The sequence below is a fragment of the Diachasmimorpha longicaudata genome, chromosome 20 (genome assembly GCF_034640455.1).
Source record: "Diachasmimorpha longicaudata isolate KC_UGA_2023 chromosome 20, iyDiaLong2, whole genome shotgun sequence".
Classification (NCBI taxonomy): Eukaryota; Metazoa; Arthropoda; class Insecta; order Hymenoptera; family Braconidae; genus Diachasmimorpha; species Diachasmimorpha longicaudata.
Window position 1 is genome coordinate 1,482,820 of NC_087244.1, and position 142,086 is coordinate 1,624,905.

A 142,086-nucleotide genomic window follows, 5' to 3' on the forward strand; every position below is an offset into this window, starting at 1 on the left:
GAAATGGAATAAAGTAGAGATATATATTGTAGAGGTGGTTTTTGAATATATCGATATCGATATTGATATTTTTATTTAGAGATATTGATGTATCGATGTATCGGGGTTTTTATTTTTAAGTTGTAAAAACGCAGGGTGATGGTTATTTTTTAGATGTGTAGATTAATTCGTCGTATTGCCACTGGTTTTATATGTTTTTCCACACCCATTACGTGATACCTTTTGTCTGTCTATTTTTTTGAAAAACTTCCATACAACACTAGACATGACTGGAGTGCTCGAATTATTTTGTTTACATACGTCAATTGATTATTGATTGAATTACTTAGTTACATTGGTTGAGAACTACAATCAGAAAAAACAGAAATACCCTCGCGCTCGCGTTGAGGTTATAATACGCGGGACGGATAACAGACTGACATTGACAGACGACAGTTGAATTGACATTTACACTTGACAGACAAAGTTGCCAACTTAAAAGCCAACTTTAGTACTAAATTAAAAAGCAGGAAATCGAGTCGACCATTAACAAAAAAAAAGTTTAAAAATGTTAGTATAAAAAAGGATTTAGAATTTTTTGATCATAAATATATCGATTTTTATATCTTTTCAATACTTGTAATATTATATCGATACATCGATATATCGAAACAATAAATATCGCTCAAAAATATCGATACGTTGGAAAAATTATATCGATGTATATATATATATCGAAATATATCGATACATCGATATATCGCAAAAAAACGAAAAATTATATCGATATATCGATGTATCGAAATATATCGATATATATACATCTATATAAATTTTCCAATGATATATCGATTTCCATTTCGATTTTCGATATATCGATTTTCCATCGATATATTGAAATAATATCGATATATCGAAATAATATCGATAAATCGAAATATATCGATATATCGAAATATATCGAATGTATCGATATGTATCGATAGAAAATCGATACATCGATATATCGAAAAAATATCGATACATTTAAATACAACAGTTTCACATATGCATCTCTTCATTTTTACGCGATACCTCTCCCGGAGTAAGATACTACCACACCCCTGGGGTCCCTCAAACCCCCAGAACTCCCCCTCAACTTCAGTCAAACCTCTTCGATTGTCCCCATCAAACCAACAAACACCGGGACTTCATTTCCATTCTCATTCCCCACAAAATGTTCACTTTATCAATTACATAAACAGACCTTTATGATGGTCTACCGAGTCCAAGGGCTTCCTGGTGTCTTCTAGCCTTCAGCCTCAGATCAGCAATTGAACTATTTTTGGATCTCGCTGCGGCGGCGGCTAGTGACGCCGCCAGACTCAGCTGATGCGCCTGGGAGTGACTGTTGGCAGGTAAACAGAAGAGACCACCAGCTGCTGCGTAATGGAGTACTGCAGAGTCGAAGGCTGAACCGGGTCCTGATGATGGTGGGTTGAGGTTGGAGGAGGTCTGCAGTGGTGGATGAAGCCGAAGGGTCGGTAGATAGGGGGCGACTCTGCAGGTGTCCAGGGGCGTTGGTGGACTCCGGGGGGCCAGGACCATGCCAGTGGTGACGCCTTTTGGAGAAAGAAAGAAGGTGAGAGTTAATGAGGTGCGGTTTTAGGAGGTGATTTAACCACCGGGTTAAGCCAATGGTTGATAATATAGAATCATGTGACAGCTGCAGGTGTTTTGATACAAGTAGCTTAACCACCGGATCTCCAAGACTGATATCCAAGTGTCTGGATGCCAGAGTCGGGCCAGTCGAGGCGAAGGACTGGTATCCAAGGCTCGATATCACTAGGTCTGGATGAAGGTGTATCCAAGACTGCTGGACCAAGCTTTTAATAAGCTAAATAAAATAAAGAGACTCGAAGGGAGAATTAATAAGATCATGACAAACGTCATGGACATCAATGTCACGGGCTATTGAACAAGTGGTTTATAACGCGAATAAATTTATAATAACCATAAGGTTATTGAGCTAGTCCAGTGGTCCAAATGCATCTTCAACGTCCAGGTATTTAGCCATTATCCAGGAAGCAAAAAGGCGAAGGAGTTATCATCCTCGAGGCAACGGAACCGACCAAGTTATCTCTGTTAATTAGTCCACAATCATCAGATCCAAAATCATTAATAACATTAAGTTCCATCATTTTTATTATTAATTGTTGGATCCGATGGTCGCAGGTTCACACCCCAGGGCAGTCCATTTTCAGGAAGGCCCCCAGGTTTTTTTTTATAGAGGTTTTCGGGAAATCTTCGAAAGATTCTGGTCAAGGCTCCCAGGTCCATTGTCCTAGACCTTCCCCATCAAAAATAATTCATAACATTAAATTCAGGTCGTTTTACACTAAAACCTTCTTGAAAACTATCAAAAATTGTAGATTTCGATCGTCTTTTTCCCATCAAAAAATCCTCAAAATTATCATTTTCAATATAAAATGAATTACCATCGGAAACGACCGAACCGACATCGATCCCTTTTTTCACTTCAGTTGAGCTCACACCGTTGTGGTACGTTTCTGCGCGTGGCGGCTGCGCGATCAATAATTCTTCGGAAGGTGACCCCCAAGAGTTAACTTGACCGTGACCAGTTACGTCGAAGACATGAAAATATTATCGCATCGAATTGTATGGGATTAAACACTAAAGTGTATGACGCTCTTCCCGCCCCAAATCTATTAAATATTTCCCTGTCCGTGAATATAACCTCACCCCAACGGTAAACCTACACATTATAACTGAACTCCCCCTGATTATTTGTATTCCCCCCTTTAGTTCCTTTTTTATTTGCTTGAAACGTAGAGAAATAAGTGCAGTCGGTGATAGGAGACATGCGGTAAAAACCAAAAAGTCCCCAGCGACACCTCGGGTCAGTAGATCAACGAGCTGCCTCCGAAAGCTCAAATCTCAAGTCAGTCAGTCTTTGTCAGTCACAGGACGCGGTGACGTCTATTTAATTGTCAGAAATTCTCTATCAGTAGAACCTCACCGAGTACATCACCAAGTGCATCACCGAGTACATCTCCGCCGAGCATGAGGACGATTTCTCCTTATATTCTATAACAATTAACTGTCGATCAGTACATCACCGGACAGTTGGCGATATTAATTGACACTCGTCGGGAAATAGTGCCAGTGACCCCGTTGTTAATACTAGACTTTGGTGGCACGTCGCCCCAACAAAGTTTTATCTAAAGATCTTCAACCAGTGTTAATAATTATTTACACCGGCTAGCCCTAATCAGGGTTGGGTAAATCGGTGGGATCTAGGGTTTTTTACGTTACACGTATAATACACGTAAATTATGTAAAAAATGTATAAAATGTATAAAACGTATTTTACGGTTTATTACATTCGACCGGATTTTGAATGTACGTATTTTACGTAAAAAACGTAAAAAACGTAAAAAACGTATAAAACGTATAAAATGTAAAAAATATGTAAATGGCTGTGGAGGTCGAATGTCATGAGGGTGATAAGACTGATAAGTAAATGGCTAAATTTCATGAGATTCACTAGGGAGTTATTAAATGTTACTAGAGGCGAGCATTAAAAGGATCACAACAATGTTACTTTACGATAGTACTTCTTACCCTTGTGACCTTCATGAAATTTGAATTCTCCTTGTTACCCTCGTTAATTGCCGGATGGTTAACCAATTTTTCATGAAATTTGTGTTAAAAACGAAAGCACTGCTGGGGAAAATGGCCACCAGCAGTGCTGGGGAAAATGGCCGCCACTTCCTGTACCATTATTGGCGGATGTACCTATTTTAGACCCAATACACTACATTCATAATTTTGTGTATATCAAAGACCCCTCATATATATAATTATATTTCATTTACGAACTATTAATAAAGTGCGTTCCATTAAAATCATGAGTTCTTCCACAATTAACAACGTAAGTAACGAATCACTTATTTTTGAAATGGTATAATTATTGTTATCGAGCTATTAATGTATATATTTTTCTATATAAGAAGCAGTCATCCGCCGGGTTACTAGGTTCAGGGTTGGCGCTTGACAGTGTGCGGAACGGGGAAATTAAATACCTAGGATGTCGCGAAAAATATGAAATTGACTTTTCATTGAATATTTTAACTCTCATCAGTGCAAAAACATGTAAATTCCATGCGACACGGCGTGACGTATAATACGTATTTTACGTTGTTGTAGAAAATGTATTTTACGTATTATACGTTGTTGTATAAAATGTATTTTACGTTTTATACGTTTGAAAAAGGTGACGTAAAATACATGGTATAATACGTGTAAAATACTATGTATTTTACGTGACGTATTTTACGTGCCCAACCCTGGCCCTAATCCATCCTTCCTCGGATTTTCCATCCCACATCCACCCTAAATTCAGACAATTCCCAAACAGAAATAAATGATGTGATGATACTAACGAGTGTTAACTCTCAATTGTTTATTTCGACGCTGTCGGGGGGAGTGAGGTATGATTTAGGGAGGTATTGTCAAGTGAGAAACAGGGGACAAGGTCTCGCAAGCGCCACGAGGGCGCGCGCCGGTCACTCTCACCTTCCCCTCAACTTCCGGTCATCCCCACTCTTCTAAGCTGTTCGACGCTGCTGATATTATTTTTTAAAATGCAAAATGATTTTAAAAAGTACGGAAATATTCTGTTATAAAAAAGTTATAAAAAAATACTGATTTCCATTAAATTCATTAATAATATTAAAATTCCAATTAATTTAATTAAATTTCCTCATTTTTGGTGACTCACTCGGAACTAACTAATTGTTATTAAACTCCTCGATGTCAAGGTCACATGACATAAACAAATTCCTATCCTACCTTTATGCAGTTGGCTCTCGTGCTTCCGACATTTGGCTCTTCGATTCTGAAACCAGACTTGTACCCTAGCCTCGCTCAATCCCAATCGCTGACTCAACTCCTCCCTCATGAATGCGTCAGGGTAATGAGTCTCATCAAACAGTCTTTCCAGTTCGGCAAGTTGCTCCAGGGTGAAGTTTGTTCTCGATCTTCTCTGTTTACCATTTCCACGACAGTTGGTAGCATCTGGTCAATTTGTAAATTGAAAATGAAAAAAATTAATATTTCGTGACTAAACAGGATTAAACGGATTAAAATACTAAACAGGTATTTTAATCCGTAAGTTTTTGAATTATTATTTCAAGATGAAATTTCAATGCCGTTGGAAAATTTTGGGAAAAATCCAAAAGAACAACCGCAATGACAAACAATGAACGAGGGATGAATAAATTGACTGTCGTGAGAAAAACCGTTGCACGAAAACATAAATGTCAAGTTGTTGAGGTCTAATCAAATTTATTACCCTCAAAAAGTCAGCGTAAAGGCTGTTCTTTGAAAAACCAAAGCTCGGAGACAAAAGTCAATTCAACGGTGACGGTACCAAGTCATGAAATTTGAGGACTGCTTATTTTAAAGGTTTTCTGGTTTACATCTTCAACACATGTGGGATACATTGTTCACTGTCTTGTTGGACAGGGAGAAATCTAAAACTCTCCAAGAGGTTAATTTTCGTGCGCGACTTTTGGGGACTGGTGGGGGTTACTGGACCCAACCCTTAGGAGTTCAAGTTGAGATAAGTCAGTTCTAATACAAACTTTCAGCTAGCAGCTTCTCTCCGTCAGTCTCTTCCATTAGTTTTCAAGAGCTTGATAAGGATCAGTCATAAGAATAACTTTAATATAACGATCCAATTTACATTTAATTTTTACCAAATAAAAGTGTTAGTGTGCTCTCCTAATCAGTTGTCCTATTAATTTATTATTGAATCACCCAATAATTCGATTGACCTCAACCCGGAGAAATCGACTTCGATTTCGTCCGACATTATTTAAATATTTAATTTAAGAAAATCAAATATTATCAAACACAACATCACAATTGATTAAACCCCCCATATTTCGACAGTTGTAGTTCCACAAATTTATAGTTTAATATCCACCACGTGAACGCTAGATGTCAACTCACCAGGTTAACCCATAACTTTCCCCGATTAAAGGCAAATCAAAAAGTAATCTTGCCACCCCCTCTGACACGACATTTGGCTGGTTCCATTTGTACCCCCAGGATTTGTATCCCCGTTCCCAACATAATGGCCGACGCGGAAAATAATAAATATGAGAAGTTGGTGTGAAAGAAGAGCAGAAGAAACTTCTCAACTGGCGCAGTAGATCAGCCCCGACTCGAGCTCAACCCTCCCCACTTTATTCTCGTAGATGGTATTTATGGTCCGTCGCTTGACCACTCTCTTCCACCCCTAGATATGAAACCCCCCGAGTTTCACTTATTCAATCACCGAATTTATCAAAATCCATTTTTTTCACTTCGAATCGAAAATTTTGTATTCGACCGATTTTTCGGTTCGTTAATTTCACTTTCAAGCTCTCGCGAATATTAGAAAACGCGAAAAACCGATCATTTTGGACACTTCCACTACACTCTGACTCTCTCTCGTCTGAAGTCTGAGTAACTTCTACTCTAGAGTAGGCCCCAGCAGCGTCACGTGACCCTAGAGTCTCTGAACCTCGCTGATTGGAAACGATTTTCCCCTTCCACATATGTGGGTATCTCATAAACCACCAAAATATGACCGTCTAGGGACTTTTATTTTAGGGATTTGCATCCCTGTACCAATCCATGTCTATTTGCGGGGGTTCCTCACTAATGGCATCTTCTTCAACACTTACCATATAATCTCATAGCGACAGTTGGGAGAACTTTATTCCACGATTCGTAATGCTACTCTAAGATAAAAGCATTAAGCTCTAAGAATTTATTTCTCCGAAACTCATGGCTACAAAAAAATTCCTGATATTAAACAAGATTTTTTTGGCTAAAGGTTTTTTATATAAAATTTTATCTGTATAATATAAAAATATATTTTATAAAATATATAATATATATTTTTATATTATAAATAAAAAATTATATGTAAAAAACCTGTGGCCAAAAATGTCTTGTGTAGGATAAGGAATTTTTATGTAGCTATTAGTTTTGGAGAAATAAATTCCTAGAACTTGATGATGATGAAAAATATATTGTATAAAATATATTTTATATATTTTATAAAATATATTAAATATCATCGTGTCCCCACGTTCCTTAACCAGGTCCTTCACAAAGTCAGTGTGCACGCCTACGTGCTCCATTCCGCCCTCAGGGGCCCTCCTGCATCCGTTCTTAGCTAGCTCATCGGTTTTCTCATTACCTATGATGCCAGCGTGGGCTGGAATCCAAGTCACCTCTAGCCGATTGTGTGCGGCGATTTCCTCCATCAGCTCATAATAATATATAATATATATATACATATATATGTATATATATATATATATACATATATATGTATATATGTATATATATATATGTACATATATATATACATATATATATATACATATATATATACATATATATATATATATATACATACATATATATACATACATATATGTATATATGTATATATGTTTTATAAAATATAATTTCTCTAATAATTTTACTGACACCCAGAAACATCACCATTTGTCTCTCCAAAAGAACTTCAAAGTTATGCTCCATATAATTCACTAAAACTAAACGAGACATATGGAATGGGGTCGAGGGGGAATCCCCGACGATTCTATCCCACAAGAAAAAGGCGAAACGATGAAAAAAACATACCCTCAATGGGAATGGGGGGAACCTAGAGAGGGCGCCACCGTAATCGAATTAGTAACCCCTCGTGTCCGAGTGTGATTGCTCCGGTTGATCTCCTCATGTACCCGAAGGGTGATACAGACGGCACCGTCCGACGTTTATTTTATTATTGGGATCTCAGACGTCGACGTGGTTAGGTATTGGGGCGCTGCGCGGCGATGAGGAGAACTACCGACGATTTTTGGATATTTCGCTGATGGAAATGACCTGGTGGTTGGAGTTTTCGGGGTGTAGGGTAGGGGGTTGATGCTGAAGTCGTGGGGGAGTGTGGAGAAGTCGGGGGAGGGGTTCGGTGATGGTGTGAATGACGAAATAATGGGGGTTGGCTTGGAACTAAGATGACTTGTGGTGATTGTATTACTGAGATGACTCGAGTGTTTTGACACTTTCTGGCCCATCCTCAGGAGATTAATCCAGGGTGTGGCTCTGTCGATCATTTCCTCTTCGTCAAACTTGTTGATGACATTGACAATGTCTGTACCTCGACGAGGTGAATGATTAAATGTCATTTTGACATGGGGGTAGCCCTTGCTGTCACATCCACATCCCCAGCAAGAGCTTTTACTCTTGTTTAGTCTCTCAACGAGCTCCATCATTCAGGAGAATGGAATTATTTTCAAGGCCTCGACTGACTGACTTCACTTCGCCGATTGATAATTATTTGTAGTTTTAAAAAACTTGAATTCAAATGATTATTGTGGGTGAAAAAAGAAGGGCCGGGTGTGAGTTAAACCGGAGGGCTGACAGCTCTCCAACGGCCTCTCGCTAGCAATCCATTGAACCACCACAAGGCCTATCCACTTCCTGGGCTTAACAATATTAAAAGTCAAGTGTCGTCATGAGAGTCACTCGTCAGGAGTCTCCTCCAACCTAGTCAACATCTCCCCCAATAAAAATTCAACAGTTTTATTCTCCATTGGATTGACCATATTATTGAAAGGGCTGAATGACGATCTTTGGAGATGCTCTGTCATCCCTCCTGGCACTTCCAGAAGCTAGTCAATGACATCCCCAAAGGCCTCATGACAAAGACAAACTCATCTTCCACAAGAAACCCACAATTTCCTCTCAAAAACCGGAGTTAGTATCCAATTGAACCGCCAGAGCGCGCCTCCACTTCCCGCGATTCCCCTCATCCTCTACCAAAATCCCAACCTAAATTTCACTCCAAGTGTGTCAATCTCCATTTGATTAACTCAACTAGCTAATTTATTAAAACGTAACACAAGTAGTTGAAGGGAGACATTCAGACGACGTAAATTTTCTTCATCCCTTGTGGGCGTTTGCGGGGGTGCTGAAGCTGGAATAAATACAACCCCCGGGGTGATTAAGGTGAGAAGCCCTATCTTCATTGACTAACGACGTCGTATAACACAGCACCTCTGGGCACTTCGCTAAATTATATTAATCACCGGCGACCTTCGTCAAGGGTTCTTAATCCTCTTCTCCGTCGTCTTCGCACTCTTCGTCAAGTTCCTCATCCAACTTACGTGGAAAGTCTCAGGACCGTCATATCAATCCGGTACTCACTTTCCATTGAGGGCCCATTAATTATGGAGTGCACGGGTAATTGATGAAGGGTCTCTTACCTTTAGGGTGGGAATAATTACCCACCCTGGGGTGAGTATTATTATACGGTTAATTATTTTTGGATAAAAAGGGGCAGAAGGGGGAGGAAATTGTTCGAGGGCTGAAGGGCAATTTCATCAAAGGTGAGCCCTTTTCGAAAATTAGGGTCACGAGTGATTTAATTAAATAGTCATTAGTCGTTTTTTGGAACGAGAAATTTTATCTTTTTTCGAAGAAAATATTTTGGAAAATTTCAAGACCTTCGGTTCATCTTCAAAAGTCACTCGATAATGTTTGTGATGTGGCTGGAAGAGACAGAGAAATGGAATAATTTATGACCCGTTCTGCCCCGGACTTGGGAGTCGAGCAATTCTTACCACATGGGGACTCCGACTGATACTCCAGAGTCGGATTTAATGCGGTATTATGAAAACAATCTTGCCAGGTTATGGTTTTCGGAAACTTCGCACGGCCTATTAATCTCCTCTACACACATGATATCAAACACTTAGGCCATTACCCACTGCCATGAGGGGATTGGTAAAAATCCAAACTGTCGGCTAGTTCAGATCGCCGAAGGACACTTAGCAACCATGACGTCGTCGAGCCACAAGTGGCTGACACAGGCATTACTCCCGCGGGGAACCTCGGGCCGGTGGTACCTGGTGTCAGCCTGACACCCAGCATGTGAAAGGTGGATAAGGGTATTTGGGATTAAAAGAAATAGATGAGAAGGAGAAGAAGAAAAGAGAAGAGGTGACACTAATTCTCATTCATATCTCCAACCGGGACAGGGTTACCCGGAGTAGATTACCAGGTACCTGCACCAAGACTCTCGTCTACGACAACCAGAACTGGTTGGTCTCATTCATTCATTCACTCATCGTCGTCGTCGTTTCTATCCTCTAACAAATTTCGAATCCCAAAAAAATACATACGAGGAACGACTCGATAGGACAAAGATCGTTACATTCGTACTCAGTAGATCGTCGAGACAACACTCCTCAATGTTATTGGGACAATCCACTGAATTATGAATCAACGGCTAGCTCCGGTACTTCGGGAGAATTCATGTCAGTCGAGGGCTTGAAACGCACGAGGGCGACTCCCCGTCCCCAGGACGAATGACTGGGAATCGAAATTAATGTGAACGATCTCTTTAAGAAACTCATGGAACGTCTTGTTGTCACCTCTTGGGGCCTCATGACTAAGTAACGGACCCATTCCTGCCGCCGAAGGTGAGAAATACTATTCACTTGGGACTTTTCACGGAGGACGAGACTGATGTCGGTGGCGCAGGTGGTTAAGGCGATAGTCTAGTGTCCGAAGGGTCGCGAGTTCAAACCCGAGTCTGGGTCCGAATTTTTTAATCGGCCGATACTAGCCGACAATCGGCCGATACTGGCCAATGTCGGCCAATACTGGCCGACAATCGGCCGATACTGGCCCAATGTCGGCCAATACTGGCCGACAATCGGCCGATACTGGCCCAATGTCGGCCGATACTGGCCCAATGTCGGGCGATACTGGCCCAATGTCGGGCGATAATGGCCCAATGTCGGCCAACACTGGCCGGGCCTCGGCCCACTGTCGGCCGTTCGTCATCTCCTACTAGGATGACTCAGACCTTCAGACACATCCTCACCTGAAGATGAATAAATCCTCGGAAAATAGTGACGGATGTGCCTGTAGTAGTGGACATTATCACATACGTTTTTGATGAAAATATTTTTTAATTTTTATTTTTTGAATTTTTTAATTGGGGGATGATAGGACTTCTAGGATAATAAACTCGTTGAAATGCGAAATGTAACAAAAAAAAAATCAACTGAAGACAGAACTGATTTTAGTTTGAAGTAAATACTCACTTTTGGCGGGTTCTTCATGTGAAGCATTCGAACACGTTCCGTCTACTATCGCCTCAGGGTGCACCTGGGGGGAGGGCTTGACGTCTTTGTTGGCCGCTGGACTCGGCGAGTGGTCGTCAATGACTGGCGGGGGAGAGGGACTGCAGCCGAGGAGCTTCCGGACGGACAACTTCAGCTCTGGCTTCAAAGGAATTATCACTTCCATATTTTCCTTTGAGTCCTTTGGCATTTTCGTGGAAAGATCCTCCGGCTGGAGGCGAGACTCCGGAGAACTCGGTTCAGACGTGTCCCTGGCGACGTCTGGCAAACACGCGGAAGGTGACGTCTGGCCATCTAGAGAAAGTGAAATAAAATATTGGTGAGGTATACCAGGAGGCAGAAGGGTAACGTAAAAATTGATGTCGATACGCTGGTGCGGACGTGGAAATCAGAAACGACGACGACGATGAGTGAATGAATGAATGAGACCAACCAACTCTCGTTGGTGGAGATGGGAGTCCTGGGGTGGGGACCCGGTGATCTCCGGGGGACGCTGACCCGGTTGGAGATATGAATGAGAATTAGAGTCATGTTATACATGGTCTCTTCGTCTTCTCCTCTAGTTCTTTTAATCCCAAATACCCTTATCCACCTTTCACATGCTGGGGGTCAACTGACCCCGAGGACCACCGCCCCGAGGGTCCCGCGGAAGCCATGTCTGGGTCAGTGACTCGTGGCTCGAGCCGGTCATGGTTGCTAAGTGTCCTTCGGCGATCTGAACTAGCCGACAGTTTGGATTTTTCCAAGCCCACGTGACAGTGGGTAATGGCCTAAGTGTTTGATATTATGGAAGGAGAGTAGACGGACTTCTGCAGGGAGTGCATGTGGCTGAAGTGCATAGATGCGGACGTGGAGATCAGAAGCGACGACGACGATGAGTGAATGAATGAATGAGACCAACCAACTCTCGTCGGTGGAGATGAGAGTCCTGGGGTGGGGACCCGGTGATCTCTCGTCATGTGACCGTCAGATTTAGTTCTGATTTCGAATGATTTTATTGAAATCGAGAAACTATTGACGTCGGGGGATTTTAATGAAGAGTTTAATGATCACATTAAAAATTTAATCACTCGAATTACGCCCAGTCAGCTCGCGCACGGGGTAATTAACATGTCGGCAGATGAAGTGATTATATTAATTAGATATTTACGGTTGGTCGTCGGGTAAGAGATGACGAGGTTGGGTAATTATTTATAATTTTCAAAAACATTGTTAATATTTGTATAAATTACGATCTTCAGTCCAATTATTTATTAATTTTGCACTATCACCGGGTCACCACTGGGGGAAATTCTGAGTGATTTTAGTGTACGTGTCGAGGAAGTTTGGGTCATTCGATAGTTATCGATGATTATCGCACGTCCTGGGGGTGATGTTCAGCAGGAATTTTAACAGCCGGTGGATGAATATTTCAAGGACCTGGTGAACTCATTATTGACCTACGTTAACTCAAATATTTGTTGCATCATTGTTGCACCGTTAATTATTTAAACTGGTCATGTCCTTTGTTATTATCCACTGATAATTCCGAGTGATAAAGTGAAACGTTGAGATACAGCACACGATAATTATGGGATTTGTCAGTGATAATGAGGTTATGCGTAACAATTTGTTAACGCGATACTAATTAACAACTGATGTACAATAATTATACGACGTTGTACTCAAATTCTGGTACAACACGTGAGTCAGATTCTCATCATTAGGTCGACATTTTTAATGGACTTGTCCCACACCATTGGCCATCGATAATCCAAAGTACATTAATCGAATGTACCGTAAGAGTGTGTGAGAGTCAGTGGACATGTTGAAGAAACATCGAGTCGCCATCATTTTTAGGGTACGACCCACCAATTATTCAGTGGCCCTCTCAAACAATCCACTTCGACACCCAAAAATAATGACCCATCAACATCAGTTTACATTCAACGACAGAGAAACTAAAATTCCAACATCACTCCCTATATATCCAACAATAAAACACTTCGTCACTCTTATCAAGTAATTCATCATCAATTAATTACCAAAAATAATCATAAAAAATCCTACACTTTATCCTGACGCTATCGTCACCACCTCCAATCAGATTAGCAACACTAAGACTTATACTTCCGTTGATCGACGGACACTTTATCGTCTCCCGATTGACGTTCGCGTCGTCGAAGCTCTTTGAAACGAACTGCGCTAGCTCCTCCATATCGACGATGATAATACTGCGACGATGGGGCAGATCCACCGGCCGACGCTAGCGTTACTCAACATTCCGACGGGCATTTGGAGTCAGTGGAATTGGGATTTGACTGGCGTTGCGACGCCACGCGTCACCCAATGCCGCCATTGCACCGCCGGCCAATCAGATGGTGGGGGGAGGCGTTACCGTGGGTTCACGCCCCCTCCCCACCAGCCGGATATATCGGACAAGTCCCGTGGGTCACGCCCACAGGACTGCGTAGTCCCCCCCTCCATTCACCGCCCCTCCCCTCCACTATTCACCCCCCCCCCGCCTTCCCCCCACTCGTTTTAACGTGAAAATTATATTTATCGGCATTTCCGCCATTTACCGTACCGCTGTGGGATGAAATCATTCCGTAGGTTTGAATTTTTCGGAATGTTATGGGGTGGAGGGGTTAGTCGGGTGGAAATGGGCCTGATTAGGGGGGTGATTAGGTGTTGGATGAGGTGGGGATGAGGGTACCTGATGGGAAATTGAGGTGGTGGTGGGGTGACGTGGGGATTGGGGAGATTGGGAGGGGTGGGGTGCTGGTGAGTTGGGACCTGATCAGGTTCGGTCAGATTTGAAAAATAAATGTGTGTTCACATCAGGTCCGGATGAAGGTACCTGAATTTGAGAGTCAGGTCGATCTTTGGTTACCTAGAGATCGAACACATCGAGACCTGTAACGTATTCTCAAGTTCGGACCTGATCAGGTACCTTCTGACTGGACAAATAGATACATCTCACATCAGGTCCAGTTGAGGGTACCTGAATTCAAGAGTCAGGTCGAGCTCCGATTACCTAGAGATTGAACACATCAGTACCTGTGACGTACTCTCAAGTTCGGACCTGATCAGGTACCTCTCGACTAAGAAAATAAATAAATCTCACATCAGGTCCACATGAAGGTACCTGAATTCAAGAGTCAGATCGACCTCCGCTTACCTAGAGATCGAACACATCAGGACCTGTGACATATACTCAAGTTCGGACCTGATCAGGTACCTCTCGACTAAGAAAATAAATACGTCTCACATCAGGTCCACATGAATGTACCTGAATTCCTACCGTCGGTTTGTTCAGATCGTCAAAAGACATTTAGCAACTATCACCACATGGGGACTGTTGGAATATCGGGAACAAAATAATGGAAGAACGCACAGTTAAATTTAATAATGAACTTCAATATAAATTGTTTGGACTCTAGTTGTCAAGAGGACACTGTACACTGTATGAACTCTTAGAAGAGACTGAAAACTAAACTAAGCATCAGGCCCCGATTCACCTCTACTTGTAGAAGGCAATAAACTTTGCACCCCCTGAATCTCCATTACGGGATTCCACTTTTACCAGGTCTGGTCACCACATGGTTTTTGGGAAAATCCCCTTTTGCAAAGTGCAGCAATAAAAATTCCAAACTAAAAGGCTCTGACGATAATTAACTAGTAAATATAAAAACTCTGGGACGAGTGAATTTTGTATCTGGGAAAACCCCAAAATTCAACGGGGACTCCAACTTCCACTCCGGCTCGGACTCAATGCGGTATTATGAAAACAATCTTGCCAGGTTATGGTTTTCGGAAACTTCGCACGGCCTATTAATCTCCTCCACACACATGATATCAAACACTTAGGCCATTACCCACTGCCGTGAGGGGGTTGGGAGAAATCCAAACTGTCGGGTACGAGGTACCTCGAGGCGATGGTCGTTGGTGTCGGCTGACACCCGGCATGTGAAAGGTGGATAAGAGTATTTGGGATTAAAAGAAATAGGAGACATTTGGCCATCCCTGATCTCCTTCCAGGGAGGGGTGTAAGATATTGAGGGAATGCTGGCCGACTGTCGGCGAACATTGGCCAAATGTCGGCCGACTTTCGGCCATTCCTCATCTCCTGCCAGGACAGTGGGGAATGGAGTTTATGGCTTAATGGCTTAATGTTTATGACAGTCGGCCGACTGTCGGCCAGCATTGGCCAAATGTCGGCCCACTGTCGGCCATCCCTGATCTCCTTCCAGGGGAGGGGTGTAAGATATTGAGGGAATCCTGGCCGACAGTCGGCCAGCATTGGCCAAATGTCGGCCCACTGTCGGCCATTCCTCATCTCCTGCCACGGTAGACACCTCGTCTCTCTCGTTCTCTTATTAGACACAATGATCCACAACACGACTCGTCATCATTATTCACTTCAAAAATACCAAATCGAAAAATCTCGAAAAAATTCCCCAACTTTTTTCCTCTAAATTTTTTTTTCTTTTCTCTTCTCTAGTCTCCGCACTCCAATTCACCCCCTCCAAAACAAAAATTACCTCCCCCCCCCAAATACGTCAGTCTCTCCCCATTTGTGATACCCAAACGCGGTAATATTTAAATTCAATTGCATTACGAAAACGTAATTATCGACGCAAACACATCCCTCCCACCAAAAACACCCCTAACCCACCCCCCCTCATCCGATGGTCTCCAACTCGTATATCGAATCCACATAACTGTTCATTCTAAAATCTGCCAGCTGACAAGAATCAACAAATACATTCAACCCTCCCTCCCTTCCCACCCCTCCCCTCCAACCTAAACCCATCCCCCAAAATCCCGGCCCAATCAGGTACCAATTTAATTACCTTAACGAGAAATCCGATTACTTATTCATTCCTCTAACTCGAAATCAGTTTAACTAATCGTTTAATTCAGTGCCACCGTAACTGGCCCGCTTGTCTACTAGGGGAAGTTGAAGAGACGATTGCGTTGGTAGGGGGCGGGGGGGGGGGGTGGGGGGTTGGAGAGGGGGTGGGATGTGGGAGGGTTGAGAAGCTGGATCACCTCTGGTGTGTATCGAGGTAAATGTATACCGTGGAAATAGGTAGGGGATGAAAACGAAAAGCCGAGTGAAGCCTCGTTCAATTCAATTACGTAATGAATTGTCGTGTCTTGAGTAAACACCCTTATTCACCACGACGAAAGAGGGGGATGTAGTTTGTCGACTGGTGGATTTTGGAGTTACGGTGGTAACTGGGGAGCGTGAAGCAAGGCGGATAAATGGTGGTGGGGGTGGGGGTGGGGGAAGGGGGTGGGGGTGGGGTGAAAGGGGGTGGATGGAATAGGGGTGGGGGTTGAGGGGTGTTGAATCAATCTACACGAGAGCATTTTACGTTATTGGGGGTTAAAATACGAGAGGAAGATTCAGCATCAGTCTATCGACTTGATGGTGTATAGACTGTGAGGGGGGGGTGGTAAAGAGGGTGCGAGGGATGGGGTGTGGATTATTAGGGAATTATTGAATTGGAAAAAAATAGTGAGGGATTTTGGGGTAGATGTGGGGGAAGTTTGAGTCGTGTGTTGGATACCTCGAAATTCTAAGAGTAGAATCACATTTTGCAGGAGATGAGGAATGGCCGACAGTGGACCGACATTCGGCCAATGTTGGCCGACAGTCGGCCGACTGTCATAAGCATGAAGCCATAAACTCGATTCCCCACTGCCCTGGCAGGAGATGAAGAATGGCCGACAGTGGGCCGACATTCGGCCAATGTTGGCCGACAGTCGGCCGACTCTCATAAACATTAAGCCATAAACTCGATTCCCCACTGCCCTGGCAGGAGATGAATAATGGCCGACAGTGGGCCGACATTCGGCCAATGCTGGCCGACAGTCGGCCGACTGTCATTTCTCATCAATTTACACTTCACGAAGATGTTGGAGACCCTGAAGACGACGCTGATGTGTGTCAATGGCTTGAGGACACAGTTCCCAGGTCCATAGTCCAACATAACCTAGAAATATCGACTAAAACGTGGGATAAAATATTAAATTCTGGAATGTTCTGGTGCTGGAGTATTTTTCCAACCTCGACAGCTACTCCGACGAATGTCTACGACGTGGGAAAAATTATTTTGGGGAAAATGGCGTCGGGGAATGATGTTGGACAGGATTTTCCATTCGGTCGATAAAATTGTCGTGAAAAATATTCAGTTTTGCGTCGGTAAAGAAGAGTTGTCGGTGTGTTACCGACGATTTTTGCCGATAAAGACGATTTCTGAGGGGGAGGTAGGGGAACTGCTGTCGATAATGCAGATTTTGTCAAGAATAACTCTTCAATCACTTACTATTCATTACAATCCTTTTGTAAAAAGGACATACACCTCAAATCTCGAATCGACTCGAACATATCGAAATTCCGTAACACTTATTCGTGATTGGTAGATACATTCACAGCGGCATAATTTGAATTTCACAAGTACACAAGTATCAAGTAAATCAAGTCAAAGGATGAGTTAATTAGTAGAAAATAAAAACTTGGTTAGAAAATGGAAATGAAACAAGTTACTCATCAAATGTAAATATCTATATCTTATCGAAACTCCTGTATTTTCCAAGTCGTCTTACAGCTTCAAGACATTTAAAATTTTGCATGTTGCCTACAAGTGGAAAATAGATCAGCTGTGAATATATCAGCAATTTTTAAAGATCCATGTTTACGAAATGATGACGTGTTCAACGTCATACGCGATTACTTCACGATCATTTTGGTATTATTATTTTGAATTTAAATATTACATTGACTTTTTATATCCATATAATTCAACTGCTCTACTCATACAGTAGTTAAAATAACGTGCGCTCACCGCAAATGTGACTTAAATAAAAAATATCACAACAATTAAGATTAACCAAATCGCGCGCGGTGGCGCGCGACTATGTCTCGTAGTATATTATGAGGTGATGATAGTGAGAAATAAATTATTGTGGAGGGGGTCATTATTTGGAGGATATTTTGGTAATTATTTTTTAATAATCAATACGATTTTAAAAATATTACAAGTTTACAGAACTGAAGATAGTTTAGTCGTTTCTTGGAGGCAGGTGTCAATAGTCTTGACGTCCTGAAGGCTGCGGTGAGACTGTAACTGCAGTCGGGGTTGATAATGTTGATGGGAAAATGGTGTCGTCTGCCAGGAGATGATGTTCAGGGGGATGAAGCGCAGGGTGGAATGTCAATGGTAATGATGAATGTCATGAGAGGAGAGAATTGTTTTATAGATAATAGATGATCAGTGAATTATGGAAAAAATATTGTTTCCAGATAATTTCGGGTGGAAAAGATATTATTTCTAGATAATTTCGTGTGGAAAAGATTATGTCTAGATAATTTCATGTGGAAAAACTAGGATTGCCAGATAATTTCATCTGGAAAAGATATTATTTCCAGATAATTTCATCTGGAAAAGATATTATTTCCAGATAATTTCATCTGGAAAAAAAAATTATCTCCAGATAATTTCATGTGGAAAAACTAGGATTCCCAGATAATTTTATCTAGAAAAGATATTATTTCCAGATAATTGCATCTGGAAAAAATATTATTCCCAGATAATTTCGTGTGGAAAAAAATTATCTTCAGATAAATTCGTGTGGGACAAATATTATTTCCAGATAATTTCATCTGGAAAAAATTTTATTCCCAGATAATTTCATCTAGAAAAAAATCCACTTAATTTCATATAGAGAAAAATCTATTTCCAGATAATTTCATCTGGAAAAAATCTTATTCCCAGATAATGTCGTGGAATAAAATTATTCTTAGATAATTTCATCTAGAAAAAAAATCCAGATAATTTCATCTAGAAAAAAAATCCAGATAATTTCATATGGAAAAAGTCTTATTCCCAGATAATGTCGTGGAATAAAATCATTCTTAGATAATTTCATCTAGAAAAAAAATCCAGATAATTTCATATGGAGAAAAATCTATTTCCAGATAATTTCATCTGGAAAAAATCTTATTCCCAGATAATTTCATGTGGAAAAAATATTCCCAGATAATTTCGTGTGGGAACAAAATTATCTCCAGATAATTTCATCTGGAAAAAAAATTATTTCCCGATAATTTCGTGTGGAAAAAAAATATTATTCCCAGATAATTTCGTGTGGAAAAGATATTATATCCAGATAATTTCATCTGGAAAAAATTATTCCTAGATAATTTCATCTGGAAAAAAAATGATTTCCAGATAATTTCATCTAAAAAAAAATATTATTCGCAGATCCCAGACAATTACTATTCATGAAACTAACCTACAATAATTCATCCACTCAACCTCACACCATATCAATATTTTTCATAATATTTTTAATCAAAAAAAATGTTACAGTGACAAATTCTGTTTTATCTCAAAAAACAAAAATTGAACTCGTTGCGCAAATACAATTGAATGATGGAATATTCATAAACGTTATCACCTCATAGATTTCACGTCATAGATTCAAACCAGTGACACAACTGTCCCTAAAAAATAAAATTACAATAAAAAAAGAAAATAAGTAATAACCATAAGACAGCAAATGTGATCTGGAGGAAAGAAAAAAATTAAGAATTGAGCGTTTAATGATTTTTTTCTGATAGACAACTGCACTTATTGATTAGTTTTAATCTGCTCACATATAAATGGAATTATCGAGTAACCTAGTATCACAATATACGAGTTATTTTTTTTGTTTCTGTAAATTTTTTCATTGAAATGTACGAAGGGAATGGCACAGAATGGACGTGTCCACTGAATTATCTCATGCAAAAATATGGAATTTCATAACGATTTTCATCTAGTCACCTTTTATTCAAGTTTATACATATTAATTGAAATCCCTATTCATCTAATAATTGATCACGTGTCACGTAAACATAAAAAATCACATCTAATCAATTGTATTAATAATAAAAAAATTATTTTCCTAAATTTTATTCAAAAGCTGAGAAATCAAAATTCATCCTAAATTTTTGTCTCACATAACCTCAAAATACATCGATATCTTACACCCCTCCTCTGGCAGATGATGAATGGCCGACATTTGGCCAATGTTGGCCGACAGTCGGCCAACTGTCGGCAAGCATTCCCTCGATATCTTACACCCCTTGGTAGGCAATCAGGGATGACCGACAGTGGGCCGACATTTGGCCAATGTTGGCCGACAGTTGGCCGACTGTCGGCCGACAGTTGGCCGACTGTCGGCCAGCATTCAACCCTTCCCTCGATATCTCACACCCCTCCCCTGGTAGGCAATCAGGGATGACCGACAGTGGGCCGACATTTGGCCAATGTTGGCCGACAGTTGGCCGACTGTCGGCCAACATTCAACCCTTCCCTCAATATCTTACACCCCTCCCCCTGGCAAGACATCAGGAATAACCGACATTCCGCCAATGCTGGCCGACAGTCGGCCGACTGTCCTCACCTCCCAGACCTTTTACTCCACTTCCCCCTTCCATCATCACCCCCAACCCCCCAAAAAAACCATTTCACACATCATTCATCTCATTAATCCCCTAAAAATCATTTCACAGACTTTGAATTCTACAACGTGATATCTATGTTCTAACTAGCGACCTAAAATAAGCCTATCCTTTTAACAAAGAATAACTACCTACTTTCAGTGGCTATTAACCACTCAATTTTTCACATATCCATCTCCAGTAACTCGACATCATCGACGTTACAACAATTCTCAAGATCTAACCAAGAAAAAAAAAAAAATAATAATAAACTTTACAACTGTTATATCATTGGGTACCATTTTATCGAAATATTACGTTATCATAAAACTGCAGGAGATATGATACCGACACTTATCACTCCCGTTTTAACCGACAGTCGAATTACCCTCCCCCACCCAACCCTCCCCCCTCCCCTTCCCGCCCCCACCACACTGTCGCGGCCATTTTGTTGATTATTAAATTCATGATATTGACTCGATCCAATGATTTTCACTTTTGCAAACAGAATAATTTCCATTTTTTTGTCAAATTTTTTTTTGTTTTTTTAACTTTTTCCTCATCCCCTTCGATATTTTTTACCCCATTCTGGGCCTCACTGGGGCCAGTGGTTGTGTCGGCTGCTTACAAAAATTAATTCCCCCCTCCCCCCCACCCCCCCAAATTAGTGGGCTGGACACTGGATTCACCGGTGGCCATGACGTTTTTAGACACTCAACGACGAACGTGGTAAGTCGATGATTTTGATGAGAAGAGGCCGTGGTTTCAACCACCCACCCTGTCCACCCGTTTTCTATATTCCCCGCCCATCCCCGATCGGCCTCCCCCATTAAGTGGCCGTCTGAAAGAAGTAATTAAGTGATTAGTGGTGAATATTGGGGGGTTTGGGGTGTGAATGTGGAGGTTTTAGTGATTTTGAGGTTAAAAGTTGGGGAAAGTCTTTAATTCTGAGTAATTTAACGTCAAGTCTTATTGAACCATTATTAATATGTGTTAATTAGGGTGTTGATGAGGTATATCAATCATCTGTTATGTTGATTAATTAATTAATTGTGAATATTGAGGGGTTTGGGGTGGGAATGTGGGGTTTTAATGGTTTTGAGGTTAAAAAAATTGGAAAAAGTCTTTAATTCTGAGTAATTGAATCTCAAATCTTATTGAATCATTATTAATATGTGTTAATTAGGGGATTGGAGAGGTGCATTAATTATCTATTGTGTGGATTGATTAAGTAGTGGTGAATATTTGGGGGTTTTGGGGTGTAATGTGGAGGTTTTAATGGTTTTGAGGTTAAAAGTTGGGGAAAGTGGTTTGATTTTGGGGGATTTAGTGTCAGATTTTGGGGAGTTGTTATTGATGTGGGTTAATTAGGGGGTTGGGGAGGTGTATTAATCATCTATTGTGTCGATTAATTAATTAGTGGTGAATATTGGGGGGTTTGGGGTGTGAATGTGGGGTTTTAACGTTTTTGAGGTTAAAAAAATTGGAAAAAGTCTTTAATTCTGAGTAATTTAACCTCAAATCTTGTTAAATCATTGTTAATATCTGTTAATTAGTGTCTTGATGAGGTATATCAATCATTTATTATGTCGATTGATTAATTAATTGTGAATATTGTTCAGTTTTGTGCTGTGAATATGGAAATTTCAACGAATTTCTGGTTAAAAAATTGGAAAACTCTTTCAATTCTGTGTAATTTAATATCAAATCTTGTTAAATTGTTATTAATATCGATATATCGATTATGTTATTAATATCGATATATCGATAATGTTATTAAATCGATATATCGATTATGTTATTAATATAGATGTATCGATAATGCTATTAATATCGATAATGTGATTAATATCGATATATCGATTATGTTATTAATATCGATATATCGATATTTTTAAATAAAAATCTCAATATCGATATCGATATATTCAAAAATTATCGATACAATATATATCGATACTTTATTCCATTTCCGACATCACTAGTTGAAACCTCCATCGAGGGCTTGAATTGTCTTTCGGGTGTCAGAATATATCGAAATAATCAATAAATATATTTAATGTTAATTGATAATTGTTATTAACTTACTAAAACAAGGCGGGGTCCTTCAGACTTCGTACATATTATGAAGTCGTTCGCCCAGTTGTGGTGGAAATTGATCGGAGAATCTCTTCCAGTTGTCAGCTCCCACTTGATTCTTGAACCCGTGAAGAATCTGGAAGAGAAAAGAACAGAATTTGTTAATAAAAAAGGAAGAAAACGATCGAAAATCGGTTGAGTGAGTGAGATAAATAAATATTTGAGGAGAGTAAAGGGATAATTAGGCGATTAATTGATGCAGTTGTTGTGGTATTGATTAGTTAATCTTTTTGGGGGGTTGAGTCTTTGTTTTAAGGCACCAGTGAAGGGTTGATCGAAAGGGATTTTGTTTTTTTTTAATTTATTTTAAGAGGATTTTATTGTGGATTTTTTTCTGATTTTTTGGGGATTTTTGGGGATTTATGGGGATTTATAGGGTTTTTTTGGGGATTTGTGGGGAGATTTAGTTGGGGAGTTATTGAGACTCGGGTTTCCTAGGGTTTTATAGAGAAAACTGGGGAATTTTTGGGGATTTATAGGGAGATTTTGTTAGGGAATCATTGAGACTAGTGTTTTCTAGGGTTTTATGGGGAGATTTGGCTGGGGAATCAATGAGACTAGTGTTTTCTAGGGTTTTATAGAGAAAACTGGGGGATTTTGGGGAATTTTTGGGGATTTGGGTCCATTGACATGAGATTGAGGGCTTCAAATGTTGATGAGGGCCTCTTGATCCTTTGGGGGATGTGTTAAAAGGGGTATCTAATGAGAATTTCGAGATTCCAGAGGAGGAGGTTCATAAATCATTAACTGAGTGGATACAAAGTGTGTGGATTTTTTTTATGATTTTTTGTGAGAGTCTGGAGTCAGAATAAAGGTTTTAAGATTGTTTGGAGGTTATGTTGGTGATTGAGGGGTTGGGATGAGGATTTGGAAGTCTTCTGGGTGAATACTGACGTCCAGGTCACTAGGGTTCGTCCCCAATTCCCAAAGGGGTGATGAATAGACGACATAACCTATCACGATTTTTCGTGCATTTGTTGGTGAATTAAAATGTTGGATTTTTGCTGTGGTAACGGGGGTGAAGAACGTTTAGTGACCTTGAAATATTGAATTATTGATTTTGAATATCATCGGGTGATTTATCAACTAGCTCTCTGTCATTGGAGATGCTCGTTGTCGTGCTGTTTTATTCCAAATCGAAGATTAATGAAGAGATAATTATTTGGTTCTTTGATGAGTGACAAGTGCAGGGATTATGCGGGATCATCATGGAGGACATGTACCTGATGTGGAGAGGGTCAGCCAGGTGGCCAGGGCTCTCCTTGCTAGGGACAAAGCCTTTTATCATTCCCAATAAGTCGTGACATAACCTCCAATCTTTAATATCAAATTTATATTTTCGGTGGTTATGTCAATGGGAACTTTATACGATGATCATTGGCATTTCATGGCACCTCCAGGAAGGCTCGATTGAAAGATACATCTCGATTTAAAGGGAGGGCCCTTGAGTTTCTGTTATCCCTCATTTTAAATTCAATAATATGGTTCGTTCAATGGAGAATTAAATCGTTAAATTTTCATTGGGAGAGAAAATTCATTGAAATATCTTCATTACCTTGTGGAACATGTCCTTCAAATCGTCACGTGGCGTTACCCAGGAGGCAACAGCATCGCAGAAGAAGACAAAATCAGGAACAACACCAGCTGGATTAACCGTTATCATCTGGCACATTCCTCTGAATGCCGAATCCTTCTCAGCATTATCACGTATATTTCTCAGCGATATGCACCTGTCATTAAATAATTAATAACAATTAAAAATACTCGATAAATTATCCCAAACGTAATATAAATATTAAATTGAAGAATAAACTATTGTCTGAGTTATCAAATACAATTTGTTAGTCGCGTGAGATATTGGGAGATCAGTCATTGTCTCATTATCGTATCCAACAGTAATAAAGGTGATTAATTAATTAATAAATAAACATTTATTAATCAGAAGGAGACGATAATTTTCATGTTCATCTCCTTCTGATTTTAACATCAGATAATCATCGGATTGAGTTGACGTTTTTAGGAGCCCAAATTGTCAAGGAATAGTCGTAATTATTAATAATGAAATTTGATAAACAAATTTCATTATTTATCTGCCATTTTACAATTTTTTTAAAGAAAATAAAATTGATTTTGTGTTTTAATTGGATTAGAGTTGATGGAAGGGTCTGAATAGAAGAATAGACACCAGGAGGCCGACCTGGTACGGCCCCACCCTCGAAAATCCTCCGACGAGAGTCGGTTGGTCTCATTCATTCATTCACTCATCGTCGTCGCCACGTGACGATCGAAATTAAAAAGAACCTGAAGTCACCACTGGCTAAAGGTGTCTTGAGTCAACGCAATTACCACTGAACAAAACGATAATATCGACAGGATAAAGAATAGAGAGCACTGGGTCGAACTGGTGTCGGTCGATTCTCGAGAATCCGCGAGCAGATCTCGTTCCCTGCAGTTGTTATCGTATTATAAATCGTGGCGCTGCAGTCGCTTTACCCCACCTCGTAAACGTCCACCATATAATAGCATTAGTGTCACGCCGAAGGTACATTATTTTCTCTTGTGTCTCCAATAAAATTCATGGCATATCAATGAAATATTATTAAAGTCATAAACAATGACGATTGTCAATGCTGACTGAATAAATAATCCACCTTCGTCATACTTAACTGCGGCCCAGTTCGACGGCCTCTCGACAATAACCTGATTCATCAGTAAATCCTCAAAGCTGAATTTTGATATATTTTTCGTCTCCATTAATCGTTAAATTACCGAGTGACATGAGCAATTAATTCTTCAGTCTCACAGACAATTAATTATAAACCCCATCCCCATTAAAACCATCGACTTGAGATTAAATTACTTGACATTTCCACTCACTCAGATATTCAGCCGCCATCTTGTATTCACGTACATCCATTATCTAACACAACTACCATTACCCCCTCTCCTGACACGGAGTTGACCGATCGAGGCACCACCTGTGGCCGCCAGAGTAACTATTCCCTGGCAGGTACCTTGGAGACTGTTAGTTCGACATCCTGGTGTCTATTCTTCATGTTTATGAGTTATAAAAGTGAAATCCACGAGGAACAAGTCCTGCAGTGGACAATCAGCACTGGATTTAAGGTAAAATTGTCCTGTGGAACGTGTCAATAGTCCCCCAAGTCCTTTGGAGATGACAATGGCGGCCAAATGGCTCCATATGGGCCCCATTGTCCTCTCCAAAATATAAATAAATTAATTAGTAAAATGACAGACGAACATCTCCAACCTTTAACCCCCAAATCATCTCCAAGAAATAATTTTGACCGAACAATCAAGTCGATAAAGTCCAATAAAATCACTCAAACTAATCGAAAAAATTAACTCAATGACTTGAAGGTTAAAAATGCAGAAATTAATAAGAAAAATTCCAAAAAATTCATCCTCTCATTAACAAACAATTATCATGACTCATCTGCACAATTAACATACCTCAAGTCGTCAATAATCAATGAATAAATAATTGTAATGATAAAATGTGCTAATAATAAAATTGAAATATAATTAATAGAATATAATAATAAAGTAATTTACACACCACTGTCGGACAAACTGCTGTAACATGGGGGCGACGTCTTGGGGACACACATAACCTAGGCGACCGATCGTTATCGCTATTTGCGAATATTATCAGTTTTTCAGTAAGGTAGACAAGTGAAGTGTAGTGAAGTGACCGGAAACACAAACAATAATACAAACTGATAGCTAACCAACAATTAACTCAGGTAAATACAATGTTTGTAATGCTAAATAAAAAAAATTATAACATTTAGGTTATCTCCTGAATTCAGTGAATCAACGAACCATATTGATGATGATTTCAAGGTCATCCAAGACGGTGTGATAGTTGATAATTATTGGGGGGTGGGGGGGAGTTGATACCCTAGATAGCCAGATGTGGATGTGGTTTGAGACTGTCGAGAGGGAATGGTAGGTACGGTTGACAGTACGTTGACAGTGGGGATGGGATGACTTTAATGGCGGGGGGGTTATGGGGGCTCGGTGATTAGGTATTAGAATGCTGAATGGAGGGGCTGTGGCAGGCGGTAGAGGTCGTTCCTCGGAATTTATAATAGATGACACTGAGGTGAGTTTTGGTGGTGGTGAGGTGGAGCAGTAGATGGCAATGGCCTCCCTAACAGATCACTCGATAGTGACTCGATAGCAAGGGGATTGATTAAAGTGTTAATTCCGTCGATGTCTAGCCGAATGTGTCTAGATCCCTTTCGTTGATTCAAAGTTAATCATTGAGTTTGATTCTGTTGAGCGTTCACATTGTATATCGATGGTATTGTTATTGATGCCTATCGAGTTATATCTCACGACCAATTCTCTTGATACTCGGAGAAGTTGGCGGTTCTATTTTAATCCCACCTTCTCGATTATTTTTATTTTAACACTGTGAATGGCATGTCCAGGAAATTTGACAATTCACCATTGTATACCGATGGTAACCGGCCGACCGGATCAATCCACCATCGCCATCTACTGGTTTAATTTGACAAGTACTCTCCGATGAAACCCATGAAAACAAAGTAGTAAAAGGCTTATGGAAATAGCTCATCTAAGTCTAAGATCATCTAGGGCTAATGTCATCTAGGTAATCTAAGTCTAAGATCATCTAGGTGTGAGGTCATCTAGGGCTAAGATCATCTAGGTCTGAGATCATCTAGGTCATCTACGGCTAAGATCATCTAGATCTAAGGTGATCTAGGTCATCTAAGTCTAAGATCATCTAGAGCTGAGGTCATCTACGTCATCTAAGTCCAAGATCATCTAGGTCTGACGTCATCTAGGTCTCAGATCATCTAGATCTAAGGCCCTTCTACGTCATCTAGGTCTAAGGTTTTTTTTCCTCTTTATAGAAGTTTTCGGGAAATCTTCAAAAGATTCTGGCCAAATTGTTCGAGTCCACATCTGACATTTCTACTCAGTAAAAGGCTTATGGAAATAGCCACCCGATAAAACCCTCTACACATGACACATTTTTTTCCCATCATTTACTGTACTCAATAATCACCATCGACAGTGTTGGCTATCTGGGGACACTCACAACAACATTCACCTCAACTTTGAGTGACGCCATTTTGTTTGACATATAAAATATCAATAAAACAGTCGCCAGATATTTTTTATAAATTATTTAGTTAAATTTCTGACTTAAAAATTAATGAAAATTTATTTCTTCCACAAAACAAGTGAAAAGTGAGGTTAGAAAGCTCTGATGGAGCTTTAAATTCGTCAAGTGCTTGGATGTCCTTGAATTCATTAACCTACAATTTTATCTGTTTATTTATCACATGTTTAATTACGTTGTGCTCAACCTCATCAATTAAACTAATTAATTAATTAATAAACTAATTAATTATTCCCTCGAGATGACGTTTTTGGACTGAAAACAAAGAACTGATTCGTTGGACTGAAATATCTTTTCATGTCATTCTCACCCATTTGTTTAACTTCTGACCAAAATTACAACAAAAATCCCAGTTATTAATTATTATTATCATTATTATTATTAATATTGGAAATTGTTGTAAATGCTGAAGGCATTATCCCACGATTTAATTAAAAATTAAGCACAAGAGGATGGAATTGATCTCCTAGAAGACCTTTTCCCCTAGATTCTGGAGTTATTTGTTGATAAATAAATGTTTAAGTTGACAAATGACTCCTCCAAATAAATATAAATAATAGTAAATCCCTGATAAATAAATAAATATTTAGATCTATTGAGATGAAGTGTAAATTAATTCGTTGTTCACTGATAATTAAATAATAATTATGATCGTTCAGTCAAGGTGAACAGCTAGTGTTTGGCATAACAATATTGTTATTATTGTTTATTAATATTTATTGACTCACCTGTGTTCTCCAGAAGTGTTTTTGGTGTGTTGGGACGATTTATTATGTCGATTAGTTGTGTTATTATCAGGGGAATATACGAACTCGTGTCTTGGCCTGAAAATATAAGAACAAAGAAAATTATTGAGTGAAAATTGTGAGGGTGGGGGGTAGAAAATTTTGGGGGAGGAGTTTTTGGAGGTGAAAGTTGGAGGTTTGGAGAAGATTTGGAGATAAATTTTTTGGGGTTAGGGGTGGGTTGGGAGTGGGTTGGGGGGGGGATTTGGAGGTTGGGTGGGGTTTTTGGGGATTTTGAGAGGGGGGTTTTGGGGTGTCAGGTGGGGTGAGTGTGTGGGGGGTGGTGGGAGATGTGGGGAGACATCCCAGGGTGGGGTAAATTGAAGATTTTGTTTTTATTCTGATTTTTTTGGGGGAATTTGATGTGTAAAGGGGGTTTGGATGGTGTTTCTAGGGAATTTCTGGGGGATCTAGGGGATTTCGGTGCTATGTAGTTGATCAGTTGGTGAAAGTGTCTAGTGGAAGACTGGGAGACGTGGGGTCGATCCCAGGATGGGGTAAAATGGACATTTTTTTATTTGATTTTAATTTTTCTGGGGTTATTTGATGCCTGAAAGAGGTTAGGACGATGTTTCTAGGGAATTTCGGTGCTATCTAGTTGCTCAGTTGGTAAAAGTACCTGATGGAAGACTGGAAGACGTGGGGTTGGTTCCAGGGTGGGGTAAAACGGAGATTTTCATTTTTATTTTAATTTTTTTGAGATTATTTGACACCTAAACGAGGTTAGGACGATGTTTCTAGGGAAATTCTGGGGTATCTAGTGAACTTCTGCGATATCTAGGGAATGTCTGGCGTATCCAGTGAATTTCTGGGGTATCTAGTGAATTTATGACGTATCTAGTGAATTTCTGGGGTATTCAATTGCTCACTTGGTAGAAGTACCTGGTGCAATCCTAGGAGAAGTGGGTTCGATCCCAGGGTGAGGTAAAATGGACATTTTTTTATTTGATTCTAGATTTTTTGAGGTTATTTGATGGTTTCTAGGGAATTTCCGTTATATCTAGTTCCTCAGTTGGTAAAAGTACCCAATTCAATCCTGGGAGACCTGGGATTGGTCCCAGGGTGGGCCAAACCACAATTTTTTATCTCTAATTCCAATTCTCCTCAAATTATTTGACATCCAAAAGAGGTTAGGACGACATTCCTAGGGAATTTCTGCCATATCTAGTTCCTCAGTGTGTAAAAGTCCCTAGTAGAACCCTAGAACACCCGGATTCAATCCCAAAGTGGGTCAACCCACCATTTTTTTCTCTCTAATTCCAATTCTCCTCAAATTCTTTCCCCTTCACACGTCACCCTAACTCTCCCTTCCCTCAAGGACTCGTCCCTCCCATCAGGAAGATCCCATCACACACATCAACTACCTCCACGAGTGCCATTGCTTCCTCGTCGTGTCAAAAGACATTCACCGATACACTTTAACACACCAGGAAACCCCGAAGACAACGTAACATAACCTCTCAACCCCCAAAATATAAACAAAAAACATTAAAAACTCACCTAATTTTATAGAAATCTCTCCAATGGCCCAGGACGCGTTGTTACATACGGAAATGAAGGTCGGATTCAGGTTTTGTCCGAGTATTGGCATAAAGTCGGCTGCAGCATCACGTGATCCATCAAACGAACCAGATTATTAGTCCATACAAAACAGAAATGTTGAATATGTTTAACAAATACAAGAAAAAAGAACTTTAAATTTTCGTTAATTAATCACCTGATCTTCCGATACTAATTAATTATTATTATTAAACTTGAAACCCTGGATGTGTTCTCTGGGAATACCTCCAGCGAACCATAAAATGTCATTAAGATAATTAATAGTTTTTAGACGCAAAACAAGAAAAAAATTGTTTTAACAAAAGAAAAAATGGTTTTAACAAAGAAATTGTTATAAGAAAATGGGCGTTTTAAGAAATAAATTGCTTTGACAAATAGATTGTTTAAAGAACTAAATTGTTTAAACAAATCAATTGTTTTAACCAAATGATTGTATTAATAAATGAATTGTTTAAACAAAAAAAATTGTTAACAAATCAATTGTTTTATCAAAATAATTGGTTGAACAAAATAATTGTTATAACAAAAAAAATTGTTAACAAATCAATTGTTTTAACAAAATGATTGTATTAACAAAATAATTGTTTTAACAAAAAAATTGTTTCAATAAAATAATTGTTATAAAAAAAAATGCTTTTGACTAATAAATTGTTTGAACAAAATAATTGTTCCAACAAAATCATTGTTTTAACCAAATAATTGTTGCAACAAAATAATTGTTTTAACAAAGAAATTGTTTCAACGAAAAAATTGTTTTAACAAACGAATTGTTCCAACAAAATGGTTGTTTTCACAAAATGATTGTTTCAACAAATAAATTGTTTTAACAAAATGATTGTTTCAAAAAAACCATTGTTTTTAACAAAATAATTGTTTTAACAAACTAATTGTTTTAACAAAATGATTGTTTTAACAAATAAATTGTTTTAACAAAATGATTGTTTCAACAAATAAATTGTTTTAACAAAATAATTGTTTTTAACAAAATAATTGTTTTAACAAACTAATTGTTTCAACAAAATAATTGTTTCAACAAAGAATTTGTTTCAACAAATAAATTGTTTTAACAAAATGATTGTTTCAACAAATAAATTGTTTTAACAAAAAATATTGCTTTAACAAATACATTGTTCTAACAAAAAAAAAATTGTTTAAACAAAAAAAATCATTTTTCCAACCTTTTCCCCACTCCCACCACCACCAACATCCTCACACCCACCACCCAACCCCCCACATCCCCATTCCTCTCACCACAACTCCCAGAGTACAACCTGTCCCCCACCTCCCACATCATCATCATCATCACCACCATCATTATCTCCCCCACCTCCCCCCCAACCACCAACAAAACAATCACCAAATAAAATAACCAAAAATCCTTACGTATACATGGAAGAACGTGTTGAAAACAGGCCTTGGTGAGATCCCCCAATAACGCAAAACTACTCTGCCTGACCTCTGGCGTTGGATCCTGCATACACTGATACAACAGCTGCATAACATTACTATTCATAACCAATCTCTCCATATGACCATTGAGTCCCTCAGCAAGACCACTCAGTAAATCCAGTGCAACAATCATAAAATCTTTATCAGGTGGTTCAAATTGTTCAGGACTCTGGGTGTTGGCAATGTGTTGATTCAACGTCTGTTCGACAAGTGAGACACACCTCCTGTAGACAGGTTCACAGTAAGGTAGGAAACCAGATTGAAGAGCAGTGGCCACCGACGAGAGACACTCAAGAAGTGGAAACAAGTCTTTGTCCTCGTCCTTCAGGACATTCCACTTGTTGATTAATGGCGGCATGAGGATGTTGATGTAGTCAGGTTTGTTCAGATGATGACCAACTGATTCAGCCAACGTTCCAATGGCGTCGTACAGTATCAGCAGGTTCTTGTGCTGATACTTTCCAAATGCAAATACCAACGTCTCCAGGATGAACCCAAGGTAGGGCACCAGCTCAGTACAGGCTTCTTCCTCAAGTGTAGCAAATGCTGAACACGCCGCTTCCTGAACACGTTTATTCCCATCCAGGACACGTTTCAAGAGTTCAGTCATGAGGGGTTTGAGGTAAGTGTCATGAGGTTGTGAACAAACCCAATGAGAATACCGACTAAGTGTCCAGCAGGTGATGGCCCTGACAAGAGCTTTTTTATCACTGAGACACCCAATGAGATAAGGAATGAGTTCAGACAGATGAGGAATCATTCCATCCATGCATCCTTCAGCAATAGCCCCCAGTGCTAAAATCCCTGACTCCTTGATCTCCCAATCCTGATGAAAGAGTGTCTCCTTCAAGATTGGAACCAGAACAGGAAGCAGATCCTCCCTGAAGACACCAGCAAGTACATCAAGAGCAGCTGCAGAACACTTCCTCAGGTTCCAATCACTCAGAGACGAGTCATCATCACCACCATCATCAGCATCACCATCATCATCACATCCTCCATTCTCTTCTGAATGTTTATTCGATGGATGAAGGGCGTGATGACTCTTTGACTTGTGAAATCTCGGTCTGATGTCCTCCTCACGATCAGGAATCATTTCATCCTCTTCAACATCACCTTTCAGAAGAATAATATCGATTTCTGAATACTTCATACCCCCAACCAGGACTGGAATCAACCGGGGAAGGTGGGGTGCAAGTGCTTCATTACAAATTTCCTGTTCAGCGAGTGATAACCAGAATTCGCAGGCCTCTAGAGCAACTCCAGCATCAGAATCCTGAGTCCTCAGGAGCATGTACTCGATGATGTTGTGCATGTGGGGGATCAATCGATCTATTCTCACCTCCAGTAGCATCACCAGTGCCCTGCAGACGTTCTTACGCACCTCAGGATCCTCATCATTCGCCAGATGAAAGAGATTCTCCAGGAAATTGTCAATATGAATCATCAGAGCTTGAGTTCTGTTGATGATGAACTGATTGACGCAGGCTATCGCGTGCGATCTGATCTTCGGGCTCGTGTGTCTGAAGAACTGGAGGAACTTGGGAATCAGAACGTTGAGGGGACGATTCAGGGCGTCGGAGTCCAGTAGTTCAGCTGAATCCTCGCAGATCTTCTGAAGAGCACCAAATGCACCTTCGCAGATGTTGTAGTCCTGGGAGTCCAGCATCTGGCAGAGGGCAGGAAGAAGTTCGGGCCATGTTGTGAGGTCGCCTTTTGAGGCGATTGTGGTGATGAGAATTCCAACTGTTGCTCGGATCATTGGTGATGGATCGCCCACTGCTTGGAGGCATTCTTGTTTTATGAAGGTTGTTACTTCGGGGAGAAACTTGTGGTAGTGGGCGCGTACGTTGTTCTTGAGGATTAGACCGCTGAGTGAGCGGGTTGGTACATCTGGAAGATGATGATGAGGGTTAGAGAGGTGTTTTTGGGGGGGTAATTGGGGGGGAGGGGGTAGAGGGGTGGGAGGAGATGGGGGGAGGAATGAAAAGTGATAGAATCATGGAAAGTGTCAGTTTTGATGATGAAACTGTCACATAACCTCAAATTTTGAATAGAAAATTAACAGAATTTGAGTTGAAATATTTAATCTGAGGATTAGGGAGAGATTTGGGGGGGTAATGGGGGTGAAGGGAGCTGGGGGGAGGTTTAGAGGGGAGGGAGGAGGTGGGGGGGAGGAATGAAAGGTGGTAGAATCATGAAAAGTGTGAGTTTTGAAAATAAAAGGGTCGTAAAACCTCAAATTTTAGAAGAAAATCAACAAAATTTGAGGCTAAATGTTTAATCTGAGGATTAGAGAGAGATTTGGGGGGTAAAATGGGGGTGGAGGGAGCTGGGTGGAGGTTTAGAGGGGAGGGGGGAGATGGGGGGGAGGAATGAAAGGTGGTAGAATCATGAAAAGTGTCAGTTTTGGAGATGAAAGTGTGACATAACCTCGAAATTGAGAAGGAAATTAACAGAATTTGAGTTAAAATATTTAATCTGAGGATTAGGGAGAGATTTGAGGGGTAAAATGGGGTGGAGGGACCTGGGGGGAATCGTCACAAGTGATAGAATCATGAAAAGTGTGAGTTTTGGAGATAAAAGGGTCGTAAAACCTCAAATTTTAGAAGAAAATCAACAAAATTTGAGGCTAAATGTTTAATCTGAGGATTAGGGGGAGATTTGGGGGGTAAAATGGCGGGGAGGGGACCTGGGGGGGTGGGGTAACCTGGGGGGAGACATCAAAAGTGATAGAATCATGAAAAGTGTCAATTTTGGGGATGAAAGTGTCACATGACCTCAAATTTCAGAAGAAAATCAACAGAATTTGAGTCAAAATGTTTAATCTGAAGATTAAGGAGAGATTTGGGAGGTAAAATGGGGGGGATGGGACCTGGGGGGAGTTTCAGAGGGAAGGGGGGACCTGGGGGAAGTCATCAAAGGTGGTAGAATCATGAAGAGTGTCAATTTTGGAGATGAAAGTGTCACATAACCTCAAAATCCAGAAGAAAATCGACTAAAATCGACTCCAAACCCTCAATCCGCCCTTCACATCTTGTTTTTCGTCTTCATTTCTGTCAATCCAACCCTTCATTCACCCCCTCACCCCCTGACAGACGTCTCACGACCCTACGACGCCCTGAGATCCTCAATCCACCCCAAAAAACTCCTTCAAAGTCGATATTTCCATATATTTCATGACATTTTCAACGAAAATTGAGGTTAAATCATCGACTGGAGCATCTGCCCCTCTAATAACAACAATAATCATCAAAATCACATGTTTTCACCCCCAAAGCCACTCACTTGGGGGATGAAGTACCCAAATGACGACTTCTGGGGGTCGAAACCCCTCATTTTCACCGAATTCTCACCCAAAAAACATCTCCAACGCTCCCCCCTCAACCTCATCCCATCAGAACCCCCAAAACATCAGGAATTACCCCCTCCCCAACCCCTAAAAATCCAGAAACAGATACCCTACCTTCAGACGTCAGCTTCGTCAGCACGAAGATGAGGTAATTGTTGAAATCCGGGAACTTGTTGAGCTCCTCCAATTTCTGATCACATCTTTGTTAAGAAAAACACCAATCAGACGCCATTTACCCCACCCCAAACTTAATTACGAGACTTTGGTGACCCTGAGACACTTCAAAACCTCCCCCAGACCTCCAACGAACGTTCCTGGGGTTCGTCGATGATAAACCAACGACAGGACGAACTAATCGATAACACAAATCGTCGATTTTTCACGTCCCGAGGGGGAGGTAAATCGAGACAAAGGAAATGTCGGAGAAAATGGGGCACGTTTCGACAATCAGAGACGATCGGGTGCAGAAATCCAGGGGATGATCGTCAGGAAGTCGTTGGGGGGCTGACGATTTTGGGAAAATCGTCTTGACAATTTTTTTTATGGCGTCCAAATCGTCCACAGGACGTGGCAGAGGTTAATTGGAGCTGATTATCACGTAAATTGGGACTTGTTAGGGTGCACTGGCCCGCCAGGGCACCCCCGGGAATCAAATTTGTCAATAAAAGCACGCCCTTGGGTCACCCCATCGACCTGTCGTCGGTTATCACTGCACTTACCTTCAGGATGACGCCGTAATTTTGGGGTTTTGGTGATAAATTATTAAGACAAAAGGATACTTGTTGTACGGCACGTTGAGTAGCGGTGTCTGGGCTCTGTGACTCCTGCAGGAGCGTGAGAATTTGTCGAAGTCCTTCCTCCTGCGGTTGCCACGCCATTTTCATCGTGTTTTTTCACTAGCACCACTGAACAGACCGAGTCGTCTATCACTTCACGGTACACCGGAAACTCACCGCATGTAGCACCATCAGCGGACCAGGCGAGCAGTGGAACGAGTCAAAATGGCGGTTGGGGGTTTTCTGGGGATTTAATGATTCGAGGAAACGATGAAAAACGGTTTTGTGGAGGTGATTGGGCCACGGGAGGTGGGGTAAACGGTGGATTAGGGAGTTTTTGGGGAATTCTAGGGGAAATATGGGAGGACAGTTGACGCGCGTTGTTGGGGATTTGGGAGCACTTCCGGTCGCTTCGGCGGTGGACTTATTGTTTATCGGTGGTGGGGGGTTTTTTGGGGGTTTTAGGGGGCGGGTGGGGGGTGGGGATGGTTTTTGGGGGGAAAATGGCCGGGAAGGGAAATGGATCTGGCGGAATGACGCCATTTGCGGGGGGTGGGAGACGGTTTTTAGGGGGAAAATGGACGGGAAGGGAAATGGATCTGGGGGAATGACGCCATTTGCGTGGGGGAAAGAGTTTTTGGGTGGGGATTTTGGGGGGTGATTTGGGGATCGTTTGGGAATGGAATTTTGGGGATTGGGAATTAATGATTTGGTATTATTATTTTTGTGGGGTCCCTAGAGTCAGCCATATTGATAATTGTTGATGAAAATTATGGAAATTTGGGGTAATTAATTTGGGAAATACAAAGGAAAAGATTTGGAAATTGAAATTCGATATTTATTTTGTAATTATCTCATTCTCTCGGCAAATAATTAATTAAAAACTGTCGTAACGTGTCGTCTAACTAATAGTAACTATATAGGGTCCCTATGGCGGCCATGTTTATCACTAGATCTTACCATCTAGATTCATATTATCTATCATTTCTTTTAATGGCGGATCAGATAACCAGATGAACCACAACAACTTTAATTTCGTTACTAGGGAATTAATGATTTATTATCATTATATTTCTAGGGTCCCTAGACTCACCAGACAACACTTAGGGAAAAAACTCTATAAATCACCTCCAGGAGCAGTTCACCCTCAAAAAAAGAACTAGAACAGTTCCCTAGAGCTCCAGAAAATTAATAATAATTTCCCCAAAACTATTTAATTTCTCAAAAAAAAATTCCTGAACGATAAAATGAAAAATATTTCGACAACAAAAAAATTCCCTAGTTTTATCGAACCCTAAACGACTCGACTGACATTTCCAAATTCTTCATGAACTCATTAAAAAATTGTGGAACAAAAAAAAAAAAAAAAAATCTGTTTCACGTGATTGACACCTACTACAGGATCAGCTTATTGTCAACGACAATCAGCTCGATTAACCATAACTTTATTAATGGAAAATAAAATGTGAACGATTTTTACACTTTATTATCCCATCAGGAAACATCACATGTCCCTTACAACTATATTCGCATTAAATAAAGAAGAGGAGGATCGATTGTTCTTTGATATTGTTTAAATAACAAGGAGATCGTTCTCTTGACGAGGACAACGTCTGCACCAACAAATTACGATGTCCCACTACTTTCCTATGATAAATGTCGTTGGAGTGAGCGTTTAATATTCTGGAATCTTGACTTTCTCGATCGTACTGGGGTCTGCGATCTGCATTAACTGAAAAAACAAATAAAGTCGGAAGTGGAATAAAGTAGAGATATATATTGTAGAGGTGGTTTTTGAATATATCGATATCGATATTGATATTTTTATTTAGAGATATTGATGTATCGATGTATCGGGGTTTTTATTTTTAAGTTGTAAAAACGCAGGGTGATGGTTATTTTTTAGATGTGTAGATTAATTCGTCGTATTGCCACTGGTTTTATATGTTTTTCCACACCCATTACGTGATACCTTTTGTCTGTCTATTTTTTTGAAAAACTTCCATACAACACTAGACATGACTGGAGTGCTCGAATTATTTTGTTTACATACGTCAATTGATTATTGATTGAATTACTTAGTTACATTGGTTGAGAACTACAATCAGAAAAACCAGAAATACCCTCGCGCTCGCGTTGAGGTTATAATACGCGAGACGGATAACAGACTGACATTGACAGACGACAGTTGAATTGACATTTACACTTGACAGACAAAGTTGCCAACTTAAAAGCCAACTTTAGTACTAAATTAAAAAGCAGGAAATCGAGTCGACCATTAACAAAAAAAAAGTTTAAAAATGTTAGTATAAAAAAGGATTTAGAATTTTTTTATCATAAAAATATCGATTTTTATATCTTTTCAATACTTGTAATATTATATCGATACCTCGATATATCGAAACAATAAATATCGCTCAATAATATGGATACCTTAAAAAAATTATATCGATATATCGATATTTTTACGAAGATCCCCAGTCCAAAAGGACCCAAAACACATCAAAAAATAATTTTTTTTTATTAATAAAAACGATTTTTGAGGTTATGTTCAGCCTTTCAGCTCCATTTTGGCAGTTTGACGTCGTTCATCGTCCCCTGGGAGCTCACCTCCTAGTCCTCGACGTGGTACGCTATCTCAGGGGATCAACACAACGTCTAGCCCTCCCCCAGAACGATTTTTAATCGTCTCCAGACCTTTTGGAGACTTTTCATCCGATAATTTATCATAATTTATCGTACCTTGTACTCCTTGTCCTTGTACGCCTGCCACGGCTCCTGATTCTTCTTCGGCTGCCAAGTGACATCAGGATTGGCCACTGCCAAACGTGTCAGGTAAACCGATGATACAAGTACCCCAGCACCAAAGCAGACGAACAACGGGATCAGCTAAAAATAATCAGTGATGTAACACATCACCTGGATGTGGGGTAAATTCACGTGGTGGTAGTTATGGAGATGATTATCACGTACCGAGGGATATTTTTTGAGGTCCTTGAGTGACATTCCCTTCATCGTGATTGATTTTTCGTCCTTGACGTGGTTATCATGCACCAAAATCCCGACGACGACGACGACGATAACTGAACGTATGATAATTCCACTAGTTGTTGAGGTTGGGTGCTGAACGACTGCGCGCGCAGAAAGTTACTAGATGGAACCGCGAAATATTTGAAATGGGTGGGGAGGGAATGGCGGATGAAAAAAGTTGTAAATCTGGATTTTTATTGGTTTATTTATTTGGGGGGGGGGGGGAGGTTATGGATTGTGATGATGAATGAATAAAAAAAGGGGGGAGGTGTTTGGCTGGGGTGGGTTGATAATTAGGAAAGTGATTAGGTGGGAATGATTGTGAATGATTTGTAGATGTTTGTACAGTAAATGTTTTGGTTTGGGAATTAGTCATTAATTTAGGAGAATTAATGAAGGGTTGAAGGGATTGTGAATGATTTGTAGACGTTTGGGAACGAAATCTTTTGGTTTGGGAATGCTCTCATTAATTTATAAGAATTAATGAAATGTTAAAGCGATTGTGAATGATTTGTAGACGTTTGTGAACTAAATGATTTGATTTGGGAATTCCCTCATTAATTTAAAAGAATTAATAAAATGTTTAAAAGTGTTTAAAAACCGATTACCCCCAGACGATAATTTAAATTAACTAAAATCCCTATATATAATCCATACCTAGGGTTTTCTAGGGTTAAATGAGACGTCTCTAGGGTGAAGTTATGTCGACAATCTGGTAACACTCCCCACACCAGTTCCCAATCCCCTCTTTCTTCAAAGACTTCAGTACAATCAGAGACAACGACCACGACCTCCAGACCCTCTCTTCCTGGTCCTTTTTACCCAGATCATTCACCACAAAATATTTCTCGAAACCCATGTTAAATAATGGAGTCAAACTGGGAAGAATTCTACGCAAATCAGCCGAAACCCAGTGACCTGGAGACCAGCACGAAATTACTCGACAATTTCGTAAAACGTTATTCCTCCGACGACACCAAAATAGCTCTAGTGACGGTACGTAAATCGACCCCAAGTCCTGCCTAATGAAATCCTCACGAGGAGATAATTCTGATTTCAGAGTGGAGGAACGACTGTTCCCCTGGAGCACAACACAGTCAGATTTGTTGATAACTTCTCAGCCGGCACCAGGGGCGCCATCTCCACGGAGTACTTCCTGAAGCACGGATATGCTGTCATCTTCATGTACAGGTGAATGAACATATGAATTTCATCTCGACCTCGAGGAGATGATAATTCTTTATCGATCCTTAATATTGTGGTGACTGTCTCCACTACATCCTGTCACTCCCTCGGGAGATTCCATTTCACGTTTGGCAACGGTCCCAAAAGAGACCTAATCCTCACACTCAATGTGGTATTATGAAAACAATCTTGCCAGGTTATGGTTTTCGGAAACTTCGCACGGCCTATTAATCTCCTCCACACACATGATATCAAACACTTAGGCCATTACCCACTGCCATGAGGGGATTGGTAAAAATCCAAACTGTCGGCTAGTTCAGATCGCCGAAGGACACTTAGCAACCATGACGTCGTCGAGCCACAAGTGGCTGACACAGGCATTACTCCCGCGGGGAACCTCGGGCCGGTGGTACCTGGTGTCAGCCTGACACCCAGCATGTGAAAGGTGGATAAGGGTATTTGGGATTAAAAGAAATAGATGAGAAGGAGAAGAAGAAAAGAGAAGAGGTGACACTAATTCTCATTCATATCTCCAACCGGGACAGGGTTACCCGGAGTAGATTACCGGGTACCTGCACCAAGACTCTCGTCTACGACAACCAGAACTGGTTGGTCTCATTCATTCATTCACTCATCGTCGTCGCCTCATACCCCATCTCCACAATTTAGACCGGTCAATATCAGTCTGGACGTACCCATCATGTGAAGATCGTTCGTAAAAAATGAATTAAAATCTCTCGTGTGAAATTATTAAAAGTTTATCGAGTGCAAAAATTCATTAAAAAATATGTGTTTGTGAATAAATTAAAAATGGACTTGAAATATCAGGTTATCCGGTACTTAAATAATAAACATTGAATCATAGTAAACCTCGTTAATTATTAACTGACAAATAAATTGTTGTGTCACCAAAAGGTACAACAGTTAACGTTGATTGTCCCTTTTTCCATCGAAAGTGAACTGTTTTTATCTTTTTAAAAAGTAATTTCTTGATCGATCAGTGAAAATTGTTAATTAATAATGTCAATAGATGTCTATTGACCCTTAAATTGTTAATTAATAACCTCAATAGCTCTATTGTCCCTTCAATTATTAACTAATAACCTCAATATGTCTATTGACCCTTAAATTATTAATTAATAACCTCAATTGATGTCTATTAACATCATTAATTAACAATTTTCACCCGAATTCAATTCCACTCATCACTTTTCAGGGCAAAATCGTTAGAGCCCTTTTCTCGACACTTTACGGGTCAAAAATTCTTGGACATGTTGGACCTCACCCAGAAAGATGGCAGGCCACAGTTGACAGTCTGTGATAAATATTCATCGAGTGTTGCTGAGGCTCTGGTGAAGTACAAAAGTGCAATTCGAGAGGGAAAATTACTCCAGTTGAGCTTCACGACTTTGTCGGAATATCTCTGGCTGCTCAGAGCTGCTTCACAGGCGGTGGCACCCTTGAAGAAACGAGTTGTGTTGTATTTGGCTGCTGCTGTTTCTGATTTTTATGTTCCATCGAATGAAATGGTAATTTTTATAAAATAAAATTAAGTAAAACTAAATTAAAATCAAATAAAATGAAATAAAGTCAAATAAAATGAAATAAAATCGTATGAAAATCAAAGAAAATCAAAAAAATAAAATCATAAAACTGAAAAATCAGAGATTTTATTACTGATTTTGAAGGATTTTCAGGTACAAAAAATATTCAAAACCTTAAATAATTAATATCTTAATTTATTGCAGATGTTAATTATTTATTATTTATTGTAGTCTGTCCACAAAATTGGGTCGACGATTGGAGCTCCGAAGATAGCTCTCCACCTGGTACCGAAAATCTTGAAGCCTCTGGTCAGTCTTTGGGTTCCTGAGGCGTTCGTGGTGTCTTTCAAACTTGAAACTGATGAGAATTTATTGATTTCGAAGGCGAGGGCTTCCCTGAACACGTATAATCATAAGGTAGGTTAGTGTGAGGATGATGGGAGGGTAGGGAGTGAGGGAAAGTTCGGGATTCCAGAGGAGGAGGTTCATAAGTCGTTGACTGAGTGGATGAAAAGGGTGTGGATTTTTTTTCTGATTTTTTGTGAGAGTCTGGAGGCAGGATAAAGGTTTTAAGATTGTTTGGAGGTTATGTTGGTGATTGAGGGGATGGGATGAGGATTTGAAAGTCTTCTGGTTGAATACTGACGTCCAGGTCACTAGGGTTCGTCCCTAATTCCCAAAGGGATGATGAATAGATGACATAACCTATCACGATTTTTCGTGCATTTGTTGGTGAATTAAAATGTTGGATTTTTTGCTGAGGTAACGGGGGTGAAGAACGTTTAGTGACCTTGAAATATTGAATTATTGATTTTGAATATCATCGGGTGATTTATCAACTAGCTCTCTGTCATTGGAGATGCTCGTTGTCGTGCTGTTTTATTCCAAATCGAAGATTAATGAAGAGATAATTATTTGGTTCTTTGATGAGTGACAAGTGCAGGGATTATCCGGGATCATCATGGAGGACATGTACCTGATGTGGAGAGGGTCAGCCAGGTGGCCAGGGCACTCCTTGCTAGGGACAAAGCCTTTTATCATTCCCAATAAGTCGTGACATAACCTCCAATCTTTAATATCAAATTTATATTTTCGGTGGTTATGTCAATGGGAACTTTATATGACGATCATTGGCATTTCATGACACCTCCAGGAAGGCTCGATTGAAAGATACATCTCGATTTTAAGGGAGGGCCCTTGACTTTCTGTTACCCCTCATTTTAAATTCAATAATATGGTTCGTTCAATGGAGAATCAAATCGTTGAATTTTCATTGGGAGAGAAAATTCATTGACATCTTCCCTAACCCCAAAAATTAACCTAAAAATCTTTAATTTCTGCAGCTGGTGATCGCTAATATGTTGCAAACTCGCAAGCAGAAGGTCACAATGGTCGACAAGGACAAGGACTACGTCCTCTCCCTCACGAAGGACCAGATGGATCAGGGGGAGGAGATCGAGAGCTCCATAATCACCGATTTAGTCAAAAGACACCAAAACTTTTTATCCCCAAACGACAGCAGCTGATTCCCCTCCAATCACCTGGAGATCATCAACAACATCACTCTAGCTCATCAAAATTTTTAATATTCCAGCTACAATTCCTTTATAAATAATTATATACACAATTTATATAGTTTTATACTCATAATTAATTACATCTAATTAATTTGTACATTTACATAATTAATTTATATAGATTTTATGCGAAATACTTCTCCAGAGGAGAAATTATTCCTTTCATCACTTTCCATTTTTCAGACTGACGATCATTCCGTTGATTTTCTCGGCTAAGGATCGGTCCGAAGGGCCACATTGGGCCAGTACAAATGTCAGGGCGGATGAGTCTTTCTGTTCGTAAGCTGTCTGAGCTGCCTCTGTCAACATTCTGTTAAAAACAATTAATGTTTATGTATATTTTAGGTGATGAGTGATTCAACGTCGTATGAGCAGTCCTGAAGAGTCAAAATGGCGGATTTTAGGGATTTATTTGTCAAAATGGCGGATTTTAGGGATTTATTTGTCAAAATGGCGGATTTTAGTGATTTATTTGTCAAAATGGCGGATTTTAGGGATTTATTTGTCAATTCTGGATCCTGAAGAAATCATGTCTTAGATAAAATAATAATAATGATGATAATGATAATAATTCGAAGAGAATTATAATCAGAGAAAAAAAAAGATCGGGGCCTTAGGGCCCCTAAAAAGGGCCTTAGGGGTCCATAGTGGGCCTTAGGGCCCCTAAAAAGGGCCTTAGGGGTCCATAGGGGGCCTTATGGACCCCTAAGTTAATCAGTTTAGTATTTGGTGAGTTAATGACAAATGACAAATATCTTTCTAAAAATTAAAATTAGAAATTTCGATCTTACCCCATTTTCGTGAAGTATTTTATCTTCAATTCTTCTCTGACTCGTGGGAGATATTTCTTTGCTTCCAACCGATTTCCGTATTTCAGGCATTCGTCAATGAAGGGCTGGGGAGGGTAAAATATGATTAACAGAAAACAATTACATCTACATTGTTGATCGATCGAGAAAAAAAATTAAATCAATGGGGTAAGGTCTAGGTGAGGGTTCCAAAAGTAGGAAGAATAGACACGAGGAGGGCGACCTGGTACGGCCCCACCCTCGAAAATCCTCCGACGAGAGTCGGTTGGTCTCATTCATTCATTCACTCATCGTCGTCGTCACGTGACGATCGAAATTAAAAAGAACCTGAAGTCACCACTGGCTAAAGGTGTCTTGAGTCAACGCAATTACCACTGAACAAAACGATAATATCGACAGGATAAAGAATAGAGAGCACTGGGTCGAACTGGTGTCGGTCGGTTCTCGAGAATCCGCGAGCAGATCTCGTTCCCTGCAGTTGTTATCGTATTATAAATCGTGGCGCTGCAGTCGCTTTACCCCACCTCGTAAACGTCCACCATATAATAGCATTAGTGTCACGCCGAAGGTACATTATTTTCTCTTGTGTCTCCAATAAAATTCATGGCATATCAATGAAATATTATTAAAGTCATAAACAATGACGATTGTCAATGCTGACTGAATAAATAATCCACCTTCGTCATACTTAACTGCGGCCCAGTTCGACGGCCTCTCGACAATAACCTGATTCATCAGTAAATCCTCAAAGCTGAATTTTGATATATTTTTCGTCTCCATTAATCGTTAAATTACCGAGTGACATGTGCAATTAATTCTTCAGTCTCACAGACAATTAATTATAAACCCCATCCCCATTAAATCCATCGACTTGAGATTAAATTACTTGACATTTCCACTCACTCACATATTCAGCCGCCATCTTGTATTTACGTACATCCATTATACTTTTGTCCTCAATTGCAACACCTACCTCATACCCAAACGGTGATTTCTTCCCCTTCGACAGCTTCTCCAGGTCACTCCACATCCCTTTCTCAGCAAGACACTGGATCCTCAGCCACCAGTACCTCCTGTCTGGTATTTTGTACTCGGACCGTAAATTCTCAGCCAATTTTATTTCATTCTGGAGCAGAAGCAACTTGACGGTGTCATGCAGCGGTTTCCCAACGATCTGCTCCTTCAGTGTGTCCTGCAGAGATCTCTGATGCTTCAGTAATTTCACTTGTTCCTCGGTGAGTGCTGCATTCATGTCAAATCTTCCTGTTTTGAACTTCTCCTGGGCGTTCTTCAGAAGTGCTTCACGTGTCTGAATATTCTGGAACCAAAAGGTTCAGTTAACAAAGTTCATACCTCGAAGTTGATTATGAAAAACTGTTTGTTATAGAGTTGAATGTTGGAGACATCCTCAAGTATTTATATGAGTAATCAACGGTATTGACCTAGATGACCAAGATGGAACGGGGAGACTAGAGGAGTTAGGGTTTTACTGAGTAAAAATGTCAGATGTGGACTCGAACAATTTGGCCAGAATCTTTTGAAGATTTCCCGAAAACGTCTATAAAGAGGAAAAAAACCTTAGACCTAGATGACGTAGAAGGGCCTTAGATCTAGATGATCTGAGACCTAGATGACGTCAGACCTAGATGATCTTGGACTTAGATGACGTAGATGACCTCAGCTCTAGATGATCTTAGACTGAGATGACCTAGATCACCTTAGATCTAGATTATCTTAGCCGTAGATGACCTAGATGATCTCAGACCTAGATGATCTTAGCCCTAGATGACCTCAGACCTTGATGATCTTAGACTTAGATTACCTAGATGACATTAGACCTAGATGATCTTAGACTTAGATGACCTATTTCCATAAGCCTTTTACTACTTTGTTTTCATGGGTTTCATCGGAGAGTACTTGTCAAATTAAACCAGTAGATGGCGATGGTGGATTGATCCGGTCGGCCGGTTACCATCGGTATACAATGGTGAATTGTCAAATTTCCTGGACATGCCATTCACAGTGTTAAAATAAAAATAATCGAGAAGGTGGGATTAAAATAGAACCGCCAACTTCTCCGAGTATCAAGAGAATTAGTCGTGAGATATAACTCGATAGGCATCAATAACAATACCATCGATATACAATGTGAACGCTCAACAGAATCAAACTCAATGATTAACTTTGAATCAACGAAAGGGATCTAGACACATTCGGCTAGACATCGACGGAATTAACACTTTAATTAATCCCCTTGCTATCGAGTCACTATCGAGTGATCTGTTAGGGAGGCCATTGCCATCTACTGCTCCACCTCACCACCACCAAAACTCACCTCAGTGTCATCTATTATAAATTCCGAGGAACGACCTCTACCGCCTGCCACAGCCCCTCCATTCAGCATTCTAATACCTAATCACCGAGCCCCCATAACCCCCCCCCGCCATTAAAGTCATCCCATCCCCACTGTCAACGCACTGTCAACCGTACCTACCATCCCTCACTTTCCCCACATCATCCTCACCTTTGGATTGTAACTCTCCTTGACGTACCACAACGCCTGCTCGTAAAAATCATCATGCATCACGTAGATGTTCAGCAGGGCCTCACGATTATGATTCTGACAGTACTTCACATACAGACTCATCGCCAACGGACAATGCTTGATAGACATCTCAAAATTAGCGAGTGGCATGTTACCCTGAAAGTACAGAATGACAGTGTACACCAGGTCTGTATTACCACTCTCCACTGCCTTATTCAGCGCAGCCTGTTCGATCCCCAGCTTCAAGAGAAGAGGCACCTGGAGCTGAGCTCGAGGTTCATAATCAATCAGCTTAATCGCCAATTGTTTTCTCCCACAATCAGCAGCTTTTTCCGCAATTTCAGCGTATGAAACACCTGGTGCGTACCCCAATTTGGCAGCAATCTCCTCCGCAATGTGTTCTTTATCAAGAACTGTCTGCTTGACCTTGTAACAGGCCCAATGGGCCAGTATTCTGCTCTCTCCATCCATCTCCGGCATCTTGAGGTGTCTGGCTATCTGGATGCTGAGGTAGTAGTGCCTCCTGAGGACCAAACGATCCAGCAGGACCTGGGGGGTGAGCATGTCGAGTTGTGTGAAGGTCAGGGGAATGCCAATGGCTGGATGACGAACTGCGTTGAGGACACGGAGGATACGGCACATGGTGACATACCTCTCGGGGTTTAGGGTCTTGGAAAAACCTTTTCCAAACTTGGCAGCCCTCATGAGGAGCTTCTGGGTGTCGGGATCGAACTCGTGACTCGCAGCGTTCACACAGTCCTGAGGAGTAATGAGGAGAGTATTAGATTTTGTGGTGGGAAGTGTTGATGGGTTTGGATTCTTCCAGGGAATCAAGCCTGGATACCGAGATTGTAACGAGCCCTGGGGGTAGACTGGCCCCCCGAGACTTGATTTACTGATCCTCAAGCAGGTGAGGAGGTGATTTAACCACCGGGTTAAGCCAATGGTTGATAATATAGAATCATGTGACAGCTGCAGGTGGTTTGATACAAGTAGCTTAACCACCGGATCGCCAAGACTGATATCCAAGTGTCTGGATGCCAGAGTCGGGCCAGTCGAGGCGAAGGACTGGTATCCAAGGCTCGATATCACTAGGTCTGGATGAAGGTGTATCCAAGACTGCTGGACCAAGCTTTTAATAAGCTAAATAAAATAAAGAGACTCGAAGGGAGAATTAATAAGATCATGACAAACGTCACGGACATCAATGTCACGGGCTATTGAACAAGTGGTTTATAACGCGAATAAATTTATAATAACCATAAGGTTATTGAGCTAGTCCAGTGGTCCAAATGCATCTTCAACGTCCAGGTATTTAGCCATTATCCAGGAAGCAAAAGGGCGAAGGAGTTATCATCCTCGAGGCAACGGAACCGACCAAGTTATCTCTGTTAATTAGTCCACAATCATCAGATCCAAAATCATTAATAACATTAAATTCCATCGTTTTTATTATTAATTGTTGGATCCGATGGTCGCAGGGTCACACCCCAGGGCAGTCCATTTTCAGGAAGGCCTCCAGGTTTTTTTTTAGAGGTTTTCGGGAAATCTTCGAAAGATTCTGGTGAATTCCCCTAGATTCTTGTTTTTTTCTCTAGAGTTTTTCTGGAAATCTTCAAAAGATTCTGGTGAATTCCCCTAGATTCTTGTTTTTTTCTCTAGAGTTTTTCTGAAAATCTTCAAAAGATTCTGGTGAATTCCCCTAGATTTTGTTTTTTTCTCTAGGGTTTTTCTGGAAATCTTCAAAAGATTCTGGTGAATTCCCCCAGATTTTTTAATATTTTTTTATAAAGTTTGTCGGGAAATCTTCAAAAGATTCTGGTCAATTCCCCTAGATTTTTGTTTTTTTTCTCTAGAATTTTTCTGGAAATCTTCAAAAGATTCTGGTGAATTCCCCCAGATTTTTTAATATTTTTTTATAAAGTTTGTCGGGAAATCTTCAAAAGATTCTGGTCAAGTCTCCCCCTCCCCCCACCCCCCAAAACACCGCCCCACATCACACCTTAATCGCAGAATCCAACTTCTCCTTAATCAGATCAATATAGCTATCAGCCTTATGGCTCCTCTTCTGGAACTGTCTCGACGCCTCCAGCAGATACGACGCCGGATCCGTCGAATTAATCCTAAACACCTTCTGAACAACATTAGGAACCTTCTGAATCATCTCGTGACTGCTCCCAGAGATGATTCTCACCCCATCGACCTCCGAAATAAGATGAAGAGGTGAATCATAAGAATAAGCAATCGTATCTCCACTTCTCCCAGCAATTGTCATCGTCGTGTTGACAACACAGATGACAGCCTCAACCCCACACCACGACATCGACGTGGCGACGTCACTGACGTTGATCTGGACCTCTCTGTACTTGTTCTTCAGGTCTGACGAGCCCATCCAGAGGTGTCCACTGTCTCCAAGAAGTGCGATGTGCTGGTGACTAGCGGACAGGGCCATCGCCCTGATGTTCGTCACTTTCGCGTTGAAGAGGCTGGAGAAGGGAATTGGTGGTGGGGTCTTGCTGACGTGATTCACCATGTAGACGCCATTTTGATTAGCAACAATCACCTGACTCTGTCTCTCGTGTCGTATCACCAGCCAGGAGTCAATGGGTCCCCCCAGCTTGGGAATATCCGAGAGTTGGCGGACCTTCGGCTCAGTGATGTTGTTCACCAGGTATATGACGTTGGTTGACGTCAGGACAGCTATTCCAGTGCCGCTGACGGTCGTGAAGAATCTGCAGTCGATGACTTTAGTGCTCTTCACGCCGTTTCCGAGGCTGAAGGTTGACTGGAAGACACCGAAGAGATCGTAGATGAGGACCATTCCATCGTCCTGGACGCAGAGAAGCTCTTCTTGGTGGGACCAGTGGAGGGCCAACAGTTGGCCGCTGTTCCAGGTGAATTTTGAGAAGAATTTTCCGGAGGAGAAGTAGAGGGAGACGAGGGGTTTTGTCGAGCCCTGGACTTTGACGAATTTTTTTGGGTCTCGAGTGACTGCTATGGTACCACCGTAGGGGGATGCTACCACGAGGTTACCAGGGTCGACTTCACGTTGAAAGTCCAGGGGGTAGAGCTCGAATTTTCTGGAAGATTATTTTTTTTTTGGTTAATTTTTGAGGTTAGGTACATGATTTTTAGGGAAAAGAGGAGTTTTGGGGGGTTTTAGGGGGTTTGGGGGTTGTTTTGGGGGTGGGTGATGTGGGGGAGGTCTTCAGGGACCTGGTGGAGGGTGGTTGGGGGTGAGTCCCAGGGGATGGGCCTGGGGTGGCGAATGTCAGGGGTGGAAATGTTGAGGCAGGAAATTGTTGAGGTTTTATGGGGTAATCGAGGGGTGGAGGGGATGATGGTGATTATTTGGGGGGTTCTAGGGGTGAATTTGGGGTGGACTGGAGGAATTCACTATTTGTCAGGTCAAAATTGACAAAATTGGGGACTTGAAATGATTAATTTTGTCAGTTGGGTGTTTGTGGGGTGAGAATGAGGGGAAAAGTGTCAGTACCTGAAGTAGAGGTCTCGGCCGAGGGCGAACCAATCCGCTGTTAACATCACCGACATGATGATTAGAGTCTTAGAACGTTAATGAGTAATTATAAAAGGGTCTGTCATGTTTTTTGGTTAAAGATGTTTGACACAAACAGTAAAAACGATGGACTAGAGGAGAGTCACTGAATCACAGCTCAACAAAGGAAAGTTACTAGATACTGCTGGTAACTATGTAGAGTCCCTATGGCTGCGATGTTTGTCACTAGATCGTAGTATGTAGGTTTAATTATTTTATGTTTCATTTGTTTTAATGTAATTAAATATTGGCTTTGGTGAGGCAGTAGAAATATTCCCACAGGTTAAAGACAATGAAATGGGGAATTTTAGAATTTTAGTCGACACGTGGAAATTGGAAACGAGCCATAAATCGCGAGTCTTTCAATGGAGTTCTGGGTATCCAAAACAAAAGGTCTTTGTCATGTTTTTTATTATTGAGGTTCAAGTGGAAGTCGATGTCGGGATTAAATGGTTAGTGTGATAAACGTCTTCCAGAGACAGTTGACATTTCTCCGAGAGAAACTCAAGTATTTTCTATCACCTTCTGAAAGCCACGTGTGAGGCCCCTTTGTTGGTGTAACGTAGCGTGGAGAGTGGGGGTTGGGTCAGTTTGAGCTATCACGGGGGTGCAAGACCAACCCCATCACCAAGTTCAAGGCCACCATTGCTCACCTACTCCCTCATGTCGCATTAACCCCACCATCATCGACACTTTGACGAATTTTTAGGTTACGACAAGAGTCAGGCCCATTCTCAACGTCAACACGACTGGTTCGAAGGCACTTTAAAACGTCTTCTGGAATATCAACTCGTTATTGCAATTGATAAACTGAGTTCAGCTCCTTAAAATGGCGGAATTGAACTTTGGGACTGAGGCCACCATTTCTCAAGGTCTTCCCTCACCATTACCCACCCCTACTTAATAAACAAATTATTTATTCATTTAAACAAAATTAAAATACATTTTTTTTATTGTTAATATTTATAATAATTTATTACATTATTATAACCGACATAAAATACATAAAAAATACTGTCAAACAAATTATTTACCCCATTAATTATTTTTACAAATTCAGTCACTTTAACATTAATTAAATATTCAATCCACTCATTATTTTCATCCCCAATAACCCACACACACCCCCCATCCCTTAACATAACCTCAAAATTTAAATTTTCAATTTTTAACAATTAAAATCATTCCCTAAAACACTAAAATTCCAACTCTACATTTTACTCATTCAATAATTTCTCTTCTGAACTCTAAAAAAAAAAAAAAAAAATCAATTTCCCCCTCCCTCACCTCTCAACACCCCCTCCACCCATCAACACCCCCTCCCCTCCCCAACCCACCCCCACCCCCTCTCCTAATTCCACCAATTTTATTCTCCATTCGACTTCTCCTTCACATCCTCATCCCCTTTAACCCCACCCCCACTTCATTCTACCCCCCCCCCTCCCCTCCCCCCTTCACACTCCTCGTCACCCGCCCCTCCTCATCCACCAACACTCCCCCCTCCCCTTCGCTCGCCCCTCCGCGTCACCTTCCCCTCCCCTCACCTCATCATCCGTCACTTCCCCCTCCCCACCATGTCACTCTCCGCTCCCCTCTCCTATTCGTCCTGCACTTCCCCCCCTCCTCTTCACCCATCACTCGCCACTCCCCTTCCCCCCCTCCGCGATCGATAAACCCAGGGACGCCGTCAAGTGCTGCCACCTGGTGGCGCCCCCTCCCCCACGCCGCCATAAAAAACCTAAACTCGTTCGATTTTTTTTTTTTTTTTTTCTTATTATTTCCTCTACTCAACCGACTCCCCATTTTAACATACCCAACACCACTACACCCGACTATCGCCCGTTGACAAGCCGGCACTCATGCACAAACAGTATTCCGTGGATGGAACTCCCCCCGCACGCGTTAATCGGCGTTGGACGTTCGTCAGAAAAACGATTTCTTGAAAAAATTTCAGAAATAAGAAAAAAATAAAAAAAATTTGAAAAATTAAAAAATTGAAAAAATCGCGTTCGGCTGTTTCCGCCTGACTTCGGTGGTAAATCGACTCAATGATGAAAAATTGATGAACCAATTGAGATGCGGAATATCGTGAATGTGCACGTGTGATGCAGTGGGAAATGGTAGAATTGAGTCGAGTGAGTCGATTTTATGACATTCAGTCGAGCTTTTGAGGCGCACGGGGTAGGGCCCACATCCGCTCCTGGCGGCACCCTAAAAGGATATTTCAAGGTTTTATCAGGACCCGGTGGGTGGGGGTGAGAGAGGGCGGTGACACCTGGCGAGGGAGGGGGTGACGAAAAAGTGCGGGAATTTTGAATTTGAAAATTGTCTAAAAGTGACGGGGGGCGGATTTCTCCTGGGGTGAAGACACCCCCGAGACCTTAAGATGCCGGAGAGGTTCACGGTGACCCCCGCGAGGAAGACGAGGGGGCAGTATAAGGGCAGTACTCTGGTGGAGGGGAGGCAATCGCCGGAGGGTGATTATGGTGAGTTGTGAATTTTTAATGAGACAATTAAAGCGTGGGGGAGGGGGGGTGATTTTTAAAATTTTCAATGTCGCCATTTTGTTTTTTTTTCAAAAACAAAATGGCGTCATTGAAAATTTTAAAAATTGTTAAGAGATTTTTTAGGGGATGAAAAATTGTTAAGGGGGAAGGGGTGATGTTGTTTTTGAAAAAAAAAATGGCGGCATTGAAAATTTAAAAAATTGATTTGAAAATTGATTTTTTTAAAATTTTTTTTGGTGGGAAAAACGTGTTTTTATGACATTTAGGGGATGAAAAATCGTTGGGGGGGAAGGGGATGATGTTGTTTTTGAAAAAAACAAAATGGCGTCCTTGAAAATTAAATGAATTGTTAAGGGATTTTTTTTTTAATTTTTTTTTTGGTGGAAAAATCGTTTTTTTAATGACAGTTAGGGGATGAAAAATCATTGGGGCGGGGGAGGGGGTGATGTTGTTTTGGAAATAAACAAAATGGCGTCATTGAAAATTAAATAAATTGTTAAGGGATTTTTTTTTTAATTTTTTTTCGTGAGAAAAACGTGTTTTTATGACATTTCGGGGATGAAAAATCGTTGTGGCGAAGGGGGGGGGGAGGGAAATTATGAAAATTTTTAACGTTTGATCTATTATTGTACAGCTCATTTATGGGGTAAAAATAGTTTTAAAAAATTTTGGTGTCAAATGCCTGGAGGAGGGTGTGGAGAGAGGGGAGGGAGGGACATAAGCGATGATTTTAGTGTTCGAAAATAACGTGAGTCTTTTGCGATGTTTTTTACTGCACTGATCGACGTAAATATTTATTTAACCTCGATATCGTTCCCCCTCCCACTCTCGTTGGCGTCCAAAGCCGAAGGAGATGGCGGAAAGGCACGAAGGAAGACGAGAGAAATTCTGGGATTTTAGTGTACGTGTCGAGGAAGTTTGGGTCATTCGATAGTTATCGATAATTATCGTACGTCCTGGGGGTGATGTTCAGCAGGAATTTTAACAGCCGGTGGATGAATATTTCAAGGACCTGGCGAACTCATTATTGACCTACGTTAATTCAAATATTTGTTGCATCATTGTTGCACCGTTAATTATTTAAACTGGTCATGTCCTTTGTTATTATCCACTGATAATTCCGAGTGATAAAGTGAAACGTTGAGATACAGCACACGATAATTATGGGATTTGTCAGTGATAATGAGGTTATGCGTAACAATTTGTTAACGTGATACTAATTAACAACTGATGTACAATAATTATACGACGTTGTAGTCAAATTCTGGTACAACACGTGAGTCAGATTCTCATCATTAGGTCGACATTTTTAATGGACTTGTCCCATACCATTGGCCATCGATAATCCAAAGTACATTAATCGAATGTACCGTAAGAGTGTGTGAGAGTCAGTGGACATGTTGAAGAAACATCGAGTCGCCATCATTTTTAGGGTACGACACACCAATTATTCAGTGGCCCTCTCAAACAATCCACTTCGACACCCAAAAATAATGCCCCATCAACATCAGTTTACATTCAACGACAGATAAACTAAAATTCGATTACTTGTGTATCATAAATATGTATCACAATTATCATCTTTTTACGTACGAATTAAGAACGATAGAGTTGCATTTTCAACGCATTAATTGTCGCGTCTGAATTAATTTTTATGACTAACGCTAGAGTGATTCAGCCGATAGACTCCGATTCTCATATGTGACAACACGATAGGGTCAGAGGGGCCTCTACAGTAGTTCTCGGTTTTCATATCTAAATATAGAAGCCAAACATTCTCATACGTCAAATTATCCGACACTTTTTCCCGCGAGATATTTGTTTAACCGCAATGTTATTAATTTATGGGATTTTTATGATCTGTCACTGAAACAATAATTTTTTTTTTTTATTTATTTCAGGAAAATATTCGACAGTTTTTTATCGTCGAACGTGTCTGATGGTTTATTGAATTATTTAAACTATTTAAATTATTTAAAAGTGAGTTGAACTATCGGAAATTTAGGTAATATTTTAATAATAATATTTATTTATTTATTTATTTTTTTTTAATTTGAGGAGATGAAAAATTTATTTTTTTACGAAATGACAAAAGAGGAGATAAAAATGAAGTCGAGTTGATGATTGAAGTTTTTTTATAAAGGAATAAACAAATTGAATAGGGGAATGAATAAATATAAATATTTATCTGTGACATAAGTAAATAAACAAATAAAAATGTTTTCCTGATTTAGAAATTTACTTCTCGAATATTTTTATGTTTTTGGATTTAGAAAATATTTATTTATCTAGAAGGAAATTATTTTAAATAATAATTAGTATTTAAGATACTCTAAATTGTTTTTTTATTTCGATCCCTATAATTTAATAATTTATGATAGGAGACAAGTGGCTGAGCTTTTAAACCCGCTATCAATTTTTTTTTTTCAATAAAAATAATTTTATTTCGCTATTTTTAGAAGTGATATAATAGAGGTGAAGGTACCAAAGGTTGAGAGAACGATGTAGACTTGGAATTTCTAACCTGCACTAATCGGGAACCTCCTGTCACGCTCGAACGCATTTGAAATACGATTGCACTTCGTGTGCTCCTCAGTGGGTTCCAAAACCTCATGAGGGTTCAACCACTACTAGCTGGGCACCTCCTGGGGTTGTGCTGTGGTACTTGAAATATGATAATGCCGAGTGTAACGTCGGTGTTGCTGGTACCTCATGCTGGCCAAACCATTCAAACTGACGCTTTACCCAGGTGTCTCAAACTCCACAAAGATTCCCCAGATTTTTATGATAGGGATGACGCCGGTCGAGTAGGTAATTAGTCTAAGAGGGTCTGGATTAGGAGTAGACATGTTTGGAGAATCTCCCATCGGAGTGACAGGGTGTAGTGGAGACACAGTCACCACAGAGGTGTAGGTACCAAAGGCCGAGAGAACGATGTAGACTTGGAATTTCTAACCTGCACTAATCGGCAACCTCCTGTCACGCTCGAACGCATTTGAAATACGATTGCACTTCGTGTGCTCCTCAGTGGGTTCCAAAACCTCATGAGGGTTCGACCACTACTAGCTGGGCACCTCCTGGGGTTGTGCTGTGGTACTTGAAATATGATAATGCCGAGTGTATCGTCGGTGTTTCTGGTACCTCATGATGGCCAAACCATTCAAATACGTACGCGCTCCGAGCGCCACCCAAATCCTCACCACCCCCACCCCCGCCGCCCTTCCGCCCCTCATCCCTTAAGAATCGCGCCAAATTTTGAAGTGAGGAAGCCCTTGAGACCCTTCCAAAATCCGCCATTTTTTGAAACAAAAAAAAATGAATTGCTCTCTCAAGGCGGGGGTAGTTCTCACCCTCAAGTGCTCCAGTGAATAGGTATTTAGTGATGAGGGTTGAAACGTATACGAGATATTTTGAATTCTTTCTCCCTCGTCAGAATGTTTTAAATGCGAAGGTGAGTGGGGGTGGGAAAGGCCGGCGTCGACGCTCGACGACGCCACAGGGTCGAATGGCTTCCCATCGAGGGTGGAAAAATAGGCGACGGGGTGGGTTATACGTCGGTTAGGGTAGTAGTATGTGCGCATCCAACGTGCGGAATACTAGGTGAGTGGGGCAAGAAACAACCCCTGTATTGCTGAATCGTTCGACGGGGTAAATAATTTGTTTGTGTGATTCTGCGAGTGGTAAAAATTAGGGTGGGACCGTCGTTATCGTGTATTGAATTTTGAAAAAAAAAAAAAAAAAAATTTAATCACCAGAGGAACTTCGTGAAGTTTTTGTGCGTCGATTCGTGTCATCGTTCGGTTTTAACGTATGTTAAGGTCGTCAATTTCGTTTCATAATTTTTTGTTGTTATCGTACATCAAAATTTGAAAAAAAAAAAAAAAAAAAAAAAAGAATTAAAAATCAGAGGAACTTTGTGAAGTTTTTGTGCGTCGATTCGTGTGATTAGTCAGTTTTAACGAGTCTTAATGCCATCAATTTCATTTCATAATTTTTTGTTATTATCGTACATGAAAATTTGAAAATAAAAAAAAAAAATTAAAAACCAGAGGAACTTCATGAAGTTATTGTCCCTCGATTTATCTGAACATTCGGTTCCTATGAATGTCAACCCCATCAATTTTACTTCATAATTATTAATCATTACCGTACATCAAATTTTGAAAAAAAAAAAAAAAAAAAAAAATTCAACTAATAATCAGACGAACTTCGTGAAGTTTTTGTGTGTCGATTCATCTGAACATTTAGTTCCTACGAATGTCAATCCCATCAACTTTACTTCATAATTTCGCCTCATTACTCCACATTAAATAAAAAAAAAAAAAAAAAAAAAAAACTAGAGAAACTTCATGAAGTTTTCCTGCGTTAATTCGTCTCATTCTTCACTTCCAACGAATGTCACAGCCATCAATTTCATTTATTCATTTTTTATTCATTACCTGACCTTGAATTCGGTGAAATTTATAGTCGACGCAATATTCCTTTCACATAAACAAACGCACCTAAAATCTAATAAATAATATTGTCAAGTTGATTATTTTATGACTCGTTGCATCACCGGAAAATGAAAAATATTTCCTGCTTCACCGTATTTCATCCCCATCGAAGCCTTTACCCGTTATTAATCGACTTTCGTCACAACATCGAGTGCTCGGACATATTTATGGATCGATATGTTGTGACCCGGTGTTTGATAGGAGTATTGGTGCCCCATGAAAACGTTTCCCTCGTCGAACGGCCAATTTTCAGCCCTCGGAGATCGCTAATAATTCCATCTTCCGCACCCCCACCCCCAAGGGGGTGGGGGGATGTAAATGAATATTTTCGGGACGAATTGTTGGTGATTGAATGGGGGAAATTGACGTGTCATCACCTGCGTCTTGATATCGATTCAAAATATGTGATAAATTAACGCAAATTAATATCAAAATTTTTTTTTATCAATTTTTTGAAAAATAAAATAAAATTTTTTTTTTTTGATTTTTCTAGTTTTTTTTCTATTGAATTTTGGGGACATTCGACAAATTTATTTGAGACTGAAGATTTGAGTTTTGAAGAAACAATAAAAATCGATTAATTTTTATAAAAAAAAATATAAAAAATAAAAAAAATAAAAAAAATTTTTATTTATTTTTCTAGTTTTTTTTCTATTGAATTTTAGGGACATTCGACATGTTTATGTGAGACTGAAGATTCGAGTTTTCAAAAAACAATAAAAATCGATTAATTTTTATTAAAATTAAAAATAAAAAATAAAAAAAATTTTTATTTATTTTTCTAGTTTTTTTTTCTATTGAATTTCGGGGACATTCGACAAATTTATTTGAAACTGAAGATTCGAGTTTTGAAAAAACAATAAAAATCGATTAATTTTTATAGAAAAATTAAAAATAAAAAAAATAAAAAAAAAATAAAAAACAATTTTCATTTATTTTTCTAGTTTTTTTTTCTATTGGATTTTGGGGGCATTCAACAAATTTATTTGAGACTCAATTTTGAGTTTTGAAAACACAAAAAAAATCACTTAATTTTAAAAAAATAAAAAAGAAAAAAATAAAAAATAAAAAAAAGAAAAAAAAAAGAAAAAAAAATTAATTTGCGATTGAAATTTACGACTTCTCAATGTTGATAAAACACTATCGATTCATGTATTCGATAGATAAAACCGGTTGATGACAGATATCGATGTGATAATGAAAATATCGTACCACATCTTTATCTCAGACTCCAGATTTGTATCATCGAAGATTCTACCTGTCACATGACATTCCTCATCCAGACTCAAGTTCCTCATTTCATTCTTCTCGGTTACAATTCATTACCCATAAGTGTATCGATAAGTCGATTGTGGATGGCGTGTTGGCAGATGTTATCAGTGGTTTAACGTGCGGGTTCTCGTGAAGGGTACAGTTGGATAATTTAATATAGGGGTGAGAAATAATGAGTGGTTCCAGTGCGATACCCCTTATTCTGGCGAAAAAGGAGCAGATACTGCAAGGCAAGTATTAGTGTGAGTGAGGAGGGGGAGGGGGGTAGTTGTTGGAGAATTTAACACACGAGACATAGCCGCGCGCCACCGCGCACGATTTGGTTAATCTTAATTGTTGTGATATTTTTTATTTAAGTCACATTTGCGGTGAGTGCACGTTATTTTAACTACTGTATGAGTAGAGCAGTTGAATTATATGGATATAAAAAGTCAATGTAATATTTAAATTCAAAATAATTATACCAAAATGATCCTGAAGTAATCGCGTATGACGTTGAACACGTCATCATTTCGTAAACATGGATCTTTAAAAATTGCTGATATATTCACAGCTGATCTATTTCCCACTTGTAGGCAACATGCTAAATTTTAAATGTCTTGAAGCTGTAAGACGACTTGGAAAATACAGGAGTTTCGATAAGATATAGATATTTACATTTGATGAGTAACTTGTTTCATTTCCATTTTCTAACTAAGTTTTTATTTTCTACTAATTAACTCATCCATTGACTTGATTTACTTGATACTTGTGTACTTGTGAAATTCAAATTATGCTGCTGTGAATGTATCTACCAATCACGAATAAGTGTTACGGAATTTCGATATGTTCGATTCGATTCGAGATTTGAGGTGTACGTCCTTTTTACAAAAGGAAATATTGTAGTCTAGTCGAACAAATATTGACTTTGAGGGGAAGTTCTCACTCGAGTGACCTTTCGACCACGAAAATTGGTGGTAACAGGGGAAATGTCAAGGCCTGAGACAACAGTTTCAAAGTTGATGGCCCTCGCGATCTTTATGGAGGGTCACGAAGGTCGTAAAACCCAGGACTTTTCCTTTACTTTGAAAATGAGACTCGGAAGACTGAATGAAGAATGAAGTCTAGGTCTACCAGACTCTGGGTGTCCTAACCTCAATCAGGTTTGATAGGATTGTCATATTAGATAGTTGATGGGTTTGGATTCTTCCAGGGAATCAAGCCTGGATACCGAGATTGTAACGAGCCTGGGGGTAGACTGGCCCCCCGAGACTTGATTTACTGATCCTCAAGCAGGCGAGGAGGTGATTTAACCACCGGGTTAAGCCAATGGTTGATAATATAGAATCATGTGACAGCTGCAGGTGTTTTGATACAAGTAGCTTAACCACCGGATCGCCAAGACTGATATCCAAGTGTCTGGATGCCAGAGTCGGGCCAGTCGAGGCGAAGGACTGGTATCCAAGGCTCGATATCACTAGGTCTGGATGAAGGTGTATCCAAGACTGCTGGACCAAGCTTTTAATAAGCTAAATAAAATAAAGAGACTCGAAGGGAGAATTAATAAGATCATGACAAACGTCACGGACATCAATGTCACGGGCTATTGAACAAGTGGTTTATAACGCGAATAAATTTATAATAACCATGAGGTTATTGAGCTAGTCCAGTGGTCCAAATGCATCTTCAACGTCCAGGTATTTAGCCATTATCCAGGAAGCAAAAAGGCGAAGGAGTTATCATCCTCGAGGCAACGGAACCGACCAAGTTATCTCTGTTAATTAGTCCACAATCATCAGATCCAAAATCATTAATAACATTAAATTCCATCATTTTTATTATTAATTGTTGGATCCGATGGTCACAGGTTCACACCCCAGGGCAGTCAATTTTCCTTTCAATATCATTTTGAAAATCAATATTTATGATAATTATAATTTAATATTTCACTCATCAGTTCTCAGAACTTTCATTCACTTTCACGTCACCCTCATCAGCTCATTAATTTCTCCAAAGTTTATCGACCCGAAAAACATTAATTTCTAACAATCGAACAAACAATTAAACAAACAATGGAAACTCTGTCTCAGTTGTGTTGTCACGTTCCAACAGACGTTCGATATGATTTCGTTACGACTTCATTTTTGAAAAGACTTTTGCTCGTCGATTTTCCGGGTTTAACTTGTCAGAAATTCCAATCAGATTTTCGGTTCCACGAGTTTAACTTCGTATTGATCTCCAGGATTGGTTATGTCCATTGTTTCACGTGGAGTTGAGTAGTTCGTAGCTATTGTAGCATTACCTGGAGTTGCATTTTCATTTGGAGTTGCCATTTCACCTGGAGTTGCCATCTCACCTGGAGTTGTCACATCACCTGGAGTTGTCACAACACCTGGAGTTGCCTTTTCACCTGGAGTTGCTACGTCACCTGGAGTTGCCTTTTCACCTGGAGTTGCATTTTCATCTGGAATTGTCACTTCACCTGAAGTTGCATTTTCACCTGGAATTGTCACTTCACCTGGAGTTGCATTTTTACCTGGAGTTGTCACTTCACCTGGAGTTGAATTTTCACCTGGAGTTGCTCTTTCACCTGGAGTTGCCTTTTCACCTGAAGTTGCATTTTCACCTGGAATTGTCACTTCACCTGGAGTTGCATTTTTACCTGGAGTTGTCACTTTACCTGGAGTTGCATTTTTACCTGGAGTTGTCACTTCACCTGGAGTTGTCACTTCACCTGGAGTTGTCACATCACCTGGAGTTGCTCTTTCACCTGGAATTGTCACTTCACCTGGAGTTGCATTTTCACCTGGAGTTGTCACATCACTTGGAGTTGCATTTTCACCTGCAGTTGTCACTTCACCTGGAGTTGCACTTTCACCTGGAGTTGCATTTTCACCTGGAGTTGCTACTTCACCTGGAGTTGTCAATTCATCTAGACCAACACCTGCGGTCGCAGGTTCACCACCTGTTGCTGATTCATCGGAAGTCGTGGAGATGATGATCGTTGTCGCAGGTGAATCTGCTGATTCAGGGAATTGCGTCAGATCACGTAGGGAATCTTCTCCTGTCGTTGTTAAGTCAGTTGGGACTCTTGGGGTGACCATCGTCGTAAAGTCTGATGGGGCCGTAGGGTCGAAGGGTTCGGTAGTTTCGAAGGGCTCAGTAGTCTCGAAGGGTTCGGTAGTCTCGAAGGGCTCAGTAGCTTCGAAGGGCTCGGTAGCTTCAAAGGGCTCAGTAGCTTCGAAGGGCTCGGTAGCTTCGAAGGGCTCAGTAGCTTCGAAGGGTGTGGTACCTTCAAAGGGTTCAGTAGTTCCAAAGGGCTCGGTACCTTCGAAGGGTTTGGTAGTCTCGACGGGTGTGGTAGCTTCGAAGGGCTCGGTAGTTTCGAAGGGCTCAGTAGTCTCGAAGGGCTCGGTACCTTCGAAGGGTTTGGTAGTCTCGAAGGGTGTGGTAGTTTCGAAGGGCTCGGTAGTTTCGAAGGGCTCGGTAGCTTCGAAGGGCTCGGTACCTTCAAAGGGTGTGGTACCTTCGAAGGGCTCAGTACCTTCAAAGGGCTCAGTAGTTCCGAAAAGTCTAGTACCTTCGAAGGGTACCATAGACTCGAAGGATGCACTATATTCAACCTGGACACCTTCACCAGGAAAACTACCCAAAACTGTTCCCGTCACCTCAACTGTCCTGACGACTGATCCCCCAGGTGTCAGCACCATCACAGGACTCAGCATCCATTCAACTACGATCATAGGGCCCCCGCTGACTAGAACAGGTCCACTCGGACTTGTCGATTCCATCTCACCACGTCCACCTGGACCCGAAGGGACATCTAACCCACCACCTGCCGGTAGTTTTGCCACGCATTCCCTCGTCTGATTGTTCAGCATCTCCAGATGTCCTTCGTATTCCTGTTGAACCGGACGAACGCACCCCGAGACTTTCCCTTCAGCTGACGCCACCTCCTGGTGCATCATCTTCATGCGCTCCTGGACTCGTGACTTCCAGGACATCAGAGGCATCTGCAGCGACATCGACTTCATCCAGACGCACAAATTACTCTCGCAGTTCTGGAGGATCGGGGCGAACTGCTCCTGGAGACGATGCCCTTCCTGACGACAAAGGGAAACCGTCACGTTGTCATGTGGAATCGATTATCGATCACGAGGGTGTAAGGTACATACCCCGAGTAGCTTCTGGAGCTGCGCGTCCATCACCTGGAAGTTGAGGGTGTTGCCGTTGGAGCAGCCCTCCAGGTGGGCGAGGGTCATCGCCAGGGCGTACTCCACCGCTGCCTTCAAGGGCCCCCAGCACTTCATGACGTCCTTGTGGGCGGCTTCAGCGGCTAGAAAAGTCTCCTTAAAATGGCAAAAGTCATTTTAGTAATTGGGCCCGACAGATCAGGCCCTCAAATTATATGATTGGTTTGTCGAAGAAATATCGATATATCGATATAATTTTTTCAACGTATCGATATTTTTGAGCGATATTTATTGTTTCGATATATCGATATTTTTTTCATATCGATATATCGATATGAAAAATCGAAATATCGATATTTTTTTCATATCGATATATCGATCTTTTTCATATCGATATATCGATATTTTTCATATCGATGTATCGATATTTTTTCATATCGATATATCGATGTATCGATATTTTCTTCATATCGATATATCGATATTTTTTCATATCGATATATCGATATTTTTTCATATCGATATATCGATGTATCGATATTTTTTCATATCGATATATTGATGTATCGATATTTTTTAATATCGATATATTGATGTATCGATATTTTTTAATATCGATATATTGATGTATCGATATTTTTCATATCGATATAATTGTTTCAACATATCGATATTATTGAGCGATATTTATTGTTTCGATATATCGAGGTATCGATATAATATTACAAGTATTGAAAAGATATAAAAATCGATATTTTTATGATCAAAAAATTCTAAATCCTTTTTTATACTAACATTTTTTAACTTTTTTTTTTGTTAATGGTCGACTCGATTTCCTGCTTTTTAATTTAGTACTAAAGTTGGCTTTTAAGTTGGCAACTTTGTCTGTCAAGTGTAAATGTCAATTCAACTGTCGTCTGTCAATGTCAGTCTGTTATCCGTTCCGCGTATTATAACCTCAACGCGAGCGCGATGGTATTTTTGTTTTTTCTGATTGTAGTTCTCAACCAATGTAACTAAGTAATTCAATCAATAATCAATTGACGTATGTAAACAAAATAATTCGAGCACTCCAGTCATGTCTAGTGTTGTATGGAAGTTTTTCAAAAAAATAGACAGACAAAAGGTATCACGTAATGGGTGTGGAAAAACATATAAAACCAGTGGCAATACGACGAATTAATCTACACATCTAAAAAATAACCATCACCCTGCGTTTTTACAACTTAAAAATAAAAACCCCGATACATCGATACATCAATATCTCCAAATAAAAATATCAATATCGATATCGATATATTCAAAAACCACCTCTACAATATACATCTCTACTTTATCCCACTTCCAACATCACTATCATACGCCACCACCCGGGCCTCACCCTCAGCTGATTGACACTGGCCTGAGCAACCGCAACAGTACTACTCCTCCTCAACTCCGAGTTCGTGAAGTTCCTCCGCGTGTTCTCCAGCTCATACCGAAGCCTCACCAAATAATTTTGGAACATCCCAATCCCAAAATCCGAGGTCATCCCGTCAATCTAAAATCCACGATTCAGAATCAAATTGGGCCTTATCCAACCAACAACCCGAACAAATAAAAATATGACACTGACCTGGGTGACAACTAAAGTACAAACGGTCACGAGTGCGTAGAACTTCATTTTGTCATCGACACTGATGGCGCCGATGATTTGGGGCATTATTATATAGGCACTATTGAGGCCCCACCTCTCCCCCAATCGACAACGTCATATTTCGTGGCTAAAGTTATTCGAAAGTTGATAGTAATAAAGCAATTAGTTGACTATTGCGGTGGGATGAAGGAATTTTTTATCAAAACAGCCTCAGGTATATTCCTGACACGAAGAGATACCTGATATCGTGTGTCATATTATCAGGTGATACTATATGTGTTCACATAATGAGGATAAATTGATGATTATGAGCTTTCAATGGCATTGACTCATCTACCGAGAAAACTAGGCAATCGATGTTGATTAGAATTGTGAGGAATTTTGACAATTTTTGCTGATTTATGAATCAGGTATGCCTGAATCAGGTGTACCTGATCAGGTACAGGTTGAGAAACTGTGGAAATCGGTGGGGGGGAGGTACGTCACGGGTTGATTTGCAAATCAGGTGTCTTTGAATCGGACAAACCTGAATCAGGCATACCTGAATCAGGTGTACCCGATCAGGTACGGGTTGATAATCTGTAAAGAAAAATCGGTGGGGGGGAGAAGTGCACACCGTGGGTTGTTGATATGCCAATCAGGTATCCCCTGAATCAGGTAGACCTGATTCAGGTGTACCCGATCAGGTACGGGTTGAAAATCTGTAGAAATCGGTGGGGGGGAGAAGTGCACACCATCGGTTGTTAATTTGCAGATCAGGTATCCCCTGAATTGGACAAACCTAAATCAGGTATTACTGAATCAGTTGAGCCTGAATCGGGTATACCTGATTCAGGGGTTACCTGATCAGGTACAGTTTGAGAACATGTGGAAATCGTTGGGGGGGAAGGCACGCCACGAGTTGATTTTCAGATCAGGTACCCCCTGAATCAGTCAAACCTGAATCGGGTATCACCAGAATCAGGCTGACCCGATTAAGTGATACCTGATTCAGGTACGTTTTGAGGATCTGTAAAGCCACTCAGTGAGTGACACCGCGGGTTTCATTTGCAAATCAGGTACCCCCTGAATCAGGTAAACCTGAATCAGGTACACCCGATCAGGTACATATTGGGGAGCTGTGGAAACCACTGGAGGAAGTGCACATCGCGGGTTGATTTACAAATCAGGTATCTCTGACTCGGACAAACCTGAATCAGGTATACCCGATCAGGTACATAATGGAGACCTGTGGAAACCACTGGAGGAAGTGCACATCGCGGGTTAATTTACAAATCAGGTATCTCTGACTCGGACAAACCTGAATCAGGCACACCTGAATCAGGTATACCCGATCAGGTACAAATTGAAAATCTGTGAAAATCGCTGAGAAAAGTGCAAACCGCAAACGTTTTTAATGTGTCTTTCCGTCACCGTATGACATCATCAAAATCGTCATTAGTGTGTTTGCTTCAACATTGTCTCTTTACTTTATCATCACTTGAGTCATACGATTAGGTCATGATTATTGCTGGATACAACGATTGATAGATTTGGGCCAAACTCATGAAAAAGAGACAATTTCGAAGGTAGACATCGACTCGAAGATTATCTTAAATTACCTAAAATCCGTTAATAGCAAATTAATTATACTATTTTCATTACGTGAAATATTTACGATGAATAGATTGAATCGGGTCAAGATGAGATTTCCACATGAAATATTCTTACAAAAGTTAATAGAGATAATTATCAATAAACATCAGCAGTTTGACTTAAAAGACTTCAAATAATTTTGATTGACTTTTCTATTTTTTTTTCTGGAGCTCATTCAGCTCAGATTTATCTGATCTAAAACTAGTATATTTATATTGTCGTGTCATAATTGTTTTTAAAAATGCTACTGTCCACGATGGGATGTGATAAACAAAAATAAAAATAAATATAAATGGTATCCGTGACTCCCTCTGATAAAATAATAATGTTTTGATGAAAGTGATTGATAAAAATGAAAAAAGGGGTGAAGTAGAAAGATTCTATGATAGCTTGCAATTGACGATGGGAGGATGGCATTAAACAAAATCCATTTGTTTCCTTTTATTTTTGAGATATAGAATTTTAGATCAAATGGAATAATTTTTATTTCAGACGCAGAAAAAAAAAACTAACTAAAACTGAAATACGAAAGATGGAAAAAAACATTTCAAGTCGTAAATGGCGATTTTGTATACGTAAATTACTATTTCGATGGAACGTAAATACGTGTCGAATCAGGTACATATGAGGGTACCTGATTTTTTGTACCTGATTTTTAAAGAAAAATCAGGTACCCATTTAGTTAGTGAGAACTTGCCACGATCAGGGCCTTGTCTGAAGGGGCACGTATTCTCATACCCGAACCTGATCAGGTTCATTGATCTGGACCTGATCAGGTACATCGATTCTGGACCTGATCAGGTAATTGCCAGTGAACCTGGTCCAGTGATCCTGATCAGGTCCAATGCCAGTGAACCTGGTCCAGTGATCCTGATCAGGTCCAATGCCAGTGAACCTGGTCCAGTGATCCTGATCAGGACCACTGTTTATCATCAAGACGGGAAGTTTATATAGCGTTCCACATTTCTTGTGATCGTTGAATTGGATTTTGGATGAGGTAGGAAGGAGAACAGGATAATTCTCCATATGATTTTTGCAAGAAAAATTACTGAAAAAATGGATCGTCCAGACCGGGATTTGAACCCGGGACCTTCCGATTATCCATCGGGTGCTCTTCCAACTGAGCTATCCGGCTCCTACCCATTTCTTCCATTCACTTTTCTTGCCTATATGGAGCACCGCCGTCCTTCATACGGCAAACATTTTCACCGGCATTGGACCTGATCAGGATCACTGGATCTGGACCTGGTCGGGTTCATTGAATCCAGAGATGATCAGGTACATTTTTCCTGGATCTGATCAGGTGCATTGGCTCTGGGTCTAGGCAATCTCTTTGGCACTGGACCTGATCAGGTCCATCGGTTTTGGACCCGATAAGGTCCATTAGATCTGGACCTGGTTGTGTTCATTGATCCTGGACCTGATCAGGTCCATTGGCTCTCGGTCTAGGCAATCTCATTGGCACTGGACCTGATCAGGTTCATCGATTCTGGACCTGATCAGGTTCATTTGATCTGGACCTGGGCAGATTCATTGACCCTGGACCTGATCAGGTTCACTGGCACCGAATCTGATCAGATTCATTGGTTCTGGACCTGATCAGGTCATCTTCTGAGATCCCATTATCACAAACATAAATGATATTATTATTATTATTATTCTACCCTGACATTCTTCATACCACATGTCAACCCCAACCTAAACCCAATCAGGTACATCCTCGACCTGAACACAACCTGATCACGCGTAACTGTCGATATCTCATGCGACATGTCACACTTCACCATTTATCGAACCTGATCAGGTATATTTATCGTTTTTCGTACTCTTTCATGCCCCAGTTCAACCATGACACGACCTGATCAGGTACGACTGACAATTACCCGACACAATATACCGTATTCAACCCCCATCAAGACCTGAATATCATATGTGATATGCAGAACCTGATCAGGCACCACATGTGTACCTGATTACCGATTAACCTGTACCTGATCCAACATTACATTAGATTCCTCAAATTTCAGGTCAGATCGTTGTTTATAGTCTAATCCAACGTAATCGACCCCTTTTTTCATGTCTTTCGCTCAAATAAATATTTACCGTATCCATTAAAACTTAAAAATTCAGGTACGTCGCCATTTTCCCGGATTTCTCCCCAACTTCAGGGACATCATCTCCAACATTACGAACCTTTCAACAACACGATCACAAAAATAACATAAAAATTAAATTTGTTCATAAGTTTTTCGAGTTTTTTTTAAATATTTCAACAACTTTACAATCGAAAGTGGGTCACACCCGAGACTTTCATTCCGATGAAAGAAAAATCGAGTGACGGCACAACATCGGCGATAAGTCGGCAGGGTGTAGGGGGTGGGTGGAGAGGGGGAAAAAATTTCCACATCATTTTCATCCCCTCGAAAATACGATATCTGCGCATCCCAGTCTCTCACTCCCAACCCCCATCCTCTATTGTCCCTGAAAAAAAAAAAATGGGCGCAGGCGCGGGATAAGGGGTGGAAAAGCGGGTGGATAGCTCACTACGCCCGGGACGACAACAGGACGCGAGTGCCGTCGGAGTCTGGGAGTTGTGATACTGACGACGGAGATTGACGTACGATTTATTAAAAACGATAAATCGAATTTTTTTGGGGGATTCGATTTTTTGATTGGGGAGGGATTAATTTTGTGGTGGAATTTTTTTTTGGGGGGGGGGGGGTTGTGACGTGGTGGTCCCGTCAACGGAGACGGGAGGAGCTGCTGCGACGGTGACACGCCTGGACCGCCAGGTTGTTTCGAGTTATCGACCACGTTCGGCAGAACCGATGGAAGCTGCGTCGAGGTCTCACGTCGGAAGACACACGACTCCATAATTAATGATTCGATAATTCGGAGATTCAACGGTGGACGTTAATTAACGTGCAATTAACCCCGAAAAAGGAGAAATTAAGGTCCCCCATTGTTGCACCCTATGGCGGGAAATTCAAACGCGTTTAACTGGTTTTTTCGAGTTATCGAGTCGCCCTGACCCCAGTTATTCCGGTGTTTATCAACCCCCGGTGTCTATTGCACCCTTGAGTGACCCCCAGTGAACAATATGGTGAATCCAGTGATCCAAAAAATCAGGTTTAAGGGTTGAAAACGTCGGGAGGTGTCCCCACCCCTCGAAATAAATTCTAATCGATTTCTGAAGTGAATCGAAGTTTCGTGGAATTTATCGGACTCTCAGGGGGTGAAAAAGGTTCTCGGTGGGTGTGATTTTTTGGGGAAGACTCGGGGGGTGGAAACTGCTGTCATGACGGATGTACAATCGGTGAAGGAGGGCCCAGGGGTGGGCCAACTTGAGGCCGGTATGTTAATTGCAGAGATTATGTAGATGTTAATAGTTTTTTTTTTTTGGGGGTCGAGGGGTGGAAATACTGACCCTCCCATGTTGGAGTCTACACCCCTTATCGCATGTTAAGGGTGGCGCCGTCTGTGAAGGGGGTGTGGGGTGGAGGAGGGGGTTGTGTCACTGGGTCACACTCGTTGATAGTTGGATGGGGGTTTTAAGGGGTTTTTAGGGGTTGGGGGTGGTTTTTGGGGGGTAGTTTTTTTAGGGGTTGGGGGTAGTTTTTTGGGGAATTTTGGGGGTGAGAATTGTGTCGATGGTGCGATTGATTTTGATGTTTCGTAAGGTTCAGAAGGTTTTTGAGGGTTGGGGGTGGTTTTTTAGGGGTAGTTTTTTTAGGGGTTGGGGGTAGTTTTTTTTGGGAATTTTGGGGTGAGAATTGTGTCGAGGGTGCGATTGATTTTAATGTTTCGTAAGGGCCAGAATTTTTTGGGGGTTGGGGGTGGTTTTTTAAGGGTTGGGGGTAGGTTTTTTTTTGGGAATTTTGGGAGTGAGAATTGTGTCGATAGTGCGATTGATTTTGATGTTTCGTAATCTCCAAAAGGTTTTTGGGGGTTGGGGGTGGTTTTTTAGGGGGTGGGGGTAGTTTTTTTACGGGTTGGAGGTAGTTTTTTTTTTGTGAATTTTGGGGTGAGAATTGTGTCGATGGTGCGATTGATTTTGATGTTTCGTAATCTCCAGACGGTTTTTAAGGGTTGGGGGTGGTTTTTTAAGGGTTGGAGGTAGTTTTTTTACGGGTTGAAGGTAGTTTTTTTTTTTGTGAATTTTGGGGGTGAGAATTGTGTCAATTCTGCGATAGATTTTAATGTTTCGTAAGGGCCAGAATTTTTTGGGGGTTGGGGGTGGTTTTCTGGAAATTTTGGGGTGAGAATTTCGTCGATAGTGCGATTAATTTTCATGTTTCGTAAGGTCCAAAGGTCCGACCCATAACGAACTGTATTTATAATTTATGGTACAGGTCGAAATGATACTTTTGTGTAGGGGTGGGGGTGGGGGTGAGGGGTGGAATAATCACTCGGTGATTTCAGGTGAATTGGGTATTTAGGGTACGGGAGGAAGAATGCTGGGGACCTACGGCGAGGGATTTCTGTTACGCGGTGAGATCGATAGCGAGGGGTGGGTATAATTTTGAAGACGACTTGGAAAATTGTCAAGGGGGATGGGGTGGAAAAGTGGATGAGAAAGAGTTTCGAGTCTTTCGTATTGTGATGAATCTCGGGGAAAATATCCCCAGGAAAAAAAAAAACGGAAAAAATAGTCGAGTAAAGACGAGGAGAAAATATTGGGGGTGAAAACATCCCCCAGATAAATTTTAATTTTCCATTTTTTAATTTATCTCAGACATATTTTGATGTCGAATGAAAATTTCCGAAGACAAAGGATTTATTTTTATCAAATTATTCATCACATTCACATTTTTTTAAAAATATAAATTAATAATTTTTAATTTATTTGAGTTTTATTTAATTGTGATGGGGGGAGGGGGATGGGGGCGATGCCCCTCCCAAAATCAGGTCGTAACGAAAAATCAGGTGATGAATAATGTCTTATATGACGATAAAAATGAAACAGTCCTTCTTACAAACCCCCACCCCCTAAATCAGGTCGGAATGAAAAATCAGGTCGTAATTAAAAATCAGGTCGTCATTAAAAATCAGGTCGGGGTAACGGGCTACGACGATTAACTACTGGTTTTAAATAATAATAATATTATTCATATTTGCCGGAGTCGGACCTGAAAATGTCCGACGATGCCTGATCAGGTACAGATCCAATGAACCTGATTAAGCTCGAATTTGATAGTACGCTTCACTCCAGATAAGGTCCTGATGTTTCAGGTCATAAGTGACCGGATGAGGACCTGACTTTTCAAATCAGGCACGCTCAGTTGGACCTGATCAGGTCACGTATTTATTTTTCTAGTCTTGACAGTGCTTTACACGCCAGATAAAGTCTTGATATGGCCCTAAATAACCGAACGAGGACCTGATCTTTTAAAAAAATCAGGCACCCTCATCTGGACCTGATCAGGTCACGGCTTTTTTCTAGCCTTAACATTGCTTTACATTCCTGATAAGGTCCTGATGTGGTCCTAAATAACCGAACGAGGACCTGATTTTTTTAAAATCAGGTACCTTAATCTGTACCTGATCAGGTCACCTATTTATTTATCTATCCTTAACAGTGCTTTACACTCCGGATAAAGTCCTCATGTGGCCCTAAATAACCGGACGAAGACCTGATTTTTTTTTTCAAAATCAGGCACCCGCACCCGGACCTGATGCATTTTTCACCAGAATACATGTACCACATGCCACCCCAGTACAAAATGCATCATCACCTTTCAATTCATCCCTAATTTTCTCGTAATCAACTAATTTTTATTTTTGATTCTCATTTTTGGAAACGAAAAATCCAAAAACATTGAAACTAGAAAAAAAAAATACTTGAGAATCTGATGTAATCCCCACAACTCTTGAGTTAGTCAAGAAACTTCACCTTAATTGCGGGGTCAACTGTCGTTACGTTAAACGTAACCTGTCGAGAAGTTCATGAGGGGTGACAAAAAAAGGGGGTGAGATAAGGGTGGAAGTGAGACCAACAGTGAAAAATTCGTTGGGGGCAGCCATACAACAGAAACCGCTCTATTGGGGCTTCGTGCTTGCGAGCTTTTTTTTTTTTTCCATTCATTCAGTCGGCAAATCCACATGATTTATTCACATCATCCCTTATTCTCTCAGTCTATCGTACGATTTATTTTCATTCTCCAATTTTTTTTTTTGTTTTTCAATTTCAATTTTCAAAATTTTTTTTCAAATTTTATGGAGTACTTCAACGTCACTTGCGATTTAAAACCCCAAAAATGGCGGCGGTGGAGAGTTGATTCTTTTAAAAGCTCAGCAAAACCCACCCCTCCCATCCCTCCCCCCCCCGCCACCCACCCTCACCCACCGAGTTTACCCTCAGGCTACTCCATTTTCCCGGGTGAACATATCAGATATCTCGAGGTAGAAATGGGTTACGATTTGAATTTAAAAGCACACACTAGCCCGGTCGATAAAAAAATGCTTCGGTGGAGGGGTGAAATTGGGCCTTATTATGAAAAGGGATAAAGCCATTCTAGACTAGGCCCATTCACGGTATTGTGGTGATAAGGTACGAGATTGATGGTATACCGCAATGAAATTCAGATGATTAATATGATTTTTCTGGTGTGAATGATGAGTGTGTCAGATCAGGTCGAGATAGGGGTGCCTGATTTCAAAAGTCAGGTCATCGTGTGGTTATTTAGGACGTGGGACATCAGGACCTGTACCGTACGGTGAATCCGGGAGTCATCCGGTTGATCATGAGTAAAAAAATAAATATGTGACCTGATCAGGTCCATATAATGGTGCCTGATTTTCAAAATCAGGTCCTCCTCCAGTTACTTATGACCTTAAACCCCCGGACGTGTAACACAATATCAAGCCCCCGAGCCTGATCAGGTTCGTACCGACTAGAAAAATAAATACGTGACCTGATCAGGTCCATATGAGGGTGCCTGATTTTTTTAAAAGATCAGGTCCTCGCCCGGTTATTTATGACCTGAAATCCCAGGACCTGTAACACAATGTCAAACCTCGAGCCTCATCAGGTCGATTCTGACTAGAAAAATACATACGTGACCTGATCAGGTCCAGATTAGGGTACCTGATTTCCAAAAAAATCAGGTCCTCGTCCGCCTACCTCACACTCAACCACATCAGGATATTATCTCAAGTTTAATACACCATCAGACCCCGGACCTGATCAGGTTCATTCTCTCTGGACCTGATCAGGCACCAGTACAACATCCCACTCCGGAAAATATAAATGATATCATCATTATCATTCTACCCTGACACCCGGCATGTCATATTTCAACCCAATCTGACCCGAATCAGGTACCCTTCAGGTTTACCGTACTCCATCATTTCATACCACGACCTGATCCAACCTGACTACCAACTTCCTATACGATACGTCATCCTTCAGCCTTTCTTCAACCTCATCAGGTACCTATCGTTGGCCCCACTCAGGCACGTCATACCATCACCCATGCTCCGACCTGATCAGGTACGACCGACAATTCCTTACCACAATATATCATATTTCAACCTGACATGCAAATCATACCGTATGACCTCACCAGCGGGTTTCATCCCACCTCAACCCGCACCTGATCAGGTCTCCCCGAGCCTGACGTACCTGATTTCTAATTCACGTCGCCTTCATCTGACATCAGGTTCCACGTCTAAATATCCAGTCGAAAATACCCAAACAAAAATCTCCAATGAAAAATGTCCAAAACAATAATATCCACAACACAAATATCCAAATGCTATCAAATCCAATACAAAAGTTAGACAAATTTATTTTGAACTCCAATCCACCTTCTGGGATCTACAAACACATCCAATGTTCGCGGATATATTTGCTATTGGGTTTTTTACAATCGGATATTTTCGAATTGGATATTTTTAACTGGATATTTTGGACTGGATATTTAGACGTGCTCCCCATAATTTCATTATTTCAACGATTAATCCCTTTAAAGGGTTCAGTTTTGACGAAAAAAAATTGATTCTCCGAAATTCTAAAAATTCACGTCCCTTCATTGATATGCAAACGACATCTGAAATTATCACACCAGGTCGCCACTCGCCACGTGCTGACGGATAATTTTGAAGCCCTTCTGTATCGCACATCCACGAAAGACCCGTTCGTGCTCCAATTCGTTCAGGTGCGGATGGAATGAGTAGCGCGAGGGGGTGAGGAATTCAAAGCCGAGCTGATCGAACCAATCGATCCACCCCACCACATTCTCATGTATCGACGCGATGTGTTCGCCGAGGGGGTGGTTGGGGTGGTGGGGGGGGGGATAGGGGTGTAAAATGGAGGTGAATCCGAGCGTGCTAGTTTCAGGGCCGAGGTAATTGAAATGTCTCATGTCATTGAGTGCTGTGCAAGGACTCACTAGCACGCACTGTTGTTTATTATTAGATAAAAATTTTGGAATTTTCCGAAAAATCAATTTGTTGATAATTATCGGAGGGTGGTGTGGGGTTGTTCTGGTGGATGAAGACATTCTTTTCTGTCTAATTCTAATTTTCTTCGAATTTTTTCCTTTTTTTTTTTCACTTTTTTTTTATCGGAATTGTGGTCAGGTGCTGCGGCGACTGGGCTCGAGGTGCCGTACGACGATTCACTAAAAAATAAGTATCCCTCGACACGTTCTACAAAACGACATTCCAATGCACAACAATGGAGTTATCGACTGACTAGATATGTTAATTGATGACGAGAATTATTCATTGGTTATTATTTAAATAAATTAAATAATATTTTGTGGATGAATTTATTGGTTATTAATTAATTAATTGAAAGTCACGTTGGGTAGGTAGGACTGCTAGGGTGATATTCCTGAGGTCGTGAGGTAGGGTAAATGTCCGGGTCAGTGGTCCATCTTCCAAAAGTCACAAAATATTTTTTATAATAATAAAATTTTTTTAAATTTTTTATTATTATAAAAAATATTTTGAGATTCAGGACTCGGTGAAGGTACCACTTGAACTGTTTCAGTTTCTCTGAAGGTATGTTATATTATGTGATGGTGAAAAATGACCGAAAGGCTGATTACACTTCTGGACTAATGAGGACCGTCTAACGGCAATAAAAGTCATATAATATTATATAATATTATATTATATATTATGTAATATTATATTATATTATATCTTCACATATAAATGTGAACTGACCCCGCCCCCAAACGACAACATGCGATGACCTGGAGGACATTGGTTGGAACGTCTTCAGACTCACATGCGTCAGGGAAATCTACGATGATAGGGATGGAATCGATGAGCTCTACGAATTTGCGCGTAGGGCACAGATACTGACACCTATCGGCTAGACCGCCTCCTAGGGCGGCGTGCAAAATGGCCGAGAGGGTTCTTAGACATCCCGAGAGGGATCGCCTGAAGCTTCCAAATGTGTATATAATTTATATAATACGAGACATAGCCGCGCGCCACCGCGCGCGATTTGGTTAATCTTAATTGTTGTGATATTTTTTATTTAAGTCACATTTGCGGTGAGCGCACGTTATTTTAACTACTGTATGAGTAGAGCAGTTGAATTATATGGATATAAAAAGTCAATGTAATATTTAAATTCAAAATAATTATACCAAAATGATCCTGAAGTAATCGCGTATGACGTTGAACACGTCATCATTTCGTAAACATGGATCTTTAAAAATTGCTGATATATTCACAGCTGATCTATTTCCCACTTGTAGGCAACATGCTAAATTTTAAATGTCTTGAAGCTGTAAGACGACTTGGAAAATACAGGAGTTTCGATAAGATATAGATATTTACATTTGATGAGTAACTTGTTTCATTTCCATTTTCTAACCAAGTTTTTATTTTCTACTAATTAACTCATCCTTTGACTTGATTTACTTGATACTTGTGTACTTGTGAAATTCAAATTTTGCCGCTGTGAATGTATCTACCAATCACGAATAAGTGTTACGGAATTTCGATATGTTCGATTCGATTCGAGATTTGAGGTGTATGTCCTTTTTACAAAAGGATAATATACCCCCCGCCCTGGCCTTTTGGAGTCGACAACTCTATTATACGATAGAAATAAACGTGATATGTCCGCTGGGCGCGACAATTTTCAGACAACAAAGATTTTTTATGATCGTAATTAACATCTGAATTTTCTTTTCAGGAATCAGTGGTGCAGGTGATGATGGCAATCCGATGGTCGGTGGGAATTCAGATAAAAAATCTGGATACGAAACGAACCTATACCTCTATAGCGTAAGTGAAATGTCAAGTGAAGTGAATTCCAGTTTTAGTAGATGAGGGAAAATCAGAAACGACGACGGCGATGAGTGAATGAATGAATGAGACCAACCAGTTCTGGTTGTCGTAGACGAGAGTCTTGGTGCAGGTACCCGGTAATCTACTCCGGGTAACCCTGTCCCGGTTGGAGATATGAATGAGAATTAGTGTCACCTCTTCTCTTTTCTTCTTCTCCTTCTCATCTATTTCTTTTAATCCCAAATACCCTTATCCACCTTTCACATGCTGGGTGTCAGGCTGACACCAGGTACCACCGGCCCGAGGTTCCCCGCGGGAGTAATGCCTGTGTCAGCCACTTGTGGCTCGACGACGTCATGGTTGCTAAGTGTCCTTCGGCGATCTGAACTAGCCGACAGTTTGGATTTTTACCAATCCCCTCATGGCAGTGGGTAATGGCCTAAGTGTTTGATATCATGTGTGTAGAGGAGATTAATAGGCCGTGCGAAGTTTCCGAAAACCATAACCTGGCAAGATTGTTTTCATAATACCGCATTGAGTCTTAGTAGATGGGGTAGGGTCTCTGCCACCCCATCCCCATCCCCAAATGATGAGAATGATAATTGATCCCGGTCAATCCTTTTTCAGGATGAACTGGATGATCGGCCTAGTGTGGCCACAATCCTCTCCAACTTAGCAGACTACAGTAATACGATTCCACCGCCGACGGATCCCGACAGCAAAACAGCACCACCAGCACCTGGAGGTGCTCGCATGGGCACGTTGGTTGGTGTCTTCTTACCATGCATTCAAAACATCTTCGGTGTCATCCTCTTCATCCGTCTGACGTGGGTCGTGGGAACTGCCGGCGCCATTCAGGGATTTCTCATCGTCTTATGTTGCTGTTGTGTCGTAAGTTCATATTTCACGTTTATTACCATGTCCCGTACGACTCCCAGATGATATCGTAGGGTTGATAATTCATGAGAATCGAATTATTTCGAATGGAACCCAATACCACCACACGTTGCAAAGTACCGACATTACACCCACGGGATACCTCGTTGAGGTAGTCCCTGGCATATGCCCAGATATGTAGAACCTCAAGCATTACTGTCCCTCAATGGTACATCATAAAAATTCACAAATGATGCCGTTACAATCAAAAGAACATCTGATGGAATTTAGAACTCAGCGAGGTACCCATTACCATGGTTTAGTTTCCATATTTATTTTTGGTCATATTATCGAGTCCCAATGCTCCATATAATGATCCACACCCAAATGATATTTGCGGAGTTTGAGCTTTTGGGAAGTGTGACATTTTTAATGGTTTGGCCAGCATGCGCTACCAGCAACACACACCGCCCACTTGCCATTATCCTTACTTCAAGTACCCCTGTACCTCAACTGAGGTCCGGCTAGTAGAGATTGAACCACCTCGAGGTTTTGATCCTCAATGAGGCGCACACGAAGTGCAATCGTATTTCAAATGCTTTCGAGCGTGTCAGGACGTACCCGGTTCGACCCGGGGTCCACGACGTCGTCACCCAACCCACCCTCCATCAGCTCTCCCGACATCCCTACTTACCCTCCCCAAAATCACGTACGATATTCTCTCCCAGACGATGCTAACCGCCATCAGCATGAGCGCCATCGCCACCAATGGAGTCGTACCTGCTGGTGGCTCCTACTTCATGATATCCAGAAGTCTCGGCCCTGAATTTGGTGGCGCAGTCGGAATGCTATTCTACACCGGCACAACCCTGGCAGCTGCCATGTACATCATCGGCGCTGTCGAAATCGTTTTGGTAAGTTCCCTCATATCAAATACTGACAATCGCATATTCGTCATAACTTAGGAAGTTTCGAAATTTTGAAAGACGTACATGGCACCAGATCTCAGTATATTCGGTGATCCAAGCTCGGATCCAACGGTTATGGAGAATAACTTTCGAGCTTATGGTACAGCACTGCTGATGGTGATGGGGGGTGTCGTCTTCATCGGAGTTAAATTCGTCAACAAATTCGCTGGTGTCGCCCTCGCCTGCGTCATATTCTCGATTATTTCGGTTTACGTTGGACTGTTCACGAATATCAATGGAAATGACGCACTTAAGTAAGTCAGATGATTATGGGACAGTCAGGGGTTAGTGGATATTATGGTCCAGGAAGTCAGAGGTTTTTTTTGTCTTGAACGCACGTCTGGGGAGTGTCGGGACTGGGGAAACGTCGGTTCAAGGTCGTTCTTCGTCTTGAAATCGTCCATTCGACGGCTGATTCACAGTCACGTGATCGATTTCACTGAAGATCTGGTCGAATTCCTCGATTTTTGGTGATCGCCGATTGTCGATGATCTCAAAATCTGCGATCAGATCATGACTTTTGCAGGCGGATGTCGGTTCATTTGAATGTAGCCGACATTTCAGCCGACACGTGAAAAATATCTCGACGTAAATCTTCGATTTTCTCCAGTCTCGACACGTTTTTTATCCCACGATAATTTCTAATCGATCGATTAATCGTCCGACAGAATGTGTGTACTCGGTAAACGTCTTCTGAGGAACGTCTCCGTCGCCGAGTGCGGTAAGAACTACAGCCGAACACACGATATGTTCTGTAATAGCACCTCTGAACGGTGCGATGAATATTACAGAACTCACGACTTCGAAATTGTGAAGGGAATCAAGGGACTGGCGAGCGGTGTTTTCATGGGTAAAATCGATATCGACTTTCGATTCGCCGTTGACTAATCGATAGTCTGACCAGGTCGTTGAAATTTTTCAGAAAATCTCGCTGGAAGATTCCAGACACTCGGCCAATACATCGCCTACGGTGAAGATCCAGTTGACGTCGACAAGATAACGAAACCCATAACTCCGTACATTACCAACGACCTGACGACTGCCTTCACGATCTTGATAGGAATATTCTTCCCGTCGGTCACTGGTTCGTATAATCGCCAACGTTCCCCCGACATTCCACCGACATTCCGCCTACGCTCTTCCGACGTTCTCCCGGACATTCCCTGACGTTCCCGACATTCACCCGACGTTTCGCCGACGTTCCCGACATTCCGCCGACGTTTCCCCGACATTCTTCCGACGTCCCCCCCGGCATTCCCCTGACGTTACCGACATTCCCCGGACATTCCGCCGACGTTCCCGACATTCCGCCGACCTTCCCCCGACATTCTTCCGACGTTCCCTCGGACATTCCCTGACGTTCCCGACATTCCCCCAACGTACCGCCGACGTTCCCCGACATTCCGCCGACATTACCCCGACGTCAAGGAATCCTCCACTCGATCCTAACCCCAACATCTTCCATCCCCAGGTATCATGGCGGGCTCCAATCGCTCCGGAGATCTTGCCGACGCTCAGAAGTCCATTCCCATCGGCACCATCTGCGCAATCCTGACGACATCAACCGTTTACCTCTCCTCAGTATTACTATTCGCTGGAACCGTTGACAATCTCCTCCTCCGGGATAAGTTCGGCCAGAGTATCGGCGGAAAGCTGGTCGTAGCGAACATCGCCTGGCCCAATCAATGGGTCATCCTCATCGGTTCGTTCCTGTCAACCCTCGGGGCTGGATTACAATCACTGACGGGCGCTCCACGTCTCCTCCAGGCCATCGCCAAGGACGGCATCATTCCATTCCTCTCGCCCTTCGCCAAATCATCGAGTCGCGGCGAGCCGACACGCGCCCTCATCCTCACCGTCTTCATCTGCCAGTGCGGAATCCTTCTGGGGAACGTCGATTACCTCGCGCCACTGCTCTCCATGTTCTTCCTCATGTGTTATGGCTTCGTCAACCTCGCCTGCGCCCTTCAGACCCTGTTGAAGACCCCCAACTGGCGCCCGAGGTTCAAGTACTACCACTGGAGCCTGTCCTTCATCGGGCTCTCCCTGTGTGTCGCCATCATGTTCATGACCAGCTGGTACTACGCCCTCCTCGCGATGATGATGGCGGGTGTCATCTACAAGTACATCGAGTACCGCGGGGCTGAGAAGGAATGGGGGGATGGTATCAGAGGGTTGGCCCTGTCCGCCGCGAGGTACTCCCTCCTTAAACTTGAAGAGGGCCCACCCCACACGAAGAACTGGCGACCCCAGATCCTGATGCTCGTCAAACTCACCGACGATCTCGTTCCCAAGTACAGGAAGATGTTCGCGTTTGCCAGTCAGCTGAAAGCAGGACGAGGACTCACCGTCTGCGTCAGCTGCATCAGGGGTGACTTCACCAGGAACTCCGGGGAAGCCTTCGCTGCGAAGCAAAGCCTCCGGAAGATCGCGGACGAGGAGAAGGTGAAGGGATTCGTTGATGTCCTGGTGGTGCGTGACGTCGTCGACGGACTCAGTTCCCTGATCCAGACGACTGGCCTCGGGGGGATGAAGCCGAATACTGTCATCCTGGGGTGGCCCTACGGCTGGCGTCAGTCGGAGGACGACAACTGGCGGACGTTCCTGCAGACGGTGAGGAACGTCACGACGTCGAGAATGGCGGTGCTGGTGCCGAAGGGCATCAACTTCTTTCCGGATTCTACGGAGAAGGTCGTCGGGTTCATCGACGTCTGGTGGATTGTTCATGATGGTGGACTTCTCATGCTCCTGCCGTTCCTTCTCCGACAGCACAGGACGTGGAGCAAGTGCAAGATGAGGATCTTCACGGTTGCGCAGATGGAGGATAACTCGATACAGATGAAGAAGGACCTGAAGAAGTTGCTTTACAACTTGAGGATCGAGGGGGAGATTGAAATCGTGGAAATGGTAATGAGTTGGTGGGGGAGGAGGTGTAAATATCCAGTTAAAAATATCCAATTCGTAAATATCCGATTGTAAAAAAACCCAATAGCTAATATATCCGTGAACATTGGATCTGTTTGTAGATGCAAGAAGGTGGATTGGAGTTTAAAATAAATTTGTCTAATTTTTGTATTGGATTTGATAGCAGTTGGATGTTTGTGTTTTGGATATTATTGTTTTGGATGTTTTTCATTGGATATTTGTGTTTTGGATATTATTGTTTTGGACATTTTTCATTGGAGATTTTTGTTTGGGTATTTTCGACTGGATATTTAGACGTGAAACCAGATGTCTTGATGAGTGCTGCCAGATGGGGTGGGGTGGGGTGAGATGGGGTGGAACACCCCTCCCCCATGTCCGGGTGGAGTATGGGGGGGAAGGGGTGGGGTGGCAGGGGGTGGAACACCCCTTCCCACATGTCCGAGGGGAGTGTGGGGTGGGAAGGGGGTGGAACACCCCTCCCCCATGTCTGAGGGGAGTATGAGGGTGAAGGGGTGGGTGGGAAGGGGGTGAAAGACGGAGTTTGGGTCATGGTAATGGGGTTGAGGAGGGGAGGGAGTTGATAGGTGGGGTGTTTTCAGGAGTTTTGTGAGGGACGTGGGGGTTGGAGGGTGCGAGGGTGGTTTTGGGGTGGATCGAGGGTGGAAGGGTGGGGTAAGGGAGGGTGAAGTGTGATGAGGGTTGATGGGGATGAGAGTGGGTTGGGGAGGGAAAGGAGGAGAGAGAGTGAGGTGGGTGAGGGTTAAATGTTATGAAGGGCATTTGGGACAGGGGCGAACCTCATGAGGGTCATTTATGACAGGGTCATTAGGGACAGGATCAAAGTTACGAGGGTCATTTGGGACAGGATCAAACGTGATGAGGGTCACTAATGGGTCATTTGGGACAGGGCAAACGTCATGAGGGTCATTTGGGACAGGGTCAAACGTCAGGAAGATCCTTCCGGACAGGGTCTAACGTCGTGAGGGTCCTTTGGGACAGGGTCAAACGTCGTGAGGGTCATTTGGGACAGGATCAAGGTCACGAGGGTCATTTGGGACAGGGTCAAACGTCAGGAAGATCCTTCCGGACAGGGTCTAACGTCGTGAGGGTCATTTGGGACAGGGTCAAACGTCGTGAGGGTCCTTTAGGACAAGATCAAATGTCATGAGGGTCATTTAGGACAGGGTCAAACGTCATGAGGGTCAATAGTGGGTCATTTGGGACAGGGTCAAACGTCATGAGGGTCAATAGTGGGTCATTTGGGACAGGGTCACCAATGAAACCCCCCCATATCCCCTTGCGCAAGAAAGATGCGCACGAACTTCAACGCGCGGGAGTTTCTCCCGATCTGGCAGCACTCGTATTGATTAAGATAAACATCTCCCAGTGAAAATTAAAATGCGTTAATGACCTCATAATGATGTTTTACCTCTTCATAATTACAGATGAACTCCGATATATCCGCGTACACATACGAGCGCACTTTGGTAATGGAGCAGAGGAATCAGATGCTCCGTGAATTGCGTCTGAATCCCCAGCAATCGCTCGGACTGGTGAGACCATAATTTCATAATTAATCGATTTCCTAATTATCAATTGACAAATTTGATACCATTGACACTCCGAAAATATTGTCCGAGTGAATGACAATTGTTTTATCGTTCACGATATTGGTTATCGATGATTGAATGCTGCAGTACATTAATAATAATTAAAAATGATTAAAATTAATTCGTTATATCAAATTAATCAATGGAATCATTAATGATAGACGTGAATGTTAATGATGCAACATTGATACTGATGGTAAATGTGTCTGTTTGTTGCGTGCTCGTCACGGATAAGGTGCAGACATTGGACTTCGACAAGGTACTCACCGAGGAAATGTTAATCGTGGTTTGTCGGATAGAATTTGAGGCACAATTTTCTGGTTCATTACATTTTTTTAAAAAAACTATCGTCCACCCGCCTGTTGTCATTTTATTAATTTTATTTCATTGACGATCGTGCGCGGCATTATCGATCGTGGGGGATCGATTGATAATCGAGTCGGTGGATCGATGGTTTGTTGATCGATAATCGATAAGTTGGGGACGATCGATTAATCGATTATCGATTGCTAGTCGATTCTCAGTCGATTAATGGATATCGAATCGAGTTGAGGAGTTGATTGACTGTTTGTTGATCGATAATCGATAAGTTGATGATGATCGATTAATCGATTATCGATTGCTAGTCGATTTTCAGTTGATTAATTGATGTGGAATTGTGTTGAGGAGTTGAGTGACGGTTTGTTGATCGATAATCGATACGTTGGTGATGATCGATCAATCGATTATCGATTTCTAGGGGACGATCGATTAATCGATTATCGATTGGTAGTCGATTCTCAGTCGATTAATGGATATGGAATCGAGTTGAGGAGTTGATTGACGGTTTGTTGATCGATAATCGATAAGTTGGTGATGATCGATTAATCGATTATCGATTGCTAGTCGATTTTCAGTTGATTAATTGATGTGGAATTGTGTTGAGGAGTTGAGTGACGGTTTGTTGATCGATAATCGATACGTTGGTGATGATCGATCAATCGATTATCGATTTCTAGGGGACGATCGATTAATCGATTATCGATTGGTAGTCGATTCTCAGTCGATTAATTGATATGGAATCGAGTTGGGGAGTTGATTGACGGTTTGTTGATCGATAATCGATAAGTTGGTGATGATCGATTAATCGATTATCGATTGATATGAGATCGCTAGTCGATTCTCAGTCGATTAATTGATGTGGAATCGAGTTGAGGAGTTGATTGACGGTTTGTTGATCGATAATCGATAAGTAGGTGATGATCGATTAATCGATAGTCGATTTCTAGTCGATTCTCCGTCTATCAATTGATTTGAAATCGAATTCAACACTTGTCAACGACTCGTTAATCGATAATCGATAACCAGTTGATAATCGATTAATCGATAGTCGATAACCAGTTGATAATCGATTAATCGATATTCGATTTCTCGTCGATTCTCACTCGATCAATTAATTTGGGATCGATTTGAGCACTCGTCAACCCCTCGTTAATCGATAATCGATAACTATCTAATAATCGATTAATCGATAATCGATCCCAAATCGATTCTCCCTCGATCAATCGATATCCCATCAAATCGACCACTCGTCAACCCCTCGTTAATCGACACCCACCTCACGATCAATCGATAGTCGATCCCATTTCGATCATCACTCGATCCTCAATCGATTAATCGAACTAACATCGACTACTATTCACCCAACCGCCCAAATCCCTCAGAAATTCCTTCTTCGTATCGATTCCTCACACGAACCGCCGAACCACTTCCAAATCTCAAATTCTCATCACAAAATTCACGAGGTAAACGATCACGTGATTACGATGACCGCATTGACATCCGCCATTTTTAACCCCTGACATCACATTAACGAATGTCAATAGCTTGTCAGGCACCTTCACTCTTGCCAGCTTTAATATTATCATATTCCGCACATCACGAGCTTTAGTCTAGCGCAGGAAGATGTCTCTGAATAAGTCACGAGGGTCAGGTTTAGGACAGGAAAAAACTCATGGAAAAATTTATCATCAGGTTCAAGCTGTTGTCGATCATCATCACAATGTCGATGTGAAGACGGCGACGAAGGTGAGGTTCCAGGAGCCCGGGTATCAGGCGAATGGTGGTGAAGAGGCGCAGGAGAAACTCGTGCAGGAAACGGCCATTGGAAAGGAGCCTAAATGTGGTGATAATAATGATAACAACGAAAAGGGAAATGTCGTGGTGAAATGTGAGGAGGAGAAGCATTTGTTGTCGGGTTCACCGAGAGCGGAAAATAAGGAGATGAGTGAGAAGACCAAAGAGGCGAAGGAGAGCGCTAATGATAAGAATGAAAGTGAGAACAGCTCTACTCCACAGCAGCAGATCAAACCGTAATTTTTTTAAAAATTTTATTGTATTTTTGTGGAATGGCCGACATTGGGCCGACATTTGGCCAACAGTCGGCCGACTGTCGGCCAGCATTCCTTCAATATCTTACACCCCTCCCCTGGCAGGAGATGAGGAATGGCCGACATTTGGCCAACAGTCGGCCGACTGTCGGCCAGCATTCCTTCAATATCTTACACCCCTCCCCTGGCAGGAGATCAGGGATGACCGACAGTGGGCCAACATTTGACCAATGCTGGCCGACAGTCGGCCAACTGTCGGCCAGCATTCCCTCAATATCTTACACCCCTCCCCTGGCAGGAGATGAGGAATGACCGACAGTGGGCCGACATTTGGCCAATGTCGGTCGACAGTCGGCTAGCATTTCTTCAATATCTTACACCCCTCCCCTGACAGAAGATCAGGGATGGCCGACAGTGGGCCGACATTTGGCCAATGCTGGCCGACAGTCGGCCGACTGTCCGTCTTATTATTTGAATAAATTCGTAAGGGGTACGTCACGATCCCTCAGTAATATTTTGGGTCTTACAGGGATGAGGATGACGTACGGCGCATGCACACTGCGGTCAAACTGAATGAGGTCATTGTTAACAAAAGCCATGACGCTCAGCTGGTGATTATCAATCTTCCAGGACCACCGAAAGAAACGAAAATGGAGCGTGAATCCAGTTGTAAGTATTTAGAGATTTTCAATCAATTTGGGGCCCAATAGACAAGCCTCACTTGAGGCCCAATCAGTTCCGCCTATTGGGCCTTGCTTGAGGCCCAATAAAGGAAATAGGCGGCCCAATAAGCGCAATAGGCGGCGCTTATTGGGCCCTCAAGTGAGGCCCAATAGGTGGCCCTCGAGTGGGGCCCAATAGACGGCCCTCAAGTGAGGCCCAATACGCAGCCCTCACTTGACGCCCCATAACACCGCCTATTGGGTCTCACTTGAGGCCCCAAAGCACCGCCTATTGGGCCTTACTTGAGGCCCCAGATCAACGCCTATTGGGCCTCACTTGAGGACCGCCTATTGGGCCCTCGAGTGGGGCCCAATCCCCATTTTTTCAGTAATTTTTCTTGCAAAAATCATATGGAGAATTATCCTGTTCCCCTTCCTACCACATCCAAAATCCTATCCAAAGATTTCCTTTGACGTCACAAGAAATGTGAAACGCTATATAAACTTCCCGTCTTGATGATAAAAATGTTTGCCGTATGAAGGACGTCGGTGCTCCATATAAGCAAGAAAAAGTGAATGGAAGAAATGGGTAGGAGCCGGATAGCTCAGTTGGAAGAGCACCCGATGGATAATCGGAAGGTCCCGGGTTCAAACCCCGATCTGGACGATCCATTTTTTCAGTAATTTTTCTTGCAAAAATCATATGGAGAATTATCCTGTTCCCCTTCCTACCTCATCCAAAATCCTATCCAAGGATTTCCTTTGACGTCACAAGAAATGTGGAACACTATATAAACTTCCCGTCTTGATGATAAAATACTCACCTCACTTAAGGCCCAATAAGCGCCGCCTATTGGGCCTCACTTGAGGCCCCAGAGCACCACCTATTGGGCCTCACTTGAGGCCCCAGAGCACCACCTATTGGGCCTTACTCGAGGGCCCCTTATTGGGCCTCACTCAAGGGCCACCTATTGGGCCTTACCTGAGGGCCGCCTATTGGGCCTCACTGCCCAAAACTGTTTTACAAATCACTCTCACCTCCATCTGACTTCTCAATCTCATTTCCTTACTCTTTCTATCAGTCAACGACAAATATGTCGCCTTCTAAAAAAAATTATTTCCACTTTCAGATATGGAATTCTTGGAAGTACTCACCGAGGGATTAGAAAAAGTTCTCATGGTGCATGGATGCGGTCGCGAAGTTATCACAATGTACTCGTGAAGTGAGCCATCAGCATCAGCATGTCGTAACGAAAAAAAACGTCATAAAATATTTCATTTATTATTATTTCAACCTGCGATAAAAATTTACGTATTTAACTGGCCATCGATATGCGTCACCGTAAATTTTTATAAAATTTTCATCGCCACTCGCCCATCACATTCTGGTCATTATATCAGAAGAATGAAATTCTCGTGCTCGTTATTTGTGATGGAAAAATTGTTGGGCGGTAATGGAATGGGACCTACCCCTTCCCATCGTCGGGAAGGGGCCCGGGCCCGGGGGTAGGGCCCTTTCCATTACCGAAAAGGGCCTCAGGAGGCCCCGGGGAGGCGGTAAGGGGAAGGGGAAGGGTCCCAAGAGGCCCCGGGAGGCGGATATGAGGAGGGAAAGGGCCCCAGGAGGCCCCGCTCGGGGCCTTAAGGCCCCGGGAGCCGGTAATGGAGAAGGAAAGGCCCATTTCCATTACCACTCAGGGCCTTGCGGCCCCGGGAGGCGGTCAGGGAGAGGGGATGGGCCCCAGGAGGCCCCGCTCGGGGCCTTAAGGCCCCGGGAGTCGGTAATGGAAAGGGTAAGGCCCATTTTCATCACCGCTCGGGGCCTCAAGGCCCCGGGAGTCGGTAACGGAAAGGATAAGGCCCATTTTCATCACCACTCGGGGCCTTAAGGCCCCGGGAGTCGGTAACGGAAAGGATAAGGCCCATTTTCATCACCACTCGGGGCCTTAAGGCCCCGGGAGTCGGTAATGGAAATGGTAAGGCCCATTTTCATTACCGCTCGGGGCCTCTTGCGGCCCTTCCCCTTCCCATTACCGGACAAGGCCCCTTCCCATTATCGGATAGGGCCCCGCCAGGCCCAGGGGGGACGTTGAGGGAGGGGAGGGGGGGGGAGGGGGGTAATTGGTGGTAGGGGAAGATGAGAAAAGGGAAAATTGAGGAATTCCATTGAAGGTCACTTACCTTCTGGCCTCGTGACGTCTGGATGAGCGTTGATTATGCCAAAGTTACGTGCCAAGGATAAGTTATCTTTGAATGAATTTCCCGTGTCACATAATGTACGAAAAAATTTTTACTCAAAAAACCACTCAAAACTCTTTAGACGTCACGAGAAATATCCCAGAACCGCTCCATCAATCGTATGTTAATTTTTTCTGATGTGATTTGAATTGAAAGAATGACAAGAATTTTGAGAAATTCGATAATTTAATGAGGACGATGGTGTGATGAGACAGATTAATTCTGTCAACTGTCATCCAATTGTTGGCAATGACAGTTGACAGCTGTCATCCCATTGTTGACAATGACAGTTGACAGCTGTCACCCCATTGTTAGCAATGACAGTTGACAGCTGTCACCCCATCGTTAGCAATGACAGTTGACAGCTGTCATTCCATTATTGACAATGACAATTGACACCTGTCATCCCATTGTTGGTAATGATAGTTGTCATCTGTCATCCCATTGTGGCAATGACAGTTGACAGCTGTCATCCCATTATTGACAATGACACTTGACAGCTGTCATCTCATGGTTGACAATGACAATTGGCACGTGACATCTCATTGTTGGCAATGACAGTTGACATCTGTCAGTTTGATGAAAATAACTTGTCACGAGGCGCCTGTCAACAGAGAAAAAAAAAATTCCATCGTTTGACATTTTGAAAATGAAAAATTTCACGTAACGTATTCTATAGTTAGATCTGTCCTCTGAGCACTTTATAAAAACGATTGAACTCCCATTCGATTGTTAAAATCAAAACTTTGGTCGATGGTTAGGGTCGAAGGATAACGGTAAATCACTGCCAGAAATATTTCCATATCCTTCGATTATTAACCCAATTGACAAATCTTAGAAGCTCATTTTTCTACATGCATTATCGTTAATGAACTAATTAAAAAAAAAAATTAATAGATGTGTAAAACAATGATTTACCCGCTTCTAGACATCAATACCTAAAGCGTACGAAAATATCGAGAATAAGAAAACAATTAGTTAATTAATTAACTAGTGAGCTAGACATTCATTTCGTATCGAAATGGTCAACTCCACGATCAAGTGAAACGAAATATATCCGATTGATGTTCTGTGAGAAAAGTCCCAATTTAGTTTCGTAAATTCAGGTACGAATTTCAGGTTCAGGTGCGGATACCTGATTTCAGGTACTGGTGCCTGAAAAAATCAGGTGACGGACTGGAGTGTGAGGCGCTGTCTTATCCGAGCCTGATCAGGCTCGTCTCGACTGGAAACGTGTCGCATCAGGTTCAGGTGCGGGTACCTGATTTCAGGTAGGGGTGCCTGAAAAAAATCAGGTGACTCACTGGGATGTGAGGCGCTGTCTTATCCGAGCCTGATCAGGTTCTGGTCTACCTGAACCTGATCAGGTCTATTTGAACGGGATCATGTCTATCTCAACCTGAACAGGTCTACCTCAACCTGATCATGTCTATCTGCAGCTGTTCATGTCTATTTCAACCTGATCAGGTCTCCCTGAACCTCATCAGGTCTACCTGCACCTGATCATGTCTATATGAACCTGATCATGTCTATATGAACCTGATCATGTCTATCTGAACCTGATCAGGTCTATCTGAACCTGATCATGACTACTTGAACCTGATCATGTCTATATGAATCTGATCATGTCTATATGAACCTGATCATGTCTATCTGAACCTGATCAGGTCTACCTGAACCTGATCAGGTCTACCTGAACCTGATCAGGTCCATCGGAACCTGATCATGACTACTTGAACCTCGGCAGGTCTACTTCAACCTGATCATGTCTATATGAACCTGATCAGGTCCACCTGAACCTGATTAGGTCAGCCTCAACCTGATCATGTCTATCTGTATCTGCCCATGTCAACTTCAACCTGATCATGTCTATATGAACCTGATCAGGTCCACCTGAACCTGATTAGGTCAGCCTCAACCTGATCATGTCTATCTGTATCTGCCCATGTCAACCTCAACCTGATCATGTCTATATGAACCTGATCAGGTCCACCTGAACCTGATCAGGTCCATCTGAACCTGATGTACCTGATTCCTCATAAATCTACCCCCAACATCACCACAGGTTCACTTCTCCTCCTTTCGAGTCGCACAAGCGCCCAGTACCTCATAATCTACCGTAATATCGTAAATATTTCAGTTAAAAATTTATGAATCAACTCGTGTGTTATCGTAAAGTCTATTTCATATCGTATCCGTTAAATCATAAAAGTTATCGCGTCCTCTGGTCTATTCCATCATGAAAATATTCTCGGGCTAAACTAACGCAGTTAAAAATTTTAGTCCCGAGGATTTAGCCAAGGTAAGACATTCGAAAAATTTTATTTCTCGTTCGATAAAAATTATATTGACAGACAAAATAATTTATCAACATTTTTTTTTTTTAATCTGTCAACTTATGTTGACCGTTTTTTGCTGTCATTTCGTGACACTTGATCGTTGGGGTTATACTGATATAACGAATTTTCTTTATTGACTGATTCTGGCAACTCTCTCAGTAATTAATGTTCTAGGTTATGGGTCTTAGGGGGGTGGGGGTGGGGGAGAGGGTGGAAAGGAGGGAGGGGGATGAATTGTTTTGGGGGGGAGAGTCAGTGATTGATTGTTGTTATGTCGGAAATAATTTTGAATTTTTTATTTTTCATAATTGCGTTTTAATTAGTAGTTAATTAGTGTGGGGGGGAGGGTGAGTCTATTGGGGTGTGGTAGGGGGTTGTAATGACATGTGTAATTGAAACTCCATTTGGATTTCCCGCGTCCGCCCCTCTGTTTTACCGACCGTTGATAGTTATCTGATTCAGATATTTTCGAAGTTCACGAAATTATTATCTAATGATATGCATTCGAAGCCAGTTAGATAATTATTGTTATGTTCGTTAATGGGATTACGCACTTTTAGAGAAATGAATTTTATTTAAACGATTGATTGTTGCATTTGATATTTTACGGTAGTTTATCGGAAATTTTTCCATTGGGGTGTAGATGATAGAGAAGATGATGTAGATGATGAGTGTCACTTGCTTTGAGGCACTTGATTTTCAGATAATCGATTTTCTATATTTTCGTGTACCGTTACTACTGTCCGAGGCCTAGCGGTCGTATCGAAAAAGAGTTTTATGGATTGTCGTATGAAGAATAGACACGAGGAGGCCGACCTGGTACGGCCCCACCCGCGTAAATCCTCCGACGAGAGTCGGTTGGTCTCATTCATTCATTCACTCATCGTCGTCGTCACGTGACGATCGAAATTAAAAAGAACCTGAAGTCACCACTGGCTAAAGGTGTCTTCAGTCAACGCAATTACCACTGAACAAAACGATGATATCGACAGGATAAAGAATAGAGAGCACTAGGTCGAACTGGTGTCGGTCGATTCTCGAGAATCCGCGAGCAGATCTCGTTCCCTGCAGTTGTTATCGTATTATAAATCGTGGCGCTGCAGTCGCTTTACCCCACCTCGTAAACGTCCACCATATAATAGCATTAGTGTCACGCCGAAGGTACATTATTTTCTCTTGTGTCTCCAATAAAATTCATGGCATATCAATGAAATATTATTAAAGTCATAAACAATGACGATTGTCAATGCTGACTGAATAAATAATCCACCTTCGTCATACTTAACTGCGGCCCAGTTCAACGGCCTCTCGACAATAACCTGATTCATCAGTAAATCCTCAAAGCTGAATTTTGATATATTTTTCGTCTCCATTAATCGTTAAATTACCGAGTGACATGTGCAATTAATTCTTCAGTCTCACAGACAATTAATTATAAACCCCATCCCCATTAAATCCATCGACTTGAGATTAAACTACTTGACATTTCCACTCACTCAGATATTCAGCCGCCATCTTGTATTCACGTACATCCATTATCTAACACAACTACCATTACCCCCTCTCCTGACACGGAGTTGACCGATCGAGGCACCACCTGTGGCCGCCAGAGTAACTATTCCCTGGCCCGTACTTTCGGCCCAGTTCGGCCTTCTGGTCCCTATTCTTCATCGATACTACGAAAGTTATTATTTACGATGGACTGATTCAGGGAGAGATTTGTCGTCAGCAATAAACTAAAATCATAATTAATTGAAAGTCTCGAAACCACCACAAGATGTGGTAAAATTCAGTTTATCCCATTTTCACCGATAAATATTTCCAAATAAATTACAAAAAATTATGTCAACAATTTCAAGACTCAACATTTACAACAAATGACAAATTTCGTTAAATTTCCAATCGAATTCAGCATCACAAGATCGTGATCGGGTGCAACGTTTACCTGCGCAACAAGTTAAGGCCCAGTTGGGGATATCACGTGACCGCAAATCGGCGTTACAAATAACTCGTCGAGATAATTATAAAAAAAAAAAAAAAAAATCACCAGTCTGCGGTACCCTTAGACGCACATCGGTAATTACTTTTGATCAGAATCAAATAATTATTTCACCCGATATCTGTAATGACACTTTGGGGTTACGTAACAACTGTCAAATAATTCCAACCGGACCTTGACAACAAAAAAATTCCCTAGATCTCTTCGATTACGCCACCATTAGATAGGCACTAGTAATGAGCGACTCTTTTTAACAAAAAATAAATTCGTAATTCTAAGGTGCAGTAAATTAATGAGTAAAATAAAATCAACAATAAAATTTCATTAATTCATTAATGATTATGGGTAATCCCGATTAATTAATCAGTGTCTGTGAAGTGAATAATGTAGTGAAAGATTAATCGAGTGATTCGCTAGGGTCCCATCGATCTGACAAACCTATAAATAAATAAAGCGATGAAATTTAGGGGAAAAATTAAAAAGTTACTAGGGAATGGTGACAAATCTCTATGAAATATATTAATTAGTTAATTAAATTACACGTGAATTTCACCCTGGTCGATGTAAAGTGCACAGTCTATTCAGCAATAGTAGCTAGGAACTTGAAAGTACGTTACTATGACATAAAAATGATGAAATTATGACGAAAAATGATAATTGACATGTTATAATTAAGATTGACCACTTCATTGACAAATTAAACGAACGATAATTTTATTAAGAAGCAGTTGGCGTTGATTACGAGTTGGGATTCGTATTAATTAGATGGATATTAATGAGGACGACTCAGGTACCCAGATAGCCAGATGTGGATGTGGTTTGAGACTGTCGAGAGGGATGGTAGGTACGGTTGACAGTGCGTTGACAGTGGGGATGGGATGACTTTAATGGCGGGGGGTTATGGGGGCTCGGTGATTAGGTATTAGAATGCTGAATGGTGGGGCTGTGGCAGGCGGTAGAGGTCGTTCCTCGAAATTTATAATAGATGACACTGAGGTGAGTTTTGGTGGTGGTGAGGTAGAGCAGTAGATGGCAATGGCCTCCCTAACAGATCACTCGATAGTGACTCGATAGCAAGGGGATTAATTAAAGTGTTAATTCCGTCGATGTCTAGCCGAATGTGTCTAGATCCCTTTCGTTGATTCAAAGTTAATCATTGAGTTTGATTCTGTTGAGCGTTCACATTGTATATCGATGGTATTGTTATTGATGCCTATCGAGTTATATCTCACGACCAATTCTCTTGATACTCGGAGAAGTTGGCGGTTCTAGTTTAATCCCACCTTCTCGATTATTTTTATTTTATCACTGTGAATGGCACGTCCAGGAAATTTGACAATTCACCATTGTATACCGATGGTAACCGGCCGACCGGATCAATCCACCATCGCCATCTACTGGTTTAATTTGACAAGTACTCTCCGATGAAACCCATGAAAACAAAGTAGTAAAAGGCTTATGGAAATAGGTCATCTAAGTCTAAGATCATCTAGGGCTAATGTCATCTAGGTAATCTAAGTCTAAGATCATCTAGGTCTGAGGTCATCTAGGGCTAAGATCATCTAGGTCTGAGATCATCTAGGTCATCTACGGCTAAGATCATCTAGATCTACGGTGATCTAGGTCATCTAAGTCTAAGATCATCTAGAGCTGAGGTCATCTACGTCATCTAAGTCCAAGATCATCTAGGTCTGACGTCATCTGGGTCTCAGATCATCTAGATCCAAGGCCCTTCTACGTCATCTAGGTCTAACGTTTTTTCCTCTTTATAGACGTTTTCGGGAAATCTTCAAAAGATTCTGGCCAAGTTGTTCGACTCCACATCTGACATTTTTACTCAGTAAAACCCTAACTCCTCCACTCTCCCCGTCGCGGGCTCTATATAAATAGCCACCGGGTAAAACCCTCTCCACATGACACATTTTTTTTTTTCATCATTCACTGTACCCAATCATCACCGTCGACGCTGCTGGCTATCTGGGTATCGTTTACGGTCAATTGTACGTTAACACCCGGCGCTAGACATTGAATCAAAAATTATTAATTTATGACCATCTGTTCCATTATCGTTCATTATCTCTCAATTTCGATGATTCCTGACTCACATGATATTGACAGAAATCGAGGCTTCACGTCTGGTTCATGAAATGAATATTTTCGTTTCAATAATTCTCCAATCGACGACGATAGTCATTAATTAATTAACAATTAATGTAATATTATCGTGTCAGTGATGGAATCGAGTGTAATCAATTTTTCAGCTGCATCGCAAACCAAAAAATAGAAAATGAAAAAAAAAAAAAAATTATCCGACGGTGAACTAAAATGTTAACAACAAAGTATTCAACGCAGAGCTGGTATAGATAAACATATATCTATATATATATACACAAAATAATATATATACATATATATATTTATATATATATAGAATTATGAAAAATTAAATTTTATCGTCCAATTGTTGCGATTTATATTTTATAATTTAACGACATTGATGACTTACCGATTATATATTTTATGAGTACTTACCTATGTAATAGGTATCGGCACTGCATAGTTTATACGTGAAATGTTGATGAAAATTATTATATTCAATGATAACAACATTCGTGAGAATGATTAAAATTTATTGTGGATATGCGGTTTTAATGAATTGCTAACACGATGTATAGACAAAGAGTGATTAAAAAAAAACAAAATAGATAGATTACACAAAGAACTAAAAATATGATATTTTTTTTCCGTCATGAGACAGTGGGAGTGGGTATTGCTTGAATTTTTTTACAGCGCCATTGATTTATGTTTTTTTCGTACATCTGGAGGGCGGAACTGCATGAGAAAATATTGAAATGTTGATATGAAGTGTTATGTGTATTGGATGGTGGTGGGAGAAACCTGGGGTGATATGTTTTCCAGTGAAAAAATTAGGGGGGGATGAAGAAGGGATATTTGAATATTTTTTATTGGGGGGAGAGGAATTTTGGGGATGAATTGGGGGTGTAGAGGGTCGGATGTGGGAGGAGAGTCGAGGAGAATTGGAATTAGAGAGAGAAAAAGGTGGGTGAAGGCGACCAGGGGTCGGCCAGTATTGCGCCAGGGGTCCTTACTGACTGGATACGGGAGAAATTGACACTCAAGACATCAAATAATTGGAATTAGAGAGAGAAAAAGGTGGGTTAAGGCGGCCAGGGGTCTGCCAGTATTGCGCCAGGGGTCCTTATTGACTGGATACGGGAGAAATGGACACTCAAGACATCAAATAATTGGAATTAGAGAGAGAAAAAAGTGGGTTAAAGCGGCCAGAGGTCGACCGCGGGTCTGCCAGTATTGCGCCAGGGGTCCTTACCGACTGGATACGGGAGAAATTCACACTCAAGACATCAAATAATTGGAATTAGAGGGAAAAAAGAGTGGGTTAAGCCAGCCAGAGGTCGAACCCGAGTCTGCCAGTATGGCGCCAGTAGTGGGATCAGCTGACCCCCAGCATGTGAAAGGTGGATAAGGATATTTGGGATTAAAAGAAATAGAGGAGAAGACGAAGAGAACATGTATAACATGACTCTAATTCTCATTCATATCTCCAACCGGGTCAGGCTCCCCCGGAGATCACCGGGTCCCCACCCCAGGACTCCCATCTCCAACAACGAGAGTTGGTTGGTCTCATTCATTCATTCACTCATCGTCGTCGTCGCTTCTGATCTCCACGTCCGCATCTATGCACTTCAGCCACATGCACTCCCTGCAGAAGTCCGTCTACTCTCCTTCCATAATATCAAACACTTAAGCCATTACCCACTGTCACGAGTGCTTGGAAAAATCCAAACTGTCGGCTAGTTCAGATCGCCGAAGGACACTTAGCAACCATGACCGGCTCGAGCCACGAGTCACTGACCCAGACATGGCTTCCGCGGGACCCTCGGGGCGGTGGTCCTCGGGGTCAGCTGACCCCCAGCATGTGAAAGGTGGATAAGGGTATTTGGGATTAAAAGAACTAGAGGAGAAGACGAAGAGACCATGTATAACATGACTCTAATTCTCATTCATATCTCCAACCGGGTCAGCGTCCCCCGGAGATCACCGGGTCCCCACCCCAGGACTCCCATCTCCAACAACGAAAGTTGGTTGGTCTCATTCATTCATTCACTCATCGTCGTCGTCGTTTCTGATTTCCACAAAAGACTTTGGGGAAAATAAAAAATTTTTTCACTGGAAAAATCATTTCGCCTCCCTTCTCGCACTTACTATCACATCACGTAAGATTTCTTTATAAAAAAAATTGCATTCGAATTTTAATAAATCACGTCTGGGCTGTGAGACGCGAGCTACGCACCGATAAACTCGCTCGAAACCTCAATCATGTGTCAAAATAAAAAATCTACTTTCGTCTTACAAATAAAATATAAAAATATAAAAAAATTATATAAAAAATTAAATAATTAAACAACAACATGAGCCATCAGTCAGTCAACACCTCGCGAATTTCACCCATCACATTCACTCCTCAACTAGAACCTACGAAAACATGAAATGAGTGGCGAGATAATTAAAAAAAAAAATCTAGAATTAAGTTCGATAAAAACAACAACAAATATAGTTGACTAAACGATGAATATATTTGTAGATAACCAGACTTTTGGTGATTTCGTGATAGATTTAAAATAGAGAGTCAATACTGTGAGATGCGTATGACCCGTAGCCTCTAGCTGACACGATCAATTAAATAAATAAATAAATCCTTGTAATTAAATTATGAAAAAAAAAATTCTATGAAAGATGATACTGCTACTGAAGCTATTGACAAATACATGATGTATCTACGACCACTATGACGCCTTACGAATTGTCATTTTAATTTTGATGTGATGACGTCAAAAGATATTTCCACATCGTAACCTATACAAAACTGTTTTTTATTAATTAATAATGATGATGATTATGTTGATGAAGTGTTGATGCCGTTGAAGGTAAGTGAATCTAAACTTTTGCATGAACTTAAGTCCTAGGGATATTAATGTCCTTCGAAATATTCCCTAGAAAAAAATCCCTATGAAATAGTCAACTGACGGCTTTAGATATTCCGAGTTTGATGAATCAGAAAAAAAAATATAGTTCCATAACATTGAAGGCCCCAAGGTCTAATTTCCAAAGTCCTGATGTACCTGAAGTCCCTAGACGAGGACCTGAAATCAGGTACCCTTGTCCGGACCTGATGTAATACGTATTTTTTCTAGTCGCAATAAACCTGATAAGCCCCGAAGTCGATAGATCCTGATGTACCTGAAGTCCCGAGAGGGGTACCTGAAATCAGGTACCCTCATCCGAACCTGATATTAAACGTAATTATTTTTCTAGTCGGGATAAACCTGATAAGGCCCCGGCGTTACAGGTCCTGATGTACCTAAAGTCTCTGAACGAGTACCTGAAATCAGGTACCCCCATCCGGACCTGATTTAAAATATATTTATTTCTCCACTCGGGATGAACCTGATAAGGCCCCAACTCGATAGATTCTGATATACCTGAAGTCCCTGAATGAGTACCTGAAATCAGGTACCCCCAGCCGGACCTGATTTGAAACTTATTTTCTTCTCTATTCAAAATAAACCTGATAAAGCACCAACTCGATCGATCCTGATGTACCTGAAGTCCCTAGACGAGTACCTGAAATCAGGTACCCGGACCTGATTAAAAACGTATTCATTTTTTCTCCGGTCGAGATGAACTCGATAAGGCCCTGACTCGATAGATCCTGATGTACCTCAATTCCCCGGACGAGTACCTGAAATCAGGTACCCCCATCCGGACCTGATTTGAAACTTATTTTCTTCTCTATTCAAAATAAACCTGATAAAGCACCAACTCGATCGATCCTGATGTACCTCAACTACTCGGACGAGTACCTGAAATCAGGTACCCCCAGCCGGACCTGATTTGAAACTTATTTTCTTCTCTATTCAAAATAAACCTGATAAAGCACCAACTCGATCGATCCTGATGTACCTCAACTACTCGGACGAGTACCTGAAATCAGGTACCCCCAGCCGGACCTGATTTGAAACTTATTTTTTTCTCTATTCAAAATAAACCTGATAAAGCACCAACTCGATCGATCCTGATGTACCTCAACTACTCGGACGAGTACCTGAAATCAGGTACCCCCAGCCGAACCTGATTTGAAACTTATTTTTTTCTCTATTCAAAATAAACCTGATAAAGCACCAACTCGATCGATCCTGATGTACCTCAACTCCCCGGTCGAGTACCTGAAATCAGGTACCCCCATCCGGACCTGATAAATTATTCTAGTCCCCAATCGATGTAAAAAACCATCAAAACAAAATTATCATAAAAATCTAAAATTTTGAAATGTCCAACGTCATAAATTCAATCAAAATTACTGTTTCATTGAAGGGAATTTAAACTCGATATCATTAAAATTAATTTTATGTCATCACCCAACACACGACTGATATTATAATGAGGTGTAATGTAGGTTTTACCTCCGTATCGTTCATCCCACCTGACGATTACCTTGACATCTCCATATTTTCCCGAGTTTTCCATATCATTTTGAAAAACTCTTGTTTATCAATTTGTTAATTATATTTAAATCCAGGATATCCTTGACGGTACCATAAAAACAATAAAAATTAACAACAAAATCCTCACGAAAATCCACATTCAAATGTTCACTTAAAAATAATATTATTTAACACAAGAAAATTTTAATCCAAATCTCAGGCGAATGTAATTTATTTCAAACGGATGAACGATTTTTATTGTTAATTATTAACTAGATCTCAACGTCAATTACTCAACGGATGACGGAAAATTTTTCATGTTTTTATAACCAACGGTTTTCCGCTATTTCAATAACAATTAAATGTTATTCATTATGGGAAACGATTGCGGAGCGGAATGAGAACAGGAATATTGTCCGTCTGGTAATGATTGAGCCAATTAATTAACGTATCGGATATCAAACTCGTATTTTTTTTTTCCTTTCGTGTGGTCTTTCGACGGCGATCGGTAAACCCGGAAAGGTGACTAACTGTGAGCTTGTGGCAAGGCCGAGTCAGTGTACACAAACCGCAGTGTGATACGTGCCTGGAATATATTGTTGGATCAAGCTCCGGAGTTATTCGTATTAAAAAATTCCGTGATTTCCTCCATTCATTTGTTTCATTTTGTAACAGGTGTAATGACGCACAAATCGAGAATAACAATGAGGTCATGCATGATCAACGAAGCTGAAAGGAGCCTTGGACTCGGTGTAATTTTATTCATCAATTTTTTTAATGATGAGACGAAATTATATCAATTTTCCCGAATTTTCTGGAGTTTTGTGAAATTTTCCGAGATTTTTCCCGATTTTTTTTCGAATTTTTTCGATTTTTATGAAATTTTCCCGATTTTTCCTGAATTTTTTTGATTTTCCTGAATAATCCCCAATTTTCCTGGATTTTTCCTGAAAGTTTTCCGAATTTTCCCGATTTTTCCTGAATTTTCCCAATTTTCCAGAATTTTTCCTGAATTTTTCTGAACTTTCTTGAATTCTCCCGAATTTTCCTGGGGTTTCCCGATTTTTCCTGCATTTTCCTAAATTTTTCCTGAATTTTCCCGATTTTTTCTGCATTTTCCCCCATTTTTCTTGAATTTTCCTGACTTTTCCCGATTTTTCCCGGGTTTTCCTGACTTTCCCCCATTTTTCCTGAATTTTCCTGACTTTTCCCGATTTTTCCTGAATTTTCCCGAGTTTTCCTGAATTTTTTTCAATTTTCTTGAATCTTCCCGATTTTTCCTGAAATTTCCCGAGTTTTCCTGAATTTCCCTCATTTTTCTTGAATTTTCCCGGGTTTTCCAGACTTTCCCCGAGTTTTCCTGAATTTTCCCGATTTTTCCTGCATTTTCCCACACTTTTCCTGAATTTTTCCTTAATTTTCCCGACTTTTCCCACATTTCCACCCCTCCCCAATCCCCCCAACCCCCCTCCAACTTCCCACCACCACCACCCAACCAAAACCCTTGTCAAATCATCGTCGATCTCCTCACCTTAACGACCCATAACCAAACCCAACGAAATCACGTTAAAATTCCTGGAGACGAGGCCGCACGACACACCGCTCTTCTCTGTTTTCATGGCCAGTAAAAATGATCACCGCTACAATTCACTGGGCGGAGAATCCAGAAAGAATGTCAGAATAGTTCTACAACTTTTTGTATCCACCAGCGTCCTTGGATCATCCAGCCATGGTCAAGAACCTGTTCATGCGGTTAGAAAGTATGCGATTTATTCCACTCTATTTCCCCACAGCTTCATTACCGTCCACTCTATATGATATATTCCGGGTGTCACACTGCACACGTCACGGCCGATTCCCCCATCGACATACGGCTGAAACCACTAAATTCAGGCCCAAAAGTGTAGCCAAAGGTGATGGTGTGGATAATCGGAAGGTTCCGGGTTCAAACCCCGGTCTGGACTATCAATTTTTTCAGTAATTTTTCTTGCAAAAATCATATGGAGAATTATCCTGTTCCCCTTCCTACCTCATCCAAAATCCAATCCAAAGATTTCCTTTGACGTCACAAGAAATGTGGAACGCTATATAAACTTCCCGTCTTGATGATAAAAATGTTTGCCGTATGAAGGACGTCGGTGCTCCATATAGGCAAGAAAAAGTGAATGGAAGAAATGGGTAGGAGCCGGATAGCTCAGTTGGAAGAGCACCCGATGGATAATCGGAAGGTCCCGGGTTCAAATCCCGGTCTGGACGTTCCATTTTTTCAGTAATTTTTCTTGCAAAAATCATATGGAGAATTATCCTGTTCCCCTTCCTACCTCATCCAAAATTCTATCCAAAGATTTCCTTTGACGTCACATGAAATGTGGAACGCTATATAAACTTTCCGTCTTGATGAGCAAACGGTGAGTCCTGATGGAGCGTAAAATTAATGGGACCCAAAATGTTTCTGGGACGAACCAGCTGTCGCGTGAGGGACTGATTCATTTGGAATCAGGTACGTCGGGGTCGGGGGGACCTGATCAGGTCCGGGGGTTGAGGGACCTGAGGGAGACGTCGGGGAGAGGATGCGGTGGGATTTGGATATCGGGTCTTCGTGGGGGGTGGGATGTGGCGTGTTGTGGCTGATAATTGTCAGGTGTACCTGATCAGGTCTTGATAGGGGAGACCTGATCGGGTATTGTGAGTGATAATTGTCAGTCGTACACGATCAGGTTTTGTCAAGAGAGACCTGATCAGGTTTTGTCAAGAGAGACCTGATCGGGTATGACTGACTGGTAAGGATGGGACGTACCTGAATATGGGGAACAAAAGGTGTACCTGATCAGGTTCAACACGAGGTGGGGAAGGACCTGCCTGAGGGGAAGTGGACAGTCACACCTGATCAGGTCATATTCAGGTACAGGTGGGGGGAACCTGAATTCACCACTTACTCAACGTAAAATCAGGAACAAAAAGTAGAGGTCGGATGGGGTACGATGGTGATGTTGGCATTAAATCGTTTGTGTCATAAAAAGTCGTCAGAGATTATGGAGGGCCCTCAAGGCTGCCATATTTATCAATAGATTGTACTATGTAAATGTAATTATTTTATCTTTCGTATCTTCTAATGTCATTAAGTATTAGCTTTGGTGAGGCAGTAGAAATATTCCCACTGATTAAAGATAATGAAATGGGGAATTTTAGAATTTTAGTCGACACGTGGAAATTGGAAACAAGCCATAAATCGCGAGTCTTTCAATGGAGCTCTGGGTATCCAAAACAAAAGGTCTTTGTCATGTTTTTTATTATTGAGGTTCAAGTGGAAGTCGATGTCGGGATTAAATGGTTAGTGTGATAAACGTCTTCCAGAGACAGTTGACATTTCTCCGAGAGAAACTCAAGTATTTTCTATCACCTTCTGAAAGCCACGTGTGAGGCCCCTTTGTTGGTGTAACGTAGCGTGGAGAGTGGGGGTTGGGTCAGTTTGAGCTATCACGGGGGTGCAAGACCAACCCCATCACCAAGTTCAGGGCCACCATTGCTCACCTACTCCCTCATGTCGCATTAACCCCACCATCTTCGACACTTTGACGAATTTTTAGGTTACGACAAGAGTCAGGCCCATTCTCAACGTCACCACGACTGGTTCGGCGGCACTTTAAAACGTCTTCTGGAATATCAACTCGTTATTGCAATTGATAAACTGTCAATAGTCCCCTTTTTCCATATAAAGTGGTATCTTATATGCGGGTCCTCGTCTCTGGATTTCCCACCAACCCGGCAATTTCAAATTCCGTTGATACTGTAAAAGTTAATCGGGGAATTACCGCACAGCATCAGCGACTCGTGTGAGTCCCGCTCCATCACGAGAGGGGGAGTTGAGCACGTGGGGCAGTCGAAGGCTATAAATGTCTGATACCAAGCGCAGACCACTGGATACAGTCGTGAAGGACTAACCAAATGTGTGACGACGATGAAGTGGACGTCTCCGTGTAAAAATCATTCAGTACAAACTTCACATATAATCGGGTACAAAACACGTGCGGTAATCGGTTAACGAGTGATGAAAATTGTGATCTGTTAATTCGACTTTGATTTCGATTTCGAGTGTCGATTAATAATCGATAAATCAGTGGAATATTTCGAGAATTTTGTGGTTCGTCGAGTGATTTTGAGAAATTTATTGGACTATTGTGCTCGACAAAAGTGAGTATTTTCGATTTTAATTGTGAATTTGTAATTACGATATATCGAATTGCGATATATCGAATCGAAATATATCGAATTGCGATATATCGAATTGTAATGTATCGAATTACGATATTATCGGTGGGTAATGTGTCGAATTGTGAGATATCGATTTATGATGTATCGAATTGCGATATATCGAACGATCGATAAATCGATTTATTTATCAATTTTTTTTTTTTTTCGTTTCTGAGAATAAAAAAATTGGATTTGAATTAGTTAATAACGGAAAACCTGCAAAATCGAGTGAATATTAATTTTAGATTAGATTCAATTTAAGGGCTTTATAATTTAATTAATTTAATGACTAATTAATTTTCATTTTCTTCGAATTTTTTTGAAGTAAAAATTTTTTTTTTATTATTAATATTCAGAACATCATAATTAAACAATTGATCACGTTGACAACGTCAATTTATTCCTCAAATTAATTATTTTTATATAATTTTTTAATCGATTTTAATATTTTATCGCACGTAAAAATTTCATTTTCAAAAAATTAATTTAAAAAAGTTAATGAAAAATAATTATTTATAAAAACAATTCATTTCCCAAATTGTTCAACAACTGCCATTAATGTTAATCCGATTAATTAATTATCGCTTAATAATTAATATTAATTAATGGGATTTACAGCAGTAGAAAATCTAATTAATTAATGAGTTTTAAATTAAAATTTAGATTAAAAAAAAATCTAAATAAATTCTGTACCTCATTTGGCAGGAAATACTCGTTAACTTCATTGTTAAACAATTTAATGACAGTCTCAACGTTCATAATAATTAATTTTAAAAATAAAATGATTAATTTAGATGTTGGTAACGTGACATTATTTGTCAACGTATTTCATCATATGAAGAATAACTCCGAAACAAATATCTGGCGTTAGATTGAGGTCATTAAGAACATGACATCTAAGTGCCTCCGAGCGATTGAAATTTTACAAAACACTAATTTAGTTGAGTGATTTTAATAGGAAGTGAGAATTACACTTTATCTTTCAAATCGGTCATGTGAATATCTTGAGAATTTTTAAACGATCGTTTAACGAGTGAGAAAATTTATGTCAGAATTATTTTACAATTTTTTTTATTAATTTTAACGTCGAAATAATATTTTTGGGGGGGGGGAGGGGGTGAAGGTGTCAATTATGTTAATGAACAAAATTAAGATACATTTTTTTTTAATTAATGAAGTAATTGTGGAGTCGGATCGGACGTTAAACGAAAAATTTTGGAATGATTTTGGGTGCGATTGTTTGTTGATATGAAATTTATTGTTAATTATAATTAATGTGGATTTTAAATTAATTATCAAGCTGGGGTGGGCTGAAGCAGAATTTTTTTATTTTTGTTTATTCTAATTTTTTTTTAATTATTTGATACGTAAAAAGGTTACGCGGTATTTCACGGTAATTTGAGAATGAATTTCTGTCGTGTCCGGTGGCTCGATTGGTAGCAGCATCAGCCGGGAAACTGGGAGACTCGGGTTCAATTCCCGGCCGGGGTAAAGTGGAAATTTTTTCTTTCTAATTCGACTTGTCTTCGGATTAGGAACCAAACCCGGAGGGTTTGGATGGGTCCAATTGGGTCTGTGGGACGTTAATAGGGGCATGATAGTCTGGGACCATATGGACCCAAGGACATGATAGTCTGGGACCATATGTGCCTAGGGACATGACAGTTTGGGATCATATGGACCCCAGAACATGATAGTCTGGGACCATATGGACCCAAGGACATGGTAGGTTGGGACCATATGGACCCAAGGATGTGACAGTTTGGGACCATATGGACCTAGGGACATGACAGTTTGGGACCATATGGACCTAGGGACATGACAGTTTGGGATCATATGGGCCTAGGGACATGACAGTTTGGGACCACATGTATCCAAGGGTATGACAATTTGGGACCATATGGACCCAGGGACATGGTAGGTTGGGACCATATGGACCCAGGGACATGACAGTTTGGGACCATATGTACCCAACGATATGACAGTTTGGGACCATATGGACCCAGGGGTATGACAGTTTGGGACCATATGGACCCAGGAGCATGACAGTCTGGGACCATATTTACCACATCGCACCGAATCTGGGAAAACTCATAAGATTATCGGTCCTAATGGACAAATAATAGAGCACAGCTCAAGAGGTTTCGTTAATATTTTTCCTGATTCGGTCACATCAATGAGTGAGTCATGAAATGAATGACTTCTTATGCAGGTGTCGCCGTCTGCGCGAAAACCGATTTAAGGGAAACAGGTGCTGTGATCCAGCGGCTCGTACGCCATTGGAAACAGTAAGATATATTTATTTTCTTTTCAGAATAGAAATACTGAGCCATGACAGTGGCTGGGGAGTCGACGAATGCGGAGGAGGGCGACGGAAAATTGAAGATTGAAACGTTTGACGATATTTTACCTCACGTTGGCGAAGCTGGACTTTATCAATTGTTACTGTTCCTGATTCTGTTGCCCTTCACCTTCGTGTACGCATTCCTCTATTTCACACAGTTCTTCCTGACGCTGATCCCGAACGAGCACTGGTGCACGGTCCCGGAGCTCAGCGGATGGAACCTTACAGACAGTCAAAAGTAAGTAAAGTTTCCTTGGGGTCAGCGGATCCTCAGCATGTGAAAGGTGGAGAAGGGTATTTGGGATTAAAAGAAATAGAGGAGAAGACGAAGAGAACATGTATAACATGACTCTAATTCTCATTCATATCTCCAACCGGGTCAGGTTCCCCCGGAGATCACCGGGTCCCCACCCCAGGACTCCCATCTCCAACAACAAGAGTTGGTTGGTCTCATTCATTCATTCACTCATCGTCGTCGTCGCTTCTGATTTCCACGTCCGCTCCTATGCACTTCAGCCACATGCACTCCCTGCAGAAGTCCGTCTACTCTCCTTCCATAATATCAAACACTTAGGCCATTACCCACTGTCACGTGGGCTTGGAAAAATCCAAACTGTCGGCTAGTTCAGATCGCCGAAGGACACTTAGCAACCACGACCGGCTCGAGCCACGAGTCACTGACCCAGACATGGCTTCCGCGGGACCCTCGGGGCGGTGGTCCTCGGGGTCAGCTGACCCCCCAGCATGTGAAAGGTGGATAAGGGTATTTGGGATTAAAAGAACTAGAGGAGAAGACGAAGAGAACATGTATAACATGACTCTAATTCTCATTCATATCTCCAACCGGGTCAGCGTCCCCCGGAGATTACCGGGTCCCCACCCCAGGACTCCCATCTCCAACAACGACAGTTGGTTGGTCTCATTCATTCATTCACTCATCGTCGTCGTCGTTTCTGATTTCCGCGTCCGCATCTACGCATTTCTTCACCCCACACCAAACAGCTTACTCACCTCATTATTTGTGATTCCAGGATTGCCTTATCAATCCCATTAGCGAACCCACTGGAAAATGAAGACCAAAGTGTTGCCACATTCTCAAAATGTGAAATGTATGACGTCAACTTCACCGAAGTCATGTTGTCAGGCATCAAAGTAGCCAACACTTCCTGGCCTGTCAAGCCCTGTTCAAACGGATGGACCTTCAATTTCACTGCTATACCATATGCGTCAATAGCAGCTGAGGTAAATAATCACATGTCAATAACTTTTCATTCTCACAATTGTTAACTATCATGAGGACCTGATTTTTTTCAAAATCAGGCACCCCTACCTGAACCTGATCAGGTCTAGACATGATTGTGCATTACACTTTAGATAAGATTCTGATGTGTCAAGTCCTAGACAAAAGAACGAGGACCTGATTTTTTTTTCAAAATCAGGTACCCCTACCTGAACCTGATCAGGCCCCGGTTTGACAGTGCGTTACACTTTACATCAAGTCCTCATGTTTCAAGTCTGCGGTAGGAGGTCGAGGACCTGATTTTAAAAAATCAGGTACCCCTACCTGAACCTGAAGATGCCCCAGTTTGACAGTTTATTACACTTTCGATGAGGTCCCAATGTGACATATCCCAGGTAGAAGAATGAGGACCTGATTTTTAAAAATCAGGCACACGTACCTGAACCTGATTTTTCAGGTATTCATTTTTTTCAGTCGGTAATCAGATATCATTTGGACCCCATATATGTCATGGACGACGTCAATTTTCTCATCAGTCGCACCTACATTCAGTACCTGAATCAGGTCCACGATTTCCATCGCCTGACGTCAATCATAACAAGACAATTATTCAAAATTTCAGAGACCAACGCACATCTGAAAATCAATATATTGACACGAGGGAATCTCCATCGATTTAGTTCACTGATATCGATTGATATCGATTGATATCGATTGATAAAAAATGAAAAAATCGATTGCAACTGGAACAATTACCGTACCTCAATATTTGTATTATTTGATAATTCTGGAATGAGGTCCGATGATAATGACTGATGTGATAATTAATATCGCAGATAAACAAATAGTTATAAAAAATATCCAGTGATGTACGATATCTTATCCGGTCACTTTCATAATGACGTAACAGTACAAAATGTCATCTACTAATTCTAATTCATCAGACACCATCAGAGATTGTTATTAATCGACATCCTTGCCGTTGTTCATCAATAAATTTAATCACCTCAATTATCCATCCGGTCAATCCGTTGAATCTACGGCCGTTGAAAAACGCACTATAATCGCGTAGTCAGTCGACAAACCGGAGACGTGTCCAAATACCACATGACAATAACAAATAAATTGTTAAACAATTCACTCACCGAAGTTGTTCTAAACAATATCGTGAGACATCTTCAACTCCCGCGGCTCTTTCTCCGTCTGGAACGTGGGATAATGGGCCGGTAACACCAGAGATCGATTATTTAAAAATCAGGACCTGAACCTGATCAGGTTCAGGTTCAAACAGGAGAAAAAAAAGTCGAAAAGAATTATAATCAGAGAGAAAACAATTTCCGCTTTAATCCAGCCGAGAATGAAACCTAGATCTCGCAGTGTCGGTCCTGAACCTGATCAGGTTCACCTGAACCTGTACCTGATCAGGTTCAAACAGGAGAAAAAATCGGAGAGAATTATAATCAGAGAGAAACAATTTCAGCTGTAATCCAGCCGGGAATGGAAGTCGGATCTCCCAGTATCGGTCCTGTACCTGATCAGGTTCACCTGAACCTGTACCTGATCAGGTTCGGGCCTGATTGTGGGTTACACTTTAGATAAAGTCTCCGATGTGTCAAGTCCCAGGTAGGAGAACGCGGACCTGATTTTTTCAAAATCAGGTACCCGTACCTGAACCTGATCGTGACACGTATTTATTTTTCCTGATGTCCCGATGTGTCAAGTCCCAGATAATGCGACGATAACCTGAGTTTTTTCAAATCAGGCACCCGTACCTGAACCTGATCGTGATCCCACAATTACATTTCCAGTCGGTATGAACCTGATCAGGCCCGAGCCTGACCCTGCACAACACTTTAGATAAGTCCCCGATGTGTCAAGTCCCAGGTAATCTAACGAGGACCTGATTTTTAAAAATCAGGTACCCGTACCTGAACCTGATCGTGACACGTATTTATTTTTCCTGCTGTCCCGATGTGTCATGTCCCAGATAATCCAACGATAACCTAATTTTTCAAAAATCAGGCACCCGTACCTGAACCTGATCGTGACCCCAAATTTACATTTCCCGTCGGTATGAACCTGATAAGGTCCGGTCCTGATTGTACCTTACACTTTAAATAAAATCCTGATGTGTCAAGTCCTCGGTACGACGACGACCTGATTTTTCAAAATCAGGCACCCCCACCCGTACCCGATCATAACACGTATTCATTTTTCTAATCCCGTACGTGACACGATCATTCAAATCCTTTATCCGTTCATCGCAAGTTTGACCGGTTCTCCACGATTCCAGTTATGTTAATATTCACTATAAATTATCGTTCCGAAGATTCAGCAAAAAACACATCATCAAAGTGGCTTTTAGTGGGAACTAATTTCAATTCAATTTATTATTCAACGGTAAAACTTGTCAATATAATTTTTTTTTTTTTACAGCTCGAGTGGGTTTGCGATAAAACTTATCTATCATCAACAGCTCAATCCGCCTTCTTTATCGGTAGCATCATCGGTGGATTCATCTTCGGGTACATTGCTGATCATTATGGAAGAATTCCGGCTCTCGTATCGTGTAATGCCGTTGGATTTATTGCATCAGTTGTCACCGCATTCTGCAACAGTTTTTGGAGTTTTTGTCTAGCACGATTAATCGTGGGAACATCATTCGATAATTGTTTCAATATTTTATTTATCATTAGTGAGTTGATACATTTATTTTCAAATTTTATAAAAAATAATTTCAAAATTTATTTTTTTGCGAAATTGGAATTTGCGGATTTTCAAATTCTCGAAAATCTCGAAGATCGATTTTACCAAATGCTGTCACATCAGGTCCAGATTAATGAGGAATAAATCAGGTCGGGAATCGGGTATACCTGATCAGGTACCTCGGACCTGATCAGGTCTCGAGGTGAAATATTTACGAAACGACCTGATTTGTCAATCATATGGTACGTCTTTCCGAGTGGGTCACACAGGACCTCAATCTGATCAGGTACCTCGGACCTGCCAGTGCGTTATCTGACTTTTGGAATCAGGTACCCTTATCCGTACCTGATGCCATACGTATTCATTTTCCTAGTCAGGATCAAAATGATGAGGCCCGGGCCTGATGTGACAAGCCCCAGATATAAAGACAACGACCTGATTTTTTAAATCAGGTACCCTCACCTGAAATACCACCTATTCATTTTCCTAATCAGGTCGACCTGATAAGGCCCAGACCTGACAAAATGACAACGACCTCATTTCTAAAATCAGGTACCCTAACCTGAACCTGAACGTCCACCTATTCATTTTTTCAAATCAGGTCGACTTGATAAGGCCCAGGCCTGACAGTCCATTACACTTCAAATAAGGCCCTGATCTGCCAAGTCCCATATAGAACGACAACGACCTGATTTTTAAAATCAGGTACCCTCACCTGAACCCGAAATACCACCTATTCATTTTCCTAATCAGGTCGACCTGATAAGGCCCACCCCTGACAAAATGCAGACGACCTGATTTTCAAAATCAGGTACCCTCACCTGAACCTGAACTTCCACCTATTCATTTTTTCAAATCAGGTCGACCTGATAAGGCCCAGGCCTGACAGTCCACAACACCTCAAATACCCCCCCCCCGATCTACCAAATCCCAGATACAACAACAACGACCTGATTTTCAAAATCAGGTACCCTCATCCGAACCTGATATCACACCCATTTCCATTTTCCAATCCTCCACACGACTCACCATTCACCACTTAAATCCGAAAAACAGGTCCATCCTCATAAATTAATCAAAATCCCATTTCTTATAATTTCAGCAATCGAATACGTCGGCCCAAAATATCGCACTCTAGTCGCTAACATGTCATTCGGTATTTACTTCGCGGTAGCAGCTAGCCTACTCCCCTGGCTAGCCTATTGGATCGCCGACTGGCGTGTCTTGAGTGTCGTCACAGCAGCGCCTCTGGTGGTCGCCTTCTTCGGTCCCTGGATCGCCCCGGAGAGCGCACGATGGTATATCATGGTGGGTAAGACCGATAAAGCTATTGAGATGCTGAAGAAATTTGCGAAAGTCAACGGAAAAACTGTGACACCAAAAATTTATGAGGAATTCGAGAGAAGCTGCAAGGAAATGATCGAGAAGGATGACAAAGTCAATAAGTATACGGTACTGGATCTGTTTTCGTTGCCGAGACTCGCCAGGATCACGATTATCCTAGTGATTTACTGGCTGCTGATTATTCTGGTGTTCGATGGACACGTCTGGAACATGAAGCTCCTTCATCCTGACGTCTTCACGTCGTTCTCACTGGCCGCACTGACGGAACTTCCCGCTGCCTTTTTGCTGGCGCTGTTCCTGGATAAGTGGGGACGACGGTGGATGGGGTTCGCGTCGATGTTCATGTGCGGAGTGTTCTCGTGGATTGCGCTGGCCACTCCTGAAGGTATGATTTTAATGGGGTATTTGTGCGGATGGGCGTGAGGTAAGTGAGGTGAGTGAGACGATGTCGTGGACCCCGGGTCGAACTGGGTACGTCCTGACACGCTCGAAAGCATTTGAAATACGATTGCACTTCGTGTGCGCCTCATTGAGGATCAAAACCTCGAGGTGGTTCAATCTCTACTAGCCGGACCTCAGCTGAGGTACAGGGGTACTTGAAGTAAGGATAATGCCAAGTGGGCGGTGTGTGTTGCTGGTAGGGCATGCTGGCCAAACCATTAAAAATGTCACACTTCCCAAAAGCTCAAACTCCGCAAATATCATTTGGGTGTGGATCATTATATGGAGCATTGGGACACGATAATATGACTAAAAATAAATATGGAAACTAAACCATGGTAATGGGTACATCGCTGAGTTCTAAATTCCATCAGATGTTCTTTTGATTGTAACGGCATCATTTGTGAATTTTTATGATGTACCATTGAGGGACAGTAATGCTTGAGGTTCTACATATCTGGGCATATGCCAGGGACTACCTCCACGAGGTATCCCGTGGGTGTTATGTCGGTACTTTGCAAAATGTGGTGGTATTGTAGCGAATGTCCTCCAGCTTTCTGGCGGATCTGGATTTTTCCAAGACCGAGGAGACCCTGTCGCGGTTGAGCACTATCCAACAACCATAACCTGTTGAGGTTGTTTTCATACCAGACGTCGAGTAACTTGTGATCGTCGTGGTTTCAGGTACTGTCACTGTCGCTATGGCAATTCTTGCTCGGCTGGGTGTCAATGTCGCGGCTAATATCGGCTTTCAATACGCCGCCGAGATGCTGCCGACTGTCGTCAGGGCACAGGGAGTATCACTCATACATATTATTGGGTACTTTGCGCATATAATTGGGCCTTACATCATTTATTTGGTAAGATGATCGCTATTAACGAACCTCAATTGTTAATATAGTTAATAATCAAATATAATTGCAACAATAAATGGAAAACTTCGCTTTTTTTAATTGAAAAATCAAAAAAAAAATGCGAATTTTTTTTTTTTTTTTTTTCGTTTGCTGCGTAGAACCGGAACCGGAAGGAGAAGAGTTTTCGGAAAAAAGTTTTTTTGGTTTTTGGTTCATGAACTCGATGGAATGTTCTCAGGCTGATGTTCAGAAAGAGTTGCCGTTGATTTCTCTGGGAGTCGTGGCGATGGTGGTGGCGTTCCTGACGCTGACGCTACCAGAAACACTAGACCAGGATCTGCCTGAGACGCTGCAAGAGGGCAACGACTTTGGGATCGACCAGAACTTCTGGTGGATACCCTGTCGATCGTCGTAAGTGTCGATTGTTGAATCGATTTTTCATTGGATACAGTACAATCTCGATAATCCGAGGTGACGTGGGGAGGGATAACCTCGATAACCAAAAACTCGTGTGACACGGGTTAAATGAAATATTCCAAGTTCTCAATGATTTTTTATCAATTCTGAATGTCGAAGTGAAGTTCAATGACAAAAGTATGGAAATGTTAAAGTGTATTGACACATCGTGATATTTGGTATACAAAGAATTGATAAATGAAATGTCGCCTGTCACTAATGCGACCTGAGGGAGTCTGAATGCACCACAAGTTTAATGAACCATAGGAATAAGTCTTTGTCAATTTTATCATATTCTCGGGACTTGATCGATTAACGACTTGACCCCCCACGTCGACGTATTTTATCGACAATTGTTCCAAATTAGATCGACATCATCGCCAATACCCTACGATCGTTTCTCCAACACCACAATCGTACGTGACATTTATCATAATTTATCCTACCTCCAATCTCCTTATTGTTTATCATTTATTTTCAACACTCACTAGGATTTTTTTTATTCTCGTGACACGACGATGTCCTTTCGTCGATTGTCGACGACGAACTCTTGTATTATCATCCCAAAACAAAGGAGAAACGCCCAACACATGTGGAAACGAGTATATTCGGTGGCTCCGGCCATTTTATCCGAGCCCTCCCGAGGTCATCCGAGTCACCCCGACCCCTCGGATAATCCAGACCCTCAGATAATCGAGATTGTACTGTATCTCGAAGTCACCCTGACGATTAATATCGCCGGAAAAGTTGAAAGTTCCATTTTTTTTTTCAGCTCCCAGAAAAATAGGAAAAAGGATCGGAAGAAAATGGGGTCCGTCAACGCTGGATTCAACCCTGGGAGTCTCACCAAAATCGACTCAACGAGGTTATGACGACGTTCCTGGGGAACGAGTTTGACGACTCATCGAAATAAATTGTACAATTGTTCTTCGAGGGGAAGATAACGAGCGTAATAATTATTGGAAATGTTGAGGAAGTGGAGAAACGATGAATTTAGCTCGATAGAAAATTAATTAATTGCAAACAATTTATATGATTAGAAATTGTACATAATTAATCAATATTAATGACCGATTTAATCAAATGAATGAATTGTTCAACAGTCAAAGTTCAGTTTGCCATAAATTTACAATCGAATTGTAAAGTGAATCGATTACGAATGAGAAATTGGAAAAAAGAGAAGCAAAAATGTTTTGGTAGAAAATTAGGAAATTAATTGGAAGCGATTGGGTCATTTTTTAGGAAAAACTTTTGTTGTTATTGTTTTTTTTTGAGATTTCAATGATTTTTTGAGAATACGGAGGACTGACCCACTTCCAGGTCCCGTGTACGTGTCGAGGAAGTTTGGGTCATTCGATAGTTATCGATAATTATCGCACGTCCTGGGGGTGATGTTCAGCAGGAATTTTAACAGCCGGTGGGTGAATATTTCAAGGACCTGGTGAACTCATTATTGACCTACGTTAACTCAAATATTTGTTGCATCATTGTTGCACCGTTAATTATTTAAACTGGTCATGTCCTTTGTTATTATCCACTGATAATTCCGAGTGATAAAGTGAAACGTTGAGATACAGCACACGATAATTATGGGATTTGTCAGTGATAATGAGGTTATGCGTAACAATTTGTTAACGTGATACTAATTAACAACTGATGTACAATAATTATACGACGTTGTACTCAAATTCTGGTACAACACGTGAGTCAGATTCTCATCATTAGGTCGACATTTTTAATGGACTTGTCCCATACCATTGGCCATCGATAATCCAAAGTATATTAATCGAATGTACCGTAAGAGTGTGTGAGAGTCAGTGGACATGTTGAAGAAACATCGAGTCGCCATCATTTTTAGGGTACGACACACCAATTATTCAGTGGCCCTCTCAAACAATCCACTTCGACACCCAAAAATTATGGCCCATCAACATCAGTTTACATTCAACGACAGAGAAACTAAAATTCGATTACTTGCATCATAAATATGTACAAAATTAGTTATTTTTTACAGTGTCTCCGTACATTCACTTCAAAAAATAAAACACATTCTTGAAATTTCTCCCCGTAGTATTTCCTCATAACTAAATCGTCTGCCCGCATCCACTCCACCTTCTTATCTCCAAACGGGTCAGGGTAATCGCCATTTTTATATACTTTACCTTGTAACAGGGCAGTCCTAACACACTATCACTTCCAAGTCCTCATTTTCTCTTCAACCGTGTGTTGATTCCACAAAAAAATATTTAATTTCACAACAAAAAAAAAAAAAAATGGCGTCCTAAACATCACTAAGTGATACCTTAGACTATACTATACCTTTCTCCACACAGACACTATCAATAGTTTGGCTGTGATGTTTATTTATCCTCGCATCCTCACGGGAGAACACTAGTGGACCTACTTAACTTTTATTGCCGTAAGACGGTCCTCATAAGTCTAGAGGTGTAATCAGCCTTCCGGCCATTTTTAGTGGACCTACATTTTTAAAGTGGGCTCCGAACCACTGATTCAATTTTACAATAAGTACCTCGCAACTACTAGTTACTCCGCCGTTTACTCGAAACCTCAGTGACATGTCCACAATTATCCGAATGTTACGACATGTGGCGAAGTGACCTGCACCAATCGGGAACCTCGTGTCACGCCCGAACGCATTTGAAATACGATTGCACTTCGTGTGCTCCTCAGTGGGTTCCAAAACCTCATGAGGGTTCAACCACTACTAGCTGGGCACCTCCTGGGATTGTGCTGTGGTACTTGAAATATGATAATGCCGAGTGTATCGTCGGTGTTGCTGGTACCTCATGCTGGCCAAACCATTCAAACTGACGCTTTACCCAGGTGTCTCAAACTCCACAAAGATTCCCCAGATTTTTATGATAGGGATGACGCCGGTCGAGTAGGTAATTAGTCTAAGAGGGTCTGGATTAGGAGTAGACATGTTTGGAGAATCTCCCATCGGAGTGACAGGGTGTAGTGGAGACACAGTCACCACAGAGGTGTAGGTACCAAAGGCCGAGAGAACGATGTAGACTTGGAATTTCTAACCTGCACTAATCGGCAACCTCCTGTCACGCTCGAACGCATTTGAAATACGATTGCACTTCGTGTGCTCCTCAGTGGGTTCCAAAACCTCATGAGGGTTCGACCACTACTAGCTGGGCACCTCCTGGGGTTGTGCTGTGGTACTTGAAATATGATAATGCCGAGTGTATCGTCGGTGTTTCTGGTACCTCATGCTGGCCAAACCATTCAAACTGACGCTTTACTCAGGTGTCTCAAACTCCACAAACATCTTGAAAGTGTTTTGTGGGGTTCATTACAGACCATTGGGACTTGAAAATACATCACTCAAGAGTTAATATGGAAACCACACCATCAAAAATGGCACCTCGCTGAGTCCTAAATTCCATCAGACGTTCTTTTGATTGTAACGACATCTCTCGTGAGTTCGGGAGGTGGACTTTTCCATACCCTCAGACCCTACCCTCTCCATTTTGTGTAAAAATTTTTATTATCAGTCAACGGCTGTAAATAATTCCAAAAAAATTAAATCTGTTAATTAATACATTTTAACTCAGTCACACTAATATGTCATCAATTTATCAGTTTTTAATGCTTTATATTATTAATTATTTCATCCAATTCAAGGTCACACATGCAGATTACCTTTTCTGACACCATAAATCATTTATTTTCATCTTTTTGGACATGAAAATCGCACGATAAATTGGATTATAAATTATTTTTCATTATTTAAGCCGCTCTAAAGCCTTCTAATATCTTAATTAATTAATTATTATCAAGTTAATGACGTATGTTCAACAATATCGTTGTATATAATGTGACAAAGGGTTATCACACCCTTCGATCGTCATGAAGAACTAAAAAACCCAAAAATTAGTCGACTCCCTCGACAACTTTATCATTAATTATTATTATTTATTAATTATTTCGATTATTTCACTTCTTCAATAAAAAATCATCATTATTAACCTCAAAAAAATCAGTTTCTTTCCCTAAACAATTTTTTTAAATAAAACAAACGTAAATTGATTCAACAAAAACAATAAACAAAATTAATAAAATAATTAAAAAATAATAAAAACAATAAAATAATTAAAAAACTTATTTATTCATCTCCAACATCATCACCACCTCTACATCTTCCTCTCGCACACCAAACAATTAAATTATAATCAAAACTCGTCTCTCGAACCCTCAAAACCCCACCCCATCCCCCCCTCCTCACAACCCCCTCCCCAGACCCACGAAAATCCAATTTTTCATCCCTAAAGTGACATTTTCCCCTCGATTATCGCACCCTCAGGGCATCAGCTGTTAAGACTCCGACAAAATGTCCTCCAGAGTCTTGTCATCGTGAAGGGGCGAGTGCCCCAGGGTCGGATCACTCTCCAGGAACTCCCTCAGCTCTGACTCCAGGTCCGGGACTCCAGTGGAGTCAGTGGAGACGAGCAGACCAGACCCATTATGAGGTAAACCAATTTGTATCTGCATTGGGGCCTGTGATTGGCTGGAGATACCGATGATCGGGTTTGTCTGGCTGCCTGATGTGATGATGGTCTGCATGGAGGGTGTGGAGGGCATCATGTTGGTGACCTGATTGCTGTTGATGTGGGGTAAGAGGGGATTTTCAGTGATGATCGTGGGGTTGTGAGTGATGGCCTCGACCTCCATTGGTTCTGGTCCACCGACTGGTGCTATTCCCATGGCCCGACGAAGACCGTCGACGGGAGCAATGGCCGACGGTGGTAATTTCTTGGCGATTGTCGTGAGACTGTCGGTGATCTTCTCAGCGAGGGCTGCTTCGACTTGTGGGGCTTTTGGGACGTTGGAGAGGTGGGTGGGGAGTGGGGCTGATAAACGATCGTGCTGGACCTGACGGAGACGGCCGAGTAGTTGGGAGGTGTCGTCGAGACGGGTCTGGAGGGCCAGACGCTCTTCGGTGGACTTCAATTCTTCTTCTGGAATTTTGATTGTGAGAATTTTAGTGAAGTGGTGGAGGAGGAGGGGGAGGTGTAAATATCCAGTCGAAGATATCCAGTTAACAATATCCAATTCGAAAATATCCGATGGTAAAAAACTCAATAGCAAATGTATCAGCGAACATTGAAATCCGGCTTTAAAGTGATCGAAAATCATATTGTTTAGAAGAAAGAGAAAAATCACCCAATTCTCCAGCGAAGATTTCTCGAACATTCCAAAAACCTCAATTCAAATAGTTTTTCTAATCACCCTACAGAGGGATGAGAAACCCACCACGCGCTGAGATTCGTCTACTCAACGGACGTTGCTGACCCTATGTTCATCTACAACGTTGACGAGCAACAGACGTTCAAGTGTTTGTAGTTTTATTTCTCAATTAAATATCTCAAAGAAAGCCTCAATTTTCAATCGCGTATTTAAACTCTAAAAAGGTCTTAGTACATCACCAGCAGTGCGTGAATTGAAATTAACAAACTTTAACTGTAAAATTCTCTCAAAGACGCGAGGTTACGCCTCAAATTATTTATAATAAATTAAACAGTGCATCCCCCAGCAGTCTAACGTGTCTCGTGTCTTTTTATTTTTCTCACTGATCCCAAATCGGCACCGCATACTCGTCGCTATCTCAAACACATATGCTTGTGGATCATATTCTTGTTGAGTGAATATTTGCTTTCTTGATTTATTTTTATTTGGTCGGGTGGTTCGTGGGAATTTTTTGTATTGGATTTGATAGCATTTGGATATTTGTGTTTTGGATATTATTGTTTTGGACATTTTTTATTGGATATTTTTGTTTGGGTATTTTCGACTGGATATTTAGACGTGGAACCCTGAGGATGAGGAGGAGGACGAGGACGTCGAGATGACGAAGATGAGGACGTCGAGATGACGAGGATGAGGATGAGGGCGTCGAGGACGTCGAGATGACGAGGGTAAGGACGAGCATGAAGACGTCGAGATGACGAGGATGAGGATGAGGACGTCAAGATGACGAGGACGACGAGGACGAGGATGAAGACGAGGACATCAAGATGACGAGGATGAGGACGTCGAGGACGTCAAGATGACGAAGACGAGGACGAGGACAAGGACGAGAAGAACGGGAATGAAAACGACGACGTCAAGGACGACCTCGAGGATGACGAGAACATCGAGGACATCCAGAACTACAAGAACAACTACAACAACATCAAAGCTCTTACCATACTCCTCCAAAAAATTAACATCAATCCCCAGCTCCGAGAGTGTCCTCAGTTGTTCAACATCAACCTTCAGCCCCTCACCAGGACTCCCCCTAACCTCCTGATGCTTCTCCAACAAATGCTTGATCTTCTCCTCCTCCTCCTTCAGCCTCCTCTTCTCCTCCAGCAGTTTCTTCGTCTTCCTGTGATCCCCACTCGTCAATATATCCAGCAGATCGTCCACCATCGTCAGCGTGTAATCACAATCCTTCGCAAAATCCAGTATCGACTCAGCGTATTGCACCGCAGTGTCATCACCGTAGGTCGAGTACACCAGCTCCGTCTCCTCCTTCGTAAGATTCGCAAATGTCGAGTCATAACTCGGGGCATAAGACCCAAAGGCCCCATAGTACAGCGGCTTTACCGGCTTCGACATATTCCTGCGATCCTCCCTGAACCCAGCAAGTGATCCTGTACCATGACTCAACTTTCCGATCAACTGGCCCAGTGAAACTGGTCGCTGATTGGTCCCAGGAATGATACCATCCCCGTGAACGATGATCTGTAGACTAGTGGTGCCATCTTTCTTCTGCCTGAGAAATCCCATCTTCGAGTTGTACCTAGTGATGTTGGAAGTGGAATAAAGTAGAGATATATATTGTAGAGGTGGTTTTTGAATATATCGATATCGATATTGATATTTTTATTTGGAGATATTGATGTATCGATGTATCGGGGTTATTATTTTTAAGGTGTAAAAACGCAGGGTGATGGTTATTTTTTAGATGTGTAGATTAATTCGTCGTATTGCCACTGGTTTTATATGTTTTTCCACACCCATTACGTGATACGTTTTGTCTGTCTATTTTTTTGAAAAACTTCCATACAACACTAGACATGACTGGAGTGCTCGAATTATTTTGTTTACATACGTCAATTGATTATTGATTGAATTACTTAGTTACATTGGTTGAGAACTACAATCAGAAAAAAACAGAAATACCCTCGCGCTCGCGTTGAGGTTATAATACGCGAGACGGATAACAGACTGACATTGACAGACGACAGTTGAATTGACATTTACACTTGACAGACAAAGTTGTCAACTTAAAAGCCAACTTTAGTACTAAATTAAAAAGCAGGAAATCGAGTCGACCATTAACAAAAAAAAAGTTTAAAAATGTTAGTATAAAAAAGGATTTAGAATTTTTTGATCATAAATATATCGATTTTTATATCTTTTCAATACTTGTAATATTATATCGATACCTCGATATATCGAAACAATAAATATCGCTCAATAATATCGATACGTTGAAAAAATTATATCGATATATCGATGTATCGATATTTTTTCGACAAGCCCAGTTGTACCTCTTCACTGAGAGTTTATCAGCGACATTCTTGGCAGCACTCCTCGCCTGCTTGAGGATGTCATCTGGTGTGAGATCATCAGGAATTGCCTCGAATTTTCCCAAATTAGCGAGTCGTATTTTCCTCTGGTGCTCCTTCCTGAGCTCCTCAGCCTCTTCATTTCTCTCCTCGAGCTCTCGCTCCTTCTCGATCTGCTCCTCGGTGATGAGGACGTCGGGATTGTTGGGATCCTCAACCCCAAGTTCGAATCCCAGCTCCTCCCTGGGGAATAGTGATGTTGGAAATGGAATAAAGTAGAGATATATATATTGTAGAGGTAATTTTTGAATATATCGATATCGATATTGATATTTTTATTTAAAAATATCGATATATCGATATAATTTTTTTCAACGTATCGATTGTCGAAAAAATATCGATAAGATCGATATATCGATACATCGAAAAAATTATATCGAATCGAACCGAATCGTATCGAATTATATCGAATTGTATCGATATATCGATACATCGAAAAAATTATATCGATATGTATCGATACTCTTTCGATATATCGATATGTATCGATACTTTTTCGATGTATCGATATAATTTTTTGCTTGTCGAAAAAATATCGATACATCGATATATCGATACATCGATATATCGATACATCGAAAAAATATCGATATTTCGATATATCGAAAAAATATCGATACATCGATACATCAAAAAAATATCGATATTTCGTTGTATCGATATATAAAATATCGATATATATCGATACTTTGTATATCGGTGTATCGATATATATCGAAAATATCGATATATATCGGTGTATCGAAAATATCGATATATATCGATACACCGATATATAAAGTACTTCGATACTTCGATATATATCGATACTTTATATATCGATACATCGATATATCAATATTTTTTCGACAATCGATACATTGAAAAAATTATATCGACATATCAATGTATCGATAGTTTTGTTCAACAAACCTACCTGGGTATGTCGTGCATGTACGTCAAAACAGGTCGAAGTTGCCTCAATTTATCATGTGTCACCATCTTGAGGCCAACGTGCAGGAGCTTCTTCGCAGCTTTATAGTATATCGTCTCCGGATGATTGTACACCATCGCATTATCACACATGAGCTTGAAGTCCTCGACGAAGTCGTTGACGTTCCCATAGACGTTATCCTCAATTTTCTTGTTTATGGTACTGAAGTCCATGGGATTAGTGATAATCTGGGAATATCCTGGGGCGAAATTGTCGGTGACAGGCCAGGCAAAGAACTGCTGGGGATCACGTTTCTCCATCGACCTGAGGAGATGCTCCAGAAGTCGCTGAAGAGGTGTTTTCTCAGCAATTTTCTTCAAAACACAAGTTCTTGGCTCACGATGAGGTGATGAACTGCTTGGTGGTGGCTTTGCTGGCACTAGGTGAGGTACCTTCGGTGGATTATCGATGAGGGTCTCATCAGCATCACCAACGGACTCCTGGGATGACTCCTCGCGTCTACGTTTTTTGTCCTTGTGATGATGTTTGTGACGTTTGTCCTTTTTCTTCTTTTTTTTCTTCAGCTTTTTGTGACCCACCAGGTACCTGTCGTAATCGGTGTCATTCTGGGTGACTGAGTAGTTCATACCCAGCTGTTGGTACTGCTGGGATAGCATCGCTGATTGGTTAGGGGACTCGTTACCGTATTCAGGGGTTCCAGTGCTGCCACCAACTTTTAGAATTAGTTTGAGAGCTGGTGGTTTGTCCGGTGATAGGAGGTCTGTTGGGTATGAGACGAGGTCATTAGTGATTAATTGTCTCGGTGAGATGATGAAGAAAAAAATACCTGAGGATGGGAGCACGTCTAAATATCCGGTCGAAAATATCCAGTCGAAGATATCCAGTTAAAAATATCCAATTCGAAAATATCCGATGGTAAAAAACTCAATAGCAAATGTATCAGCGAACATTGAAATCCGGCTTTAAAGTGATCCAAAATCATATTGTTTAGAAGAAAGAGAAAAATCACCCAATTCTCCAGCGAAGATTTCTCGAACATTCCAAAAACCTCAATTCAAATAGTTTTTCTAATCACCCTACAGAGGGATGAGAAACCCACCACGCGCTGAGATTCGTCTACTCAACGGACGTTGCTGACCCTATGTTCATCTACAACGTTGACGAGCAACAGACGTTCAAGTGTTTGTAGTTTTATTTCTCAATTAAATATCTCAAAGAAAGCCTCAATTTTCAATCGCGTATTTAAACTCTAAAAAGGTCTTAGTACATCACCAGCAGTGCGTGAATTGAAATTAACAAACTTTAACTGTAAAATTCTCTCAAAGACGCGAGGTTACGCCTCAAATTATTTATAATAAATTAAACAGTGCATCCCCCCGCAGTCTAACGTGTCTCGTGTCTTTTTATTTTTCCCACTGATCCCAAATCGGCACCGCATACTCGTCGCTATATCAAACACATATGCTTGTGGATCATATTCTTGTTGAGTGAATATTTGCTTTCTTGATTTATTTTTATTTGGTCGTTTGTTTCGTGGGAATTTTTGTATTGGATTTGATAGCATTTGGATATTTGTGTTTTGGATATTATTGTTTTGGACATTTTTCATTGGAGATTTTTGTTTGGGTATTTTCGACTGGATATTTAGACGTGGAACCCTGAGGATGATGAAGCGCCTAGGGTCTACGACAATCAGATGTTGATGTGAGAAAAAAATTTTTTTTCTATTATTTAATTATTTTGGTTTGTGAGAATGACCTGGGGAAGCAAATGCTGGTCCTGGGGGACATCAGCAGCTTTGACTCTTCAACGAGAAAAATTTTTTCCTCATTTCCTGAAGTGCATGCAATCAGGAGGCGGTTTTAGGGTACCAGAGCAATGAGATCGAGCAAAACAGAGGTTATGGTGGGTAAAACTGCCGAAGGTGATGAGGAAAATGTTGATGATTTGATGAATAAATAATAGTGAGGATTGTCGATGGATAAAGTTGATGGTGGGGTTGACAAAATGGAGGTTAAGCTGGTGGATTAATGAAAAAATGGCGATTGTCTTCACTTTCAACGAACTGGAAGCGAGTTGGAAGTAGATTCATTCGGTTGGAGATGATTTATTACAGTACAATCTCGATTATCTGAGGATCTGGATTATCCGAGGGGTCGGGGGTGACTCGGATAACCTCGGGAGGGCTCGGATAAAATGGCCGGAGCCACCGAATATACTCGTTTCCACATGTGTTGGGCGTTTCTCCTTTGTTTTGGGATGATAATACAAGAGTTCGTCGTCGACAATCAACGAAAGGACATCGTCGTGTCACGAGAATAAAAAAAATCCTAGTGAGTGTTGAAAATAAATGATAAACAATAAGGAGATTGGAGGTAGGATAAATTATGATAAATGTCACGTACGATTGTGGTGTTGGAGAAACGATCGTAGGGTATTGGCGACGATGTCGATCTAATTTGGAACAATTGTCGATGAAATACGTCGACGTGGGGGGTCAAGTCGTTAATCGATCAAGTCCCGAGAATATGATAAAATTGACAAAGACTTATTCCTATGGTTCATTAAACTTGTGGTGCATTCAGACTCCCTCAGGTCGCATTAGTGACAGGCGACATTTCATTTATCAATTCTTTGTATACCAAATATCAAGATGTGTCAATACACTTTAACATTTCCATACTTTTGTCATTGAACTTCACTTCGACATTCAGAATTGATAAAAAATCATTGAGAACTTGGAATAATTCATTTAATTCGTGTCACACGAGTTTTTGGTTATCGAGGTTATCCCTCTCCCACGTCACCTCGGATTATCGAGATTGTACTGTTGTGTCCTTGAGGTTGACACCTCCAAGTACCTGGTGAGTATTTATTCTGTCGCACTTCAGGTTTCGTGGAAATAAAAGACAAACATATGTATAATAATAATAAATATGTGGATGAGACACTCCATCAAATCCCAACAAAAATTCTGTCACTTTGTTTCTAGTAATTTTTGTCTCTCGATCGTTGGCACCACCTGGAGACCTCAAAAAATCCCCAGACGATCTTTCAGAAATTCCCCAGGTCCTTTGTCTTCAATTAACACAACAACAATAGAATTTTAAATAAAAAAAATTCCAACAAAAACATTTTATTTCTTTTTCTGGTGACAATTAAAATGATTTCATCAACGTGACGTCCTTCAGAGGGTGTTTTACCCCAGGTAAAGACCCTCTCATTAATTAATTAATTAAGAATCGCTATTTAGTGACAGCAGATAATGAGATCTGACAGAATGACTCACACACAAGCTCAGGAACACTTGAGGAACATTAGAATAATCTTCGAAGCACAATCTAATTGTTCGTGCAACAAAAAAATAAAAATAACTAGTCTGAGATGTTCCGGCAGTTACCCCTAACTTACCCTCTAACTTCTACTCCAACCTCACTCTCAGTTTGTCCGGGGTGAAAACGTAGTCAATAATCCTGTACACCATGTTAAATAATGAGTACAAGATACGAGTGATATCGCAATTTTGAGGTTAAGGTACATATTTATGATACACAAGTAATCGAATTTTAGTTTATCTGTCGTTGAATGTAAACTGATGTTGATGGGCCATTATTTTTGGGTGTCGAAGTGGATTGTTTGATAGGGCCACTGAATAATTGGTGTGTCGTACCCTAAAAATGATGGCGACTCGATGTTTCTTCAACATGTCCACTGACTCTCACACACTCTTACGGTACATTCGATTAATATACTTTGGATTATCGATGGCCAATGGTATGGGACAAGTCCATTAAAAATGTCGACCTAATGATGAGAATCTGACTCACGTGTTGTACCAGAATTTGACTACAACGTCGTATAATTATTGTACATCAGTTGTTAATTAGTATCACGTTAACAAATTGTTACGCATAACCTCATTATCACTGACAAATCCCATAATTATCGTGTGCTGTATCTCAACGTTTCACTTTATCACTCGGAATTATCAGTGGATAATAACAAAGGACATGACCAGTTTAAATAATTAACGGTGCAACAATGATGCAACAAATATTTGAGTTAACGTAGGTCAATAATGAGTTCACCAGGTCCTTGAAATATTCATCCACCGGCTGTTAAAATTCCTGCTGAACATCACCCCCAGGACGTGCGATAATTATCGACAACTATCGAATGACCCAAACTTCCTCGACACGTACACTAAAATCACTCAGAATTTTTTTCCCAAATGATATGAATGGACAAAGGTGCAATTAAAATTACGAAGGGGTCCCTGGACAACTGATTGGGGTCAATTCCATCCCTCGAGGGTGCGTTTCAGTCAAAAAATTAGGATTTTGACGCAAATTTTTGAGGTTATGTTGCCCTTTTCACAATTAAAATGCAAATTCCACCAAAATCTTTGTTTTCTAACTCAAAAAATTAATAATTTTAATGTTATTTACCTATAAACAATAGCAACAACTCCCCTCAACCCCTCCCCAACAATATATCCTCCCCCCAAAGACGATCAACCCCCAGAAGGTACCGAAATCCCCTCGACAAGACGTCGAACCTCAACGACATGCCCTAATTTCCATGAAATTCCACCATTTTAACCCGATTTTTAATTACCACGACTTAATTTAAGGTCCCTAGGTCCCAGAAAAGGACCCAAAAGGCCCAGATCCATGAAATATCCAGTGGAATTTCACGAAAATCTCTCTCTAGGTCTCAGAATATCACAATTTTCCATACGTTCCATACAATTTTGCAACTTGAAGAACAATTCTCATGCGTCAGAGCTTTTTTTAATCTGCAGGACTCATTAGGCTCATTAAATGATGTACTCACAGCGTAATTGGATTGACAGAGACAATGAATTTGTCAGAAGCAGTAAAAAATACCCCGGAAACACAAAGAAAATATAGGATTAACGTATTCCTCACCTTCTTGTCGTTCTCTTTTATGTTTTTTGTGCTTCTTGGAGCCCATAGTCTGCTGTTGCGGCCACAGTTTGATGATTTACAAAGGTATCAACGTAGGTAAATGTAGCACTGACTTCCAGGATGACAACGACGCCAGGAACACGAGAAAATTAACTTGTTTTGTCTGGTAATTGTCGTCGATTCGATAAATCAGACATTAACGTCCGCCATTTTGGAATATTAGTTGGATTGGGGGGCTAGATGTCGTTGTCCACCGATTGATGGTCACACCTGAGGGTTGGAGGGGTGTCCTGGACACCCCTGGGACCGCCATCTACTGGAGATTCCAACAGTTTCTTTGTCTGAATGTGTTTTTATCATGTCCTCAATTGCCAAACTCCTCCCCCCCCCCAGACTGAGGTGGCTCAGTCACCATCAAGGTCTCCACAGATCTGTCCTCTTGATCACAATCATCACCAGTGGATCCATCCTCATCGTCAGGGGTGAAAACGTCTGCTGGAAGGGCTGTAAAAAATGGCATCTAGTGATTATGGTACGAAAAAACAGAAGTTGAATAATTCATCGAGTGCTGTTTGCAATGGAACAGCTCTCACCAATGGGCACAGCACCAAGACATCATCAATTGTTCATCCTGACATGGGATTCTACTGTTTCGATGTCCTGTACCATCAGCTTCATCAACTGGATCCACCAAAATCACCGACATTCAGCAACGAGTCATTGTGAGTACATTTTGATATATCTCGGTGACAAAGGGAGCGTCGGTAATCGTCGAATATCTCGAGAACAAACGATCCGATTTTGATGAGTCTGGACTCATTTTGTAGAACGTGAAAAGACCTTCGAAATGAAAAAAAAAATTGGGACTTTCACTCTGCCGATGTCGAGTTATTGGGCCTTGTGGCGGATGTGCATTCGTTAGGACTGAATAGCCCTTGATATTGTTGTTAACAAAAGGGTTCTGAGGTCTTTGTTTAACTTTTTCATCATTTTTTGTTAAAACTGGGTCTTGTGTGTTCATCCCCACCGCCATCTTTATCTTTATATCACATCTGGGGGGAGATATCTGCTGGAGTTCATGAAGTTTCCTTTGTTTGTCCTGTTGTTGATTAATACTCGATTAATTAATTAGAATCAGGTAAAATGGAGATCTGATCATTGGATGTCGTTCAGGAGACGTCAGGACACGTCAGGACACGTCATCCTTCGGTCATACGACTGAATGAACGAAGAATTTCATCAAAATCTTCAGAAAATCAGAATTCAAAATGGCGGAATTGTTAGTGAGTGGTAATTTCTGATTGTTCGCAGTCCTTTGTTCGTGACCTGGATGATTGGCAAGGACATGAGGCTCAGGGGGTGCATTGGGACCTTTAATGCGATGCAGTTGCACGCAGGACTCAGGGAATACGCCATCACGAGGTAAAAATGATAAAAAAACGATTTAAAAATCATTTTCTGGAGAATTAATTTCAGTCTCATGAGGTTCGTGATTTTTCTGATTCTCCAGTGCCTTCAAGGACTCCAGATTCAACCCGATAACTCGAGATGAGCTTCCTCGACTTCATGTGAGTGTTTCCATTCTAAGACACTTCGAGGATGGGGTGGATTACCTGGACTGGGAGCTGGGAACTCACGGAATTCTTATTGAATTTCATAATGAGAAGGGGAACAAGAGGACGGCGACGTACCTCCCTGACGTCGCTGAGGAACAAGGTGAGAATTTCCAGCGACGATTTTTGAATGTTTCGCTGATGGAAATGTCCTGGTGGGTGGAGTTTTCGGGGTGGAGGGTAGGGGGTTGATGCTGAAGTCGTGGGGGAGTGTGGAGAAGTCGGTGGAGGGGTTCGGTGAGGGTGTGAATGACGAAATAATGGGGGTTGGCTTGGAACTAAGACGACTTGTGGTGATTGTATTACTGAGATGACTCGAGTGTTTTGACACTTTCTGGCCCATCCTCAGGAGATTAATCCAGGGTGTGGCTCTGTCGATCATTTCCTCTTCGTCAAACTTGTTGATGACATTGACAATGTCTGTACCTCGACGAGGTGAATGATTAAATGTCATTTTGACATGGGGGGTAGCCCTTGCTGTCACATCCACATCCCCAGCAAGAGCTTTTACTCTTGTTTAGTCTCTCAACGAGCTCCATCATTCAGGAGATTGGAATTATTTTCAAGGCCTCGACTGACTGACTTCACTTCGCCGATTGATAATTATTTGTAGTTTTAAAAAACTTGAATTCAAATGATTATTGTGGGTGAAAAAAGAAGGGCCGGGTGTGAGTTAAACCGGAGAGCTGACAGCTCTCCAACGGCCTCTCGCTAGCAATCCATTGAACCACCACAGGGCCTATCCACTTCCTGGGCTTAACAATATTAAAAGTCAAGTGTCGTCATGAGAGTCATTCGTCAGGAGTCTCCTCCAACCTAGTCAACATCTCCCCCAATAAAAATTCAACAGTTTTATTCTCCATTGGATTGACCATATTATTGAAAGGGCTGAATGGCGATCGTTGGAGATGCTCTGTCATCGCTCCTGGCACTTCCAGAAGCTAGTCAATGACATCCCCAAAGGCCTCATGACAAAGACAAACTCATCTTCCACAAGAAAGCCACAATTTTGTATCAGAAACTCGAGTTTTCTTTTCCATTTCCGTTCATTCAGCCTCAAATTTGATGAAAAATATTAAAGTCAACATAACCTCAAACTCACAACCTCACCTTTCCTTCTAATAAAATCATAAAATCAACAATAAATTCATGAGCTCGATTTGTCATCACGTGAACATCTCCACCGAGCCCTTGAGTATTTACCCCTCAGTCCTGAGGGCTCAATTTTAATTCCATTCCAACAACACAAACCACCTGACGCTCCAAACACCCAAAAATCATCCAAAAGTATTTTCCCAGAATTCTGATTATTCATCAGAAAAAGCCCCGGGTGTCAGTTCACCCGGACAACTGACACCTCTCCACCTCCCTCTAGCAATCGATCGAACCCCCAGACGACGTATCCACTTCCTCACCCCACCAACAAACCAAAATGGCGTCACGACAGTCATTCGACAGGTTTTCGAGGTTAATCACCTGCTAAATCAACCTGGACACCTCCATCGCAGGCTCATCATCACCTGGACCCACCTCCACCACCTCCACAACCTCTTCACAACCCCCACAACCTCCACAACCCCTTCACAACCTCATTTTTACACTCCAACAACATAAAACACCTCAAAATCTAAATTAATTAAACTCTTTTTCTCTTCTAGGGTGGGATCAGATACAGACAATCGATTCTCTCCTTCACAAGGGCGGCTTCAAGGGGGTTGTCACCCCTGAAATGCGTCGTAGCTTGAAATTAAAAAGGTACCAGTGTGAGAAGGTCACTGTCAGCTATCAGGACTACATCACCAACTGGCAGAACCCCAGATGCTAGCGAACCCTAAATCCAGACATTGGCAGCAGTCCACGTCGCAATCATCCCTTATCTCCAACGATAAAGGGTCAGGCTCACCCCCTCCATCATCTTCATGACTTTAATCACCCGGAAACCTCCCCCAGGTCTCCATTCAACCCCCAGAGGACATCAAAACCCTACGAGACAAAGACCACGAAAATTCTGGGGATTTTCTTCACGAAATTCAGTTATTTCTTTGTGTCTGACCTTGGGAACTTTTTGGAGATGATCCTGGGGTGTCAGTGACATCTGGAGATCATCCCCTGAGACCTTTTGCACCCCAAAATGGCGCCTATTTCTTGGAGAATGAGATATTGGAATTTTGGTATGTGATGGAATCGTTTTTTTGATTGAAAATTTGGGGAATTCAACGCCATTTTGTTTGGGGGATTTTGTGGCGGTGGGGGGTGGGAGGGGGATGATGACGCCATCTTTGGGGGGTGAACTTTCATTAGAAACATTTGGTCTCAGGTTTTTTTATTAAAAAAACACGAGAAATTGATTTGATTTTTGTTTTTCAATTTTTATGGCGTCACAAAGTCGATGAATTTTTGGTGTGTCGTCCTGGGGGACCTGGGGCACCCCAGGATTTAATCATTTTTGGGTCATTTCAACCCTTATCTGGTGGTGAAAATCCCCTAGGAGAAAAAAATCGTGAGGAAGATGTTGTTAATTAAATAATTCAGTGTTTACCATAACCTAAAAACTCTTTTGTTTAATTATTTTCATTTTATTCTGAAATGAAACAAATATTCTGCTCTTCCTTTCGTGTTCGTTAACATTATTGTTTCACGATTTAACGGAGATGTGATGCAATTGTTTATTTGTTCAAGTAAATTGTTTATTTGTTTAAAAATTAACGATAAAAACGTTCAACATTTTTACGAAAAACATTTTAAACCGTAAAATACTGAATATCGATATTGTTTAATTGAAGAAAATTGTTTAAATAAAAGGAGGGTAGTTAATAACAATCTCTTGCAACGATACTAATTGTTAAACATTAAACAAATTGTTTTTATTTAAAAATATCAGTCAAAATGTGAATTAATCGCACGTCAGAAACAGAATTTTCTTTGTCTCGAGTGATAAATACGATCGTACAATCGATTTAATCTCGAAAAAATCGATTTCGATTGTTTGCGGGGGATTACCCGATGTTAATAACAATTAATTAACCAACAATAATAAACAATAAACAGTTTACGGTGCCCAAAAGACGTCAATTCCATCGAATAAAACAAATTGAGGGAGAAAAATAATGATTTTGAGGTTAAAAAACAAAAACCAGAGGATAAAGTCGAGTTTTTGTTGTTTGTTTATAAACAAATGACAAGAATGAATGTTTGTTAACAATAATCGATGGTATTGACAAAGAAATGACACGATATGACACGATATGACGACGTTTTACCACATGTTCGTTCCTGAATTCGACATTTTCGTCTTATTCTGATAAACAAATTGAATAAACAATGTTTATTGCGTTAAACAAATGTACAATGTTAATGTACAATGGACAATGTCAATGTAAAAGTGTCAAGATCGATCTCATTGTGATGATTTTATCGATTAATCACAAATACGAAGTGCAGCTGTTGGATAAAATAACATTGAGGCTCATTCCAGTACATAAATAATTGATTAATTAATTAATTAAGAGTCTTTCGACATTAATAAACAATTGGGAATGATATATTCGATGAAACCTGGCAGATGTCAATGATAATTCGATTGGGAAACAGTAAATCCTGTGTCAAAGTGTCTGTAAATCATTCAGAGACAGGAATAACAATGAAAAATTAATTTGTTTAAACATTACAATCGAAAAATGTTGTGAATAATGTCGTTAATGTCGACTCGAGTCTCTGACGTCGAATTAAAATAACGAAACTTCTTGAAAACAGATTTTATTTCGAGAAAAATCGCATTAAAGTCGAGTTTTTCAGAAAATTGTTTATTTAACAATTTCAATGTGCAATAAATTAATTCGACGTCGTGGGGATGAGCATTCGGAATTGTTTATGACATTTGTCACGTTGGAATGAACAAATTAAATGAACAGTCTTCAGTGAAGACACAAATGTTTTCACAAATGTCGAACATAACCTCAAATTAATTAACTCACAAGACGTAATTACGTTCTAATTGTTAATGAATCCGAGTGCAGAAGGTGTTGTTGCATCGAGTGACATCAAAGATCATTTCAGGACACGATTAATTAACCGATAAACTCATTAATTAATTGAAACTTCGTCTGATGTGGGTCAATCGACGAAGAACAAAGGAAAAATCACTTGTCGAAGCCCTAATTTGTTGGGTAAAATTGTCGTTAATTAACTAAATTATTTTGTCACAACGAAATGATCTTTTGTTCATCAAAATCAATTAACAAATTAACCGAAGAATTTACCTGAATATCGAGCCTTCTCGAGTCTCTTTCTTTGTCTGTACAATGAAAAATCCAAAATGGCTGACAAAATGACACTTTTACGACATTTTCTTTGTTTTCTAACAAAGAAATTGATAATCTTTTGTTGTTAATTCATTTGCCAGTGCTTCAGGTCATTATTTCTCTCACCATTAATTAGAGAGACGATCTGATTGTCGTACTCCACGAGCTGGTGTTAATTACTGCCAATATATTCATTATTGTACCCTCCCAGCGATAATTAACAGCTAAACTCATCGATAAATAATAAATGAACAATTGTAATCGCTGATCGATGGTATTAATCAACTGCTCGTTACTTAATTACGTTAAAATAATTAATCAGTAACGCTTGAGATCTCCATTGATACCATTATTGAAGCATCAGTAATCAATCGAAGTAACTGCCAATTTTAATTACGTAGTTGACATGTAGGTTATTAATTGTTTAACAGACTAGTTAATGGAGGATAATGAGGTGATTTAACAGAGGATTTAGGCACTGGTGATGGTGTTGATAGGTTAGGTGATGTCTGTCGCTGTTATTCAGTGGAAATTTGTCATTTTCTATTGACTATTTCATTGATGTCTTGGAAATTGCTGTTGAATCGTTGATTAGAGGACTAATTATACCTTTAAGAGGTGATTAGGGTCTTGATTCAGAGGTGGGATGAGGTTTTCTTTGTTCAGGAGACCTGAGCTCCTCATTTTGGGTGCGATTTAACCTCTGGATTGAGAATGAAATGAATATTTCAGTGGAAAAGTTTGTAATCTTCACGAAAATAACGTAAATATATGATATATATGATTAATGGCACCGTGTATCACAGTGAGTTAAATAAATAAAAGTTTCTTATCAACAATTGAGAGATTGTTATTAATTTTAATGAATAAAAGGTGGAGATGGGGGTTTTGGGGAACGCCAAAGTGCAGACAAAGGAAAAACAGACGAATTGAGGTACCACATGTTATTTATTTATTTAAAGTTGATTGGAATTGACAATTGACATCAGTGACATCATGTTCGAGACATTAGGGGGGAGGTGTCCAGAAGATGACGATTTATGAAGGACAACAGGACCAGGAGAATTGATTTTTGGAGTTTTTTGTTGACAGAATTTGAGGTTAGGAAACTTTTTATTCAGTTTTACCTCAATTTTTCGTGATGATGATCATCAACTGGACGAAACTGCACCTCAGGATGTCCAGACTTCATGTCTGGAGGTGTATATTGACGTTTGAGGTCACTAGACAGCGGTTTCGATCGATATACGACGTCCAAAGATCGATTTGTTGCTTTTTTCGTTTGGAATTAAACAAAAATTTGATTAAATTCTGGGAATTAAAATAATTAAACACTTTTGGGTGCCTTAAAAACCGATTATTATTATTATAAATGATTTGAGGGAGTGTTATAAACAATTATTCGACTGATTATTATTAAAAAATGAGTCTGAACAGTCGAAAAATCGTTTTTTGCAACGAATTTACAACAAATTAACGTGACGTCACATGTGATTTCCACTTTAACGCCCTCCCCAGGGGGTAATGGGGAGGGGGTTAACTTCCCCCCCGCCCTTGACCCTTCCCCAAGGTCAGGTTAACAAACAAAAGACTATTTGTTGACTCCAAAAGGAAAAAAATTCGAGTTTTGGAGGTGGAATCCTGGGAAAACCCCAAAATCCAACGAATTTATTGATAATTTTTCAATTAATTTAATTAAATGCAGAGGGTGGGGACATCAGGATGATTCACTGGGGTGTTCCACCCCCGGGGCTTCCACCCTTCCCCCTGGACTTCAACTCCTCGAGGTACTCAGCCTCGACAGTCAATAGTTTCTGCTGAACATTCAGAAGTGACTCTTTCTCTTTGTAGGTTAGGAAAGCAGCAGTGAAGGCGTGAAAAAGGATCAGAAGGAGGAACTTCTCCCTCGCGGAGACAATCCACTTCCACCAGAGTTTAATTGTTCCCTTGTAATCACCCCAGTAGGGTAGTCTGTAGGTTCCATGACGAGTTGCGTACTGAAATGAAGATATTAAAGAGGAATTAGGTCTCAGGGAAATGATAGAAAGACGTCATCGAGGGTGAATTATCGTAGGTTTCTAGGGTAAAGTGTTTTATTTTAATTAATTAATTGACGGGAAATTCTAGGGAAAAGGGTGTCATTTTAATTGATTAATAGAGGGGGAACTCTAGGGGAAAGGGTTTAATTTTAATTGATTAATTGGTGGGAAATTCTAGGGGAAAGTGTTATATTTTAATGAATTAATTGATGTGGAACTCTAGGGGAAAGTGTTTCATTTCAATTAATTAGTTAAAGTAAAACTTTAGGGGACAATGTGTCATTTTAATTAATTAATTAATTTATAGGAAACTCTAGGGGAAAGTGTTTAATTTTAATTAATTAATTCATGTGAAATTCTAGGGGAAAGTGTTCCACTTGAATTAATTAATTAATTAATGTGAAACACTAGGGGAGGATTTCACTCTAATTAATGAATTATTTAATTACTAATTAATTGATTAGGGTGAAACCCAAAAAAAATCAAACATTCAACATAAATTAATTAATTAATTAACACCGTAATCAATTAATTAACAGTCTAATTCGTTAAATAATATAAAAATTGATTGATGAATGTGAAACACCAGGGGAGGACTTCACTTTAATTAATTAATTAATTATTAATTGATTAATTGAAGTGAAATACTTTCCCCTAGGGTTTCACATTAATTAATTAATATAAAACGCTCGGGGAAAATGTTTTATTTTAATTAATTAATTAATATTAAACTCTAGGGAAACGTATTTAATTTTAATTAATTAATTAATCTGAACCTCCAGGGGAGGATTTCGCTTTAATTAATGAATTATTCAATTATTATCTGATTAATTAATGTGAAACCCTTCCCCCCAAGTCATTATAAGACTAATTAACCCATAATTTAATTACTGAATGACTTATATCCGACAATTACCAAAAAAAAACACTAAAAAATTCTCTTAAAAAGTCGTCAGCAGTGAAATATCACACCTTTTGCATTGAAATTTTGATTGATTCATCAACATTAATTAATTTTTAACAAAACAAAATTTATTTATTTATTATTAAAGTCACCATGAAATTAGCGAGCGGTGACAACGTCAAAGGATAACCCAATCCAAACGTCAGCTGGAGAAGAATCGCCTTCTGCTGGAGGCACACCAGACACTGGGTTTTGTTCAGGTACAAGTCGTGAGTGACGAACTGCAACGACAAACAACATCATTACGACGAAAATATAATTATTTTTTAATTAAGAAAATTGATGAAGTGAAATCTCGTTCGGTAAATATTTGATTTTAGAGGTTATGTGGGGTATTTTATTCCATTTGGGTTCCAGTCCTCGTTCTTCAAGGTTAGATGACAGTGTCCAGGCCCTAGGGAATATCTAGGGTGTTCGGTGGGTTGGTTGATAAGAAGGGGAGAGGGGGAGGGGGGCTGGGTTCGAGTCCTGAGTGGGATAAAGTGGACATTTTTCTCTCAAATTTTGATTTTCTTCGAGTTATTTTGTGGATAAATGAGGTTAGGACTGAGTTTCTAGGGAATTCCTAGGGAATTTGGTGGCTTTGTTGGTGAGGACACCTGGTGTGAGACTAGGAGAGGTGGGTTCGAGTCCTGGGTGGGATAAACTGGACATTTTTCTCTCGAATTTCGATTTTCTTCGAGTTATTTTGTGGATAAATGAGGTTAGGACTGGGTTTCTAGGGAATTCCTAGGGAATTTCGTTGCTAAGTTGGTAAGGACACCTGGTGTGAGACTAGGAGACCTGGGTTCGACTCCCAGGAAAGTCTTTCTGTCCATCTGCTTCACTTTCCCCCTCCAAAATCCTCATTATCCATCAAAAATCCATCAAAATTTCCCTAAAAAAAATCAAATAAAATTCTATTTTAAGTTCATACTATCGCATGGGATCCAGCAATCATCACCGCAGGTGCCATTCCCATTGCTACAGTAGTCGCTAGCTTTCCATAACTGTATAATGATAATTTTCGTCTAAAATGTGTGTTAATTACAAGTCCTCCAATTGTTCCAGCAGCTCCAAGCAATGGAATTCCAATACGAAAGGGCCATCTACAAGAAAAATATTAATAAATTATTATTATTATTATTATTAACAAAGTTATTATTATTATTTATTATTGATTATTTATTATGTAGCATTGATTATTTATTTATTTATTAGTCATTATTTAGTATTTATTGTTTAGTATTGATTATTTGTTATTTATTCATTTGTTATTCATTATTTAACTCATTATTATCACTCGTAATTAAAGAGGTTAATTGAGTACTGAGAAACTTGGTAAATAATGCTCAATAATTAGTTAATTAATTGAGATAATGAGACACTCACACTTCTGCTAATTTTGGCCAGGATTTGATGGTCTCCCACTGGTGATTAATGGCGTCATTCTCATCGACGACAACAGCTTCCTTGGGAATGTCCGATAAGGACGAGGAGGTGCGTATTGCCATCACTGATGATAATGAGGGGTAATTAATGATGAAGGGACGAGACTTTGGGGGATTGCATAACGTGAGAGACGGCTTGGCGAGTTCCTCGCGGCCATGTTGATGGTTTTGGGAGGTTAATTTGGGGGTGTCACCTGGAGAAAGAGGAGAGAGTCGATTTGCTGGGGTAGAGGATGTCTGGAGATCGCGTGGGGAGTATTTAGAGTCCCTATGGCCGCCATTTTAGTACTAGATTCCAGTATGGACATTTATTCATGAAATTTTTCACTTTTTTTTGTTTGTTTAATTGTTTGCTGTGTCGAGGGGGTCGAAATGGCTCCCCACCTTGAGGACAATGACCTGGAGAATGTTATTGAACACCTGGACACGAAATATCCTCCAGAATTCCCCAAAATCGCTCCCCACGCCCGCCATTTTGCCCCTAGATTCCCCCAACCACATTAATTCATCAAATTTTTTAATTTATTTAATTACTACCCCCATCCAGGGCCTCCAAATCCCTCCCCACAATCACAACAACCACCCCAACACCATCATCAACCCCCTGGCCCCCAAAACATCCCCCAAAAATTCCCCAGAATCCCCCCCATTACCAACTTTCCTCGCTTTTCCCCATATTTTCCCCCAAAATCCCCACCAACACCCACCGGAAGTCGTCCCCACTGACTATCCCATTATCCACATCCCACCCTCTTCCCCCGACATCAAACCCTCATATCATTACGCAATAATAAATCCCAAAAAGCCTCCAGCACGTGGTGAACGTCCCCCAATATCCCAATTCCCCACCATTAATCCACCGAATTCCATGAAAATCACTCCACTCGTCGCCATAAAGACATTCCAGTGGTGCCAGCAGTAATGGCGTTGGCATCGATCTGTCGCTTGTCAATTGATTCGACCTTCAGTAGGTTCAGCCATTTGGGAGCCACCGCCCGCCGCAGTCGCCCGTCCTCAGCAAGTCTCATTAAAAGTTTTGCAGCGTCAGCTCTAAAAATGCCTCTGCCACGTGTTTTCTTCGACATGACCGCCAACAATCAGCCGGTGGGTCGTATCGTCATGGAGGTGAGTCATTAAATCATCAATTAACCCCCTAAACCCCATAAACCCTCGACCACCAGCACTGACCCCCCCAGTTGTCCATCTGATTGTGGCCATTTTTCATGATCGAGACCCAGCGTCTGGACAAATTCAGTCTCAGACGACTTCCTGAAGTCTTTTAAGGCCCAATTGTCGTTGTTATCGGTCCTGAGGTGGACGTGGGTCAGTCTGGGGGTGGGTAGAAGGCCCTCAAGGCCCTTGAGGCCCTTTTTAAGACGAGATTATGAGTTTTTGGTGCCGGCCATTGTTCGCCTCGTGCCTCGTGCGCAAAATTTTCCATTCGTCATGTTCTGACATTTTTTTTAGCTCCCGGAGACGTTTCTTTTGTTTAATTGAATGTTTTGGGACCTGGGGAGAGCCCTCGAGGGTGGGAAAGTGGGCCCTTTGTGATGGAGTTGGAGATTGTGATGGAAAAAAATTTTTTGTTGATTTATTTCGTGTTTTTTGGGGGATAAAATGGGGATTTTTGGACCTCGTGGGGCCCACGTGGGCCCATTTTATCACATTTTTGGGGACTAATGTGTGGGTTGATGGATTATTCGGATTTTGGGGCCTTTTAGGGGCCTTTTAGGGCACGAGGAGTCGGTTTTTTCGGTCTTTGTGGTGTCGTAGAATTGGATTTAACCTCCATTTTGATTTTTTTATAGGGGAATCATTAACAAATGTTCGTTAAAAGACAAAATTTCAGGTTTTTTCTTCATTTTCGGGTCCTTGGGGGTCCTTCAGGCCCCTCGACGACGCCATCCTGACAATTAATAACCAAAATTGAAGTTTTTAATGAGTTTTTTGTCTTTTTTGTCTGGAATGACGCCATTTTTGAGGTTAGAAAGTGGCTAATTCTGAAAATAATTAATTTCTGGTGATTTTATCACTCACTAAACCACCAAATGTCTGACCAGACCCACCTGGGGGGCCCCTCGACACGTTAATTAACTCCTCATTAACTTATTGACGAAAACAAGTCCCAAAATCCCTCAGGAACACGTGATTTCCCTGAAAAAAATCGACAAAACAAAGAAAAACCTTCGCAGCTTTGGAAATTCGCCCTAAAACCCAACAATTTTTATCTAAACCCCATCATAAATCATCCAGAACCTGAAGAAAGTGATTTTTCAAGGTCGAGGGTCCATTGAAGGGTCCATAGCACCAGAAAACCCCAGGAAAATCCATGAAAAACCTCCCCTCGAGCAGAATTCCCCAGATCATCAGCCACAGGAGCAGATTTTATCACAAAACTCAGTCTTTCCCCTCTCAAATAATAATAATAACATTTTTCTGATGGTTATGGGGTCAGGGACCTGGTGATGGTGCCCCAGGTCGTCCTTCTGGGTCAGTGGAGTCATGAAGATGTTGATTTTTCCAGTTGAGAACTGATGTGACACCGAAAACTTGTTAATTTGGGTGAATCCAATTTTCTGGGGAATTTCTGGTGTTTTTGGGGAAATTATGGAATGAAAGTTGGATTTCATGGAATTGGTGAGGTTTTTGGGGTAGGTTTTGAGGGGGGGAGGTGAATTGTTTAATTATTGAGGGGAATTGTTGATAATTTGGGGGGAATCAATTTTTCTGGGGAGTTTCTGGTTTTTTTTGGGGAATTTCTGGTGTTTTTGGGGAAATTATCGAGTGACATTTGGATTTCACGTAATTGATGACGTTTTAGTGGTTATTTATCAGTGGGGGAGGTGAATTGTTTAATTATTGACGGGAATTATTGTTAATTTGGGTGAATCCAACTTTTCTGGGGATTTTCTGGTTTTTTTTTGGGGAATTTCTGGTGTTTTTGGGGGAATTATCGAGTGAAATTTGGATTTCACGTAATTGGTGAGGTTTTAGTGGTTATTTTTCAGTGGGGGAGTCGAAGTGTTTAATTATTAACAGAAACTGTTATTAATTCCAGTGAATCCATTTTTTTTCTGGGGAATTTGGGGATTTTTCTGATGGTTATGGGGTCGGGGACCTGGTGATGGTGCCCCAGGTCTTTCTCCTGGGTCAGTGGAGTCATGAAAATGTTGATTTTTTCCAGTTGAGAACTGATGTGACACCGAAAACTGCTGAGAACTTCCGCGCCCTCTGCACTGGGGAGATGGGATTCGGTTACAAGGGCAGCAGCTTCCACAGGGTCATCCCCAATTTCATGTGTCAGGGGGGTGATTTTACGAATCACAATGGCACTGGTGGAAAGTCAATTTATGGAACGAAATTCCAGGATGAAAATTTCCAGCTGAAACACGTAGAGCCTGGACTATTGTCAATGGCTAATGCTGGACCTGATACTAATGGAAGTCAGTTCTTCATCACATGTGCTAGGACTAGTTGGCTGGATGGTAAACACGTTGTCTTTGGGAAGGTCATCGAGGGAATGGACGTTGTGAGACAGGTGAGAGGGATTTGGTAGCTAAAAGAGGTTGTGAAGGGGTTGTGGAGGTTGTGGGGGTTGTGAAGAGGTTGTGGAGGTTGTGGAGGTGGGTCCAGGTGATGATGAGCCTGCGATGGAGGTGTCCAGGTTGATTTAGCAGGTGATTAACCTCGAAGACCTGTCGAATGACTGTCGTGACGCCATTTTGGTTTGTTGGTGGGGTGAGGAAGTGGATACGTCGTCTGGGGGTTCGATCGATTGCTAGAGGGAGGTGGAGAGGTGTCAGTTGTCCGGGTGAACTGACACCCGGGGCTTTTTCTGATGAATAATCAGAATTCTGGGAAAATACTTTTGGATGATTTTTGGGTGTTTGGAGCGTCAGGTGGTTTGTGTTGTTGGAATGGAATTAAAATTGAGCCCTCAGGACTGAGGGGTAAATACTCAAGGGCTCGGTGGAGATGTTCACGTGATGACAAATCGAGCTCATGAATTTATTGTTGATTTTATGATTTTATTAGAAGGGAAGGTGAGGTTGTGAGTTTGAGGTTATGTTGACTTTAATATTTTTTATCAAATTTGAGGCTGAATGAACGGAAATGCAAAAGAAAACTCGAGTTTCTGATACAAAATTGTGGCTTTCTTGTGGAAGATGAGTTTGTCTTTGTCATGAGGCCTTTGGGGATGTCATTGACTAGCTTCTGGAAGTGCCAGGAGCGATGACAGAGCATCTCCAACGATCGTCATTCAGCCCTTTCAATAATATGGTCAATCCAATGGAGAATAAAACTGTTGAATTTTTATTGGGGGAGATGTTGACTAGGTTGGAGGAGACTCCTGACGAATGACTCTCATGACGACACTTGACTTTTAATATTGTTAAGCCCAGGAAGTGGATAGGCCCTGTGGTGGTTCAATGGATTGCTAGCGAGAGGCCGTTGGAGAGCTGTCAGCTCTCCGGTTTAACTCACACCCGGCCCTTCTTTTTTCACCCACAATAATCATTTGAATTCAAGTTTTTTAAAACTACAAATAATTATCAATCGGCGAAGTGAAGTCAGTCAGTCGAGGCCTTGAAAATAATTCCAATCTCCTGAATGATGGAGCTCGTTGAGAGACTAAACAAGAGTAAAAGCTCTTGCTGGGGATGTGGATGTGACAGCAAGGGCTACCCCCATGTCAAAATGACATTTAATCATTCACCTCGTCGAGGTACAGACATTGTCAATGTCATCAACAAGTTTGACGAAGAGGAAATGATCGACAGAGCCACACCCTGGATTAATCTTCTGAGGATGGGCCAGAAAGTGTCAAAACACTCGAGTCATCTCAGTAATACAATCACCACAAGTCGTCTTAGTTCCAAGCCAACCCCCATTATTTCGTCATTCACACCCTCACCGAACCCCTCCACCGACTTCTCCACACTCCCCCACGACTTCAGCATCAACCCCCTACCCTCCACCCCGAAAACTCCACCCACCAGGACATTTCCATCAGCCAAACATCCAAAAATCGTCGCTGGAAATTCTCATTTTATCCCCAACGTACCATAAACTCTTTCATAAAAAATCAATTTTCTCTTTCAGCTCGAAGCTCTCGGCGCCCAGAGCGGCAAGACCACCAAGAAGATCGTCATCGCCGACTGCGGTGAACTATAAACTCCAATTAATCAGCCCTACAATTAGCTGGTGATTATCTTCCTTCCTCTACGTCTCACCACATTAATCAGCGAAAGAAATGAAACCTAAAGATGAATAAAGAGCATTGAACAAAAGACGAACAACAAATTCCCATATTCAACACACTATTCACAACGTTCACCACTCCCTCAGGGTCAAGGTCACCCTGGGACAGTCCAACGTGCCCCCAAAACCATCAAAATTCAGCAAAAAAAACTCCAAATCACTAATTAATCCTCACGAAATTACCAACAAATGTCGTTCCAACTCTCGAAATTAGAACTTTTCTTTGTTCTAACTCTCAGTACTCGACTTTTCCAATTATCAAACCATTAATTAGTCGTTAATTAACCATTTGTTAGCCGGTAATTAGTCCTGTCACGTGGTAAACTATCAAAATCGACGTTCAGTTCAGTGATTTTTTAATAATTTTCTTTGTCCCTAGGGTTTTTCAGTCTTTTTATCTGATTTTTCGTACCTTCAGGGCCGATTGTCAAACGGTTACACTCTTCCGGACCTTAAAATACTGTCAGAAGGGTTGGGAGAAGGGTTTAGGGTGTGATGAAGCTGATTTTGTAAATTAATTACCGTAATTTCGACTGTTTTTTTGTACATTTTTGAGGTTAAGTTTCTTTGTCAGGTGAATTATCTGGTGAATTTTTGGATAAATGACCTTCACCCCCTGGGGAATGTCCTCATGGTGGGGTTTAATTGTAGACAACAGTCCTGAGACTGTACTGAAGAGT

General features: G+C 41.1%; 13 protein-coding genes and 2 non-coding genes across 21 annotated transcripts in view; 6 read left to right on the forward strand and 9 right to left on the reverse strand.

Moving 5' to 3' along the window:
• Nucleotides 1-1,010: 1,010 nt before the first annotated feature.
• On the reverse strand, nt 1,011-13,667 carry LOC135171438 (homeobox protein Hox-B2a-like). The gene is made up of 8 exons (XM_064137970.1): nt 13,590-13,667; nt 13,226-13,446; nt 12,009-12,212; nt 11,820-11,971; nt 11,639-11,694; nt 11,163-11,571; nt 4,834-5,058; nt 1,011-1,580 (listed from the first exon to the last, which is right to left on the reverse strand). Exons 1-8 carry the CDS (start codon nt 13,665-13,667, stop codon nt 1,228-1,230), a joined length of 1,698 nt encoding a protein of 565 aa, XP_063994040.1. The 3' UTR covers nt 1,011-1,227.
• A 7,441-nt stretch (nt 13,668-21,108) lies between these two features.
• On the reverse strand, nt 21,109-36,150 carry LOC135171551 (transportin-1). The gene is made up of 9 exons (XM_064138181.1): nt 35,923-36,150; nt 35,258-35,333; nt 31,726-33,684; nt 30,283-30,381; nt 28,726-28,821; nt 26,399-26,474; nt 24,374-24,548; nt 22,768-22,894; nt 21,109-21,520 (listed from the first exon to the last, which is right to left on the reverse strand). Exons 1-8 carry the CDS (start codon nt 36,025-36,027, stop codon nt 22,787-22,789), a joined length of 2,694 nt encoding a protein of 897 aa, XP_063994251.1. The 5' UTR covers nt 36,028-36,150; the 3' UTR covers nt 21,109-21,520; nt 22,768-22,786.
• Nucleotides 36,040-37,424, reverse strand: LOC135171439 (uncharacterized). The gene is made up of 6 exons (XM_064137971.1): nt 37,400-37,424; nt 37,013-37,091; nt 36,939-36,960; nt 36,880-36,882; nt 36,097-36,654; nt 36,040-36,048 (listed from the first exon to the last, which is right to left on the reverse strand). Exons 1-6 carry the CDS (start codon nt 37,422-37,424, stop codon nt 36,040-36,042), a joined length of 696 nt encoding a protein of 231 aa, XP_063994041.1.
• Nucleotides 37,349-39,053, reverse strand: LOC135171453 (cytochrome c oxidase subunit NDUFA4). The gene is made up of 3 exons (XM_064137992.1): nt 38,893-39,053; nt 38,662-38,808; nt 37,349-37,651 (listed from the first exon to the last, which is right to left on the reverse strand). The coding sequence occupies exons 1-3, from the start codon at nt 38,932-38,934 to the stop codon at nt 37,595-37,597; spliced, it is 246 nt and encodes an 81-aa protein (XP_063994062.1). The 5' UTR covers nt 38,935-39,053; the 3' UTR covers nt 37,349-37,594.
• A 596-nt stretch (nt 39,054-39,649) lies between these two features.
• Ppcs (Phosphopantothenoylcysteine synthetase) lies at nt 39,650-43,391 on the forward strand. The gene is made up of 5 exons (XM_064137991.1): nt 39,650-39,945; nt 40,010-40,140; nt 41,351-41,663; nt 41,910-42,095; nt 43,022-43,391. The coding sequence occupies exons 1-5, from the start codon at nt 39,817-39,819 to the stop codon at nt 43,202-43,204; spliced, it is 942 nt and encodes a 313-aa protein (XP_063994061.1). The 5' UTR covers nt 39,650-39,816; the 3' UTR covers nt 43,205-43,391.
• Nucleotides 43,243-50,246, reverse strand: Vps16a (Vacuolar protein sorting 16A). Its single transcript, XM_064137990.1, has 6 exons — nt 50,106-50,246; nt 48,612-49,689; nt 46,589-47,368; nt 45,038-45,382; nt 44,047-44,150; nt 43,243-43,565 (listed from the first exon to the last, which is right to left on the reverse strand). The coding sequence occupies exons 1-6, from the start codon at nt 50,159-50,161 to the stop codon at nt 43,421-43,423; spliced, it is 2,508 nt and encodes an 835-aa protein (XP_063994060.1). The 5' UTR covers nt 50,162-50,246; the 3' UTR covers nt 43,243-43,420.
• A 1,762-nt stretch (nt 50,247-52,008) lies between these two features.
• On the forward strand, nt 52,009-87,649 carry Kcc (kazachoc). 6 transcript variants are annotated; one of them, XM_064137999.1, is made up of 14 exons: nt 54,923-56,490; nt 58,539-58,670; nt 76,046-76,137; nt 76,768-77,031; nt 77,745-77,930; nt 78,003-78,238; nt 78,653-78,834; nt 78,907-79,068; nt 79,456-80,891; nt 82,355-82,462; nt 82,755-82,778; nt 84,533-84,870; nt 85,418-85,557; nt 86,681-87,648. In XM_064137999.1, exons 2-14 carry the CDS (start codon nt 58,613-58,615, stop codon nt 86,770-86,772), a joined length of 3,318 nt encoding a protein of 1,105 aa, XP_063994069.1. In that variant the 5' UTR covers nt 54,923-56,490; nt 58,539-58,612; the 3' UTR covers nt 86,773-87,648. The 6 variants fall into 6 exon arrangements, with proteins under 6 accessions (XP_063994067.1, XP_063994066.1, XP_063994069.1 ...); XM_064137998.1 differs by having other exon boundaries at nt 54,923-56,480; XM_064138000.1 differs by having other exon boundaries at nt 54,923-56,320.
• LOC135171461 (neurofilament heavy polypeptide-like) lies at nt 58,665-62,815 on the reverse strand. Its single transcript, XM_064138011.1, has 3 exons — nt 62,595-62,815; nt 60,974-62,522; nt 58,665-60,775 (listed from the first exon to the last, which is right to left on the reverse strand). The coding sequence occupies exons 1-3, from the start codon at nt 62,727-62,729 to the stop codon at nt 60,618-60,620; spliced, it is 1,842 nt and encodes a 613-aa protein (XP_063994081.1). The 5' UTR covers nt 62,730-62,815; the 3' UTR covers nt 58,665-60,617.
• Trnai-gau (transfer RNA isoleucine (anticodon GAU)) lies at nt 66,946-67,018 on the reverse strand. Its single transcript has one exon. It is a non-coding gene; the product is annotated as a tRNA-Ile (tRNA).
• A 13,184-nt stretch (nt 87,650-100,833) lies between the features above and the next one.
• On the forward strand, nt 100,834-100,906 carry Trnai-gau (transfer RNA isoleucine (anticodon GAU)). The gene has a single exon. It is a non-coding gene; the product is annotated as a tRNA-Ile (tRNA).
• Nucleotides 100,907-102,554: 1,648 nt separating this feature from the next.
• Nucleotides 102,555-114,348, forward strand: LOC135171463 (organic cation transporter protein-like). Its single transcript, XM_064138013.1, has 8 exons — nt 102,555-102,841; nt 105,216-105,483; nt 106,277-106,487; nt 108,922-109,180; nt 110,294-110,920; nt 111,661-111,836; nt 112,069-112,241; nt 113,059-114,348. Exons 2-8 carry the CDS (start codon nt 105,233-105,235, stop codon nt 113,156-113,158), a joined length of 1,797 nt encoding a protein of 598 aa, XP_063994083.1. The 5' UTR covers nt 102,555-102,841; nt 105,216-105,232; the 3' UTR covers nt 113,159-114,348.
• A 2,186-nt stretch (nt 114,349-116,534) lies between these two features.
• LOC135171460 (bromodomain-containing protein 7) lies at nt 116,535-126,029 on the reverse strand. Of its 2 annotated transcripts, XM_064138010.1 has the most exons (6): nt 125,798-126,029; nt 124,278-124,339; nt 120,849-121,626; nt 119,855-120,115; nt 118,502-119,100; nt 116,535-117,274 (listed from the first exon to the last, which is right to left on the reverse strand). In XM_064138010.1, exons 3-6 carry the CDS (start codon nt 121,520-121,522, stop codon nt 116,631-116,633), a joined length of 2,178 nt encoding a protein of 725 aa, XP_063994080.1. In that variant the 5' UTR covers nt 121,523-121,626; nt 124,278-124,339; nt 125,798-126,029; the 3' UTR covers nt 116,535-116,630. The 2 variants fall into 2 exon arrangements, with proteins under 2 accessions (XP_063994080.1, XP_063994079.1); XM_064138009.1 differs by lacking the exon at nt 124,278-124,339.
• A 140-nt stretch (nt 126,030-126,169) lies between these two features.
• On the forward strand, nt 126,170-132,550 carry LOC135171475 (uncharacterized protein CG5902). Its single transcript, XM_064138033.1, has 4 exons — nt 126,170-126,519; nt 127,109-127,219; nt 127,308-127,513; nt 129,069-132,550. The coding sequence occupies exons 1-4, from the start codon at nt 126,311-126,313 to the stop codon at nt 129,233-129,235; spliced, it is 693 nt and encodes a 230-aa protein (XP_063994103.1). The 5' UTR covers nt 126,170-126,310; the 3' UTR covers nt 129,236-132,550.
• Nucleotides 132,551-133,046: 496 nt separating this feature from the next.
• Nucleotides 133,047-136,607, reverse strand: LOC135171474 (uncharacterized). The gene is made up of 4 exons (XM_064138031.1): nt 136,086-136,607; nt 135,631-135,802; nt 134,807-134,935; nt 133,047-133,708 (listed from the first exon to the last, which is right to left on the reverse strand). Exons 1-4 carry the CDS (start codon nt 136,205-136,207, stop codon nt 133,439-133,441), a joined length of 693 nt encoding a protein of 230 aa, XP_063994101.1. The 5' UTR covers nt 136,208-136,607; the 3' UTR covers nt 133,047-133,438.
• A 311-nt stretch (nt 136,608-136,918) lies between these two features.
• LOC135171477 (peptidyl-prolyl cis-trans isomerase-like) overlaps nt 136,919-142,086 on the forward strand; it is a 5,234-nt gene continuing 66 nt past the window's right edge. The window contains exons 1-3 of the mRNA XM_064138035.1: nt 136,919-137,269; nt 139,329-139,682; nt 141,248-142,086. The exon at nt 141,248-142,086 is cut by the window's right edge and continues 66 nt beyond it. Coding sequence (XP_063994105.1) covers nt 137,066-137,269; nt 139,329-139,682; nt 141,248-141,319 — 630 coding nt within the window. The 5' untranslated portion in view covers nt 136,919-137,065 and the 3' untranslated portion in view covers nt 141,320-142,086. The remainder of the gene's footprint in view (nt 137,270-139,328; nt 139,683-141,247) is intronic.

Bases quoted from the DNA above. Each gene is read 5' to 3' on its own strand.
- LOC135171438 (XM_064137970.1), bottom strand. From the start codon at position 13,667: ATGGAGGGGGGGACTACGCAGTCCTGTGGGCGTGACCCACGGGACTTG. The intron at 11,972-12,008 runs GTCCGTCTACTC...TCAAACACTTAG, and splicing joins CACATGCACTCCCTGCAGAA to GCCATTACCCACTGTCACGT. The intron at 5,059-11,162 runs GTGAGTATTTAC...CAAATTGACCAG, and splicing joins ACATGAAGAACCCGCCAAAA to ATGCTACCAACTGTCGTGGA.
- LOC135171551 (XM_064138181.1), bottom strand. From the start codon at position 36,027: ATGAAAATGGCGTGGCAACCGCAGGAGGAAGGACTTCGACAAATTCTC. The intron at 28,822-30,282 runs GTGAGTTTTTAA...TTATATTTTCAG, and splicing joins AGAGATTTCTATAAAATTAG to GCCAAGACACGAGTTCGTAT. The intron at 22,895-24,373 runs GTAATGAAGATA...TTTCTCTTCCAG, and splicing joins TGAAGGACATGTTCCACAAG to ATTCTTCACGGGTTCAAGAA.
- LOC135171439 (XM_064137971.1), bottom strand. From the start codon at position 37,424: ATGTTTCCTGATGGGATAATAAAGT. The intron at 37,092-37,399 runs GTAAAAATCGTT...CTGGAGCTCTAG, and splicing joins TCCTGATGGGATAATAAAGT to GGAACTGTTCTAGTTCTTTT. The intron at 36,961-37,012 runs GTGAGTCTAGGG...TTAATTCCCTAG, and splicing joins TTTTCCCTAAGTGTTGTCTG to TAACGAAATTAAAGTTGTTG.
- LOC135171453 (XM_064137992.1), bottom strand. From the start codon at position 38,934: ATGAAGGGAATGTCACTCAAGGACCTCAAAAAATATCCCTCG. The intron at 38,809-38,892 runs GTACGTGATAAT...GATTATTTTTAG, and splicing joins ACCTCAAAAAATATCCCTCG to CTGATCCCGTTGTTCGTCTG. The intron at 37,652-38,661 runs GTACGATAAATT...TTGTTTTTTCAG, and splicing joins ACAAGGACAAGGAGTACAAG to TTAATGCAGATCGCAGACCC.
- Ppcs (XM_064137991.1), top strand. From the start codon at position 39,817: ATGGAGTCAAACTGGGAAGAATTCTACGCAAATCAGCCGAAACCCAGT. The intron at 40,141-41,350 runs GTGAATGAACAT...ATCACTTTTCAG, and splicing joins GCTGTCATCTTCATGTACAG to GGCAAAATCGTTAGAGCCCT. The intron at 42,096-43,021 runs GTAGGTTAGTGT...TAATTTCTGCAG, and splicing joins TGAACACGTATAATCATAAG to CTGGTGATCGCTAATATGTT.
- Vps16a (XM_064137990.1), bottom strand. From the start codon at position 50,161: ATGTCGGTGATGTTAACAGCGGATTGGTTCGCCCTCGGCCGAGACCTC. The intron at 44,151-45,037 runs GTAGGTGTTGCA...TACCCTCCCCAG, and splicing joins AATCACCGTTTGGGTATGAG to CCCTTCATTGACGAATGCCT. The intron at 43,566-44,046 runs GTAAGATCGAAA...TGTTTTTAACAG, and splicing joins AAATACTTCACGAAAATGGG to AATGTTGACAGAGGCAGCTC.
- Kcc (XM_064137996.1), top strand. From the start codon at position 52,552: ATGCCGGAGAGGTTCACGGTGACCCCCGCGAGGAAGACGAGGGGGCAG. The intron at 52,652-76,045 runs GTGAGTTGTGAA...TTTTCTTTTCAG, and splicing joins ATCGCCGGAGGGTGATTATG to GAATCAGTGGTGCAGGTGAT. The intron at 78,835-78,906 runs GTAAAATCGATA...GAAATTTTTCAG, and splicing joins GGCGAGCGGTGTTTTCATGG to AAAATCTCGCTGGAAGATTC.
- LOC135171461 (XM_064138011.1), bottom strand. From the start codon at position 62,729: ATGAAGTGCTGGGGGCCCTTGAAGGCAGCGGTGGAGTACGCCCTGGCG. The intron at 62,523-62,594 runs GTATGTACCTTA...CTTTGTCGTCAG, and splicing joins AGCTCCAGAAGCTACTCGGG to GAAGGGCATCGTCTCCAGGA. The intron at 60,776-60,973 runs GTGAAGTGACAA...TGACAACTCCAG, and splicing joins AGGTGAAAATTCAACTCCAG to GTGAGATGGCAACTCCAGGT.
- LOC135171463 (XM_064138013.1), top strand. From the start codon at position 105,233: ATGACAGTGGCTGGGGAGTCGACGAATGCGGAGGAGGGCGACGGAAAA. The intron at 105,484-106,276 runs GTAAGTAAAGTT...TTGTGATTCCAG, and splicing joins AACCTTACAGACAGTCAAAA to GATTGCCTTATCAATCCCAT. The intron at 110,921-111,660 runs GTATGATTTTAA...TCGTGGTTTCAG, and splicing joins TGCGCTGGCCACTCCTGAAG to GTACTGTCACTGTCGCTATG.
- LOC135171460 (XM_064138009.1), bottom strand. From the start codon at position 125,843: ATGGGCTCCAAGAAGCACAAAAAACATAAAAGAGAACGACAAGAAG. The intron at 120,116-120,848 runs GTAGGTTTGTTG...ACTATTCCCCAG, and splicing joins TACATGCACGACATACCCAG to GGAGGAGCTGGGATTCGAAC. The intron at 119,101-119,854 runs GTACAACTGGGC...CAACATCACTAG, and splicing joins GATAAACTCTCAGTGAAGAG to GTACAACTCGAAGATGGGAT.
- LOC135171475 (XM_064138033.1), top strand. From the start codon at position 126,311: ATGGCATCTAGTGATTATGGTACGAAAAAACAGAAGTTGAATAATTCA. The intron at 126,520-127,108 runs GTGAGTACATTT...GATTGTTCGCAG, and splicing joins ACATTCAGCAACGAGTCATT to TCCTTTGTTCGTGACCTGGA. The intron at 127,220-127,307 runs GTAAAAATGATA...CTGATTCTCCAG, and splicing joins AGGGAATACGCCATCACGAG to TGCCTTCAAGGACTCCAGAT.
- LOC135171474 (XM_064138031.1), bottom strand. From the start codon at position 136,207: ATGGCAATACGCACCTCCTCGTCCTTATCGGACATTCCCAAGGAAGCT. The intron at 135,803-136,085 runs GTGAGTGTCTCA...TTTTTCTTGTAG, and splicing joins TGGCCAAAATTAGCAGAAGT to ATGGCCCTTTCGTATTGGAA. The intron at 134,936-135,630 runs GTATGAACTTAA...TTGTCGTTGCAG, and splicing joins TTGCTGGATCCCATGCGATA to TTCGTCACTCACGACTTGTA.